We start from the raw sequence: 144,179 nt of genomic DNA on the forward strand, positions 1-144,179 counted from the left end.
TTGTGTTTTAAACGCATTCTTACTGCTAACACTTATATGCGTCTCTAGGGCTGGAAATGACTGTTTCTACATTCTCCAAAGAAAGGGTTTCTGAACTGCTGCAAACACACATCAGTTTAACTCTGGAAGTTGAAAACACACGTTGACAATCATTCTGCTAGAGAGCTCCGTTTTGGTTTTAGAGCAAGATATTTCTCTTTACAACCTGTTCTCTTTTCCACTCTGGAATATCCAAACGCAGCTTTTAGATGAAACGTGTTTCTACCTTGGTGAATCTAAACATAGATGTAATTTCCTAAAGGGAACCAACACACAGAAGATCAGTTTGTAGGAAGCGGGTCTTCTGTGTTTTAAACGCATTCTTACTGCTAACTCTTATATGCGTCTCTAGATTGGGAAATGACTGTTTCTACATTCTCCAAAGAAAGGGTTTCTGAACTGCTGCAAACACACATCAGTTTAACTCTGGAAGTTGAAAACACACATTGACAATCAATCTGCTAGATAGCTCCGTTTTGGTTTTAGAGCAAGATATTTCCCTTTAGAGCCTGTTCTCCCATAAACTCTGGAATGTCCAAACGCAGCCTTAAGAAGAAACGTGTTTCTACATCGCTGAATGTAAATATAGATGCAACTTCCAAAAACGAAACAACACACAGAAGATCAGTTTGTAGGAAGCGGGTTTTTTGTGTTTTAAACGCATTCTTACTGCTAACACTTATATGCGTCTCTGGGGCTCGAAATGACTGCTTCTACATTCTCCAAAGAAAGGGTTTCTGAACTGCTGCCAACACACATCAGTTTACCTCTGGAAGTTGAAAACACACATTGACAACCATTCTGTTAGATAGCTCCATTTTGGTTTTAGAGCTAGATATTTCTTTTTACAGCCTGTTCTCCCATTCACTCTGGAATGTCCAAACGCAGCTTTTAGAAGAAACCTGTTTCTAACTCGCTGAATCTAAACATAGATGCAACTTCCTAAAAGGAACCAACACACAGAAGATCAGTGTGTAGGAAGCGGGTCTTCTGTGTTTTAAACGCATTCTTACTGCTAACTCTTATATGCGTCTCTAGATCTGGAAATGACTGTTTCTACATTCTCCAAAGAAATGGTTTCTGAACTGCTGCAAACACACATCAGTTTAACTCTGGAAGTTGAATAAACACATTGACAATCATTCTCCCAGATAGCTCCGTTTTGGTTTTAGAGCAAGGTATTTTTCTTTACAGCCTGTTTTCCCATCCACTCGGGAATGTCCAAACGCAGCTTTTAGAAGAAACGTGTTTCTACCTTGGTGAATCTAAACATAGATGCAACTTCCTAAAGGGAACCAACACACATAATATCAGTTTGTAGGAAGCGGGTCTTCTGTGTTTTGAACGCATTCTTACTGCTAACTCTTATATGCGTCTCTAGATCGGGAAATGACTGTTTCTACATTCTCCAAAGAAAGGGTTTCTGAACTGCTGCAAACACACATCAGTTTAACTCTGGAAGTTGAATACACACATTGACAACGATTCTGCTAGATAGCACCGTTTTGGTTTTAGAGCAACGTATTTCTCTTTACAGCCTGTTCTCCAATCCACTCTGGAATGTCCAAACGCAACTTTTAGAAGAAAAGTGTTTCTAAATCTCTGAATGTAAACACAGATGCAACATCCTAAAAGGAACCAATTCACAGAAGATCAGTTTGTAGGAAGCGGGTTTTTTGTGTTTTAAACGCATTCTTACTGCTAACACTTATATGCGTCTCTAGGGCTGGAAATGACTGTTTCTACATTCTCCAAAGAAAGGGTTTCTGAACTGCTGCAAACACACATCAGTTTAACTCTGGAAGTTGAAAACACACGTTGACAATCATTCTGCTAGAGAGCTCCGTTTTGGTTTTAGAGCAAGATATTTCTCTTTACAACCTGTTCTCTTTTCCACTCTGGAATATCCAAACGCAGCTTTTAGATGAAACGTGTTTCTACCTTGATGAATCTAAACATAGATGTAATTTCCTAAAGGGAACCAACACACAGAAGATCAGTTTGTAGGAAGCGGGTCTTCTGTGTTTTAAACGCATTCTTACTGCTAACTCTTATATGCGTCTCTAGATCTGGAAATGACTGTTTCTACATTCTCCAAAGAAAGGGTTTCTGAACTGCTGCAAACACACATCAGTTTAACTCTGGAAGTTGAATACGCACATTGACAACCATTCTGCTAGATAGCTCAGTTTTGGTTTTAGAGCAAGATATTTCCCTTTAGAGCCTGTTCTCCCATAATCTCTGGAATGCCCAAACGCAGCTTTAAGAAGAAACGTGTTTCTACCTCGCTGAATGTAAACATACATGCAACTTCCAAAAAGGAACCAACACACTGAAGATCAGTTTGTAGGAAGCGGGTTTTTTGTGTTTTAAACGCATTCTTACTGCTAACACTTATATGCGTCTCTAGGGCTCGAAATGACTGCTTCTACATTCTCCAAAGAAAGGGTTTCTGAACTGCTGCAAACACACATCAGTTTAACTCTGGAAGTTGAAAACACACATTGACAACCATTCTGCTAGATAGCTCCATTTTGGTTTTAGAGCTAGATATTTCTCTTTACAGCCTGTTTTCCCATACACTCTGGAATGTCCAAACGCAGCTTTTAGAAGAAACCTGTTTCTAACTTGCTGAATCTAAACATAGATGCAACTTCCTAAAAGGAACCAACACACAGAAGATCAGTGTGTAGGAAGCGGGTCTTCTGTGTTTTAAACGCATTCTTACTGCTAACTCTTATATGCGTCTCTAGATCTGGAAATGACTGTTTCTACATTCTCCAAAGAAAGGGTTTCTGAACCGCTGCAAACACACATCAGTTTAACTCTGGAAGTTGAATAAACACATTGACAATCATTCTCCCAGATAGCTCCGTTTTGGTTTTAGAGCAAGGTATTTTTCTTTACAACCTGTTTTACCATCCACTCTGGAATGTCCAAACGCAGCTTTTAGAAGAAACGTGTTTCTACCTCGCTGAAACTAAACATAGATGCAACTTCCTAAAGGGAACCAACACACAGAAGATCAGTTTGTAGGAAGCGTGTCTTCTGTGTTTTAAACGCATTCTTACTGCTAACTCTTATATGCGTCTCTAGATCTGGAAATGATTGCTTCTACATTCTCCAAAGAAAGGGTTTCTGAACTGCAGCAAACACACATTAGTTTATCTCTGGAAGTTGAACACACACATTCACAACCATTCTGTGAGAGAGCTCCGTTTTGGTTTTAGAGCAAGGTATTTCTGTTTACAGCCTGTTCTCCCATGCACTCTGGAATGTATAAACGCAGCTGTTAGAAGAAACGTGTTTCTACCTCGCTGAATGTAAACATAGATGCAACTTCCTAAAAGGAACCAATACACAGAAGATCAGTTTGTAGGAAGCGGGTTTTTTGTGTTTTAAACGCATTCTTAATGCTAACTCTTATATGCGTCTCTAGGGCTGGAAATTACTGTTTCTACATTCTCCAAAGAAAGGGTTTCTGAACTGCTGCAAACACACATCAGTTTAACTCTGGAAGTTGAAAACACACATTGACAATCATTCTGCTAGATAGCTCCGTTTTGGTTTTAGAGCAAGATATTTCTCTTTACACCCTGTTCTCCCTTCCACTCTGGAATGTCCAAACGCAGCTTTTAGAAGAAACGTGTTTCTACCTTGGTGAATCTAAACATAGATGCATCTACCTAAAGGAACCAACACACAGAAGATCAGTTTGTAGAAAGCGGGTTTTTTGTGTTTTAAACGCATTCTTACTGCTAACACTTATATGCGTCTCTAGGGCTGGAAATCACTCTTTCTACATTCTCCAAAGAAAGGGTTTCTGAACTGCTGCAAACACACATCAGTTTAACTCTGGAAGTTGAAAACACACATTGCCAACCATTCTGCTACATAGCTCCGTTTTGGTTTTAGAGCAAGATATTTCTCTTTACAGCTTGTTCTCTTTTCCACTCTGGAATGTCCAAACGCAGCTTTTAGAAGAAACGTGTTTCTACCTTGGTGAATCTAAACATAGATGCAACTTCCTAAACGGAACCAACACACAGAAGATCAGTTTGTAGGAAGCGGGTCTTCTGTGTTTTAAACGCATTCTTACTGCTAACTCTTATATGCGTCTCTAGATCTGGAAATGACTGTTTCTACATTCTCCAAAGAAAGGGTTTCTGAACTGCTGCAAACACACATCAGTTTAACTCTGGAAGTTGAATATGCACATTGACAACCATTCGGCTAGATAGCTCCGTTTTGATTTTAGAGCAAGGTATTTCTCTTTACAGAATGTTCTCCCATCCAGTCTGGAATGTCCAAACGCAGCTTTTAGAAGAAACGTGTTTCTAACTCGCTGAATCTAAACTTAGGTGCAACTTCCTAAAATGTACCATGCCACAGAAAATCAGTTTGTAGGAAGCGGGTTTTTTGTGTTTTAAACGCATTCTTACTATAACTCTTTTATGCGTCTCTAGCTCTGGAAATGACAGGTTCTACATTCTCCAAAGAAAGGGTTTCTGAGCTGCTGCAAACACACATCAGTTTAACTCTGGAAGTTGAATAAACACATTGACAAACATTCTCCCAGATAGCTCCGTTTTGGTTTTAGAGCAAGGTATTTTTCTTTACAGCCTGTTTTCCCATCCACTCTGGAATGTCCAAACGCAGCTTTTAGAAGAAACGTGTTTCTACCTCGCTGAAACTAAACATAGATGCAACTTCCTAAAGGGAAACAACACACAGAAAATCAGTTTGTAGGAAGCGGGTTTTTTGTGTTTTAAACGCATTCTTACTATAACTCTTTTATGCCTCTCTAGCTCTGGAAATGACAGGTTCTACATTCTCCAAAGAAAGGGTTTCTTAGCTGCTGCAAACACACATCAGTTTAACTCTGGAAGTTGAAAACACACATTGACAATCATTCTGCTAGATAGCTCCGTTTTGGTTTTAGAGCAAGATATTTCCCTTTAGAGCCTGTTCTCCCATAAACTCTGGAATGTCCAAACGCAGCTTTAAGAAGAAACGTGTTTCTACCTCGCTGAATGTAAACATAGATGCAACTTCCAAAAAGGAACCAACACACAGAAGATCAGTTTGTAGGAAGCGGGTTTTTTGTGTTTTAAAAGCATTCTTACTGCTAACACTTATATGCGTCTCTAGGGCTCGAAATGACTGCTTCTACATTCTCCAAAGAAAGGGTTTCTGAACTGCTGCAAACACACATCAGTTTAACTCTGGAAGTTGAAAACACACATTGACAACCATTCTGCTAGATAGCTCCATTTTGGTTTTAGAGCTAGATATTTCTCTTTACAGCCTGTTTTCCCATCCACTCTGGAATGTCCAAACGCAGCTTTTAGAAGAAACCTGCTTCTAACTCGCTGAATCTAAACATAGATGCAACTTCCTAAAAGGAACCAACACACAGAAGATCAGTGTGTAGGAAGCGGGTCTTCTGTGTTTTAAACGCATTCTTACTGCTAACTCTTATATACTTCTCTAGATCTGGAAATGACTGTTTCTACATTCTCCAAAGAAAGGGTTTCTGAACTGCTGCAAACACACATCAGTTTAACTCTGGAAGTTGAATAAACACATTGACAAACATTCTCCCAGATAGCTCCGTTTTGGTTTTAGAGCAAGGTATTTTTCTTTACAGCCTGTTTTCCCATCCACTCTGGAATGTCCAAACGCAGCTTTTAGAAGAAACGTGTTTCTAACTCGCTGAATCTAAACATAGTTGCAACTTCCTAAAAGGTACCAACACACAGAAAATTAGTTTGTAGGAAGCGGGTTTTCTGTGTTTTAAACGCATTCTTACCGCTAACTCTTATATGCGTCTCTAGATCTGGAAATGACTGTTTCTACATTCTCCAAAGAAAGGGTTTCTGAACTGCTGCAAACAAACATCAGTTTAATTCTAGAAGTTTAAAACACACATTGACAACAATTCTGCTAGATAGCTCCGTTTTGGTTTTAGAGCAAGATATTTCTCTTTACAACCTGTTCTCTTTTCCACTCTGGAATGTCCAAACGCAGCTTTTAGATGAAACGTGTTTCTACCTTGGTGAATCTAAACATAGATGCAACTTCCTACAGGGAACCAACACACAGAAGATCAGTGTGTAGGAAGCGGGTCTTCTGTGTTTTAAACGCATTCTTCCTGCTAACACTTATATGCGTCTCTAGGGCTGGAAATGACTGTTTCTACATTCTACAAAGAAAGAGTTTCTGAACTGCTGCAAACACATCAGTTTGACTCTGGAAGTTGAATACACACATTCACAACCATTCTGCTAGATAGCTCCCTTTTGGTTTTAGAGCAAGATATTTCTCTTTACAGCCTGTTCTCTTTTCCACTCTGGAATGTGCAAACGCAGCTTTTAGAAGAAATGTGTTTCTACCTTGGCGAATCTAAACATAGATGCAACTTCCTAAAGGGAACCAACACACAGAAGATCAGTTTGTAGGAAGCGTGTCTTCTGTGTTTTAAACGCATTCTTACTGCTAACTCTTATATGCCTCTCTAGATCTGGAAAGGATTGCTTCTACATTCTCCAAAGAAAGGGTTTCTGAACTGCTGCAAACACACATCAGTTTAACTCTGGAATTTGAATACACACATTCACAACCATTCTGTTAGAGAGCTCCGTTTTGGTTTTAGAGCAAGGTATTTCTCTTTACAGCCTGTTCTCCCATGCACTCTGGAATGTATAAACGCAGCTGTTAGAAGAAACGTGTTTCTACCTCGCTGAATGTAAACATAGATGCAACTTCCTAAAAGGAACCAATACACAGAAGATCAGTTTGTAGGAAGCGGGTTTTTTGTGTTTTAAACGCATTCTTACGGCTAACACTTATATGCGTCTCTAGGGCTCGAAATGACTGCTTCTACATTCTCCAAAGAAAGGGTTTCTGAACTGCTGCAAACACACATCAGTTTAACTCTGGAAGTTGAAAACACACATTGACAACCATTCTGCTAGATAGCTCCATTTTGGTTTTAGAGCTAGATATTTCTCTTTACAGCCTGTTTTCCCATACACTCTGGAATGTCCAAACGCAGCTTTTAGAAGAAACCTGTTTCTAACTCGCTGAATCTAAACATAGATGCAACTTCCTAAAAGGAACCAACACACAGAAGATCAGTGTGTAGGAAGCGGGTCTTCTGTGTTTTAAACGGATTCTTTCTGCTAACTCTTATATGCGTCTCTAGATCTGGAAATGACTGTTTCTACATTCTCCAAAGAAAGGGTTTCTGAACTGCTGCAAACACACATCAGTTTAACTCTGGAAGCTGAATAAACGCATTGACAAACATTCTCCCAGATAGCTCCGTTTTGGTTTTAGAGCAAGGTATTTTTATTTACAGCCTGTTTTCCCATCCACTCTGGAATGTCCAAACGCAGCTTTTAGAAGAAACGTGTTTCTACCTCGCTGAAACTAAACATAGATGCAACTTCCTAAAGGGAAACAACACACAGAAAATCAGTTTGTAGGAAGCGGGTCTTCTGTGTTTTGAACGCATTCTTACTGCTAACTCTTATATGCGTCTCTAGATCGGGAAATGACTGTTTCTACATTCTCCAAAGAAAGGGTTTCTGAACTGCTGCAAACACACATCAGTTTAGCTCTGGAAGTTGAATACACACATTGACAACGATTCTGCTAGATAGCACCGTTTTGGTTTTAGAGCAACGTATTTCTCTTTACAGCCTGTTCTCCAATCCACTCTGGAATGTCCAAACGCAACTTTTAGAAGAAAAGTGTTTCTAAATCTCTGAATGTAAACACAGATGCAACATCCTAAAAGGAACCAATTCACAGAAGATCAGTTTGTAGGAAGCGGGTTTTTTGTGTTTTAAACGCATTCTTACTGCTAACACTTATATGCGTCTCTAGGGCTGGAAATGACTGTTTCTACATTCTCCAAAGAAAGGGTTTCTGAACTGCTGCAAACACACATCAGTTTAACTCTGGAAGTTGAAAACACACGTTGACAATCATTCTGCTAGAGAGCGCCGTTTTGGTTTTAGAGCAAGATATTTCTCTTTACAACCTGTTCTCTTTTCCACTCTGGAATATCCAAACGCAGCTTTTAGATGAAACGTGTTTCTACCTTGGTGAATCTAAACATAGATGTAATTTCCTAAAGGGAACCAACACACAGAAGATCAGTTTTTAGGAAGCGGGTCTTCTGTGTTTTAAATGCATTCTTACTGCTAACTCTTATATGCGTCTCTAGATCTGGAAATGACTGTTTCTACATTCTCCAAAGAAAGGGTTTCTGAACTGCTGCAAACACACATCAGTTTAACTCTGGAAGTTGAAAACACACATTGACAATCATTCTGCTAGATAGCTCCGTTTTGGTTTTAGAGCAAGATATTTCCCTTTAGAGCCTGTTCTCCCATAAACTCTGGAATGTCCAAACGCAGCTTTAAGAAGAAACGTGTTTCTACCTGGCTGAATGTAAACATAGATGCAACTTCCAAAAAGGAACCAACACACAGAAGATCAGTTTGTAGGAAGCAGGTTTTTTGTGTTTTAAAAGCATTCTTACTGCTAACACTTATATGCGTCTCTAGGGCTCGAAATGACTGCTTCTACATTCTCCAAAGAAAGGGTTTCTGAACTGCTGCAAACACACATCAGTTTAACTCTGGAAGTTGAAAACACACATTGACAACCATTCTGCTAGATAGCTCCATTTTGGTTTTAGGGCTAGATATTTCTCTTTACAGCCTGTTTTCCCATCCACTCTGGAATGTCCAAACGCAGCTTTTAGAAGAAACCTGCTTCTAACTCGCTGAATCTAAACATAGATGCAACTTCCTAAAAGGAACCAACACACAGAAGATCAGTGTGTAGGAAGCGGGTCTTCTGTGTTTTCAACGCATTCTTACTGCTAACTCTTATATACGTCTCTAGATCTGGAAATGACTGTTTCTACATTCTCCAAAGAAAGGGTTTCTGAACTGCTGCAAACACACATCAGTTTAACTCTGGAAGTTGAATAAACGCATTGACAAACATTCTCCCAGATAGCTCCGTTTTGGTTTTAGAGCAAGGTGTTTTTCTTTACAGCCTGTTTTCCCATCCACTCTGGAATGTCCAAACGCAGCTTTTAGAAGAAACGTGTTTCTACCTCGCTGAAACTAAACATAGATGCAACTTCCTAAAGGGAAACAACACACAGAAAATCAGTTTGTAGGAAGCGGGTCTTCTGTGTTTTAAACGCATTCTTAATGCTAACTCTTATATGCGTCTCTAGATCGGGAAATGACTGTTTCTACATTCTCCAAAGAAAGGGTTTCTGAACTGCTGCAAACACACATCAGTTTAACTCTGGAAGTTGAAAACACACATTGACAACCATTCTGCTAGATAGCTCCGTTTTGGTTTTAGAGCAAGATATTTCTCTTTACAGCCTGTTCTCCCTTAAACTCTGGAATCTCCAAACGCAGCTTTTAGAAGAAACGTGTTTCTACCTCGCTGAATCTAAACATAGATGCAACTTCCTAAAAGGTACCAACACACAGGAAATCTGTCTGTAGGAAGCGGGTTTTCTGTGTTTTAAACGCATTCTTAATGCTAACTCTTATATGCCTCTCTAGATCTGGAAATGACTGTTTCTACATTCCCCAAAGAGAGGGTTTCTAAACTGCTGCAAACACACATCAGGTTAACTCTAGAAGTTGAAAACACACATTGACAACCATTCTGCTAGATAGCTCCGTTTTGGTTTTAGAGGAAGATATTTCTCTTTACAGCCTGTTCTGTTTTCCACTCTGGAATGTCCAAACGCAGCTTTTAGAAAAAACGTGTTTCTACCTTGGTGAATCTAAACATAGATGCAACTTCTTAAAGGGAATCAACACAACGAAGATCCGTTTGTAGGAAGCGGGTTTTCTGTGTTTTAAACGCATTCCTACTGCTAACTCTTATATGAGTCTCTAGATCTGGAAATGATTGTTTCTACATTCTCCAAAGAAAGGGTTTCTAAACTGCTGCAAACACACATCTATTGAACTCTGGAAGTTAAAAACACACACTCACAACCATTCTGCTAGATAGCTCCTTTTTGGTTTTAGAGCAAGATATTTCTCTATACAGCCTGTTCTCTTTTCCACTCTGGAATGTGCAAACTCAGCTTTTAGAAGAAACGTGTTTCTACCTTGGTGAATCTAAACATAGATGCAACTTCCTAAAGGGAACCAACAAACAGAAGATCAGTTTGTAGGAAGCGGGTCTTCTGTGTTAAACGCATTCTTACTGCTAACTCTTATATGCGTCTCTAGATCTGGAAATTACTGCTTCTACATTCTCCAAAGAAAGGGTTTCTGAACTGCTGCAAACACACATCAGATTAACTCTGGAAGTTGAATACACACATTGGCAACCATTCTGCTAGATAGCTCCGTTTTGGTTTTGAGCAAGGTATTTCTCTTTACAGCCTGTTCTCCCATGCACTCTGGAATGTATAAACGCAGCTTTTAGAAGAAACGTGTTTCTACCTCGCTGAATGTAAACATAGATGCAACTTCCTAAAAGGAACCAATACACAGAAGATCAGTTTGTAGAAAGCTTGTTTTTTGTGTTTTAAACGCATTCTTACTGCTAACACTTATATGCGTCTCTAGGGCTGGAAATGACTGTTTCTACATTCCCCAAAGAGAGGGTTTTTAAGCTGCTGCAAACACACATCAGTTTAACTCTAGAAGTTGAAAACACACATTGACAACCATTCTGCTAGATAGCTCCGTTTTGGTTTTAGAGCAAGATATTTCTCTTTACAGCCTGTTCTGTTTTCCACTCTGGAATGTCCAAACGCAGCTTTTAGAAGAAACGTGTTTCCACCTTGGTGAATCTAAACATAGATGCAACTTCCTAAAGGGAACCAACACACAGAAGATCATTTTGTAGGAAGCGGGTTTTCTGTGTTTTAAACGCATTCCTACTGCTAACTCTTATATGAGTCTCTAGGTCTGGAAATTGTTGTTTCTACATTCTCCAAAGAAAGGGTTTCTAAACTGCTGCAAACACACATCTGTTGAACTCTGGAAGTTGAAAACACACACTCACAACCATTCTGCTAGATAGCTCCGTTTTGGTTTTAGAGCAAGATATTTCTCTTTACAGCTTGTTCTCTTTTCCACTCTGGAATTTCCAAACGCAGCTTTTAGAAGAAACGTGTTTCTAACTTGGTGAATCTAAACATAGATGCAACTTCCTAAAGGGAACCAACACACATAATATCAGTTTGTAGGAAGCTTGTCTTCTGTGTTTTAAACGCATTCTTACTGCTAACTCTTATATGCGTCTCTAGATCTGGAAATGACTGTTTCTACTTTCTCCAAAGAAAGGGTTTCTGAACTGCTGCAAACACACATCAGTTTAACTCTTGAAGTTGAAAACACACATTGAAAACCATTCTGCTAGATAGCTCCGTTTTGGTTTTAGAGCAAGGTATTTCTCTTTACAGCCTGTTCTCCCATCCACTCTGGAATGTCCAAACGCAGCTTTTAGAAGAAACGTGTTTCTAACTCGCTGAATCTAAACATAGTTGCAACTTCCTAAAAGGTACCAACACACAGAAAATCAGTTTGTAGGAAGCGGGTTTTCTGTGTTTTAAACGCATTCTTACTGCTAACTCTTATATGCGTCTCTAGATCTGGAAATGACTGTTTCTACATTCTCCAAAGAAAGGGTTTCTGAACTGCTGCAAACACACATCAGTTTAATTCTAGAAGTTGAATAAACACATTGACAACCATTCTGCTAGATAGCTCCGTTTTGGTTTCAGAGCAAGATATTTCTCTTTACAACCTGTTCTCTTTTCCACTCTTGAATGTCCAAACGCAGCTTTTAGAAGAAACGTGTTTCTAACTCGCTGAATCTAAACTTAGGTGCAACTTCCTAAAAGGTACCATCACACAGAAAATCAGTTTGTAGGAAGCGGGTTTTTTGTGTTTTAAACGCATTCTTACTACTAACTCTTATATGCGTCTCTAGATCTGGAAATGACTGTTTCTACATTCTCAAAAGAAAGGGTTTCTGAACTGCTGCAAACACACATCAGTTTAACTCTAGAAGTTGAAAACACACATTGACAATCATTCTGCTAGATAGCTCCGTTTTGGTTTTAGAGCTAGATATTTCTCTTTACAGCCTGTTCTCCCTTAAACTCTGGAATCTCCAAACGCAGCTTTTAGAAGAAACGTGTTTCTACCTCGCTGAATCTAAACATAGATGCAACTTCCTAAAAGGTACCGACACACAGAAAATCTGTTTGTAGGAAGCGGGTTTTCTGTGTTTTAAATGCATTCTTAATGCTAACTCTTCTATGCGTCTCTAGATCTGGAAATGACTGTTTCTATATTCCCCAAAGAGAGGGTTTCTAAACTGCTGCAAACACACATCAGTTTAACTCTAGACGTTGAAAACACACATTGACAACCATTCTGCTAGATAGCTCCGTTTTGGTTTTAGAGCAAGATATTTCTCTTTACAGCCTGTTCTGTTTTCCACTCTGGAATGTCGAAACGCAGCTTTTAGAAGAAACGTGTTTCTACCTTGGTGAATCTAAACATAGATGCAACTTCCTAAAGGGAACCAACACACGGAAGATCAGTTTGTAGGAAGCGGGTTTTTTGTGTTTTAAACGCGTTCCTACTGCTAACTTTTATATGAGTCTCTAGGTCTGGAAATGATTGTTTCTACGTTCTCCAAAGAAAGGGTTTCTAAACTGCTGCAAACACACATCTGTTGAACTCTGGAAGTTGAAAACACACACTCACAACCATTCTGCTAGATAGCTCCTTTTTGGTTTTAGAGCAAGATATTTCTCTTTACAGCCTTTTCTCTTTTCCACTCTGGAATGTGCAAACGCAGCTTTTAGAAGAAACGTGTTTCTACCTTGGTGAATCTAAACATAGATGCAACTTCCTAAAGGGAACCAACACACAGAAGATCAGTTTGTAGGAAGCGGGTCTTCTGTGTTTTAAACGCATTCTTACTGCTAACTCTTACATGCGTCTCTAGATCTGGAAATTACTGCTTCTACATTCTCCAAAGAAAGGGTTTCTGAACTGCTGCAAACATACATCAGTTTAACTCTGGAAGTTGAATACACATTCACAACCATTCTGTTAGAGAGCTCCATTTTGGTTTTAGAGCAAGGTATTTCTCTTTACAGCCTGTTCTCCCATGCACTCTGGAATGTATAAACGCAGCTTTTAGAAGAAACGTGTTTCTACCTTGGTGAATCTAAACATAGATGCAACTTCCTAAAGGGAACCAACACACATAATATCAGTTTGTAGGAAGCGGGTCTTCTGTGTTTTAAACGCATTCTTACTGCTAACTCTTATATGCGTCTCTAGATCTGGAAATGACTGTTTCTACATTCTCCAAAGAAAGGGTTTCTGAACTGCTGCAAACACACATCAGTTTAACTCTGGAAGTTGAATACGCACATTGACAACCATTCTGCTAGATAGCTCCGTTTTGGTTTTAGAGCAAGGCTTTTCTCTTTACAGCCTGTTCTCCCATCCAGTCTGGAATGTCCAAACGCAGCTTTTAGAAGAAACGTGTATCTAACTCGCTGAAACTAAACTTAGGTGCAACTTCCTAAAAGGTACCATGACACAGAAAATCAGTTTGTAGGAAGCGGGTTTTTTGTGTTTTAAACGCATTCTTACTACTAACTCTTTTATGCGTCTCTAGATCTGGAAATGACAGGTTCTACATTCTCCAAAGAAAGGGTTTCTGAACTGCTGCAAACACACATCAGTTTAACTCTGGAAGTTGAAAACACACATTGACAATCATTCTGCTAGATAGCTCCGTTTTGGTTTTAGAGCAAGATATTTCCCTCTAGAGCCTGTTCTCCCATAAACTCTGGAATGTCCAAACGCAGCTTTAAGAAGAAACGTGTTTCTATCTCGCTGAATGTAAACATAGATGCAACTTCCAAAAAGGAACCAACACACAGAAGATCAGTTTGTAGGAAGCGGGTTTTTTGTGTTTTAAAAGCATTCTTACTGCTAACACTTATATGCGTCTCTAGGGCTCGAAATGACTGCTTCTACATTCTCCAAAGAAAGGGTTTCTGAACTGCTGCAAACACACATCAGTTTAACTCTGGAAGTTGAAAACACACATTGACAACCATTCTGCTAGATAGCTCCTTTTTCGTTTTAGAGCAAGATATTTCTCTTTACAGCCTGTTCTCTTTTCCACTCTGGAATGTGCAAACACCCCTTTTAGAAGAAACGTTTTCCTACCTTGGTGAATCTAAACATAGATGCAACTTCCTAAAGGGAACCAACACACAGAAGATCAGTTTGTAGGAAGCGGGTCTTCTGTGTTTTAAACGCATTCTTACTGCTAACTCTTATATGCGTCTCTAGATCTGGAAATGACTGCTTCTACATTCTCCAAAGAAAGGGTTTCTGAACTGCTGCAAACACACATCAGTTTAACTCTGGAAGTTGAATACACACATTCACAACCATTCTGTTAGAGAGCTCCGTTTTGGTTTTAGAGCAAGGTATTTCTCTTTACAGCCTGTTCTCCCATGCACTCTGGAATGTATAAACGCAGCTTTTAGAAGAAACGTGTTTCTACCTCGCTGAATGTAAACATAGATGCAACTTCCTAAAAGGAACCAATACACAGAAGATCAGTTTGTAGGAAGCGGGTTTTTTGTGTTTTAAACGCATTCTTACTGCTAACACTTATATGCGTCTCTAGGGCTGGAAATGACTGTTTCTACATTCTCCAAAGAAAGGGTTTCTGAACTGCTGCAAACACACATCAGTTTATCTCTGGAAGTTGAAAACACACATTGACAATCATTCTGCTAGATAGCACCGTTTTGGTTTTAGAGCAAGATATTTCTCTTTACACCCTGGTCTCCCTTCCACTCTGGAATGTCCAAACGCAGCTTTTAGAAGAAACGTGTTTCTACCTTGGTGAATCTAAACATAGATGCATCTACCTAAAGGAACCAACACACAGAAGATCAGTTTGTAGGAAGCGGGTTTTTTGTGTTTTAAACGCATTCTTACTGCTAACACTTATATGCGTCTCTAGGGTTGGAAATCACTGTTTCTACATTCTCCAAAGAAAGGGTTTCTGAACTGCTGCAAACAAACATCTGTTGAACTCTGGAAGTGAAAAACACACATTGCCAATCATCCTGCTAGATAGCTCCGTGTTGGTTTTAGAGCAAGATATTTCTCTTTACAGCTTGTTCTCTTTTCCACTCTGGAATGTCCAAACGCAGCTTTTAGAAGAAACGTGTTTCTACCTTGGTGAATCTAAACATAGAGCAACTTCCTAAAGGGAACCAACACACATAATATCAGTTTGTAGGAAGCGGGTCTTCTGTGTTTTAAACGCATTCTTACTGCTAACTCTTATATGCGTCTCTAGATCTGGAAATGACTGTTTCTACATTCTCCAAAGAAAGGGTTTCTGAACTGCTGCAAACACACGTCAGTTTACCTCTGGAAGTTGAATATGCACATTGACAACCATTCTGCTAGATAGCTCCGTTTTGGTTTTAGAGCAAGGTATTTCTCTTTACAGCCTGTTCTCCCATCCAGTCTGGAATGTCCAAACGCAGCTTTTAGAAGAAATGTGTTTCTACCTCGCTGAATCTAAACCTAGATGCAACTTCCTAAAAGGTACCAACACACAGAAAATCTGTTTGTAGGAAGCGGGTTTCTGTGTTTTAAACGCATTCTTAATGCTAACTCTTCTATGCGTCTCTAGATCTGGAAATGACTGTTTCTACATTCTCCAAAGAAAGGGTTTCTGAACTGCTGCAACACACGTCAGTTTACCTCTGGAAGTTGAATATGCACATTGACAACCATTCTGCTAGATAGCTCCGTTTTGGTTTTAGAGCAAGTAATTTCTCTTTACAGCCTGTTCTCCCATCCAGTCTGGAATGTCCAAACGGAGCTTTTAGAAGAAACGTGTTTCTACCTCGCTGAATGTAAACATAGATGCAACTTCCTAAAAGGTACCAACACACAGAAAATCTGTTTGTAGGAAGCGGGTTTTCTGTGTTTTAAACGCATTCTTAATGCTAACTCTTCTATGCGTCTCTAGATCTGGAAATGACTGTTTCTACATTCCCCAAAGAGAGGGTTTCTAAACTGCTGCAAACACACATCAGTTTAACTCTAGAAGTTGAAAACACACATTGACAACCATTCTGCTAGATAGCTCCGTTTTGGTTTTAGAGCAAGATATTTCTCTTTACAGCCTGTTCTGTTTTCCACTCTGGAATGTCCAAACGCAGCTTTTAGAAGAAACCTGTTTCTACCTTGGTGAATCTAAACATAGATGCAACTTCCTAAAGGGAACCAACACACAGAAGATCAGTTTGTAGGAAGCGGGTTTTCTGTGTTTTAAACTCATTCCTACTGCTAACTCTTATATGAGTCTCTAGGTCTGGAAATGATTGTTTCTACATTCTCCAAAGAAAGGGTTTCTAAACTGCTGCAAACACACATCTGTTGAACTCTGGAAGTTGAAAACACACACTCACAACCATTCTGGTAGATAGCTCCTTTTTGGTTTTAGAGCAAGATATTTGTCTTTACAGCCTGTTCTCTTTTCCACTCTGGAATGTGCAAACGCAGCTTTTAGAAGAAACGTGTTTCTACCTTGGTGAATCTAAACATAGATGCAACTTCCTAAAGGGAACCAACACACAGAAGATCAGTTTGTAGGAAGCGGGTCTTCTGTGTTTTAAACGCATTCTTACTGCTAACTCTTATATTCGTCTCTAGATCTGGAAATGACTGTTTCTACATTCTCCAAAGAAAGGGTTTCTGAACTGCTGCAAACACACATCAGTTTAACTCTGGAAGTTGAATACACACATTCACAACCATTCTGTTAGAGAGCTCCGTTTTGATTTTAGAGAAAGGTATTTCTCTTTACAGCCTGTTCTCCCATCCACTCTGGAATGTCCAAACGCAGCTTTTAGAAGAAACCTGCTTCTAACTCGCTGAATCTAAACCTAGATGCAACTTCCTAAAAGGAACCAACACACAGAAGATCAGTGTGTAGGAAGCGGGTCTTCTGTGTTTTAAACGCATTCTTACTGCTAACTCTTATATACGACTCTAGATCTGGAAATGACTGTTTCTACATTCTCCAAAGAAAGGGTTTCTGAACTGCTGCAAACACACATCAGTTTAACTCTGGAAGTTGAATAAACACATTGACAAACATTCTCCCAGATAGCTCCGTTTTGGTTTTAGAGCAAGGTATTTTTCTTTACAGCCTGTTTTCCCATCCACTCTGGAATGTCCAAACGCAGCTTTTAGAAGAAACGTGTTTCTACCTCGCTGAAACTAAACATAGATGCAACTTCCTAAAGGGAAACAACACACAGAAAATCAGCTTGTAGGAAGCGGGTCTTCTGTGTTTTAAACGCATTCTTACTGCTAACTCTTATATGCGTCTCTAGATTGGGAAATGACTGTTTCTAAATTCTCCAAAGAAAGGGTTTCTGAACTGCTGCAAACACACATCAGTTTAACTCTGTAAGTTAAAAACACACATTGACAATCAATCTGCTAGATAGCTCCGTTTTGGTTTTAGAGCAAGATATTTCCCTTTAGAGCCTGTTCTCCCATAAACTCTGGAATGTCCAAACGCAGCTTTAAGAAGAAACGTGTTTCTACCTCGCTGAATGTAAACATAGATGCAACTTCCAAAAAGGAAACAACACACAGAAGATCAGTTTGTAGGAAGCGGTTTTTTTGTGTTTTAAACGCATTCTTACTGCTAACACTTATATGCGTCTCTAGGGCTCGAAATGACTGCTTCTACATTCTCCAAAGAAAGGGTTTCTGAACTGCTGCCAACACACATCAGTTTACCTCTGGAAGTTGAAAACACACATTGACAACCATTCTGCTAGATAGCTCCATTTTGGTTTTAGAGCTAGATATTTCTCTTTACAGCCTGTTCTCCCATACACTCTGGAATGTCCAAACGCAGCTTTTAGAAGAAACCTGTTTCTAACTCGCTGAATCTAAACATAGATGTAACATCCTAAAAGGAACCAACACACAGAAGATCAGTGTGTAGGAAGCAGGTCTTCTGTGTTTTAAACGCATTCTTACTGCTAACTGTTATATGCGTCTCTAGATCTGGAAATGACTGTTTCTACATTCTCCAAAGAAAGGGTTTCTGAACTGCTGCAAACAAACATTAGTTTAACTCTGGAAGTTGAATAAACACATTGACAGTCATTCTCCCAGATAGCTCCGTTTTGGTTTTAGAGCAAGGTATTTTTCTTTACAGCCTGTTTTCCCATCCACTCTGGAATGTCCAAACGCAGCTTTTAGAAGAAACGTGTTTCTACCTTGGTGAATCTAAACATAAATGCAACTTCCTAAAGGGAACCAACACAGATAATATCAGTTTGTAGGAAGCGGGTCTTCTGTGTTTTAAACGCATTCTTACTGCTAACTCTTATATGCGTCTCTAGATCTGGAAATGACTGTTTCTACATTCTCCAAAGAAAGGGTTTCTGAACTGCTGCAAACACACATCAGTTTAACTCTGGAAGTTGAATACGCACATTTACAACCATTCTGCTAGATAGCTTCGTTTTGGTTTTAGAGCAAGGTATTTCTCTTTACAGCCTGTTCTCCCATCCAGTCTGGAATGTCCAAACGCAGCTTTTAGAAGAAACGTGTTTCTAACTCGCTGAATCTAAACATAGTTGAAACTTCCTAAAAGGTACCAACAAACAGAAAATCAGTTTGTAGGAAGTGGGTTTTTTGTGTTTTAAACGCATTCTTACTACTAACTCTTTTATGCGTCTCTAGATCTGGAAATGACTGTTTCCACATTCTCCAAAGAAAGGGTTTCTGAACTGCTGCAAACACACATCAGTTTGACTCTGGAAGTTGAATACACACATTCACAACCATTCTGCTAGATAGCTCCCTTTTGGTTTTAGAGCAAGATATTTCTCTTTACAGCCTGTTCTCTTTTCCACTCTGGAATGTGCAAACGCAGCTTTTAGAAGAAACGTGTTTCTACCTTGGTGAATCTAAACATAGATGCAACTTCCTAAAGGGAACCAACACACAGAAGATCAGTTTGAAGGAAGCGTGTCTTCTGTGTTTTAAACGCATTCTTACTGCTAACTCTTATATGCGTCTCTAGATCTGGAAATGATTGCTTCTACATTCTCCAAAGAAAGGGTTTCTGAACTGCTGCAAACACACATCAGTTTAACTCTGGAAGTTGAACACACACATTCACAACCATTCTGTTAGAGAGCTCCGTTTTGGTTTTAGAGCAAGGTATTTCTCTTTACAGCCTGTTCTCCCATGCACTCTGGAATGTATAAACGCAGCTGTTAGAAGAAACGTGTTTCTACCACGCTGAATGTAAACATAGATGCAACTTCCTAAAAGGAACCAATACACAGAAGATCAGTTTGTAGGAAGCGGGTTTTTTGTGTTTTAAACGCATTCTTACTGCTAACTCTTTTATGCGTCTCTAGATCTGAAAATGACAGGTTCTACATTCTCCAAAGAAAGGGTTTCTGAACTGCTGCAAACACACATCAGTTTAACTCTGGAAGTTGAATACACACATTGACCATCATTCTACAAGATAGCTCCGTTTTGGTTTTAGAGCAAGATATTTCCCTTTAGAGCCTTTTCTCCCATAAACTCTGGAATGTCCAAACGCAGCTTTAAGAAGAAACGTGTTTCTACCTCGCTGAATGTAAACATAGATGCAACTTCCAAAAAGGAACCAACACACAGAAGATCAGTTTGTAGGAAGCGGTTTTTTTGTGTTTTAAAAGCATTCTTACTGCTAACACTTATATGCGTCTCTAGGGCTCGAAATGACTGCTTCTACATTCTCCAGAGAAAGGGTTTCTGAACTGCTGCAAACACACATCAGTTTAACTCTGGAAGTTGAAAACACACATTGACAACCATTCTGCTAGATAGCTCCATTTTGGTTTTAGAGCTAGATATTTCTCTTTACAGCCTGTTTTCCCATCCACTCTGGAATGTCCAAACGCAGCTTTTAGAAGAAACCTGCTTCTACTCGCTGAATCTAAACATAGATGCAACTTCCTAAAAGGAACCAACACAGAGAAGTTCAGTGTGTAGGAAGCGGGTCTTCTGTGTTTTAAACGCATTCTTACTGCTAACTCTTATATGCGTCTCTAGATCGGGAAATGACTGTTTCTACATTCTCCAAAGAAAGGGTTTCTGAACTGCTGCAAACACACATCAGTTTAACTCTGGAAGTTGAAAACACACATTGACAACCATTCTGCTAGATAGCTCCGTTTTGGTTTTAGAGCTAGATATTTCTCTTTACAGCCTGTTCTCTTTTCCACTCGGGAATGTGCAAATGCAGCTTTTAGAAGAAACGTGTTTCTACCTCGCTGAATGTAAACATAGATGCAACTTCCTAAAAGGAACCAATACACAGAAGATCAGTTTGTAGGAAGCTTGTTTTTTGTGTTTTAAACGCATTCTCACTGCTAACACTTATATGCGTCTCTAGGGCTGGAAATGACTGTTTCTACATTCCCCAAAGAGAGGGTTTCTAAGCTGCTGCAAACACACATCAGTTTAACTCTAGAAGTTGAAAACACACATTGACAACCATTCTGCTAGATAGCTCCGTTTTGGTTTTAGAGCAAGATATTTCTCTTTACAGCCTGTTCTGTTTTCCACTCTGGAATTTCCAAACGCAGCTTTTAGAAGAAACGTGTTTCAACCTTGGTGAATCTAAACATAGATGCAACTTCCTAAAGGGAACCAACACACAGAAGATCAGTTTGTAGGAAGCGGGTTTTCTGTGTTTTAAACGCATTCCTACTGCTAACTCTTATATGAGTCTCTAGGTCTGGAAATTGTTGTTTCTACATTCTCCAAAGAAAGGGTTTCTAAACTGCTGCAAACACACATCTGTTGAACTCTGGAAGTTGAAAACACACACTCACAACCATTCTGCTAGATAGCTCCGTTTTGGTTTTAGAGCAAGATATTTCTCCTTACAGCTTGTTCTCTTTTCCACTCTGGAATGTCCAATCGCAGCTTTTAGAAGAAACGTGTTTCTACCTTGGTGAATCTAAACATAGATGCAACTTCCTAAAGGGAACCAACACACATAATATCAGTTGGTAGGAAGCGGGTCTTCTGTGTTTTAAACGCATTCTTACTGCTAACTCTTATATGCGTCTCTAGATCTGGAAATGAGTGTTTCTACATTCTCCAAAGAAAGGGTTTCTGAACTGCTGCAAACACACATCAGTTTAACTCTGGAAGTTGAATAAGCACATTGACAACCATTCTGTTAGAGAGCTCCGTTTTGGTTTTAGAGCAAGGTATTTCTCTTTACAGCCTGTTCTCCCATGCACTCTGGAATGTATAAACGCAGCTTTTAGAAGAAACGTGTTTCTACCTCGCAGAATGTAAACATAGATGCAACTTCCTAAAAGGAACCAATACACAGAAGATCAGTTTGTAGGAAGCGGGTTTTTTGTGTTTTAAACGCATTCTTACTGCTAACACTTATATACGTCTCTAGGGCTGGAAATGACTGTTTCTACATTCTCCAAAGAAAGGGTTTCTGAACTGCTGCAGACACACATCAGTTTAACTCTGGAAGTTGAAAACACACATTGACAATCATTCTGCTAGATAGCTCCGTTTTGGTTTTAGAGCAAGATATTTCTCTTTACAACCTGTTCTCTTTTCCACTCTGGAATGTCCAAACGCAGCTTTTAGATGAAACGTGTTTCTACCTCGCTGAATGTAAACATAGATGCAACTTCCTAAAAGGAACCAATACACAGAAGATCAGTTTGTAGGAAGCGGGTTTTTTGTGTTTTAAACGCATTCTTACTGCTAACACTTATATGCGTCTCTAGGGCTGGAAATGACTGTTTCTACATTCTCCAAAGAAAGGGTTTCTGAACTGCTGCAGACACACATCAGTTTAACTCTGGAAGTTGAAAACACACATTGACAATCATTCTGCTAGATAGCTCCGTTTTGGTTTTAGAGCAAGATATTTCTCTTTACACCCTGTTCTCCCTTCCACTCTGGAATGTCCAAACGCAACTTTTAGAAGAAACGTGTTTCTAACTCGCTGAATCTAAACATAGATGCAACTTCCTAAAGGGAACCAACACACATAATATCAGTTTGTAGGAAGCGGGTCTTCTGTGTTTTAAACGCATTCTTACTGCTAACTCTTATATGCGTCTCTAGTGCTGGAAATGACTGTTTCTACATTCTCCAAACAAAGGATTTCTGAACTGCTGCAAACACACATCAGTTTAACTCTGGAAGTTGAATATGCACATTGACAACCATTCTGCTAGATAGCTCCGTTTTGGTTTTAGAGCAAAGTATTTCTCTTTACATCCTGTTCTCCCATCCAGTCTGGAATGTCCAAACGCAGCTTTTAGAAGAAACGTGTTTCTAACTCGCTGAATCTAAACTTAGGTGCAACTTCCTAAAAGGTAACATGACACAGAAAATCAGTTTGTAGGAAGCGGGTTTTTTTGTGTTTTAAACGCATTCTTACTACTAACTCTTTTATGCGTCTCTAGATCTGGAAATGACAGGTTCTACATTCTCCAAAGAAAGGGTTTCTGTACTGCTGCAAACACACGTCAGTTTAACTCTGGAAGTTGAAAACACACATTGACAATCATTCTGCTAGATAGCTCCGTTTTGGTTTTAGAGCAAGATATTTCCCTTTAGACACTGTTCTCCCATAAACTCTGGAATGTCCAAACGCAGCTTTAAGAAGAAATGTGTTTCTACCTCGCTGAATGTAAACATAGATGCAACTTCCAAAAAGGAACCAACACACAGAAGATCAGTTTGTAGGAAGCGGGTTTTTTGTGTTTTAAAAGCATTCTTACTGCTAACACTTATATGCGTCTCTAGGGCTCGAAATGACTGCTTCTACATTCTCCAAAGAAAGGGTTTCTGAACTGCTGCAAACACACATCAGTTTAACTCTGGAAGTTGAAAACACACATTGACAACCATTCTTCTAGATAGCTCCATTTTGGTTTTAGAGCTAGATATTTCTCTTTACAGCCTGTTTTCCCATCCACTCTGGAATGTCCAAACGCAGCTTTTAGAAGAAACCTGCTTCTACTCGCTGAATCTAAACATAGATGCAACTTCCTAAAAGGAACCAACACACAGAAGATCAGTGTGTAGGAAGCGGGTCTTCTGTGTTTTAAACGCATTCTTACTGCTAACTCTTATATGCGTCTCTAGATCTGGAAATGACTGTTTCTACATTCTCCAAAGAAAGGGTTTCTGAACTGCTGCAAACACACGTCAGTTTACCTCTGGAAGTTGAATATGCACATTGACAACCATTCTGCTAGATAGCTCCGTTTTGGTTTTAGAGCAAGGTATTTCTCTTTACAGCCTGTTCTCCCATCCAGTCTGGAATGTCCAAACGCAGCTTTTAGAAGAAACGTGTTTCTACCTCGCTGAATCTAAACATAGATGCAACTTCCTAAAAGGTACCAACACACAGAAAATCTGTTTGTAGGAAGCGGGTTTTCTGTGTTTTAAACGCATTTTTAATGCTAACTCTTCTATGCGTCTCTAGATCTGGAAATGACTGTTTCTACATTCCCCAAAGAGAGAGTTTCTAAACTGCTGCAAACACACATCAGTTTAACTCTGGAAGTTGAAAACACACATTGACAACCATTCTGCTAGATAGCTCCGTTTTGGTTTTAGAGCAAGATCTTTCTCTTTACAGCCTGTTCTCTTTTCCACTCTGGAATGTCCAAACGCAGCTTTTAGAAGAAACCTGTTTCTACCTTGGTGAATCTAAACATAGATGCAACTTTCTAATGGGAACCAACACACAGAAGATCAGTTTGTAGGAAGCGGGTTTTCTGTGTTTTAAACTCATTCCTACTGCTAACTCTTATATGAGTCTCTAGGTCTGGAAATGATTGTTTCTACATTCTCCAAAGAAAGGGTTTCTAAACTGCTGCAAACACACATCTGTTGAACTCTGGAAGTTGAAAACACACACTCACAACCATTCTGCTAGATAGCTCCTTTTTGGTTTTAGAGCAAGATATTTCTCTTTACAGCCTGTTCTCTTTTCCACTCTGGAATGTGCAAATGCAGCTTTTAGAAGAAACGTGTTTCTACCTTGGTGAATCTAAACATAGATGCAACTTCCTAAAGGGAACCAACACACAGAAGATCAGTTTGTAGGAAGCGGGTCTTCTGTGTTTTAAACGCATTCTTACTGCTAACTCTTACATGCGTCTCTAGATCTGGAAATTACTGCTTCTACATTCTCCAAAGAAAGGGTTTCTGAACTGCTGCAAACACATATCAGTTTATCTCTGGAAGTTGAATACACACATTCACAACCATTCTGTTAGAGAGCTCCGTTTTGGTTTTAGAGCAAGGTATTTCTCTTTACAGCCTGTTCTCCCATGCACTCTGGAATGTATAAACGCAGCTTTTAGAAGAAACGTGTTTCTACCTCGCTGAATGTAAACATAGATGCAACTTCCTAAAAGGAACCAATACACAGAAGATCAGTTTGTAGGAAGCGGGTTTTTTGTGTTTTAAACGCAATCTTACTGCTAACACTTATATGTGTCTCTAGGGCTGGAAATGACTGTTTCTACATTCTCCAAATAAAGGGTTTCTGAACTGCTGCAGACACACTTCAGTTTAACTCTGGAAGTTGAAAACACACATTGACAATCATTCTGCTAGAGAGCTCCGTTTTGGTTTTAGAGCAAGATATTTCCCTTTACACCCTGTTCTTTCTTCCACTCTGGAATGTCCAAACGCAGCTTTTAGAAGAAACGTGTTTCTACCTTGGTGAATCTAAATATAGATGCAACTTCCTAAAGGGAACCAACACACATAATATCAGTTTGTAGGAAGCGGGTCTTCTGTGTTTTAAACGCATTCTTACTGCTAACTCTTATATGCCTCTCTAGATCTGGAAATGACTGCTTCTACATTCTCCAAAGAAAGGGTTTCTGAACTGCTGCAAACACATATCAGTTTATCTCTGGAAGTTGAAAACACACATTGACAACCATTCTGCTAGATAGCTCCGTTTTGGTTTTAGAGGTAAATATTTCTCTTTACATCCTGTTCTCCCATCCAGTCTGGAATGTCCAAACGCAGCTTTTAGAAGAAACGTGTTTCTAACTCGCTGAATCTAAACTTAGGTGCAACTTCCTAAAAGGTACCATGCCACAGAAAATCAGTTTGTAGGAAGCGGGTTTATTGTGTTTTAAACGCATTCTTACTATAACTCTTTTATGCGTCTCTAGCTCTGGAAATGACAGGTTCTACATTCTCCAAAGAAAGGGTTTCTGAACTGCTGCAAACACACATCAGTTTAACTCTGGAAGTTGAAAACACACATTCACAATCATTCTGCTAGATAGCTCCGTTTTGGTTTTAGAGCAAGATATTTCCCTTTAGAGCCTGTTCTCCCATAAACTCTGGAATGTCCAAACGCAGCTTTAAGAAGAAACGTGTTTCTACCTCGCTGAATCTAAAGATAGATGCAACTTCCAAAAAGGAACCAACACACAGAAGATCAGTTTGTAGGAAGCGGGTTTTTTGTGTTTTAAATGCATTCTTACTGCTAACACTTATATGCGTCTCTAGGGCTCGAAATGACTGCTTCTACATTCTCCAAAGAAAGGGTTTCTGAACTGCTGCAAACACACATCAGTTTAACTCTGGAAGTTGAAAACACACATTGACAACCATTCTGCTGGATAGCTCCATTTTGGTTTTAGAGCTAGATATTTCTCTTTACAGCCTGTTTTCCCATCCACTCTGGAATGTCCAAACGCAGCTTTTAGAAGAAACCTGCTTCTAACTCGCTGAATCTAAACATAGATGCAACTTCCTAAAAGGAACCAACACACAGAAGATCAGTGTGTAGGAAGTGGGTCTTCTGTGTTTTAAACGCATTCTTACTGCTAACTCTTATATACGTCTCTAGATCTGGAAATGACTGTTTCTACATTCTCCAAAGAAAGGGTTTCTGAACTGCTGCAAACACACATCAGTTTAACTCTGGAAGTTGAATAAACACATTGACAAACATTCTCCCAGATAGCTCCGTTTTGGTTTTAGAGCAAGGTATTTTTCTTTACAGCCTGTTTTCCCATCCACTCTGGAATGTCCAAACGCAGCTTTTAGAAGAAACGTGTTTCTACCTCGCTGAAACTAAACATAGATTCAACTTCCTAAAGGGAAACAACACACAGAAAATCAGTTTGTAGGAAGCGGGTCTTCTGTGTTTTAAACGCATTCTTACTGCTAACTCTTATATGCGTCTCTAGATTGGGAAATGACTGTTTCTACATTCTCCAAAGAAAGGGTTTCTGAACTGCTGCCAACACACATCAGTTTAACTCTGGAAGTTGAAAAAACACATTGACAATCAATCTGCTAGATAGCTCCGTTTTGGTTTTAGAGCAAGATATTTCCCTTTAGAGCCTGTTCTCCCATAAACTCTGGAATGTCCAAACGCAGCTTTAAGAAGAAACGTGTTTCTACCTCGCTGAATGTAAACATAGATGCAACTTCCAAAAAGGAAACAACACACAGAAGATCAGTTTGTGGGAAGCGGGTTTTTTGTGTTTTAAACGCATTCTTACTGCTAACACTTATATGCGTCTCTAGGGCTCGAAATGACTGCTTCTACATTCTCCAAAGAAAGGGTTTCTGAACTGCTGCCAACACACATCAGTTTACCTCTGGAAGTTGAAAACACACATTGACAACCATTCTGCTAGATAGCTCCATTTTGGTTTTAGAGCTAGATATTTCTCTTTACAGCCTGTTCTCCCATACACTCTGGAATGTCCAAACGCAGCTTTTAGAAGAAACCTGTTTCTAACTCGCTGAATCTAAACATAGATGCAACTTCCTAAAAGGAACCAACACACAGAAGATCAGTGTGTAGGAAGCGGGTCTTCTGTGTTTTAAACGCATTCTTACTGCTAACTCTTATATGCGTCTCTAGATCTGGAAATGACTGTTTCTACATTCTCCAAAGAAAGGGTTTCTGAACTGCTGCAAACACACATCAGTTTAACTCTGGAAGTTGAATAAACACATTGACAATCATTCTCCCAGATAGCTCCGTTTTGGTTTTAGAGCAAGGTATTTTTCTTTACAGCCTGTTTTCCCATCCACTCTGGAATGTCCAAACGCAGCTTTTAGAAGAAACGTGTTTCTACCTTGGTGAATCTAAACATAGATGCAACTTCCTAAAGGGAACCATCACACATAATATCAGTTTGTAGGAAGCGGGTCTTCTGTGTTTTAAACGCATTCTTACTGCTAACTCTTATATGCGTCTCTAGATCTGGAAATGACTGTTTCTACATTCTCCAAAGAAAGGGTTTCTGAACTGCTCCAAACACACATCAGTTTAACTCTGGAAGTTGAATATGCACATTGACAACCATTCTGCTAGATAGCTCCGTTTTGGTTTTAGAGCAAGGTATTTCTCTTTACAGCCTGTTCTCCCATCCAGTCTGGAATGTCCAAACGCAGCTTTTAGAAGAAACGTGTTTCTACCTCGCTGAATCTAAACATAGATGCAACTTCCTAAAAGGTACCAACACACAGAAAATCTGTTTGTAGGAAGCGGGTTTTCTGTGTTTTAAACGCATTCTTAATGCTAACTCTTCTATGCGTCTCTAGATCTGGAAATGACTGTTTCTACATTCTCCAAAGAAAGGGTTTCTGAACTGCTGCAAACACACGTCAGTTTACCTCTGGAAGTTGAATACGCACATTGACAACCATTCTGCTAGATAGCTCCGTTTTGGTTTTAGAGCAAGGTATTTCTCTTTACATCCTGTTCTCCCATCCAGTCTGGAATGTCCAAACGCAGCTTTTAAAAAAACGTGTTTCTACCTCGCTGAATCTAAACATAGATGCAACTTCCTAAAAGGTACCAACACACAGAAAATCTGTTTGAAGGAAGCGGTTTTTCTGTGTTTTAAACGCATTCTTAATGCTAACTCTTCTATGCGTCTCTAGATCTGGAAATGACTGTTTCTACATTCCCCAAAGAGAGGGTTTCTAAACTGCTGCAAACACACATCAGTTTAACTCTGGAAGTTGAAAACACACATTGACAACCATTCTGCTAGATAGCTCCGTTTTGGTTTTAGAGCAAGATATTTCTCTTTACAGCCTGTTCTGTTTTCCACTCTGGAATGTCCAAACGCAGCTTTTAGAAGAAACGTGTTTCTACCTTGGTGAATCTAAACATAGATGCAACTTCCTAAAGGGAACCAACACACAGAAGATCAGTTTGTAGGAAGCGGGTTTTCTGTGTTTTAAACTCATTCCTACTGCTAACTCTTATATGAGTCTCTAGGTCTGGAAATGATTGTTTCTACATTCTCCAAAGAAAGGGTTTCTAAACTGCTGCAAACACACATCTGTTGAACTCTGGAAGTTGAAAACACACACTCACAACCATTCTGCTAGATAGCTCCTTTTTGGTTTTAGAGCAAGATATTTCTCTTTACAGCCTGTTCTCTTTTCCACTCTGGAATGTCCAAACGCAGCTTTTAGAAGAAACGTGTTTCTACCTTGGTGAATCTAAACATAGATGCAACTTCCTAAAGGGAACCAACACACATAATATCAGTTTGTAGGAAGCGGGTCTTCTGTGTTTTAAACGCATTCTTACTGCTAACACTTACATGCCTCTCTAGATCTGGAAATGACTGTTTCTACATTCTCCAAAGAAAGGGTTTCTGAACTGCTGCAAACACACATCAGTTTAACTCTGGAAGTTGAATATGCACATTGACAACCATTCTGCTAGATAGCTCCGTTTTGGTTTTAGAGCAAGGTATTTCTCTTTACATCCTGTTCTCCCATCCAGTCTGGAATGTCCAAACGCAGCTTTTAGAAGAAACGTGTTTCTAACTCGCTGAATCTAAACTTAGGTGCAACTTCCTAAAAGGTACCATGCCACAGAAAATCAGTTTGTAGGAAGCGGGTTTTTTGTGTTTTAAACGCATTCTTACTATAACTCTTTTATGCGTCTCTAGCTCTGGAAATGACAGGTTCTACATTCTCCAAAGAAAGGGTTTCTGAGCTGCTGCAAACACACATCAGTTTAACTCTGGAAGTTGAAAACACACATTGACAACCATTCTGCTAGATAGCTCCATTTTGGTTTTAGAGCTAGATATTTCTCTTTACAGCCTGTTCTCCATCCACTCTGGAATGTCCAAACGCAGCTTTTAGAAGAAACCTGCTTCTAACTCGCTGAATCTAAACATAGATGCAACTTCCTAAAAGGAACCAACACACAGAAGATCAGTGTGTAGGAAGCGGGTCTTCTGTGTTTTAAACGCATTCTTACTGCTAACTCTTATATACGTCTCTAGATCTGGAAATGACTGTTTCTACATTCTCCAAAGAAAGGGTTTCTGAACTGCTGCAAACACACATCAGTTTAACTCTGGAAGTTGAATAAACACATTGACAAACATTCTCCCAGATAGCTCCGTTTTGGTTTTAGAGCAAGGTATTTTTCTTTACAGCCTGTTTTCCCATCCACTCTGGAATGTCCAAACGCAGCTTTTAGAAAAACGTGTTTCTACCTCGCTGAAACTAAACATAGACGCAACTTCCTAAAGGGAAACAACACACAGAAAATCAGTTTGTAGGAAGCGGGTCTTCTGTGTTTTAAACGCATTCTTACTGCTCACTCTTATATGCGTCTCTAGATTGGGAAATGACTGTTTCTACATTCTCCAAAGAAAGGGTTTCTGAACTGCTGCAAACACACATCAGTTTAACTCTGGAAGTTGAAAACACACATTGACAATCAATCTGCTAGATAGCTCCGTTTTGGTTTTAGAGCAAGATATTTCCCTTTAGAGCCTGTTCTCCCATAAACTCTGGAATGTCCAAACGAAGCTTTAAGAAGAAACGTGTTTCTACCTCGCTGAATGTAAACATAGATGCAACTTCCAAAAAGGAAACAACACACAGAAGATCAGTTTGTAGGAAGCGGGTTTTTTGTGTTTTAAACGCATTCTTACTGCTAACACTTATATGCGTCTCTAGGGCTCGAAATGACTGCTTCTACATTCTCCAAAGAAAGGGTTTCTGAACTGCTGCCAACACACATCAGTTTAACTCTGGAAGTTGAATAAACACATTGACAATCATTTTCCCAGATAGCTCCGTTTTGGTTTTAGAGCAAGGTATTTTTCTTTACAGCCTGTTTTCCCATCCACTCTGGAATGTCCAAACGCAGCTTTTAGAAGAAACGTGTTTCTACCTCGCTGAATCTAAACATAGATGCAACTTCCTAAAGGGAACCAACACACATAATATCAGTTTGTAGGAAGCGGGTCTTCTGTGTTTTAAACGCATTCTTACTGCTAACTCTTATATGCGTCTCTAGATCTGGAAATGACTGTTTCTACATTCTCCAAAGAAAGGGTTTCTGAACTGCTGCAAACACACATCAGTTTAATTCTAGAAGTTTAAAACACACATTGACAACCATTCTGCTAGATAGCTCCGTTTTGGTTTTAGAGCAAGATATTTCTCTTTACAACCTGTTCTCTTTTCCACTCTGGAATGTCCAAACGCAGCTTTTAGATGAAACGTGTTTCTACCTTGATGAATCTAAACATAGATGCAACTTCCTACAGGGAACCAACACACAGAAGATCAGTGTGTAGGAAGCGGGTCTTCTGTGTTTTAAACGCATTCTTCCTGCTAACACTTATATGCGTCTCTAGGGCTGGAAATGACTGTTTCTACATTCTACAAAGAAAGAGTTTCTGAAATGCTGCAAACACATCAGTTTGACTCTGGAAGTTGAATACACACATTCACAACCATTCTGCTAGATAGCTCCCTTTTGGTTTTAGAGCAAGATATTTGTCTTTACAGCCTGTTCTCTTTTCCACTCTGGAATGTGCAAACGCAGCTTTTAGAAGAAAAGTGTTTCTACCTTGGTGAATCTAAACATAGATGCAACTTCCTAAAGGGAACCAACATCCAGAAGATCAGTTTGTAGGAAGCGTGTCTTCTGTGTTTTAAACGCATTCTTACTGCTAACTCTTATATGCGTCTCTAGATCTGGAAATGACTGTTTCTACATTCTCCAAAGAAATGGTTTCTGAACTGCTGCAAACACACATCAGTTTAACTCTGGAAGTTGAATAAACACATTGACAATCATTCTCCCAGATAGCTCCGTTTTGGTTTTAGAGCAAGGTATTTTTCTTTACAGCCTGTTTTCCCATCCACTCTGGAATGTCCAAACGCAGCTTTTAGAAGAAACGTGTTTCTACCTTGGTGAATCTAAACATAGATGCAACTTCCTAAAGGGAACCAACACACAGAAAATCAGTTTGTAGGAAGCGGGTCTTCTGTGTTTTAAACGCATTCTTACTGCTAACTCTTATATGCGTCTCTAGATCGGGAAATGACTGTTTCTACATTCTCCAAAAAAAGGGTTTCTGAACTGCTGCAAAAACACATCAGTTTAAGTCTGGAAGTTGAATACACACATTGACAACGATTCTGCTAGATAGCACCGTTTTGGTTTTAGAGCAAGGTATTTCTCTTTACAGCCTGTTCTCCAATCCACTCTGAAATGTCCAAACGCAACTTTTAGAAGAAAAGTGTTTCTACCTCGCTGAATGTAAACACAGATGCAACATCCTAAAAGGAACCAATTCACAGAAGATCTGTTTGTGGGAAGCTTGTTTTTTGTGTTTTAAACGCATTCTTACTGCTAACACTTATATGCGTCTCTAGGGCTGGAAATGACTGTTTCTACATTCCCCAAAGAGAGGGTTTCTAAACTGCTGCAAACAAACATCAGTTTAACTCTAGAAGTTGAAAACACACATTGACAACCATTCTGCTAGATAGCACCGTTTTGGTTTTAGAGCAAGATATTTCTCTTTACAGCCTGTTCTGTTTTCCACTCTGGAATGTCCAAACGCAGCTTTTAGAAGAAACGTGTTTCTACCTTGGTGAATCTAAACATAGATGCAACTTCCTAAAGGGAACCAACACACATAATATCAGTTTGTAGGAAGCGGGTCTTCTGTGTTTTAAACGCATTCTTACTGCTAACTCTTATATGCGTCTCTAGATCTGGAAATGACTGTTTCTACATTCTCCAAAGAAAGGGTTTCTGAACTGCTGCAAACACACATCAGTTTAATTCTAGAAGTTGAAAACACACATTGACAACCATTCTGCTAGATAGCTCCGTTTTGGTTTTAGAGCAAGATATTTCTCTTTACAACCTGTTCTCTTTTCCACTCTGGAATATCCAAACGCAGCTTTTAGATGAAACGTGTTTCTACCTTGGTGAATCTAAACATAGATGTAATTTCCTAAAGGGAACCAACACACAGAATATCAGTTTGTAGGAAGCGGGTCTTCTGTGTTTTAAACGCATTCTTACTGCTAACACTTATATGCCTCTCTAGATCTGGAAATGATTGCTTCTACATTCTCCAAAGAAAGGGTTTCTGAACTGCTGCAAACACAAATCAGTTTAACTCTGGAAGTTGAACACACACATTCACAACCATTCTGTTAGAGAGCTCCGTTTTGGTTTTAGAGCAAGGTATTTCTCTTTACAGCCTTTTCTCCCATGCACTCTGGAATGTATAAACGCAGCTGTTAGAAGAAACGTGTTTCTACCTCGCTGAATGTAAACATAGATGCAACTTCCTAAAAGGAACCAATACACAGAAGATCAGTTTGTAGGAAGCGGGTTTTTTGTGTTTTAAACGCATTCTTACTGCTAACTCTTATATGCGTCTCTAGGGCTGGAAATTACTGTTTCTACATTCTCCAAAGAAAGGGTTTCTGAACTGCTGCAAACACACATCAGTTTAACTCTGGAAGTTGAAAACACACATTGACAATCATTCTGCTAGATAGCTCCGTTTTGGTTTTAGAGCAAGATATTTCTCTTTACACCCTGTTCTCCCTTCCACTCTGGAATGTCCAAACGCAGCTTTTAGAAGAAACGTGTTTCTACCTTGGTGAATCTAAACATAGATGCATCTACCTAAAGGAACCAACACACAGAAGATCAGTTTGTAGAAAGCGGGTTTTTTGTGTTTTAAACGCATTCTTACTGCTAACACTTATATGCGTCTCTAGGGCTGGAAATCACTGTTTCTACATTCTCCAAAGAAAGGGTTTCTGAACTGCTGCAAACACACATCAGTTTAACTCTGGAAGTTGAAAACACACATTGCCAACCATTCTGCTAGATAGCTCCGTTTTGGTTTTAGAGCAAGATATTTCTCTTTACAGCTTGTTCTCTTATCCACTCTGGAATGTCCAAACGCAGCTTTTAGAAGAAACGTGTTTCTGCCTTGGTGAATCTAAACATAAATGCAACTTCCTAAGGGGAACCAACACACATAATATCAGTTTGTAGGAAGCGGGTCTTCTGTGTTTTAAACGCATTCTTACTGCTAACTCTTATATGCGTCTCTAGATCTGGAAATGACTGTTTCTACATTCTCCAAAGAAATGGTTTCTGAACTGCTGCAAACACACATCAGTTTAACTCTGGAAGTTGAATAAACACATTGACAATCATTCTCCCAGATAGCTCCGTTTTGGTTTTAGAGCAAGGTATTTTTCTTTACAGCCTGTTTTCCCATCCACTCTGGAATGTCCAAACGCAGCTTTTAGAAGAAACGTGTTTCTACCTTGGTGAATCTAAACATAGATGCAACTTCCTAAAGGGAACCAACACACATAATATCAGTTTGTAGGAAGCGGGTCTTCTGTGTTTTAAACGCATTCTTACTGCTAACTCTTATATGCGTCTCTAGATCTGGAAATGACTGTTTCTACATTCTCCAAAGAAAGGGTTTCTGAACTGCTGCAAACACACATCAGTTTAACTCTGGAAGTTGAATATGCACATTGACAACCATTCTGCTAGATAGCTCCGTTTTGGTTTTAGAGCAAGGTATTTCTCTTTACAGCCTGTTGTCCCATCCAGTCTGGAATGTCCAAACGCAGCTTTTAGAAGAAACGTGTTTCTAACTCGCTGAATCTAAACATAGTTGCAACTTCCTAAAAGGTACCAACACACAGAAAATTAGTTTGTAGGAAGCGGGTTTTCTGTGTTTTAAACGCATTCTTACTGCTAACTCTTATATGTGTCTCTAGATCTGGAAATGACTGTGTCTACATTCTCCAAAGAAAGGGTTTCTGAACTGCTGCAAACACACATCAGTTTAATTCTAGAAGTTTAAAACACACATTGACAACCATTCTGCTAGATAGCTCCGTTTTGGTTTTAGAGCAAGATATTTCTCTTTACAACCTGTTCTCTTATCCACTCTGGAATGTCCAAACGCAGCTTTTAGATGAAACGTGTTTCTACCTTGGTGAATCTAAACATAGATGCAACTTCCTACAGGGAACCAACACACAGAAGATCAGTGTGTAGGAAGCGGGTCTTCTGTGTTTTAAACGCATTCTTCCTGCTAACACTTATATGCGTCTCTAGGGCTGGAAATGACTGTTTCTACATTCTACAAAGAGAGAGTTTCTGAACTGCTGCAAACACATCAGTTTGACTCTGGAAGTTGAATACACACATTCACAACCATTCTGCTAGATAGCTCCCTTTTGGTTTTAGAGCAAGATATTTCTCTTTACAGCCTGTTCTCTTTTCCACTCTGGAATGTGCAAACGCAGCTTTTAGAAGAAACGTGTTTCTGCCTTGGTGAATCTAAACATAGATGCAACTTCCTAAGGGGAACCAACACACATAATATCAGTTTGTAGGAAGCGGGTCTTCTGTGTTTTAAACACATTCTTACTGCTAACTCTTATATGCGTCTCTAGATCTGGAAATGACTGTTTCTACATTCTCCAAAGAAAGGGTTTCTGAACTGCTGCAAACACACATCAGTTTAATTCTAGAAGTTGAAAACACACATTGACAACCATTCTGCTAGATAGCTCCGTTTTGGTTTTAGAGCAAGATATTTCTCTTTACAACCTGTTCTCTTTTCCACTCTGGAATATCCAAACGCAGCTTTTAGATGAAACGTGTTTCTACCTTGGTGAATCTAAACATAGATGTAATTTCCTAAAGGGAACCAACACACAGAAGATCAGTTTGTAGGAAGCGGGTCTTCTGTGTTTTAAACGCATTCTTACTGCTAACACTTATATGCCTCTCTAGATCTGGAAATGATTGCTTCTACATTCTCCAAAGAAAGGGTTTCTGAACTGCTGCAAACACAAATCAGTTTAACTCTGGAAGTTGAACACACACATTCACAACCATTCTGTTAGAGAGCTCCGTTTTGGTTTTAGAGCAAGGTATTTCTCTTTACAGCCTTTTCTCCCATGCACTCTGGAATGTATAAACGCAGCTGTTAGAAGAAACGTGTTTCTACCTCGCTGAATGTAAACATAGATGCAACTTCCTAAAAGGAACCAATACACAGAAGATCAGTTTGTAGGAAGCGGGTTTTTTGTGTTTTAAACGCATTCTTACTGCTAACTCTTATATGCGTCTCTAGGGCTGGAAATGACTGTTTCTACATTCTCCAAAGAAAGGGTTTCTGAACTGCTGCAAACACACATCAGTTTAACTCTGGAAGTTGAAAACACACATTGACAATCATTCTGCTAGATAGCTCCGTTTTGGTTTTAGAGCAAGATATTTTTCTTTACACCTTGTTCTCCCTTCCACTCTGGAATGTCCAAACGCAGCTTTTAGAAGAAACGTGTTTCTACCTTGGTGAATCTAAACATAGATGCATCTACCTAAAGGAACCAACACACAGAAGATCAGTTTGTAGAAAGCGGTTTTTTTGTGTTTTAAACGCATTCTTACTGCTAACACTTATATGCGTCTCTAGGGCTGGAAATCACTGTTTCTACATTCTCCAAAGAAAGGGTTTCTGAACTGCTGCAAACACACATCAGTTTAACTCTGGAAGTTGAAAACACACATTGCCAACCATTCTGCTAGATAGCTCCGTTTTGGTTTTAGAGCAAGATATTTCTCTTTACAGCTTGTTCTCTTTTCCACTCTGGAATGTCCAAACGCAGCTTTTAGAAGAAACGTGTTTCTGCCTTGGTGAATCTAAACATAGATGCAACTTCCTAAGGGGAACCAACACACATAATATCAGTTTGTAGGAAGCGGGTCTTCTGTGTTTTAAACGCATTCTTACTGCTAACTCTTATATGCGTCCCTAGATCTGGAAATGACTGTTTCTACATTCTCCAAAGAAATGGTTTCTGAACTGCTGCAAACACACATCAGTTTAACTCTGGAAGTTGAATAAACACATTGACAATCATTCTCCCAGATAGCTCCGTTTTGGTTTTAGAGCAAGGTATTTTTCTTTACAGCCTGTTTTCCCATCCACTCTGGAATGTCCAAACGCAGCTTTTAGAAGAAACGTGTTTCTACCTTGGTGAATCTAAACATAGATGCAACTTCCTAAAGGGAACCAACACACATAATATCAGTTTGTAGGAAGCGGGTCTTCTGTGTTTTAAACGCATTCTTAATGCTAACTCTTATATGCGTCTCTAGATCTGGAAATGACTGTTTCTACATTCTCCAAAGAAAGGGTTTCTGAACTGCTGCAAACACACATCAGTTTACCTCTGGAAGTTGAATATGCACATTGACAACCATTCTGCTAGATAGCTCCGTTTTGGTTTTAGAGCAAGGTATTTCTCTTTACAGCCTGTTGTCCCATCCAGTCTGGAATGTCCAAACGCAGCTTTTAGAAGAAACGTGTTTCTAACTCGCTGAATCTAAACATAGTTGCAACTTCCTAAAAGGTACCAACACACAGAAAATTAGTTTGTAGGAAGCGGGTTTTCTGTGTTTTAAACGCATTCTTACTGCTAACTCTTATATGTGTCTCTAGATCTGGAAATGACTGTTTCTACATTCTCCAAAGAAAGGGTTTCTGAACTGCTGCAAACACACATCAGTTTAATTCTAGAAGTTTAAAACACACATTGACAACCATTCTGCTAGATAGCTCCGTTTTGGTTTTAGAGCAAGATATTTCTCTTTACAACCTGTTCTCTTTTCCACTCTGGAATGTCCAAACGCAGCTTTTAGATGAAACGTGTTTCTACCTTGGTGAATCTAAACATAGATGCAACTTCCTACAGGGAACCAACACACAGAAGATCAGTGTGTAGGAAGCGGGTCTTCTGTGTTTTAAACGCATTGTTCCTGCTAACACTTATATGCGTCTCTAGGGCTGGAAATGACTGTTTCTACATTCTACAAAGAAAGAGTTTCTGAACTGCTGCAAACACATCAGTTTGACTCTGGAAGTTGAATACACACATTCACAACCATTCTGCTAGATAGCTCCCTTTTGGTTTTAGAGCAAGATATTTCTCTTTACAGCCTGTTCTCTTTTCCACTCTGGAATGTGCAAACGCAGCTTTTAGAAGAAACGTGTTTCTGCCTTGGTGAATCTAAACATAGATGCAACTACCTAAGGGGAACCAACACACATAATATCAGTTTGTAGGAAGTGGGTCTTCTGTGTTTTAAACACATTCTTACTGCTAACTCTTATATGCGTCTCTAGATCTGGAAATGACTGTTTCTACATTCTCCAAAGAAATGGTTTCTGAACTGCTGCAAACACACATGAGTTTAACTCTGGAAGTTGAATAAACACATTGACAATCATTCTCCCAGATAGCTCCGTTTTGGTTTTAGAGCAAGGTATTTTTCTTTACAGCATGTTTTCCCATCCACTCTGGAATGTCCAAACGCAGCTTTTAGAAGAAACGTGTTTCTACCTTGGTGAATCTAAACATAGATGCAACTTCCTAAAGGGAACCAACACACATAATATCAGTTTGTAGGAAGCGGGTCTTCTGTGTTTTAAACGCATTCTTACTGCTAACTCTTATATGCGTCTCTAGATCTGGAAATGACTGTTTCTACATTCTCCAAAGAAAGGGTTTCTGAACTGCTGCAAACACACATCAGTTTAACTCTGGAAGTTGAATATGCACATTGACAACCATTCTGCTAGATAGCTCCGTTTTGGTTTTAGAGCAAGGTATTTCTCTTTACAGCCTGTTGTCCCATCCAGTCTGGAATGTCCAAACGCAGCTTTTAGAAGAAACGTGTTTCTAACTCGCTGAATCTAAACATAGTTGCAACTTCCTAAAAGGTACCAACACACAGAAAATTAGTTTGTAGGAAGCGGGTTTTCTGTGTTTTAAACGCATTCTTACTGCTAACTCTTATATGTGTCTCTAGATCTGGAAATGACTGTTTCTACATTCTCCAAAGAAAGGGTTTCTGAACTGCTGCAAACACACATCAGTTTAATTCTAGAAGTTTAAAACACACATTGACAACCATTCTGCTAGATAGCTCCGTTTTGGTTTTAGAGCAAGATATTTCTCTTTACAACCTGTTCTCTATTCCACTCTGGAATGTCCAAACGCAGCTTTTAGATGAAACGTGTTTCTACCTTGGTGAATCTAAACATAGATGCAACTTCCTACAGGGAACCAACACACAGAAGATCAGTGTGTAGGAAGCGGGTCTTCTGTGTTTTAAACGCATTCTTCCTGCTAACACTTATATGCGTCTCTAGGGCTGGAAATGACTGTTTCTACATTCTACAAAGAGAGAGTTTCTGAACTGCTGCAAACACATCAGTTTGACTCTGGAAGTTGAATACACACATTCACAACCATTCTGCTAGATAGCTCCCTTTTGGTTTTAGAGCAAGATATTTCTCTTTACAGCCTGTTCTCTTTTCCACTCTGGAATGTGCAAACGCAGCTTTTAGAAGAAAAGTGTTTCTACCTTGGTGAATCTAAACATAGATGCAACTTCCTAAAGGGAACCAACACACAGAAGATCAGTTTGTAGGAAGCGTGTCTTCTGTGTTTTAAACGCATTCTTACTGCTAACTCTTATATGCGTCTCTAGATCTGGAAATGATTGCTTCTACATTCTCCAAAGAAAGGGTTTCTGAACTGCTGCAAACACACATCAGTTTAACTCTGGAATTTGAATACACACATTCACAACCATTCTGTTAGAGAGCTCCGTTTTGGTTTTAGAGCAAGGTATTTCTCTTTACAGCCTGTTCTCCCATGCACTCTGGAATGTATAAACGCAGCTGTTAGAAGAAACGTGTTTCTACCTCGCTGAATGTAAACATAGATGCAACTTCCTAAAAGGAACCAATACACAGAAGATCAGTTTGTAGGAAGCGGGTTTTTTGTGTTTTAAACGCATTCTTACTGCTAACACTTATATGCGTCTCTAGGGCTCGAAATGACTGCTTCTACATTCTCCAAAGAAAGGGTTTCTGAACTGCTGCAAACACACATCAGTTTAACTCTGGAAGTTGAAAACACACATTGACAACCATTCTGCTAGATAGCTCCATTTTGGTTTTAGAGCTAGATATTTCTCTTTACAGCCTGTTTTCCCATACACTCTGGAATGTCCAAACGCAGATTTTAGAAGAAACCTGTTTCTAACTCGCTGAATCTAAACATAGATGCAACTTCTTAAAAGGAACCAACACAGAGAAGATCAGTGTGTAGGAAGCGGGTCTTCTGTGTTTTAAACGCATTCTTTCTGCTAACTCTTATATGCGTCTCTAGATCTGGAAATGACTGTTTCTACATTCTCCAAAGAAAGGGTTTCTGAACTGCTGCAAACACACATCAGTTTAACTCTGGAAGCTGAATAAACGCATTGACAAACATTCTCCCAGATAGCTCCGTTTTGGTTTTAGAGCAAGGTATTTTTATTTACAGCCTGTTTTCCCATCCACTCTGGAATGTCCAAACGCAGCTTTTAGAAGAAACGTGTTTCTACCTCGCTGAAACTAAACATAGATGCAACTTCCTAAAGGGAAACAACACACAGAAAATCAGTTTGTAGGAAGCGGGTCTTCTGTGTTTTAAACGCATTCTTAATGCTAACTCTTATATGCGTCTCTAGATCGGGAAATGACTGTTTCTACATTCTCCAAAAAAAGGGTTTCTGAACTGCTGCAAAAACACATCAGTTTAACTCTGGAAGTTGAATACACACATTGACAACGATTCTGCTAGATAGCACCGTTTTGGTTTTAGAGCAAGGTATTTCTCTTTACAGCCTGTTCTCCAATCCACTCTGGAATGTCCAAACGCAACTTTTAGAAGAAAAGTGTTTCTACCTCGCTGAATGTAAACACAGATGCAACATCCTAAAAGGAACCAATTCACAGAAGATCAGTTTGTAGGAAGCTTGTTTTTTGTGTTTTAAACGCATTCTTACTGCTAACACTTATGTGCGTCTCTAGGGCTGGAAATGACTGTTTCTACATTCCCCAAAGAGAGGGTTTCTAAACTGCTGCAAACACACATCAGTTTAACTCTAGAAGTTGAAAACACACATTGACAACCATTCTGCTAGATAGCACCATTTTGGTTTTAGAGCAAGATATTTCTCTTTACAGCCTGTTCTGTTTTCCACTCTGGAATGTCCAAACGCAGCTTTTAGAAGAAACGTGTTTCTACCTTGGTGAATCTAAACATAGATGCAACTTCCTAAAGGGAACCAACACACAGAAGATCAGTTTGTAGGAAGCGGGTTTTCTGTGTTTTAAACGCATTCCTACTGCTAACTCTTATATTAGTCTCTAGGTCTGGAAATGATTGTTTCTACATTCTCCAAAGAAAGGGTTTCTAAACTGCTGCAAACACACATCTGTTGAACTATGGAAGTTGAAAACACACACTCACAACCATTGTGCTAGATAGCTCCGTTTTGGTTTTAGAGCAAGATATTTCTCTTTACAGCTTGTTCTCTTTTCCACTCTGGAATGTCCAAACGCAGCTTTTAGAAGAAACGTGTTTCTACCTTGGTGAATCTAAACATAGATGCAACTTCCTAAGGGGAACCAACACACATAATATCAGTTTGTAGGAAGCGGGTCTTCTGTGTTTTAAACGCATTCTTACTGCTAACTCTTATATGCGTCTCTAGATCTGGAAATGACTGTTTCTACATTCTCCAAAGAAAGGGTTTCTGAACTGCTGCAAACACACATCAGTTTAACTCTGGAAGTTGAATACGCACATTGACAACCATTCTGCTAGATAGCTCCGTTTTGGTTTTAGAGCAAGGTATTTCTCTTTACAGCCTGTTCTCCCATCCAGTCTGGAATGTCCAAACGCAGCTTTTAGAAGAAACGTGTTTCTAACTCGCTGAATCTAAACATAGTTGAAACTTCCTAAAAGGTACCAACACACAGAAAATCAGTTTGTAGGAAGCGGGTTTTCTGTGTTTTAAACGCATTCTTACTGCTAACTCTTATATGCGTCTCTAGATCGGGAAATGACTGTTTCTACATTCTCCAAAGAAAGGGTTTCTGAACTGCTGCAAACACACATCAGTTTAGCTCTGGAAGTTGAATACACACATTGACAACGATTCTGCTAGATAGCACCGTTTTGGTTTTAGAGCAACGTATTTCTCTTTACAGCCTGTTCTCCAATCCACTCTGGAATGTCCAAACGCAACTTTTAGAAGAAAAGTGTTTCTAAATCTCTGAATGTAAACACAGATGCAACATCCTAAAAGGAACCAATTCACAGAAGATCAGTTTGTAGGAAGCGGGTTTTTTGTGTTTTAAACGCATTCTTACTGCTAACACTTATATGCGTCTCTAGGGCTGGAAATGACTGTTTCTACATTCTCCAAAGAAAGGGTTTCTGAACTGCTGCAAACACACATCAGTTTAACTCTGGACGTTGAAAACACACGTTGACAATCATTCTGCTAGAGAGCTCCGTTTTGGTTTTAGAGCAAGATATTTCTCTTTACAACCTGTTCTCTTTTCCACTCTGGAATATCCAAACGCAGCTTTTAGATGAAACGTGTTTCTACCTTGGTGAATCTAAACATAGATGTAATTTCCTAAAGGGAACCAACACACAGAAGATCAGTTTGTAGGAAGCGGGTCTTCTGTGTTTTAAACGCATTCTTACTGCTAACTCTTATATGCGTCTCTAGATTGGGAAATGACTGTTTCTACATTCTCCAAAGAAAGGGTTTCTGAACTGCTGCAAACACACATCAGTTTAACTCTGGAAGTTGAAAACACACATTGACAATCAATCTGCTAGATAGCTCCGTTTTGGTTTTAGAGCAAGATATTTCCCTTTAGAGCCTGTTCTCCCATAAACTCTGGAATGTCCAAACGCAGCCTTAAGAAGAAACGTGTTTCTACATCGCTGAATGTAAATATAGATGCAACTTCCAAAAACGAAACAACACACAGAAGATCAGTTTGTAGGAAGCGGGTTTTTTGTGTTTTAAACGCATTCTTACTGCTAACACTTATATGCGTCTCTGGGGCTCGAAATGACTGCTTCTACATTCTCCAAAGAAAGGGTTTCTGAACTGCTGCCAACACACATCAGTTTACCTCTGGAAGTTGAAAACACACATTGACAACCATTCTGTTAGATAGCTCCATTTTGGTTTTAGAGCTAGATATTTCTTTTTACAGCCTGTTCTCCCATTCACTCTGGAATGTCCAAACGCAGCTTTTAGAAGAAACCTGTTTCTAACTCGCTGAATCTAAACATAGATGCAACTTCCTAAAAGGAACCAACACACAGAAGATCAGTGTGTAGGAAGCGGGTCTTCTGTGTTTTAAACGCATTCTTACTGCTAACTCTTATATGCGTCTCTAGATCTGGAAATGACTGTTTCTACATTCTCCAAAGAAATGGTTTCTGAACTGCTGCAAACACACATCAGTTTAACTCTGGAAGTTGAATAAACACATTGACAATCATTCTCCCAGATAGCTCCGTTTTGGTTTTAGAGCAAGGTATTTTTCTTTACATCCTGTTTTCCCATCCACTCTGGAATGTCCAAACGCAGCTTTTAGAAGAAACGTGTTTCTACCTTGGTGAATCTAAACATAGATGCAACTTCCTAAAGGGAACCAACACACATAATATCAGTTTGTAGGAAGCGGGTCTTCTGTGTTTTGAACGCATTCTTACTGCTAACTCTTATATGCGTCTCTAGATCGGGAAATGACTGTTTCTACATTCTCCAAAGAAAGGGTTTCTGAACTGCTGCAAACACACATCAGTTTAACTCTGGAAGTTGAATACACACATTGACAACGATTCTGCTAGATAGCACCGTTTTGGTTTTAGAGCAACGTATTTCTCTTTACAGCCTGTTCTCCAATCCACTCTGGAATGTCCAAACGCAACTTTTAGAAGAAAAGTGTTTCTAAATCTCTGAATGTAAACACAGATGCAACATCCTAAAAGGAACCAATTCACAGAAGATCAGTTTGTAGGAAGTGGGTTTTTTGTGTTTTAAACGCATTCTTACTGCTAACACTTATATGCGTCTCTAGGGCTGGAAATGACTGTTTCTACATTCTCCAAAGAAAGGGTTTCTGAACTGCTGCAAACACACATCAGTTTAACTCTGGAAGTTGAAAACACACGTTGACAATCATTCTGCTAGAGAGCTCCGTTTTGGTTTTAGAGCAAGATATTTCTCTTTACAACCTGTTCTCTTTTCCACTCTGGAATATCCAAACGCAGCTTTTAGATGAAACGTGTTTCTACCTTGGTGAATCTAAACATAGATGTAATTTCCTAAAGGGAACCAACACACAGAAGATCAGTTTGTAGGAAGCGGGTCTTCTGTGTTTTAAACGCATTCTTACTGCTAACTCTTATATGCGTCTCTAGATCTGGAAATGACTGTTTCTACATTCTCCAAAGAAAGGGTTTCTGAACTGCTGCAAACACACATCAGTTTAACTCTGGAAGTTGAATACGCACATTGACAACCATTCTGCTAGATAGCTCAGTTTTGGTTTTAGAGCAAGATATTTCCCTTTAGAGCCTGTTCTCCCATAATCTCTGGAATGCCCAAACGCAGCTTTAAGAAGAAACGTGTTTCTACCTCGCTGAATGTAAACATACATGCAACTTCCAAAAAGGAACCAACACACTGAAGATCAGTTTGTAGGAAGCGGGTTTTTTGTGTTTTAAACGCATTCTTACTGCTAACACTTATATGCGTCTCTAGGGCTCGAAATGACTGCTTCTACATTCTCCAAAGAAAGGGTTTCTGAACTGCTGCAAACACACATCAGTTTAACTCTGGAAGTTGAAAACACACATTGACAACCATTCTGCTAGATAGCTCCATTTTGGTTTTAGAGCTAGATATTTCTCTTTACAGCCTGTTTTCCCATACACTCTGGAATGTCCAAACGCAGCTTTTAGAAGAAACGTGTTTCTACCTTGGTGAATCTAAACATAGATGCATCTACCTAAAGGAACCAACACACAGAAGATCAGTTTGTAGAAAGCGGGTTTTTTGTGTTTTAAACGCATTCTTACTGCTAACACTTATATGCGTCTCTAGGGCTGGAAATCACTCTTTCTACATTCTCCAAAGAAAGGGTTTCTGAACTGCTGCAAACACACATCAGTTTAACTCTGGAAGTTGAAAACACACATTGTCAACCATTCTGCTACATAGCTCCGTTTTGGTTTTAGAGCAAGATATTTCTCTTTACAGCTTGTTCTGTTTTCCACTCTGGAATGTCCAAACGCAGCTTTTAGAAGAAACGTGTTTCTACCTTGGTGAATCTAAACATAGATGCAACTTCCTAAACGGAACCAACACACAGAAGATCAGTTTGTAGGAAGCGGGTCTTCTGTGTTTTAAACGCATTCTTACTGCTAACTCTTATATGCGTCTCTAGATCTGGAAATGACTGTTTCTACATTCTCCAAAGAAAGGGTTTCTGAACTGCTGCAAGCACACATCAGTTTAACTCTGGAAGTTGAATATGCACATTGACAACCATTCGGCTAGATAGCTCCGTTTTGATTTTAGAGCAAGGTATTTCTCTTTACAGAATGTTCTCCCATCCAGTCTGGAATGTCCAAACGCAGCTTTTAGAAGAAACGTGTTTCTAACTCGCTGAATCTAAACTTAGGTGCAACTTCCTAAAAGGTACCATGCCACAGAAAATCAGTTTGTAGGAAGCGGGTTTTTTGTGTTTTAAACGCATTCTTACTATAACTCTTTTATGCGTCTCTAGCTCTGGAAATGACAGGTTCTACATTCTCCAAAGAAAGGGTTTCTGAGCTGCTGCAAACACACATCAGTTTAACTCTGGAAGTTGAAAACACACATTGACAACCATTCTGCTAGATAGCTCCATTTTGGTTTTAGAGCTAGATATTTCTCTTTACAGCCTGTTTTCCCATCCACTCTGGAATGTCCAAACGCAGCTTTTAGAAGAAACCTGCTTCTAACTCGCTGAATCTAAACATAGATGCAACTTCCTAAAAGGAACCAACACACAGAAGATCAGTGTGTAGGAAGCGGGTCTTCTGTGTTTTAAACGCATTCTTACTGCTAACTCTTATATACTTCTCTAGATCTGGAAATGACTGTTTCTACATTCTCCAAAGAAAGGGTTTCTGAACTGCTGCAAACACACATCAGTTTAACTCTGGAAGTTGAATAAACACATTGACAAACATTCTCCCAGATAGCTCCGTTTTGGTTTTAGAGCAAGGTATTTTTCTTTACAGCCTGTTTTCCCATCCACTCTGGAATGTCCAAACGCAGCTTTTAGAAGAAACGTGTTTCTAACTCGCTGAATCTAAACATAGTTGCAACTTCCTAAAAGGTACCAACACACAGAAAATTAGTTTGTAGGAAGCGGGTTTTCTGTGTTTTAAACGCATTCTTACCGCTAACTCTTATATGCGTCTCTAGATCTGGAAATGACTGTTTCTACATTCTCCAAAGAAAGGGTTTCTGAACTGCTGCAAACAAACATCAGTTTAATTCTAGAAGTTTAAAACACACATTGACAACAATTCTGCTAGATAGCTCCGTTTTGGTTTTAGAGCAAGATATTTCTCTTTACAACCTGTTCTCTTTTCCACTCTGGAATGTCCAAACGCAGCTTTTAGATGAAACGTGTTTCTACCTTGGTGAATCTAAACATAGATGCAACTTCCTACAGGGAACCAAAACACAGAAGATCAGTGTGTAGGAAGCGGGTCTTCTGTGTTTTAAACGCATTCTTCCTGCTAACACTTATATGCGTCTCTAGGGCTGGAAATGACTGTTTCTACATTCTACAAAGAAAGAGTTTCTGAACTGCTGCAAACACATCAGTTTGACTCTGGAAGTTGAATACACACATTCACAACCATTCTGCTAGATAGCTCCCTTTTGGTTTTAGAGCAAGATATTTCTCTTTACAGCCTGTTCTCTTTTCCACTCTGGAATGTGCAAACGCAGCTTTTAGAAGAAATGTGTTTCTACCTTGGTGAATCTAAACATAGATGCAACTTCCTAAAGGGAACCAACACACAGAAGATCAGTTTGTAGGAAGCGTGTCTTCTGTGTTTTATACGCATTCTTACTGCTAACTCTTATATGCCTCTCTAGATCTGGAAAGGATTGCTTCTACATTCTCCAAAGAAAGGGTTTCTGAACTGCTGCAAACACACATCAGTTTAACTCTGGAATTTGAATACACACATTCACAACCATTCTGTTAGAGAGCTCCGTTTTGGTTTTAGAGCAAGGTATTTCTCTTTACAGCCTGTTCTCCCATGCACTCTGGAATGTATAAACGCAGCTGTTAGAAGAAACGTGTTTCTACCTCGCTGAATGTAAACATAGATGCAACTTCCTAAAAGGAACCAATACACAGAAGATCAGTTTGTAGGAAGCGGGTTTTTTGTGTTTTAAACGCATTCTTACGGCTAACACTTATATGCGTCTCTAGGGCTCGAAATGACTGCTTCTACATTCTCCAAAGAAAGGGTTTCTGAACTGCTGCAAACACACATCAGTTTAACTCTGGAAGTTGAAAACACACATTGACAACCATTCTGCTAGATAGCTCCATTTTGGTTTTAGAGCTAGATATTTCTCTTTACAGCCTGTTTTCCCATACACTCTGGAATGTCCAAACGCAGCTTTTAGAAGAAACCTGTTTCTAACTCGCTGAATCTAAACATAGATGCAACTTCCTAAAAGGAACCAACACACAGAAGATCAGTGTGTAGGAAGCGGGTCTTCTGTGTTTTAAACGCATTCTTTCTGCTAACTCTTATATGCGTCTCTAGATCTGGAAATGACTGTTTCTACATTCTCCAAAGAAAGGGTTTCTGAACTGCTGCAAACACACATCAGTTTAACTCTGGAAGCTGAATAAACGCATTGACAAACATTCTCCCAGATAGCTCCGTTTTGGTTTTAGAGCAAGGTATTTTTATTTACAGCCTGTTTTCCCATCCACTCTGGAATGTCCAAACGCAGCTTTTAGAAGAAACGTGTTTCTACCTCGCTGAAACTAAACATAGATGCAACTTCCTAAAGGGAAACAACACACAGAAAATCAGTTTGTAGGAAGCGGGTCTTCTGTGTTTTGAACGCATTCTTACTGCTAACTCTTATATGCGTCTCTAGATCGGGAAATGACTGTTTCTACATTCTCCAAAGAAAGGGTTTCTGAACTGCTGCAAACACACATCAGTTTAGCTCTGGAAGTTGAATACACACATTGACAACGATTCTGCTAGATAGCACCGTTTTGGTTTTAGAGCAACGTATTTCTCTTTACAGCCTGTTCTCCAATCCACTCTGGAATGTCCAAACGCAACTTTTAGAAGAAAAGTGTTTCTAAATCTCTGAATGTAAACACAGATGCAACATCCTAAAAGGAACCAATTCACAGAAGATCAGTTTGTAGGAAGTGGGTTTTTTGTGTTTTAAACGCATTCTTACTGCTAACACTTATATGCGTCTCTAGGGCTGGAAATGACTGTTTCTACATTCTCCAAAGAAAGGGTTTCTGAACTGCTGCAAACACACATCAGTTTAACTCTGGAAGTTGAAAACACACGTTGACAATCATTCTGCTAGAGAGCTCCGTTTTGGTTTTAGAGCAAGATATTTCTCTTTACAACCTGTTCTCTTTTCCACTCTGGAATATCCAAACGCAGCTTTTAGATGAAACGTGTTTCTACCTTGGTGAATCTAAACATAGATGTAATTTCCTAAAGGGAACCAACACACAGAAGATCAGTTTTTAGGAAGCGGGTCTTCTGTGTTTTAAATGCATTCTTACTGCTAACTCTTATATGCGTCTCTAGATCTGGAAATGACTGTTTCTACATTCTCCAAAGAAAGGGTTTCTGAACTGCTGCAAACACACATCAGTTTAACTCTGGAAGTTGAATACGCACATTGACAACCATTCTGCTAGATAGCTCAGTTTTGGTTTTAGAGCAAGATATTTCCCTTTAGAGCCTGTTCTCCCATAATCTCTGGAATGCCCAAACGCAGCTTTAAGAAGAAACGTGTTTCTACCTCGCTGAATGTAAACATACATGCAACTTCCAAAAAGGAACCAACACACTGAAGATCAGTTTGTAGGAAGCGGGTTTTTTGTGTTTTAAACGCATTCTTACTGCTAACACTTATATGCGTCTCTAGGGCTCGAAATGACTGCTTCTACATTCTCCAAAGAAAGGGTTTCTGAACTGCTGCCAACACACATCAGTTTACCTCTGGAAGTTGAAAACACACATTGACAACCATTCTGCTAGATAGCTCCATTTTGGTTTTAGAGCTAGATATTTCTCTTTACAGCCTGTTTTCCCATACACTCTGGAATGTCCAAACGCAGCTTTTAGAAGAAACCTGTTTCTAACTCGCTGAATCTAAACATAGATGCAACTTCCTAAAAGGAACCAACACACAGAAGATCAGTGTGTAGGAAGCGGGTCTTCTGTGTTTTAAACACATTCTTACTGCTAACTCTTATATGCGTCTCTAGATCTGGAAATGACTGTTTCTACATTCTCCAAAGAAAGGGTTTCTGAACTGCTGCAAACACACATCAGTTTAACTCTGGAAGTTGAATAAACACATTGACAATCATTCTCCCAGATAGCTCCGTTTTGGTTTTAGAGCAAGGTATTTTTCTTTACAGCCCGTTTTCCCATCCACTCTGGAATGTCCAAACGCAGCTTTTAGAAGAAACATGTTTCTACCTCGCTGAAACTAAACATAGATGCAACTTCCTAAAGGGAAAAAACACACAGAAAATCAGTTTGTAGGAAGCGGGTCTTCTGTGTTTTAAACGCATTCTTACTGCTAACTCTTATATGCGTCTCTAGATCGGGAAATGACTGTTTCTACATTCTCCAAAGAAAGGGTTTCTGAACTGCTGCAAACACACATCAGTTTAACTCTGGAAGTTGAATATGCACATTGACAACCATTCTGCTAGATAGCTCCGTTTTGGTTTTAGAGCAAGGTATTTCTCTTTACAGCCTGTTCTCCCATCCAGTCTGGAATGTCCAAACGCAGCTTTTAGAAGAAACGTGTTTCTAACTCGCTGAATCTAAACATAGTTGCAAATTCCTAAAAGGTACCAACACACAGAAAATCAGTTTGTAGGAAGCGGGTTTTCTGTGTTTTAAACGCATTCTTACTGCTAACTCTTATATGTGTCTCTAGATCTGGAAATGACTATTTCTACATTCTCCAAAGAAAGGGTTTCTGAACTGCTGCAAACACACATCAGTTTAATTCTAGAAGTTGAAAACACACATTGACAACCATTCTGCTAGATAGCTCCGTTTTGGTTTTAGAGCAAGATATTTCTCTTTACAACCTGTTCTCTTTTCCACTCTGGAATGTCCAAACGCAGCTTTTAGATGAAACGTGTTTCTACCTTGGTGAATCTAAACATAGATGTAATTTCCTAAAGGGAACCAACACACAGAAGATCAGTTTGTAGGAAGCGGGTCTTCTGTGTTTTAAACACATTCTTACTGCTAACACTTATATGCCTCTCTAGGGCTGGAAATGACTGTTTCTACATTCTGCAAAGAAAGGGTTTCTGAACTGCTGAAAACACACATCAGTTTATCTCTGGAAGTTGAAAACACACATTGACAACCATTTTGCTAGATAGCTCCGTTTTGGTTTTAGAGCTAGATATTTCTCTTTACAGCCTGTTCTCCCATCCACTCTGGAATGTCCAAACGCAGCTTTTAGAAGAAACGTGTTTCTACCTTGGTGAATCTAAACATAGATGCAACTTCCTAAAGGGAACCAACACACAGAAATCAGTGTGTAGGAAGCGGGTCTTCTGTGTTTTAAACGCATTCTTCCTGCTAACACTTATATGCATCTCTAGGGCTGGAAATGACTGTTTCTACATTCTACAAAGAAAGAGTTTCTGAACTGCTGCAAACACACATCAGTTTAACTCTGGAAGTTGAACACACACATTCACAACCATTCTGTTAGAGAGCTCCGTTTTGGTTTTAGAGCAAGGTATTTCTCTTTACAGCCTCTTCTCCCATGCACTCTGGAATGTATAAACGCAGCTGTTAGAAGAAACGTGTTTCTACCTCGCTGAATGTAAACATAGATGCAACTTCCTAAAAGGAACCAATACACAGAAGATCAGTTTGTAGGAAGGGGGTTTTTTGTGTTTTAAACGCATTCTTACTGCTAACTCTTATATGCGTCTCTAGGGCTGGAAATGACTGTTTCTACATTCTCCAAAGAAAGGGTTTCTGAACTGCTGCAAACACACATCGGTTTAACTCTGGAAGTTGAAAACACACATTGACAATCATTCTGCTAGATAGCTCCGTTTTGGTTTTAGAGCAAGATATTTCTCTTTACACCCTGTTCTCCCTTCCACTCTGGAATGTCCAAACGCAGCTTTTAGAAGAAACGTGTTTCTACCTTGGTGAATCTAAACATAGATGCATCTACCTAAAGGAACCAACACACAGAAAATCAGTTTGTAGAAAGTGGGTTTTTTGTGTTTTAAACGCATTCTTACTGCTAACACTTATATGCGTCTCTAGATCTGGAAATGACTGTTTCTACATTCTCCAAAGAAAGGGTTTCTGAACTGCTGCAAACACACATCAGTTTAACTCTGGAAGTTGAATATGCACATTGACAACCATTCTGCTAGATAGCTTCGTTTTGGTTTTAGAGCAAGGTATTTCTCTTTACAGCCTGTTCTCCCATCCAGTCTGGAATGTCCAAACGCAGCTTTTAGAAGAAACGTATTTCTAACTCGCTGAATCTAAACGTAGGTGCAACTTCCTAAAAGGTACCATCACACAGAAAATCAGTTTGTAGGAAGCGGGTTTTTTGTGTTTTAAACGCATTCTTACTACTAACTCTTATATGCGTCTCTAGATCTGGAAATGACTGTTTCTACATTCTCCAAAGAAAGGGTTTCTGAACTGCTGCAAACACACATCAGTTTAACTCTGGAAGTTGAAAACACACATTGACAACCATTCTGCTAGATAGCTCCGTTTTGGTTTTAGAGCAAGATATTTCTCTTTACACCCTGTTCTCCCTTCCACTCTGGAATGTCCAAACGCAGCTTTTAGAAGAAACGTGTTTCTACCTTGGTGAATCTAAACATAGATGCAACTTCCTAAAGGGAACCAACACACATAATATCAGTTTGTAGGAAGCGGGTCTTCTGTGTTTTAAACGCATTCTTACTGCTAACTCTTATATGCGTCTCTAGATCTGGAAATGACTGTTTCTACATTCTCCAAAGAAAGGGTTTCTGAACTGCTGCAAACACACATCAGTTTAACTCTGGAAGTTGAATATGCACATTGACAACCATTCTGCTAGATAGCTCCGTTTTGGTTTTAGAGCAAGGTATTTCTCTTTACAGCCTGTTCTCCCATCCAGTGTGGAATGTCCAATCGCAGCTTTTAGAAGAAACGTGTTTCTAACTCGCTGAATCTAAACTTAGGTGCAACTTCCTAAAAGGTACCATCACACAGAAAATCAGTTTGTAGGAAACGGGTTTTTTGTGTTTTAAACGCATTCTGACTACTAACTCTTATATGCGTCTCTAGATCTGGAAATGACTGTTTCTACATTCTCCAAAGAAAGGGTTTCTGAACTGCTGCAAACACACATCAGTTTAACTCTGGAAGTTGAAAACACACATTGACAACCATTCTGCTAGATAGCTCCATTTTGGTTTTAGAGCTAGATATTTCTCTTTACAGCCTGTTTTCCCATACACTCTGGAATGTCCAAACGCAGCTTTTAGAAGAAACCTGTTTCTAACTTGCTGAATCTAAACATAGATGCAACTTCCTAAAAGGAACCAACACACAGAAGATCAGTGTGTAGGAAGCGGGTCTTCTGTGTTTTAAACGCATTCTTACTGGTAACTCTTTTATGCGTCTCTAGATCTGGAAATGACTGTTTCTACATTCTCCAAAGAAAGGGTTTCTGAACTGCTGCAAACACACATCAGTTTAACTCTGGAAGTTTAATAAACACATTGACAAACATTCTCCCAGATAGCTCCGTTTTGGTTTTAGAGCAAAGTATTTTTATTTACAGCCTGTTTTACCATCCACTCTGGAATGTCCAAACGCAGCTTTTAGAAGAAACGTGTTTCTACCTCGCTGAAACTAAACATAGATGCAACTTCCTAAAGGGAAACAACACGCAGAAAATCAGTTTGTAGGAAGCGGGTCTTCTGTGTTTTAAACGCATTCTTACTGCTAACTTTTATATGCGTCTCTAGATCGGGAAATGACTGTTTCTACATTCTCCAAAGAAAGGGTTTCTGAACTGCTGCAAACACACATCAGTTTAGCTCTGGAAGTTGAATACACACATTGACAACGATTCTGCTAGATAGCACCGTTTTGGTTTTAGAGCAAGGTATTTCTCTTTACAGCCTGTTCTCCAATCCACTCTGGAATGTCCAAACGCAACTTTTAGAAGAAAAGTGTTTCTAAATCTCTGAATGTAAACACAGATGCAACATCCTAAAAGGAACCAATTCACAGAAGATCAGTTTGTAGGAAGCGGGTTTTTTGTGTTTTAAACGCATTCTTACTGCTAACACTTATATGCGTCTCTAGGGCTGGAAATGACTGTTTCTACATTCCCCAAAGAGAGGGTTTCTAAACTGCTGCAAACACACATCAGTTTAACTCTAGAAGTTGAAAACACACATTGCCAACCATTCTTCTAGATAGCTCCGTTTTGGTTTTAGAGCAAGATATTTCTCTTTACAACCTTTTCTCTTTTCCACTCTGGAATGTCCAAACGCAGCTTTTAGATGAAACGTGTTTCTACCTTGGTGAATCTAAACATAGATGCAACTTCCTAAAGGGAACCAACACACAGAAGATCAGTTTGTAGGAAGCGGGTTTTCTGTGTTTTAAACGCATTCCTACTGCTAACTCTTATATGAGTCTCTAGGTCTGGTAATGATTGTTTCTACATTCTCCAAAGAAAGGGTTTCTAAACTGCTGCAAACACACATCAGTTTAACTCTGGAAGTTGAAAACACACACTCACAACCATTCTGCTAGATAGCTCCTTTTGGGTTTTAGAGCAAGATATTTCTCTTTACACCCTGTTCTCCCTTCCACTCTGGAATGTCCAAACGCAGCTTTTAGAAGAAACGTGTTTCTACCTTGGTGAATCTAAACATAGATGCAACTTCCTAAAGGGAACCAACACACATAATATCAGTTTGTAGGAAGCGGGTCTTCTGTGTTTTAAACGCATTCTTACTGCTAACTCTTATATGCGTCTCTAGATCTGGAAATGACTGTTTCTACATTCTCCAAAGAAAGGGTTTCTGAACTGCTGCAAACACACATCAGTTTAACTCTGGAATTTGAATATGCACATTGACAACCATTCTGCTAGATAGCTCCGTTTTGGTTTTAGAGCAAGGTATTTCTCTTTACAGCCTGTTCTCCCATCCAGTCTGGAATGTCCAAACGCAGCTTTTAGAAGAAACGTGTTTCTAACTCGCTGAATCTAAACTTAGGTGCAACTTCCTAAAAGGTAGCATCACACAGAAAATCAGTTTGTAGGAAGCGGGTTTTTTGTGTTTTAAACGCATTCTTACTGCTAACTCTTATATGCGTCTCTAGATCTGGAAATGACTGTTTCTACATTCTCCAAAGAAAGGGTTTCTGAACTGCTGCAAACACACATCAGTTTAACTCTGGAAGTTGAAAACACACATTGACAATCATTCTGCTAGATAGCTCCGTTTTGGTTTTAGAGCAAGATATTTCACTTTACACCCTGTTCTCCCTTCCATTCTGGAATGTCCAAACGCAGCTTTTAGAAGAAACGTGTTTCTACCTTGGTGAATCTAAACATAGATGCATCTACCTAAAGGAACCAACACACAGAAGATCAGTTTGTAGAAAGCGGGTTTTTTGTGTTTTAAATGCATTCTTACTGCTAACACTTATATGCGTCTATAGGGCTGGAAATCACTGTTTCTACATTCTCCAAAGAAAGGGTTTCTGAACTGCTGCAAACACACATCAGTTTAACTCTGGAAGTTGAAAACACACATTGCCAACCATTCTGCTAGATAGCTCCGTTTTGGTTTTAGAGCAAGATATTTCTCTTTACAGCTTGTTCTCTTTTCCACTCTGGAATGTCCAAACGCAGCTTTTAGAAGAAACGTGTTTCTACCTTGGTGAATCTAAACATAGATGCAACTTCCTAAAGGGAACCAACACACATAATATCAGTTTGTAGGAAGCAGGTCTTCTGTGTTTTAAACGCATTCTTACTGCTAACTCTTATATGCGTCTCTAGATCTGGAAATGACTGTTTCTACATTCTCCAAAGAAAGGGTTTCTGAACTGCTGCAAACACACATCAGTTTAACTCTGGAAGTTGAATATGCACATTGACAACCATTCTGCTAGATAGCTTCGTTTTGGATTTAGAGCAAGGTATTTCTCTTTACAGCCTGTTCTCCCATCCAGTCTGGAATGTCCAAACGCAGCTTTTAGAAGAAACGTGTTTCTAACTCGCTGAATCTAAACGTAGGTGCAACTTCCTAAAAGGTACCATCACACAGAAAATCAGTTTGTAGGAAGCGGGTTTTTTGTGTTTTAAACGCATTCTTACTACTAACTCTTATATGCGTCTCTAGATCTGGAAATGACTGTTTCTACATTCTCCAAAGAAAGGGTTTCTGAACTGCTGCAAACACACATCAGTTTAACTCTGGAAGTTGAAAACACACATTGACAATCATTCTGCTAGATAGTTCCGTTTTGGTTTTAGAGCAAGATATTTCCCTTTAGAGCCTGTTCTCCCATAATCTCTGGAATGTCCAAACGCAGCTTTAAGAAGAAACGTGTTTCTACCTCGCTGAATGTAAACATACATGCAACTTCCAAAAAGGAACCAACACACTGAAGATCAGTTTGTAGGAAGCGGGTTTTTTGTGTTTTCAACGCAATCTTACTGCTAACACTTATATGCGTCTCTAGGGCTCGAAATGACTGCTTCTACATTCTCCAAAGAAAGGGTTTCTGAACTGCTGCAAACACACATCAGTTTAACTCTGGAAGTTGAAAACACACATTGACAACCATTCTCCTAGATAGCTCCATTTTGGTTTTAGAGCTAGATATTTCTCTTTACAGCCTGTTTTCCCATACACTCTGGAATGTCCAAACGCAGCTTTTAGAAGAAACCTGTTTCTAACTCGCTGAATCTAAACATAGATGCAACTTCCTAAAAGGAACCAACACACAGAAGATCAGTGTGTAGGAAGCGGGTCTTCTGTGTTTTAAACGCATTCTTACTGCTAACTCTTATATGCGTCTCTAGATCTGGAAATGACTGTTTCTACATTCTCCAAAGAAAGGGTTTCTGAACTGCTGCAAACACACATCAGTTTAACTCTGGAAGTTGAATAAACACATTGACAAACATTCTCCCAGATAGCTCGGTTTTGGTTTTAGAGCAAGGTATTTTTCTTTACAGCCCGTTTTCCCATCCACTCTGGAATGTCCAAACGCAGCTTTTAGAAGAAACATGTTTCTACCTCGCTGAAACTAAACATAGATGCAACTTCCTAAAGGGAAAAAACACACAGAAAATCAGTTTGTAGGAAGCGGGTCTTCTGTGTTTTAAACGCATTCTTACTGCTAACTCTTATATGCGTCTCTAGATCGGGAAATGACTGTTTCTACATTCTCCAAAGAAAGGGTTTCTGAACTGCTGCAAACACACATCAGTTTAACTCTGGAAGTTGAAAACACACATTGACAATCATTCTGCTAGATAGTTCCGTTTTGGTTTTAGAGCAAGATATTTCTCTTTACACCCTGTTCTCCCTTCCACTCTGGAATGTCCAAACGCAGCTTTTAGAAGAAACGTGTTTCTACCTTGGTGAATCTAAACATAGATGCATCTACCTAAGGGAACCAACACACAGAAGATCAGTTTGTAGAAATCGGGTTTTTTGTTTTTTAAACGCATTCTTACTGCTAACACTTATATGCGTCTCTAGGGCTGGAAATCACTGTTTCTACATTCTCCAAAGAAAGGGTTTCTGAACTGCTGCAAACACACATCAGTTTAACTCTGGAAGTTGAAAACACACATTGCCAACCATTCTGCTAGATAGCTCCGTTTTGGTTTTAGAGCAAGATATTTCTCTTTACAGCTTGTTCTCTTTTCCACTCTGGAATGTCCAAACGCAGCTTTTAGAAGAAACGTGTTTCTACCTTGGTGAATCTAAACATAGATGCAACTTCCTAAAGGGAACCAACACACATAATATCAGTTTGTAGGAAGCGGGTCTTCTGTGTTTTAAACGCATTCTTACTGCTAACTCTTATATGCGTCTCTAGATCTGGAAATGACTGTTTCTACATTCTCCAAAGAAAGGGTTTCTGAACTGCTGCAAACACACATCAGTTTAACTCTGGAAGTTGAATATGCACATTGACAACCATTCTGCTAGATAGCTCCGTTTTGGTTTTAGAGCAAGATATTTCTCTTTACAGCCTGTTCTCCCATCCAGTCTGGAATGTCCAAACGCAGCTTTTAGAAGAAACGTGTTTCTAACTCGCTGAATCTAAACTTAGGTGCAACTTCCTAAAAGGTACCATCACACAGAAAATCAGTTTGTAGGAAGCGGGTTTTTTGTGTTTTAAACGCATTCTTACTGCTAACTCTTATATGCGTCTCTAGATCTGGAAATGACTGTTTCTACATTCTCCAAAGAAAGGGTTTCTGAACTGCTGCAAACACACATCAGTTTAACTCTGGAAGTTGAAAACACACATTGACAATCATTCTGCTAGATAGCTCCGTTTTGGTTTTAGAGCAAGATATTTCTCTTTACACCCTGTTCTCCCTTCCATTCTGGAATGTCCAAACGCAGCTTTTAGAAGAAACGTGTTTCTACCTTGGTTAATCTAAACATAGATGCATCTACCTAAAGGAACCAACACACAGAAGATCAGTTTGTAGAAAGCGGGTTTTTTGTGTTTTAAATGCATTCTTACTGCTAACACTTATATGCGTCTCTAGGGCTGGAAATCACTGTTTCTATATTCTCCAAAGAAAGGGTTTCTGAACTGCTGCAAACACACATCAGTTTAACTCTGGAAGTTGAAAACACACATTGCCAACCATTCTGCTAGATAGCTCCGTTTTGGTTTTAGAGCAAGATATTTCTCTTTACAGCTTGTTCTCTTTTCCACTCTGGAATGTCCAAACGCAGCTTTTAGAAGAAACGTGTTTCTACCTTGGTGAGTCTAAACATAGATGCAACTTCCTAAAGGGAACCAACAAACATAATATCAGTTTGTAGGAAGCGGGTCTTCTGTGTTTTAAACGCATTTTTACTGCTAACTCTTATATGCGTCTCTAGATCTGGAAATGACTGTTTCCAAATTCTCCAAAGAAAGGGTTTCTGAACTGCTGAATACACACATCAGTTTAACTCTGGAAGTTGAAAACACACATTGACAACCATTCTGCTAGATAGCTCCGTTTTGGTTTTAGAGCAAGTTATTTCTCTTTACACCCTGTTCTCCCTTCCACTCTGGAATGTGCAAACGCAGCTTTTAGAAGAAACGTGTTTCTACCTTGGTGAATCTAAACATAGATGCAACTTCCTAAAGGGAACCAACACACAGAAGATCAGTTTGTAGGAAGCGGGTCTTCTGTGTTTTAAACGCATTCTTACTGCTAACTCTTATATGCGTCTCTAGATCTGGAAATGATTGCTTCTACATTCTCCAAAGAAAGGGTTTCTGAACTGCTGCAACCACACATCAGTTTAACGCTGGAAGTTGAATACACACATTCACAACCATTCTGTGAGAGAGCTCCGTTTTGGTTTTAGAGCAAGGTATTTCTCTTTACAGCCTGTTCTCCCTTGCACTCTGGAATGTATAAACGCAGCTGTTAGAAGAAACGTGTTTCTACCTCGCTGAATGTAAACATAGATGCAACTTCCTAAAAGGAACCAATACACAGAAGATCAGTTTGTAGGAAGCAGGTTTTTTGTGTTTTAAACGCATTCTTACTGCTAACTCTTATATGCATCTCTAGGGCTGGAAATGACTGTTTCTACATTCTCCAAAGAAAGGGTTTCTGAACTGCTGCAAACACACATCAGTTTAACTCTGGAAGTTGAAAACACACATTGACAATCATTCTGCTAGATAGCTCCGTTTTGGTTTTAGAGCAAGATATTTCTCATTACACCTTGTTCTGTTTCCACTCTGGAATGTCCAAACGCAGCTTTTAGAAGAAACGTGTTTCTACCTTGGTGAATCTAAACATAGATGCATCTACCTAAAGGAACCAACACACAGAAGATCAGTTTGTAGAAAGCGGGTTTTTTGTGTTTTAAACGCATTCTTACTGCTAACACTTATATGCGTCTCTAGGGCTGGAAATGACTGTTTCTACATTCCCCAAAGAGAGGGTTTCTAAACTGCTGCAAACACACATCAGTTTAACTCTGGAAGTTGAAAAAACACATTGACAATCATTCTGATAGATAGCTCCGTTTTGATTTTAGAGCAAGATATTTCCCTTTAGAGCCTGTTCTCCCATAAACTGGAATGTCCAAACGCAGCTTTAAGAAGAAACGTGTTTCTACCTCGCTGAATGTAAACATAGATGCAACTTCCAAAAAGGAACCAACACACAGAAGATCAGTTTGTAGGAAGCGGGTTTTTTGTGTTTTAAAAGCCTTCTTACTGCTAACACTTATATGCGTCTCTAGGGCTCGAAATGACTGCTTCTACATTCTCCAAAGAAAGGGTTTCTGAACTGCTGCAAACACACATCAGTTTAAGTCTGGAAGTTGAAAACACACATTGACAACCATTCTGCTAGAATGCTCCATTTTGGTTTAAGAGCTAGATATTTCTCTTTACAGCCTGTTCTCCCATATACTCTGGAATGTCAAAACGCAGCTTTTAGAAGAAATCTGCTTCTAACTCGCTGAATATAAACATAGATGCAACTTCCTAAAAGGAACCAACACACAGAAGATCAGTGTGTAGGAAGCGGGTCTTCTGTGTTTTAAACGAATTCTTACTGCTAACTCTTATATGCGTCTCTAGATCTGGAAGTGACTGCATCTACATTATCCAAGGAAAGGGTTTCTAAACTGCTGCAAACACACATCAGTTTAACTCTATAAGTTGAAAACACACATTGACAACCATTCTGCTAGATAGCTCCGTTTTGGTTTTAGAGCAAGATATTTCTCTTTACAGCCTGTTCTGTTTTCCACTCTGGAATGTCCAAACGCAGCTTTTAGAAGAAACCTGTTTCTACCTTGGTGAATCTAAACATAGATGCAACTTCCTAAAGGGAAGCAACACACAGAAGATGAGTGTGTAGGAAGCGGGTCTTCTGTGTTTTAAACTCATTCCTACTGCTAACTCTTATATGAGTCTCTAGGTCTGGAAAGGATTGTTTCTACATTCTCCAAAGAAAGGGTTTCTAAACTGCTGCAAACACACATCTGTTGAACTCTGGAAGTTGAAAACACACACTCACAACCATTCTGCTAGATAGCTCCTTTTTGGTTTTAGAGCAAGGTATTTCTCTTTACAGCCTGTTCTCCCATCCAGTGTGGAATGTCCAATCGCAGCTTTTAGAAGAAACGTGTTTCTACCTTGGTGAATCTAAACATAGATGCAACTTCCTAAAGGGAACCAACACACAGAAGATCAGTTTGTAGGAAGCGGGTCTTCTGTGTTTTAAACGCATTCTTACTGCTAACTCTTACATGCGTCTCTAGATCTGGAAATTACTGCTTCTACATTCTCCAAAGAAAGGGTTTCTGAACTGCTGCAAACACATATCAGTTTAACTCTGGAAGTTGAAAACACACATTCACAACCATTCTGTTAGAGAGCTCCGTTTTGGTTTTAGAGCAAGGTATTTCTCTTTACAGCCTGTTCTCCCATGCACTCTGGAATGTATAAACGCAGCTTTTAGAAGAAACGTGTTTCTACCTCGCTGAATGTAAACATAGATGCAACTTCCTAAAAGGAACCAATACACAGAAGATCAGTTTGTAGGAAGCGGGTTTTTTGTGTTTTAAACGCAATCTTACTGCTAACACTTATATGCGTCTCTAGGGCTGGAAATGACTGTTTCTACATTCTCCAAATAAAGGGTTTCTGAACTGCTGCAGACACACATCAGTTTAACTCTGGAAGTTGAAAACACACATTGACAATCATTCTGCTAGATAGCTCCGTTTTGGTTTTAGAGCAAGATATTTCTCTTTACACCCTGTTCTCCCTTCCACTCTGGAATGTCCAAACGCAGCTTTTAGAAGAAACGTGTTTCTACCTTGGTGAATCTAAACATAGATGCAACTTCCTAAAGGGAACCAACACACATAATATCAGTTTGTAGGAAGCGGGTCTTCTGTGATTTAAACGCATTCTTACTGCTTACTCTTATATGCCTCTCTAGATCTGGAAATGACTGTTTTTACATTCTCTAAAGAAAGGGTTTCTGAACTGCTGAAAACACACATCAGTTTAACTCTGGAAGTTGAATATGCACATTGACAACCATTCTGCTAGATAGCTCCGTTTTGGTTTTAGAGCAAGGTATTTCTCTTTACAGCCTGTTCTCCCATCCAGTCTGGAATGTCCAAACGCAGCTTTTAGAAGAAACGTGTTTCTAACTCGCTGAATCTAAACTTAGGTGCAACTTCCTAAAAGGTACCATGCCACAGAAAATCAGTTTGTAGGAAGCGGGTTTTTTGTGTTTTAAAGGCATTCTTACTATAACTCTTTTATGCGTCTCTAGCTCTGGAAATGACAGGTTCTACATTCTCCAAAGAAAGGGTTTCTGAGCTGCTGCAAACACACATCAGTTTAACTCTGGAAGTTGAAAACACACATTGACAACCATTCTGCTAGATAGCTCCATTTTGGTTTTAGAGCTAGATATTTCTCTTTACAGCCTGTTTTCCCATACACTCTGGAATGTCCAAACGCAGCTTTTAGAAGAAACCTGCTTCTAACTCGCTGAATCTAAACATAGATGCAACTTCCTAAAAGGAACCAACACACAGAAGATCAGTGTGTAGGAAGCGGGTCTTCTGTGTTTTAAACGCATTCTTTCTGCTAACTCTTATATGCGTCTCTAGATCTGGAAATGACTGTTTCTACATTCTCCAAAGAAAGGGTTTCTGAACTGCTGCAAACACACATCAGTTTAACTCTGGAAGTTGAATAAACACATTGACAAACATTCTCCCAGATAGCTCCGTTTTGGTTTTAGAGCAAGGTATTTTTCTTTACAGCCTGTTTTCCCATCCACTCTGGAATGTCCAAACGCAGCTTTTAGAAGAAACGTGTTTCTACCTCGCTGAAACTAAACATAGATGCACCTTCCTAAAGGGAAACAACACACAGAAAATCAGTTTGTAGGAAGCGGGTCTTCTGTGTTTTAAACGCATTCTTACTGCTAACTCTTATATGCGTCTCTAGATTGGGAAATGACTGTTTCTACATTCTCCAAAGAAAGGGTTTCTGAACTGCTGCAAACACACATCAGTTTAACTCTGGAAGTTGAAAACACACATTGAGAATCAATCTGCTAGATAGCTCCGTTTTGGTTTTAGAGCAAGATATTTCCCTTTAGAGCCTGTTCTCCCATAAACTCTGGAATGTCCAAACGCAACTTTAAGAAGAAACGTGTTTCTACCTCGCTGAATGTAAACATAGATGCAACTTCCAAAAAGGAAACAACACACAGAAGATCAGTTTGTAGGAAGCGGGTTTTTTGTGTTTTAAACGCATTCTTACTGCTAACACTTATATGCCTCTCTAGGGCTCGAAATGACTGCTTCTACATTCTCCAAAGAAAGGGTTTCTGAACTGCTGCCAACACACATCAGTTTACCTATGGAAGTTGAAAACACACATTGACAACCATTCTGCTAGATAGCTCCATTTTGGTTTTAGAGCTAGATATTTTTCTTTACAGCCTGTTCTCCCATACACTCTGGAATGTCCAAACGCAGCTTTTAGAAGAAACCTGTTTCTAACTCGCTGAATCTAAACATAGATGCAACTTCCTAAAAGGAACCAACACACAGAAGATCAGTGTGTAGGAAGCGGGTCTTCTGTGTTTTAAACGCATTCTTACTGCTAACTCTTATATGCGTCTCTAGATCTGGAAATGACTGTTTCTACATTCTCCAAAGAAATGGTTTCTGAACTGCTGCAAACACACATCAGTTTAACTCTGGAAGTTGAATAAACACATTGACAATCATTCTCCCAGATAGCTCCGTTTTGGTTTTAGAGCAAGGTATTTTTCTTTAGAGCCTGTTTTCCCATCCACTCTGGAATGTCCAAACGCAGCTTTTAGAAGAAACGTGTTTCTACCTTGGTGAATCTAAACATAGATGCAACTTCCTAAAGGGAACCAACACACATAATATCAGTTTGTAGGTAGCGGGTCTTCTGTGTTTTAAACGCATTCTTACTGCTAACTCTTATATGCGTCTCTAGATCTGGAAATGACTGTTTCTACATTCTCCAAAGAAAGGGTTTCTGAACTGCTGCAAACACACATCAGTTTAACTCTGGAAGTTGAATATGCACATTGACAACCATTCTGCTAGATAGCTCCGTTTTGGTTTTAGAGCAAGGTATTTCTCTTTACAGCCTGTTCTCCCATCCAGTCTGGAATGTCCAAAAGCAGCTTTTAGAAGAAACGTGTTTCTAACTCGCTGAATCTAAACATAGTTGCAACTTCCTAAAAGGTACCAACACACAGAAAATCAGTTTGTAGGAAGCGGGTTTTCTGTGTTTTAAACGCATTCTTACTGTTAACACTTATATGCGTCTCTAGATCTGGAAATGACTGTTTCTACATTCTCCAAAGAAAGGGTTTCTGAACTGCTGCAAACACACATCAGTTTAATTCTAGAAGTTGAAAACACACATTGACAACCATTCTGCTAGATAGCTCCGTTTTGGTTTTAGAGCAAGATATTTCTCTTTACAGCCTGTTTTCCCATACACTCTGGAATGTCCAAACGCAGCTTTTAGAAGAAACCTGTTTCTAACTTGCTGAATCTAAACGTAGATGCAACTTCCTAAAAGGAACCAACACACAGAAGATCAGTGTGTAGGAAGCGGGTCTTCTGTGTTTTAAACGCATTCTTACTGCTAACTCTTATATGCGTCTCTAGATCTGCAAATGACTGTTTCTACATTCTCCAAAGAAAGGGTTTCTGAACTGCTGCAAACACACATCAGTTTAACTCTGGAAGTTGAAAAGACACATTGACAATCATTCTGATAGATAGCTCCGTTTTGATTTTAGAGCAAGATATTTCCCTTTAGAGCCTGTTCTCCCATAAACTGGAATGTCCAAACGCAGCTTTAAGAAGAAACGTGTTTCTACCTCGCTGAATGTAAACATAGATGCAACTTGCAAAAAGGAACCAACACACAGAAGATCAGTTTGTAGGAAGCGGGTTTTTTGTGTTTTAAAAGCCTTCTTACTGCTAACACTTATATGCGTCTCTAGGGCTCGAAATGACTGCTTCTACATTCTCCAAAGAAAGGGTTTCTGAACTGCTGCAAACACACATCAGTTTAAGTCTGGAAGTTGAAAACACACATTGACAACCATTCTGCTAGAATGCTCCATTTTGGTTTAAGAGCTAGATATTTCTCTTTACAGCCTGTTCTCCCATATACTCTGGAATGTCCAAACGCAGCTTTTAGAAGAAATCTGCTTCTAACTCGCTGAATATAAACATAGATGCAACTTCCTAAAAGGAACCAACACACAGAAGATCAGTGTGTAGGAAGCGGGTCTTCTGTGTTTTAAACGCATTCTTACTGGTAACACTTATATGCGTCTGTAGGGCTGGAAATGACTGTTTCTACATTCCCCAAAGAGAGGGTTTCTAAACTGCTGCAAACACACATCAGTTTAACTCTAGAAGTTGAAAACACACATTGACAACCATTCTGCTAGATAGCTCCGTTTTGGTTTTAGAGCAAGATATTTCTCTTTACAGCCTGTTCTGTTTTCCACTCTGGAATGTCCAAACGCAGCTTTTAGAAGAAACCTGTTTCTACCTTGGTGAATCTAAACATAGATGCAACTTCCTAAAGGGAAGCAACACACAGAAGATGAGTGTGTAGGAAGCGGGTCTTCTGTGTTTTAAACTCATTCCTACTGCTAACTCTTATATGAGTCTCTAGGTCTGGAAATGATTGTTTCTACATTCTCCAAAGAAAGGGTTTCTAAACTGCTGCAAACACACATCTGTTGAACTCTGGAAGTTGAAAACACACACTCACAACCATTCTGCTAGATAGCTCCTTTTTGGTTTTAGAGCAAGGTATTTCTCTTTACAGCCTGTTCTCCCATCCAGTGTGGAATGTCCAATCGCAGCTTTTAGAAGAAACGTGTTTCTACCTTGGTGAATCTAAACATAGATGCAACTTCCTAAAGGGAACCAACACACAGAAGATCAGTTTGTAGGAAGCGGGTCTTCTGTGTTTTAAACGCATTCTTACTGCTAACTCTTACATGCGTCTCTAGATCTGGAAATTACTGCTTCTACATTCTCCAAAGAAAGGGTTTCTGAACTGCTGCAAACACATATCAGTTTAACTCTGGAAGTTGAATACACACATTCACAACCATTCTGTTAGAGAGCTCCGTTTTGGTTTTAGAGCAAGGTATTTCTCTTTACAGCCTGTTCTCCCATGCACTCTGGAATGTATAAACGCAGCTTTTAGAAGAAACGTGTTTCTACCTCGCTGAATGTAAACATAGATGCAACTTCCTAAAAGGAACCAATACACAGAAGATCAGTTTGTAGGAAGCGGGTTTTTTGTGTTTTAAACGCAATCTTACTGCTAACACTTATATGCGTCTCTAGGGCTGGAAATGACTGTTTCTACATTCTCCAAATAAAGGGTTTCTGAACTGCTGCAGACACACATCAGTTTAACTCTGGAAGTTGAAAACACACATTGACAATCATTCTGCTAGATAGCTCCGTTTTGGTTTTAGAGCAAGATATTTCTCTTTACACCCTGTTCTCCCTTCCACTCTGGAATGTCCAAACGCAGCTTTTAGAAGAAACGTGTTTCTACCTTGGTGAATCTAAACATAGATGCAACTTCCTAAAGGGAACCAACACACATAATATCAGTTTGTAGGAAGCGGGTCTTCTGTGATTTAAACGCATTCTTACTGCTTACTCTTATATGCCTCTCTAGATCTGGAAATGACTGTTTCTACATTCTCCAAAGAAAGGGTTTCTGAACTGCTGAAAACACACATCAGTTTAACTCTGGAAGTTGAATATGCACATTGACAAGCATTCTGCTAGATAGCTCCGTTTTGGTTTTAGAGCAAGGTATTTCTCTTTACAGCCTGTTCTCCCATCCAGTCTGGAATGTCCAAACGCAGCTTTTAGAAGAAACGTGTTTCTAACTCGCTGAATCTAAACTTAGGTGCAACTTCCTAAAAGGTACCATGCCACGGAAAATCAGTATGTAGGAAGCGGGTTTTTTGTGTTTTAAACGCATTCTTACTATAACTCTTTTATGCGTCTCTAGCTCTGGAAATGACAGGTTCTACATTCTCCAAAGAAAGGGTTTCTGAGCTGCTGCAAACACACATCAGTTTAACTCTGGAAGTTGAAAACACACATTGACAATCATTCTGCTAGATAGCTCCGTTTTGGTTTTAGAGCAAGGTATTTCTCTTTACAGCCTGTTCTCCCATGCACTCTGGAATGTATAAACGCAGCTGTTAGAAGAAACGTGTTTCTACCTCGCTGAATGTAAACATAGATGCAACTTCCTAAAAGGAACCAATACACAGAAGATCAGTTTGTAGGAAGCGGGTTTTTTGTGTTTTAAACGCATTCTTACTGCTAACACTTATATGCGTCTCTAGGGCTCGAAATGACTGCTTCTACATTCTCCAAAGAAAGGGTTTCTGAACTGCTGCAAACACACATCAGTTTAACTCTGGAAGTTGAAAACACACATTGACAACCATTCTGCTAGATAGCTCCATTTTGGTTTTAGAGCTAGATATTTCTCTTTACAGCCTGTTTTCCCATACACTCTGGAATGTCCAAACGCAGCTTTTAGAAGAAACCTGTTTCTAACTTGCTGAATCTAAACATAGATGCAACTTCCTAAAAGGAACCAACACACAGAAGATCAGTGTGTAGGAAGCGGGTCTTCTGTGTTTTATACGCATTCTTTCTGCTAACTCTTATATGCGTCTCTAGATCTGGAAATGACTGTTTCTAAATTCTCCAAATAAAGGGTTTCTGAACTGCTGCAAACACACATCAGTTTAACTCTGGAAGCTGAATAAACGCATTGACAAACATTCTCCCAGATAGCTCCGTTTTGGTTTTAGAGCAAGGTATTTTTCTTTACAGCCTGTTTTCCCATCCACTCTGGAATGTCCAAACGCAGCTTTTAGAAGAAACGTGTTTCTACCTCGCTGAAACTAAACATAGATGCAACTTCCTAAAGGGAACCAACACACATAATATCAGTGTGTAGGAAGCGGGTCTTCTGTGTTTTAAACGCATTCTTTCTCCTAACTCTTATATGCGTCTCTAGATCGGGAAATGACTGTTTCTACATTCTCCAAAGAAAGGGTTTCTGAACTGCTGAAAACACACATCAGTTTAACTCTGGAAGTTGAATACACACATTGACAACGATTCTGCTAGATAGCACCGTTTTGGTTTTAGAGCAAGGTATTTCTCTTTACAGCCTGTTCTCCAATCCACTCTGGAATGTCCAAACGCAACTTTTAGAAGAAAAGTGTTTCTAAATCTCTGAATGTAAACACATATGCAACATCCTAAAAGGAACCAATTCACAGAAGATCAGTTTGTAGGAAGCGGGTTTTTTGTGTTTTAAACGCATTCTTACTGCTAACACTTATATGCATCTCTAGGGCTGGTAATGACTGTTTCTACATTCTCCAAAGAAAGGGTTTCTGAACTGCTGCAAACACACATCAGTTTAACTCTGGAAGTTGAAAACACACGTTGACAATCATTCTGCTAGAGAGCTCCGTTTTGGTTTTAGAGCAAGATATTTCTCTTTACACCCTGTTCTCCCTTCCACTCTGGAATGTCCAAACGCAGCTTTTAGAAGAAACGTGTTTCTACCTTGGTGAATCTAAACATAGCTGCAACTTCCTAAAGGGAAACAACACAGATAAAATCAGTTTGTAGGAAGCGGGTCCTCTGTGTTTTAAACGCATTGTTACTGCTAACTCTTATATACGTCTCTAGATCGGGAAATGACTGTTTCTACATTCTCCAAAGAAAGGGTTTCTGTACTGCTGCAAACACACATCAGTTTATCTCTGGAAGTTGAAAACACACATTGACAATCAATCTGCTAGATAGCTCCGTTTTGGTTTTAGAGCGAGATATTTCCCTTTAGAGCCTGTTTTCCCATAAACTCTGGAATGTCCAAACGCAGCTTTAAGAAGAAACGTGTTTCTACCTCGCTGAATGTAAACATAGATGCAACTTCCAAAAAGGAACCAACACACAGAAGATCAGTTTGTAGGAAGCGGGTTTTTTGTGTTTTAAACGCAATCTTACTGCTAACACTTATATGCGTCTCTAGGGCTCGAAATGACTGCTTCTACATTCTCCAAAGAAAGGGTTTCTGAACTGCTGCAAACACACATCAGTTTAACTCTGGAAGTTGAAAACACACTTTGACAACCATTCTGCTAGATAGCTCCATTTTGGTTTTAGAGCTAGATATTTCTCTTTACAGCCTGTTTTCCCATACACTCTGGAATGTCCAAACGCAGCTTTTAGAAGAAACCTGTTTCTAACTTGCTGAATCTAAACATAGATGCAACTTCCTAAAAGTAACCAACACACAGAAGATCAGTGTGTAGGAAGCGGGTCTTCTGTGTTTTAAACGCATTCTTACTGCTAACTCTTATATGCGTCTCTAGATCTGGAAATGACTGTTTCTACATTCTCCAAAGAAAGGGTTTCTGAACTGCTGCAAACACACATCAGTTTAACTCTGGAAGTTGAATAAACACATTGACAAACATTCTCCCAGATAGCTCCGTTTTGGTTTTAGAGCAAGGTATTTTTCTTTACAGCCTGTTTTCCCATCCACTCTGGAATGTCCAAACGCAGCTTTTAGAAGAAACGTGTTTCTACCTCGCTGAAACTAAACATAGATGCAACTTCCTAAAGGGAAACAACACACAGAAAATCAGTTTGTAGGAAGCGGGTCTTCTGTGTTTTAAACGCATTCTTACTGCTAACTTTTATATGCGTCTCTAGATCGGGAAATGACTGTTTCTACATTCTTCAATGAAAGGGTTTCTGAACTGCTGCAAACACACATCAGTTTAACTCTGGAAGTTGAATACACACATTGACAACGATTCTGCTAGATAGCACCGTTTTGGTTTTAGAGCAAGGTATTTCTCTTTACAGCCTGTTCTCCAATCCACTCTGGAATGTCCAAACGCAACTTTTAGAAGAAAAGTGTTTCTAAATCTCTGAATGTAAACACAGATGCAACATCCTAAAAGGAACCAATTCACAGAAGATCAGTTTGTAGGAAGCGGGTTTTTTGTGTTTTAAACGCATTCTTACTGCTAACACTTATATGCATCTCTAGGGCTGGAAATGACTGTTTCTACATTCCCCAAAGAGAGGGTTTCTAAACTGCTGCAAACACACATCAGTTTAACTCTGGAAGTTGAAAACACACATTGACAACCATTCTGCTAGATAGCTCCGTTTTGGTTTTAGAGCAAGATATTTCTCTTTACAGCCTGTTCTCTTTTCCACTCTGGAATGTCCAAACGCAGCTTTTAGATGAAACGTGTTTCTACCTTGGTGAATCTAAACATAGATGCAACTTCCTAAAGGGAACCAACACACAGAAGATCAGTGTGTAGGAAGCGGGTTTTCTGTGTTTTAAACGCATTCCTACTGCTAACTCTTATATGAGTCTCTAGGTCTGGAAATGATTGTTTCTACATTCTCCAAAGAAAGGGTTTCTAAACTGCTGCAAACACACATCTGTTGAACTCTGGAAGTTGAAAACACACACTCACAACCATTCTGCTAGATAGCTCCTTTTTGGTTTTAGAGCAAGATATTTCTCTTTACAGCCTGTTCTCTTTTCCACTCTGGAATGTGCAAACGCAGCTTTTAGAAGAAACGTGTTTCTACCTTGGTGAATCTAAACATAGATGCAACTTCCTAAAGGGAACCAACACACAGAAGATCAGTTTGTAGGAAGGGTGTCGTCTGTGTTTTAAACGCATACTTACTGCTAACTCTTATATGCGTCTCTAGATCTGGAAATGATTGCTTCTACATTCTCCAAAGAAAGGGTTTCTGAACTGCTGCAATCACAAATCAGTTTAACTCTGCAAGTTGAACACACACATTCACAACCATTCTGTTAGAGAGCTCCGTTTTGGTTTTAGAGCAAGGTATTTCTCTTTACAGCCTGTTCTCTCATGCACTCTGGAATGTATAAACGCAGCTGTTAGAAGAAACGTGTTTCTACCTCGCTGATTGTAAACATAGATGCAACTTCCTAAAAAAAACCAATACACAGAAGATCAGTTTGTAGGAAGCGGGTTTTTTGTGTTTTAAACGCATTCTTACTGCTAACTCTTATATGCGTCTCTAGGGCTGGAAATTACTGTTTCTACATTCTCCAAAGAAAGGGTTTCTGAACTGCTGCAAACACACATCAGTTTAACTCTGGAAGTTGAAAACACACATTGACAATCATTCTGCTAGATAGCTCCGTTTTGGTTTTAGAGCTAGATATTTCTCTTTACAGCCTGTTCTCACATCCAATCTGGAATGTCCAAACGCAGCTTTTAGAAGAAACGTGTTTCTAACTCACTGAATCTAAACTTAGATGCAACTTCCTAAAAGGTACCAACACACAGCAAATCAGTTTGTAGGAAGTGGGTTTTTTTGTTTTAAACGCATTCTTACTACTAACTCTTATATGCGTCTCCATATCTGGAAATGACTGTTTCCACATTCTCCAAAGAAAGGGTTACTGAACTGCTGCAAACACACATCAGTTTAACTCTGGAAGTTGAAAACACACATTGACAACCATTCTGCTAGATAGCTCCGTTTTGGTTTTAGAGCAAGTTATTTCTCTTTACACCCCGTTCTCCCTTCCACTCTGGAATGTCCAAACGCAGCTTTTAGAAGAAACGTGTTTCTACCTTGGTGAATCTAAACATAGATGCAACTTCCTAAAGGGAACCAACACACAGAAGATCAGTGTGTAGGAAGCGGGTCTTCTGTGTTTTAAACGCATTCTTCCTGCTAACACTTATATGCGTCTCTAGGGCTGGAAATGACTGTTTCTACATTCTACAAAGAAAGAGTTTCTGAACTGCTGCAAACACATCAGTTTGACTCTGGAAGTTGAATACACACATTCACAACCATTCTGCTAGATAGCTCCCTTTTGGTTTTAGAGCAAGATATTTCTCTTTACAGCCTGTTCTCTTTTCCACTCTGGAATGTGCAAACGCAGCTTTTAGAAGAAACGTGTTTCTACCTTGGTGAATCTAAACATAGATGCAACTTCCTAAAGGGAACCAACACACAGAAGATCAGTGTGTAGGAAGCGGGTCTTCTGTGTTTTAAACGCATTCTTCCTGCTAACACTTATATGCGTCTCTAGGGCTGGAAATGACTGTTTCTACATTCTACAAAGAAAGAGTTTCTGAACTACTGCAAACACATCAGTTTGACTCTGGAAGTTGAATACACACATTCACAACCATTCTGCTAGATAGCTCTCTTTTGGTTTTAGAGCAAGATATTTCTCTTTACAGCCTGTTCTCTTTTCCACTCTGGAATGTGCAAACGCAGCTTTTAGAAGAAACGTGTTTCTACCTTGGTGAATCTAAACATAGATGCAACTTCCTAAACGGAACCAACACACAGAAGATCAGTTTGTAGGAAGCGTGTCTTCTGTGTTTTAAACGCATTCTTACTGCTAACTCTTATATGCGTCTCTAGATCTGGAAATGATTGCTTCTACATTCTCTAAAGAAAGGGTTTCTGAACTGCTGCAAACACACATCAGTTTAACTCTGGAAGTTGAACACACACATTCACAACCATTCTGTTAGAGAGCTCCGTTTTGGTTTTAGAGCAAGGTATTTCTCTTTACAGCCTATTCTCCCATGCACTCTGGAATGTATAAACGCAGCTGTTAGAAGAAACGTGTTTCTACCTCGCTGAATGTAAACATAGATGCAACTTCCTAAAAGGAACCAATACACAGAAGATCAGTTTGTAGGAAGCGGGTTTTTTGTGTTTTAAACGCATTCTTACTGCTAACTCTTATATGCGACTCTAGGGCTGGAAACGACTGTTTCTACATTCTACAAAGAAAGGGTTTCTGAACTGCTGCAAACACACTTCAGTTTAACTCTGGAAGTTGAAAACACACATTGACAATCATTCTGCTAGATAGCTCCGTTTTGGTTTTAGAGCAAGATATTTCTCTTTACACCCTGTTCTCCCTTCCACTCTGGAATGTCCAAACGCAGCTTTTAGAAGAAACGTGTTTCTACCTTGGTGAATCTAAACATAGATACATCTACCTAAAGGAACCAACACACAGAAGATCAGTTTGTAGAAAGCGGGTTTTTTGTGTTTTAAACGCATTCTTACTGCTAACACTTATATGCGTCTCTAGGGCTGGAAATCACTGTTTCTACATTCTCCAAAGAAAGGGTTTCTGAACTGCTGCAAACACACATCAGTTTAACTCTGGAAGTTGAAAACACACATTGCCAACCATTCTGCTAGATAGCTCCGTTTTGGTTTTAGAGCAAGATATTTCTCTTTACAGCTTGTTCTCTTTTCCACTCTGGAATGTCCAAACGCAGCTTTTAGAAGAAACGTGTTTCTACCTTGGTGAATCTAAACATAGATGCAACTTCCTAAAGGGAACCAACACACATAATATCAGTTTGTAGGAAGCGGGTCTTCTGTGTTTTAAACGCATTCTTACTGCTAACTCTTATATGCGTCTCTAGATCTGGAAATGACTGTTTCTACATTCTCCAAAGAAAGGGTTTCTAAACTGCTGCAAACACACATCAGTTTAACTCTGGAAGTTGAATATGCACATTGGCAACCATTCTGCTAGATAGCTCCGTTTTGGTTTTAGAGCAAGGTATTTCTCTTTACAGCCTGTTCTCCCATCCAGTGTGGAATGTCCAATCGCAGCTTTTAGAAGAAACGTGTTTCTAACTCGCTGAATCTAAACTTAGGTGCAACTTCCTAAAAGGTACCATCACACAGAAAATCAGTTTGTAGGAAACGGGTTTTTTCTGTTTTAAACGTATTCTTACTACTAACTCTTATATGCGTCTCTAGATCTGGAAATGACTGTTTCTACATTCTCCAAAGAAAGGGTTTCTGAACTGCTGCAAACACACATCAGTTTAACTCTGGAAGTTGAAAACACACATTGACAATCATTCTGCTAGATAGCTCCGTTTTGGTTTTAGAGCAAGATATTTCCCTTTAGAGCCTGTTTTCCCATAAACTCTGGAATGTCCAAACGCAGCTTTAAGAAGAAACGTGTTTCTACCTCGCTGAATGTAAACATAGATGCAACTTCCAAAAAGGAACCAACACACAGAAGATCAGTTTGTAGGAAGCGGGTTTTTTGTGTTTTAAACGCAATCTTACTGCTAACACTTATATGCGTCTCTAGGGCTCGAAATGACTGCTTCTACATTCTCCAAAGAAAGGGTTTCTGAACTGCTGCAAACACACATCAGTTTAACTCTGGAAGTTGAAAACACACATTGACAACCATTCTGCTAGATAGCTCCATTTTGGTTTTAGAGCTAGATATTTCTCTTTACAGCCTGTTTTCCCATACACTCTGGAATGTCCAAACGCAGCTTTTAGAAGAAACCTGTTTCTAACTTGCTGAATCTAAACATAGATGCAACTTCCTAAAAGGAACCAACACACAGAAGATCAGTGTGTAGGAAGCGGGTCTTCTGTGTTTTAAACGCATTCTTACTGCTAACTCTTATATGCGTCTCTAGATCTGGAAATGACTGTTTCTACATTCTCCAAAGAAAGGGTTTCTGAACTGCTGCAAACACACATCAGTTTAACTCTGGAAGTTGAATAAACACATTGACAAACATTCTCCCAGATAGCTCGGTTTTGGTTTTAGAGCAAGGTATTTTTCTTTACAGCCCGATTTCCCATCCACTCTGGAATGTCCAAACGCAGATTTTAGAAGAAACCTGTTTCTACCTCGCTGAAACTAAACATAGATGCAACTTCCTAAAGGGAAAAAACACACAGAAAATCAGTTTGTAGGAAGCGGGTCTTCTGTGTTTTAAACGCATTCTTACTGCTAACTATTATATGCGTCTCTAGAACGGGAAATGACTGTTTCTACATTCTCCAAAGAAAGGGTTTCTGAACTGCTGCAAACACACATCAGTTTAACTCTGGAAGTTGAATATGCACATTGACAACCATTGTACTAGATAGCTCCGTTTTGGTTTTAGAGCAAGGTATTTCTCTTTACAGCCTGTTTTCCCATACACTCTGGAATGTCCAAACGCAGCTTTTAGAAGAAACGTGTTTCTAACTCGCTGAATCTAAACATAGTTGCAACTTCCTAAAAGGTACCAACACACAGAAAATCAGTTTGTAGGAAGCGGGTTTTCTGTGTTTTAAACGCATTCTTACTGCTAACTCTTATATGTGTCTCTAGATCTGGAAATGACTATTTCTACATTCTCCAAAGAAAGGGTTTCTGAACTGCTGCAAACACACATCAGTTTAATTCTAGAAGTTGAAAACACACATTGACAACCATTCTGCTAGATAGCTCCGTTTTGGTTTTAGAGCAAGATATTTCTCTTTACAACCTGTTCTCTTTTCCACTCTGGAATGTCCAAACGCAGCTTTTAGATGAAACGTGTTTCTACCTTGGTAAATCAAAACATAGATGTAATTTCCTAAAGGGAACCAACACACAGAAGATCAGTTTGTAGGAAGCGGGTCTTCTGTGTTTTAAACGCATTCTTACTGCTAACACTTATATGCCTCTCTAGGGCTAAAAATGACTGTTTCTACATTCTGCAAAGAAAGGGTTTCTGAACTGCTGCAAACACACATCAGTTTATTTCTGGAAGTTGAAAACACACATTGACAACCATTCTGCTAGATAGCTCCGTTTTGGTTTTAGAGCTAGATATTTCTCTTTACAGCCTGTTCTCCCATCCAATCTGGAATGTCCAAACGCAGCTTTTAGAAGAAACGTGTTTCTAACTCACTGAATCTAAACTTAAATGCAACTTCCTAAAAGGTACCAACACACAGAAAATCAGTTTGTAGGAAGTGGGTTTTTTGTGTTTTAAACGCATTCTTACTACTAACTCTTATATGCGTCTCTAGATCTGGAAATGACTGTTTCCACATTCTCCAAAGAAAGGGTTACTGAACTGCTGCAAACACACATCAGTTTAACTCTGGAAGTTGAAAACACACATTGACAACCATTCTGCTAGATAGCTCCATTTTGGTTTTAGAGCAAGTTATTTCTCTTTACACCCCGTTCTCCCTTCCACTCTGGAATGTCCAAACGCAGCTTTTAGAAGAAACGTGTTTCTACCTTGGTGAATCTAAACATAGATGCAACTTCCTAAAGGGAACCAACACACAGAAGATCAGTGTGTAGGAAGCGGGTCTTCTGTGTTTTAAACGCATTCTTCCTGCTAACACTTATATGCGTCTCTAGGGCTGGAAATGACTGTTTCTACATTCTACAAAGAAAGAGTTTCTGAACTGCTGCAAACACATCAGTTTGACTCTGGAAGTTCAATACACACATTCACAACCATTCTGCTAGATAGCTCCCTTTTGGTTTTAGAGCAAGATATTTCTCTTTACAGCCTGTTCTCTTTTCCACTCTGGAATGTGCAAACGCAGCTTTTAGAAGAAACGTGTTTCTACCTTGGTGAATCTAAACATAGATGCAACTTACTAAAGGGAACCAACACACAGAAGATCAGTTTGTAGGAAGCGTGTCTTCTGTGTTTTAAACGCATTCTTACTGCTAACTCTTATATGCGTCTCTAGATCTGGAAATGATTGCTTCTACATTCTCCAAAGAAAGGGTTTCTGAACTGCTGCAAACACACATCAGTTTAACTCTGGAAGTTGATCACACATATTCACAACCATTCTGTTAGAGAGCTCCGTTTTGGTTTTAGAGCAAGGTATTTCTCTTTACAGCCTGTTCTCCCATGCACTCTGGAATGTATAAACGCAGCTGTTAGAAGACACGTGTTTCTACCTCGCTGAATGTAAACATAGATGCAACTTCCTAAAAGGAACCAATACACAGAAGATCAGTTTGTAGGAAGCGGGTTTTTTGTGTTTTAAACGCATTCTTACTGCTAACTCTTATATGCGTCTCTAGGGCTGGAAATGACTGTTTTTACATTCTCCAAAGAAAGGGTTTCTGAACTGCTGCAAACACACATCAGTTTAACTCTGGAAGTTGAAAACACACATTGACAATCATTCTGCTAGATAGCTCTGTTTTGGTTTTAGAGCAAGATATTTCTCTTTACACCCTGTTCTCCCTTCCACTCTGGAATGTCCAAACGCAGCTTTTAGAAGAAACGTGTTTCTACCTTGGTGAATCTAAACATAGATACTTCTACCTAAGGGAACCAACACACAGAAGATCAGTTTGTAGAAAGCGGGTTTTTTGTGTTTTAAACGCATTCTTACTGCTAACACTTATATGCGTCTCTAGGGCTGGAAATCACTGTTTCTACATTCTCCAAAGAAAGGGTTCCTGAGCTGCTGCAAACACACATCAGTTTAACTCTGGAAGTTGAAAACACACATTGCCAACCATTCTGCTAGATAGCTCCGTTTTGGTTTTAGAGCAAGATATTTCTCTTTACAGCTTGTTCTCTTTTCCACTCTGGAATGTCCAAACGCAGCTTTTAGAAGAAACGTGTTTCTACCTTGGTGAATCTAAACATAGATGCAACTTCCTAAAGGGAACCAACACACATAATATCAGTTTGTAGGAAGCGGGTCTTCTGTGTTTTAAACGCATTCTTACTGCTAACTCTTATATGCGTCTCTAGATCTGGAAATGACTGTTTCTACATTCTCCAAAGAAAGGGTTTCTGAACTGCTGCAAACACACATCAGTTTAACTCTGGAAGTTGAATATGCACATTGACAACCATTCTGCTAGATAGCTCCGTTTTGGTTTTAGAGCAAGGTATTTCTCTTTACAGCCTGTTCTCCCATCCAGTGTGGAATGTCCAATCGCAGCTTTTAGAAGAAACGTGTTTCTAACTCGCTGAATCTAAACTTAGGTGCAACTTCCTAAAAGGTACCATCACACAGAAAATCAGTTTGTAGGAAACGGGTTTTTTGTGTTTTAAACGCATTCTTACTACTAACTCTTATATGCGTCCCTAGATCTGGAAATGACTGTTTCTACATTCTCCAAAGAAAGGGTTTCTGAACTGCTGCAAACACACATCAGTTTAACTCTGGAAGTTGAAAACACACATTGACAATCATTCTGTTAGATAGCTCCGTTTTGGTTTTAGAGCAAGATATTTCCCTTTAGAGACTGTTTTCCCATAAACTCTGGAATGTCCAAACGCAGCTTTAAGAAGAACCGTGTTTCTACCTCGCTGAATGTAAACATAGATGCAACTTCCAAAAAGGAACCAACACACAGAAGATCAGTTTGTAGGAAGCAGGTTTTTTGTGTTTTAAACGCAATCTTACTGCTAACACTTATATGCGTCTCTAGGGCTCGAAATGACTGCTTCTACATTCTCCAAAGAAAGGGTTTCTGAACTGCTGCAAACACACATCAGTTTAACTCTGGAAGTTGAAAACACACATTGACAACCATTCTGCTAGATAGCTCCATTTTGGTTTTAGAGCTAGATATTTCTCTTTACAGCCTGTTTTCCCATACACTCTGGAATGTCCAAACGCAGCTTTTAGAAGAAACCTGTTTCTAACTTGCTGAATCTAAACATAGATGCAACTTCCTAAAAGGTACCAACACACAGAAAATCAGTTTGTAGGAAGTGGGTTTTTTGTGTTTTAAACGCATTCTTACTACTAACTCTTATATGCGTCTCTAGATCTGGAAATGACTGTTTCCACATTCTCCAAAGAAAGGGTTACTGAACTGCTGCAAACACACATCAGTTTAACTCTGGAAGTTGAAAACACACATTGACAACCATTCTGCTAGATAGCTCCGTTTTGGTTTTAGAGCAAGTTATTTCTCTTTACACCCCGTTCTCCCTTCCACTCTGGAATGTCCAAACGCAGCTTTTAGAAGAAACGTGTTTCTACCTTGGTGAATCTAAACATAGATGCAACTTCCTAAAGGGAACCAACACACAGAAGATCAGTGTGTAGGAAGCGGGTCTTCTGTGTTTTAAACGCATTCTTCCTGCTAACACTTATATGCGTCTCTAGGGCTGGAAATGACTGTTTCTACATTCTACAAAGAAAGAGTTTCTGAACTGCTGCAAACACATCAGTTTGACTCTGGAAGTTCAATACACACATTCACAACCATTCTGCTAGATAGCTCCCTTTTGGTTTTAGAGCAAGATATTTCTCTTTACAGCCTGTTCTCTTTTCCACTCTGGAATGTGCAAACGCAGCTTTTAGAAGAAACGTGTTTCTACCTTGGTGAATCTAAACATAGATGCAACTTCCTAAAGGGAACCAACACACAGAAGATCAGTTTGTAGGAAGCGTGTCTTCTGTGTTTTAAACGCATTCTTACTGCTAACTCTTATATGCGTCTCTAGATCTGGAAATGATTGCTTCTACATTCTCCAAAGAAAGGGTTTCTGAACTGCTGCAAACACACATCAGTTTAACTCTGGAAGTTGAACACACACATTCACAACCATTCTGTTAGAGAGCTCCGTTTTGGTTTTAGAGCAAGGTATTTCTCTTTACAGCCTGTTCTCCCATGTACTCTGGAATGTATAAACGCAGCTGTTAGAAGAAACGTGTTTCTACCTCGCTGAATGTAAACATAGATGCAACTTCCTAAAAGGAACCAATACACAGAAGATCAGTTTGTAGGAAGCGGGTTTTTTGTGTTTTAAACGCATTCTTACTGCTAACTCTTATATGCGTCTCTAGTGCTGGAAATGACTGTTTCTACATTCTCCAAAGAAAGGGTTTCTGAACTGCTGCAAACACACATCAGTTTAACTCTGGAAGTTGAAAACACACATTGACAATCATTCTGCTAGATAGCTCCGTTTTGGTTTTAGAGCAAGATATTTCTCTTTACACCCTGTTCTCCCTTCCACTCTGGAATGTCCAAACGCAGCTTTTAGAAGAAACGTGTCTCTACCTTGGTGAATCTAAACATAGATGCATCTACCTAAAGGAACCAACACACAGAAGATCAGTTTGTAGAAAGCGGGTTTTTTGTGTTTTAAACGCATTCTTACTGCTAACACTTATATGCGTCTCTAGGGCTGGAAATCACTGTTTCTACATTCTCCAAAGAAAGGGTTTCTGAACTGCTGCAAACACACATCAGTTTAACTCTGGAAGTTGAAAACACACATTGCCAACCATTCTGCTAGATAGCTCCGTTTTGGTTTTAGAGCAAGATATTTCTCTTTACAGCTTGTTCTCTTTTCCACTCTGGAATGTCCAAACGCAGCTTTTAGAAGAAACGTGTTTCTACCTTGGTGAGTCTAAACATAGATGCAACTTCCTAAAGGGAACCAACACACATAATATCAGTTTGTAGGAAGCGGGTCTTCTGTGTTTTAAACGCATTCTTACTGCTAACTCTTATATGCGTCTCTAGATCTGGAAATGACTGTTTCTACATTCTCCAAAGAAAGGGTTTCTGAACTGCTGCAAACACACATCAGTTTAACTCTGGAAGTTGAATATGCACATTGACAACCATTCTGCTAGATAGCTCCGTTTTGGTTTTAGAGCAAGGTATTTCTCTTTACAGCCTGTTCTCCCATCCAGTGTGGAATGTCCAATCGCAGCTTTTAGAAGAAACGTGTTTCTAACTCGCTGAATCTAAACTTAGGTGCAACTTCCTAAAAGGTACCATCACACAGAAAATCAGTTTGTAGGAAACGGGTTTTTTGTGTTTTAAACGCATTCTTACTACTAACTCTTATATGCGTCTCTAGATCTGGAAATGACTGTTTCTACATTCTCCAAAGAAAGGGTTTCTGAACTGCTGCAAACACACATCAGTTTAACTCTGGAAGTTGAAAACACACATTGACAATCATTCTGCTAGATAGCTCCGTTTAAGTTTTAGAGCAAGATATTTCCCTTTAGAGCCTGTTTTCCCATAAACTCTGGAATGTCCAAACGCAGCTTTAAGAAGAAACGTGTTTCTACCTCGCTGAATGTAAACATAGATGCAACTTCCAAAAAGGAACCAACACACAGAAGATCAGTTTGTAGGAAGCGGGTTTTTTGTGTTTTAAACGCAATCTTACTGCTAACACTTATATGCGTCTCTAGGGCTCGAAATGACTGCTTCTACATTCTCCAAAGAAAGGGTTTCTGAACTGCTGTAAACACACATCAGTTTAACTCTGGAAGTTGAAAACACACATTGACAACCATTCTGCTAGATAGCTCCATTTTGGTTTTAGAGCTAGATATTTCTCTTTACAGCCTGTTTTCCCATACACTCTGGAATGTCCAAACGCAGCTTTTAGAAGAAACCTGTTTCTAACTTGCTGAATCTAAACATAGATGCAACTTCCTAAAAGGAACCAACACACAGAAGATCAGTGTGTAGGAAGCGGTTCTTCTGTGTTTTAAACGCATTCTTACTGCTAACTCTTATATGCGTCTCTAGATCTGGAAATGACTGTTTCTACATTCTCCAAAGAAAGGGTTTCTGAACTGCTGCAAACACACATCAGTTTAACTCTGGAAGTTGAATAAACACATTGACAAACATTCTCCCAGATAGCTCCGTTTTGGTTTTAGAGCAAGGTATTTTTCTTTACAGCCTGTTTTCCCATCCACTCTGGAATGTCCAAACGCAGCTTTTAGAAGAAACGTTTTTTTACCTCGCTGAAACAAAACATAGATGCAACTTCCTAAAGGGAAACAACACACAGAAAATCAGTTTGTAGGAAGCGGGTCTTCTGTGTTTTAAACGCATTCTTACTGCTAACTCTTATATGCGTCTCTAGATCGGGAAATGACTGTTTCTATATTCTCCAAAGAAAGGGTTTCTGAACTGCTGCAAACACACATCAGTTTAACTCTGGAAGTTGAATACACACATTGACAACGATTCTGCTAGATAGCACCGTTTTGGTTTTAGAGCAAGGTATTTCTCTTTACAGCCTGTTCTCCAATCCACTCTGGAATGTCCAAACGCAACTTTTAGAAGAAAAGTGTTTCTAAATCTCTGAATGTAAACACAGATGCAACATCCTAAAAGGAACCAACACACAGAAGATCAGTTTGTAGGAAGCGGGTTTTCTGTGTTTTAAACGCATTCCTACTGCTAACTCTTATATGAGTCTCTAGGTCTGGAAATGATTGTTTCTACATTCTCCAAAGAAAGGGTTTCTAAACTGCTGCAAACACACATCTGTTGAACTCTGGAAGTTGAAAACACACACTCACAACCATTCTGCTAGATAGCTCCTTTTTGGTTTTAGAGCAAGATATTTCTCTTTACAGCCTGTTCTCTTTTCCACTCTGGATTGTGCAAACGCAGCTTTTAGAAGAAACGTGTTTCTACCTTGGTGAATCTAAACATAGATGCAACTTCCTAAAGGGAACCAACACACAGAAGATCAGTTTGTAGGAAGCGTGTCTTCTGTGTTTTAAACGCATACTTACTGCTAACTCTTATATGCGTCTATAGATCTGGAAATGATTGCTTCTACATTCTCCAAAGAAAGGGTTTCTGAACTGCTGCAAACACAAATCAGTTTAACTCTGGAAGTTGAACACACACATTCACAACCATTCTGTTAGAGAGCTCCGTTTTGGTTTTAGAGCAAGGTATTTCTCTTTACAGCCTGTTCTCCCATGCACTCTGGAATGTATAAACGCAGCTGTTAGAAGAAACGTGTTTCTACCTCGCTGAATGTAAACATAGATGCAACTTCCTAAAAGTAACCAATACACAGAAGATCAGTTTGTAGGAAGCGGGTTTTTTGTGTTTTAAACGCATTCTTACTGCTAACTCTTATATGCGTCTCTAGGGCTGGAAATTACTGTTTCTATATTCTCCAAAGAAAGGGTTTCTGAACTGCTGCAAACACACATCAGTTTAACTCTGGAAGTTGAAAACACACATTGACAATCATTCTGCTAGATAGCTCCGTTTTGGTTTTAGAGCAAGATATTTCTCTTTACACCCTGTTCTCCCTTCCACTCTGGAATGTCCAAACGCAGCTTTTAGAAGAAACGTGTTTCTACCTTGGTGAATCTAAACATAGATGCATCTACCTAAAGGAACCAACACACAGAAGATCAGTTTGCAGAAAGCGGGTTTTTTGTGTTTTAAACGCATTCTTACTGCTAACACTTATATGCGTCTCTAGGGCTGGAAATCACTGTTTCTACATTCTCCAAAGAAAGGGTTTCTGAACTGCTGCAAACACACATCAGTTTAACTCTGGAAGTTGAAAACACACATTGCCAACCATTCTGCTAGATAGCTCCGTTTTGGTTTTAGAGCAAGATATTTCTCTTTACAGCTTGTTCTCTTTTCCATTCTGGAATGTCCAAACGCAGCTTTTAGAAGAAACGTGTTTCTACCTTGGTGAATCTAAACATAGATGCAACTTCCTAAAGGGAACCAACACACATAATATCAGTTTGTAGGAAGCGGGTCTTCTGTGTTTTAAACGCATTCTTACTGCTAACTCTTATATGCGTCTCTAGATCTGGAAATGACTGTTTCTACATACTCCAAAGAAAGGGTTTCTGAACTGCTGCAAACACACATCAGTTTAACTCTGGAAGTTGAATATGCACATTGACAACCATTCTGCTAGATAGCTCCGTTTTGGTTTTAGAGCAAGGTATTTCTCTTTACAGCCTGTTCTCCCATCCAGTCTGGAATGTTCAAACGCAGCTTTTAGAAGAAACGTGTTTCTAACTCGCTGAATCTAAACTTAGGTGCAACTTCCTAAAAGGTACCATCACACAGAAAATCAGTTTGTAGGAAGCGGGTTTTTTGTGTTTTAAACGCATTCTTACTACTAACTCTTATATGCGTCTCTGGATCTGGAAATGACTGTTAATACATTCTCCAAAGAAAGGGTTTCTGAACTGCTGCAAACACACATCAGTTTAACTCTGGAAGTTGAAAACACACATTGACAATCATTCTGCTAGATAGCTCCGTTTTGGTTTTAGAGGAAGATATTTCCCTTTAGAGCCTGTTCTCCCATAATCTCTGGAATGTCCAAACGCAGCTTTAAGAAGAAACGTGTTTCTACCTCGCTGAATGTAAACATAGATGCAACTTCCAAAAAGGAACCAACACACAGAAGATCAATTTGTAGGAAGCGGGTTTTTTGTGTTTTAAACGCAATCTTACTGCTAACACTTATATGCGTCTCTAGGGCTCGAAATGACTGCTTCTACATTCTCCAAAGAAAGGGTTTCTGAACTGCTGCAAACACACGTCAGTTTAACTCTGGAAGTTGAAAACACACATTGACAACCATTCTGCTAGATAGCTCCATTTTGGTTTTAGAGCTAGATATTTCTCTTTACAGCCTGTTTTCCCATACACTCTGGAATGTCCAAACGCAGCTTTTAGAAGAAACCTGTTTCTAACTTGCTGAATCTAAACATAGATGCAACTTCCTAAAAGGAACCAACACACAGAAGATCAGTGTGTAGGAAGCGGGTCTTCTGTGTTTTAAACGCATTCTTACTGGTAACTCTTATATGCGTCTCTAGATCTGGAAATGACTGTTTCTACATTCTCCAAAGAAAGGGTTTCTGAAGTGCTGCAAACACACATCAGTTTAACTCTGGATGTTGAATAAACACATTGACAAACATTCTCCCAGATAGCTCCGTTTTGGTTTTAGAGCAAGGTATTTTTCTTTACAGCCTGTTTTCCCATCCACTCTGGAATGTCCAAACGCAGCTTTTAGAAGAAACGTTTTTTTACCTCGCTGAAACTAAACATAGATGCAACTTCCTAAAGGGAAACAACACACAGAAAATCAGTTTGTAGGAAGCGGGTCTTCTGTGTTTTAAACGCATTCTTACTGCTAACTCTTATATGCGTCTCTAGATCGGGAAATGACTGTTTCTATATTCTCCAAAGAAAGGGTTTCTGAACTGCTGCAAACACACATCAGTTTAACTCTGGAAGTTGAATACACACATTGACAACGATTCTGCTAGATAGCACCGTTTTGGTTTTAGAGCAAGGTATTTCTCTTTACAGCCTGTTCTCCAATCCACTCTGGAATGTCCAAACGCAACTTTTAGAAGAAAAGTGTTTCTAAATCTCTGAATGTAAACACAGATGCAACATCCTAAAAGGAACCAACACACAGAAGATCAGTTTGTAGGAAGCGGGTTTTCTGTGTTTTAAACGCATTCCTACTGCTAACTCTTATATGAGTCTCTAGGTCTGGAAATGATTGTTTCTACATTCTCCAAAGAAAGGGTTTCTAAACTGCTGCAAACACACATCTGTTGAACTCTGGAAGTTGAAAACACACACTCACAACCATTCTGCTAGATAGCTCCTTTTTGGTTTTAGAGCAAGATATTTCTCTTTACAGCCTGTTCTCTGTTCCACTCTGGATTGTGCAAACGCAGCTTTTAGAAGAAACGTGTTTCTACCTTGGTGAATCTAAACATAGATGCAACTTCCTAAAGGGAACCAACACACAGAAGATCAGTTTGTAGGAAGCGTGTCTTCTGTGTTTTAAACGCATACTTACTGCTAACTCTTATATGCGTCTATAGATCTGGAAATGATTGCTTCTACATTCTCCAAAGAAAGGGTTTCTGAACTGCTGCAAACACAAATCAGTTTAACTCTGGAAGTTGAACACACACATTCACAACCATTCTGTTAGAGAGCTCCGTTTTGGTTTTAGAGCAAGGTATTTCTCTTTACAGCCTGTTCTCCCATGCACTCTGGAATGTATAAACGCAGCTGTTAGAAGAAACGTGTTTCTACCTCGCTGAATGTAAACATAGATGCAACTTCCTAAAAGTAACCAATACACAGAAGATCAGTTTGTAGGAAGCGGGTTTTTTGTGTTTTAAACGCATTCTTACTGCTAACTCTTATATGCGTCTCTAGGGCTGGAAATTACTGTTTCTATATTCTCCAAAGAAAGGGTTTCTGAACTGCTGCAAACACACATCAGTTTAACTCTGGAAGTTGAAAACACACATTGACAATCATTCTGCTAGATAGCTCCGTTTTGGTTTTAGAGCAAGATATTTCTCTTTACACCCTGTTCTCCCTTCCACTCTGGAATGTCCAAACGCAGCTTTTAGAAGAAACGTGTTTCTACCTTGGTGAATCTAAACATAGATGCATCTACCTAAAGGAACCAACACACAGAAGATCAGTTTGCAGAAAGCGGGTTTTTTGTGTTTTAAACGCATTCTTACTGCTAACACTTATATGCGTCTCTAGGGCTGGAAATCACTGTTTCTACATTCTCCAAAGAAAGGGTTTCTGAACTGCTGCAAACACACATCAGTTTAACTCTGGAAGTTGAAAACACACATTGCCAACCATTCTGCTAGATAGCTCCGTTTTGGTTTTAGAGCAAGATATTTCTCTTTACAGCTTGTTCTCTTTTCCATTCTGGAATGTCCAAACGCAGCTTTTAGAAGAAACGTGTTTCTACCTTGGTGAATCTAAACATAGATGCAACTTCCTAAAGGGAACCAACACACATAATATCAGTTTGTAGGAAGCGGGTCTTCTGTGTTTTAAACGCATTCTTACTGCTAACTCTTATATGCGTCTCTAGATCTGGAAATGACTGTTTCTACATACTCCAAAGAAAGGGTTTCTGAACTGCTGCAAACACACATCAGTTTAACTCTGGAAGTTGAATATGCACATTGACAACCATTCTGCTAGATAGCTCCGTTTTGGTTTTAGAGCAAGGTATTTCTCTTTACAGCCTGTTCTCCCATCCAGTCTGGAATGTTCAAACGCAGCTTTTAGAAGAAACGTGTTTCTAACTCGCTGAATCTAAACTTAGGTGCAACTTCCTAAAAGGTACCATCACACAGAAAATCAGTTTGTAGGAAGCGGGTTTTTTGTGTTTTAAACGCATTCTTACTACTAACTCTTATATGCGTCTCTGGATCTGGAAATGACTGTTAATACATTCTCCAAAGAAAGGGTTTCTGAACTGCTGCAAACACACATCAGTTTAACTCTGGAAGTTGAAAACACACATTGACAATCATTCTGCTAGATAGCTCCGTTTTGGTTTTAGAGGAAGATATTTCCCTTTAGAGCCTGTTCTCCCATAATCTCTGGAATGTCCAAACGCAGCTTTAAGAAGAAACGTGTTTCTACCTCGCTGAATGTAAACATAGATGCAACTTCCAAAAAGGAACCAACACACAGAAGATCAATTTGTAGGAAGCGGGTTTTTTGTGTTTTAAACGCAATCTTACTGCTAACACTTATATGTGTCTCTAGGGCTCGAAATGACTGCTTCTACATTCTCCAAAGAAAGGGTTTCTGAACTGCTGCAAACACACGTCAGTTTAACTCTGGAAGTTGAAAACACACATTGACAACCATTCTGCTAGATAGCTCCATTTTGGTTTTAGAGCTAGATATTTCTCTTTACAGCCTGTTTTCCCATACACTCTGGAATGTCCAAACGCAGCTTTTAGAAGAAACCTGTTTCTAACTTGCTGAATCTAAACATAGATGCAACTTCCTAAAAGGAACCAACACACAGAAGATCAGTGTGTAGGAAGCAGGTCTTCTGTGTTTTAAACGCATTCTTACTGGTAACTCTTATATGCGTCTCTAGATCTGGAAATGACTGTTTCTACATTCTCCAAAGAAAGGGTTTCTGAAGTGCTGCAAACACACATCAGTTTAACTCTGGATGTTGAATAAACACATTGACAAACATTCTCCCAGATAGCTCCGTTTTGGTTTTAGAGCAAGGTATTTTTCTTTACAGCCTGTTTTCCCATCCACTCTGGAATGTCCAAACGCAGCTTTTAGAAGAAACGTTTTTTTACCTCGCTGAAACTAAACATAGATGCAACTTCCTAAAGGGAAACAACACACAGAAAATCAGTTTGTAGGAAGCGGGTCTTCTGTGTTTTAAACGCATTCTTACTGCTAACTCTTATATGCGTCTCTAGATCGGGAAATGACTGTTTCTATATTCTCCAAAGAAAGGGTTTCTGAACTGCTGCAAACACACATCAGTTTAACTCTGGAAGTTGAATACACACATTGACAACGATTCTGCTAGATAGCACCGTTTTGGTTTTAGAGCAAGGTATTTCTCTTTACAGCCTGTTCTCCAATCCACTCTGGAATGTCCAAACGCAACTTTTAGAAGAAAAGTGTTTCTAAATCTCTGAATGTAAACACAGATGCAACATCCTAAAAGGAACCAACACACAGAAGATCAGTTTGTAGGAAGCGGGTTTTCTGTGTTTTAAACGCATTCCTACTGCTAACTCTTATATGAGTCTCTAGGTCTGGAAATGATTGTTTCTACATTCTCTAAAGAAAGGGTTTCTAAACTGCTGCAAACACACATCTGTTGAACTCTGGAAGTTGAAAACACACACTCACAACCATTCTGCTAGATAGCTCCTTTTTGGTTTTAGAGCAAGATATTTCTCTTTACAGCCTGTTCTCTGTTCCACTCTGGATTGTGCAAACGCAGCTTTTAGAAGAAACGTGTTTCTACCTTGGTGAATCTAAACATAGATGCAACTTCCTAAAGGGAACCAACACACAGAAGATCAGTTTGTAGGAAGCGTGTCTTCTGTGTTTTAAACGCATACTTACTGCTAACTCTTATATGCGTCTATAGATCTGGAAATGATTGCTTCTACATTCTCCAAAGAAAGGGTTTCTGAACTGCTGCAAACACAAATCAGTTTAACTCTGCAAGTTGAACACACACATTCACAACCATTCTGTTAGAGAGCTCCGTTTTGGTTTTAGAGCAAGGTATTTCTCTTTACAGCCTGTTCTCCCATGCACTCTGGAATGTATAAACGCAGCTGTTAGAAGAAACGTGTTTCTACCTCGCTGAATGTAAACATAGATGCAACTTCCTAAAAGTAACCAATACACAGAAGATCAGTTTGTAGGAAGCGGGTTTTTTGTGTTTTAAACGCATTCTTACTGCTAACTCTTATATGCGTCTCTAGGGCTGGAAATTACTGTTTCTATATTCTCCAAAGAAAGGGTTTCTGAACTGCTGCAAACACACATCAGTTTAACTCTGGAAGTTGAAAACACACATTGACAATCATTCTGCTAGATAGCTCCGTTTTGGTTTTAGAGCAAGATATTTCTCTTTACACCCTGTTCTCCCTTCCACTCTGGAATGTCCAAACGCAGCTTTTAGAAGAAACGTGTTTCTACCTTGGTGAATCTAAACATAGATGCATCTACCTAAAGGAACCAACACACAGAAGATCAGTTTGCAGAAAGCGGGTTTTTTGTGTTTTAAACGCATTCTTACTGCTAACACTTATATGCGTCTTTGGGGTGGAAATCACTGTTTCTACATTCTCCAAAGAAAGGGTTTCTGAACTGCTGCAAACACACATCAGTTTAACTCTGGAAGTTGAAAACACACATTGCCAACCATTCTGCTAGATAGCTCCGTTTTGGTTTTAGAGCAAGATATTTCTCTTTACAGCTTGTTCTCTTTTCCATTCTGGAATGTCCAAACGCAGCTTTTAGAAGAAACGTGTTTCTACCTTGGTGAATCTAAACATAGATGCAACTTCCTAAAGGGAACCAACACACATAATATCAGTTTGTAGGAAGCGGGTCTTCTGTGTTTTAAACGCATTCTTACTGCTAACTCTTATATGCGTCTCTAGATCTGGAAATGACTGTTTCTACATTCTCCAAAGAAAGGGTTTCTGAACTGCTGCAAACACACATCAGTTTAACTCTGGAAGTTGAATATGCACATTGACAACCATTCTGCTAGATAGCTCCGTTTTGGTTTTAGAGCAAGGTATTTCTCTTTACAGCCTGTTCTCCCATCCAGTCTGGAATGTTCAAACGCAGCTTTTAGAAGAAACGTGTTTCTAACTCGCTGAATCTAAACTTAGGTGCAACTTCCTAAAAGGTACCATCACACAGAAAATCAGTTTGTAGGAAGCGGGTTTTTTGTGTTTTAAACGCATTCTTACTACTAACTCTTATATGCGTCTCTAGATCTGGAAATGACTGTTAATACATTCTCCAAAGAAAGGGTTTCTGAACTGCTGCAAACACACATCAGTTTAACTCTGGAAGTTGAAAACACACATTGACAATCATTCTGCTAGATAGCTCCGTTTTGGTTTTAGAGGAAGATATTTCCCTTTAGAGCCTGTTCTCCCATAATCTCTGGAATGTCCAAACGCAGCTTTAAGAAGAAACGTGTTTCTACCTCGCTGAATGTAAACATAGATGCAACTTCCAAAAAGGAACCAACACACAGAAGATCAATTTGTAGGAAGCGGGTTTTTTGTGTTTTAAACGCAATCTTACTGCTAACACTTATATGCGTCTCTAGGGCTCGAAATGACTGCTTCTACATTCTCCAAAGAAAGGGTTTCTGAACTGCTGCAAACACACGTCAGTTTAACTCTGGAAGTTGAAAACACACATTGACAACCATTCTGCTAGATAGCTCCATTTTTGTTTTAGAGCTAGATATTTCTCTTTACAGCCTGTTTTCCCATACACTCTGGAATGTCCAAACGCAGCTTTTAGAAGAAACCTGTTTCTAACTTGCTGAATCTAAACATAGATGCAACTTCCTAAAAGGAACCAACACACAGAAGATCAGTGTGTAGGAAGCGGGTCTTCTGTGTTTTAAACGCATTCTTACTGGTAACTCTTATATGCGTCTCTAGATCTGGAAATGACTGTTTCTACATTCTCCAAAGAAAGGGTTTCTGAAGTGCTGCAAACACACATCAGTTTAACTCTGGATGTTGAATAAACACATTGACAAACATTCTCCCAGATAGCTCCGTTTTGGTTTTAGAGCAAGGTATTTTTCTTTACAGCCTGTTTTCCCATCCACTCTGGAATGTCCAAACGCAGCTTTTAGAAGAAACGTTTTTTTACCTCGCTGAAACTAAACATAGATGCAACTTCCTAAAGGGAAACAACACACAGAAAATCAGTTTGTAGGAAGCGGGTCTTCTGTGTTTTAAACGCATTCTTACTGCTAACTCTTATATGCGTCTCTAGATCGGGAAATGACTGTTTCTATATTCTCCAAAGAAAGGGTTTCTGAACTGCTGCAAACACACATCAGTTTAACTCTGGAAGTTGAATACACACATTGACAACGATTCTGCTAGATAGCACCGTTTTGGTTTTAGAGCAAGGTATTTCTCTTTACAGCCTGTTCTCCAATCCACTCTGGAATGTCCAAACGCAACTTTTAGAAGAAAAGTGTTTCTAAATCTCTGAATGTAAACACAGATGCAACATCCTAAAAGGAACCAACACACAGAAGATCAGTTTGTAGGAAGCGGGTTTTCTGTGTTTTAAACGCATTCCTACTGCTAACTCTTATATGAGTCTCTAGGTCTGGAAATGATTGTTTCTACATTCTCCAAAGAAAGGGTTTCTAAACTGCTGCAAACACACATCTGTTGAACTCTGGAAGTTGAAAACACACACTCACAACCATTCTGCTAGATAGCTCCTTTTTGGTTTTAGAGCAAGATATTTCTCTTTACAGCCTGTTCTCTGTTCCACTCTGGATTGTGCAAACGCAGCTTTTAGAAGAAACGTGTTTCTACCTTGGTGAATCTAAACATAGATGCAACTTCCTAAAGGGAACCAACACACAGAAGATCAGTTTGTAGGAAGCGTGTCTTCTGTGTTTTAAACGCATACTTACTGCTAACTCTTATATGCGTCTATAGATCTGGAAATGATTGCTTCTACATTCTCCAAAGAAAGGGTTTCTGAACTGCTGCAAACACAAATCAGTTTAACTCTGGAAGTTGAACACACACATTCACAACCATTCTGTTAGAGAGCTCCGTTTTGGTTTTAGAGCAAGGTATTTCTCTTTACAGCCTGTTCTCCCATGCACTCTGGAATGTATAAACGCAGCTGTTAGAAGAAACGTGTTTCTACCTCGCTGAATGTAAACATAGATGCAACTTCCTAAAAGTAACCAATACACAGAAGATCAGTTTGTAGGAAGCGGGTTTTTTGTGTTTTAAACGCATTCTTACTGCTAACTCTTATATGCGTCTCTAGGGCTGGAAATTACTGTTTCTATATTCTCCAAAGAAAGGGTTTCTGAACTGCTGCAAACACACATCAGTTTAACTCTGGAAGTTGAAAACACACATTGACAATCATTCTGCTAGATAGCTCCGTTTTGGTTTTAGAGCAAGATATTTCTCTTTACACCCTGTTCTCCCTTCCACTCTGGAATGTCCAAACGCAGCTTTTAGAAGAAACGTGTTTCTACCTTGGTGAATCTAAACATAGATGCATCTACCTAAAGGAACCAACACACAGAAGATCAGTTTGCAGAAAGCGGGTTTTTTGTGTTTTAAACGCATTCTTACTGCTAACACTTATATGCGTCTTTGGGGTGGAAATCACTGTTTCTACATTCTCCAAAGAAAGGGTTTCTGAACTGCTGCAAACACACATCAGTTTAACTCTGGAAGTTGAAAACACACATTGCCAACCATTCTGCTAGATAGCTCCGTTTTGGTTTTAGAGCAAGATATTTCTCTTTACAGCTTGTTCTCTTTTCCATTCTGGAATGTCCAAACGCAGCTTTTAGAAGAAACGTGTTTCTACCTTGGTGAATCTAAACATAGATGCAACTTCCTAAAGGGAACCAACACACATAATATCAGTTTGTAGGAAGCGGGTCTTCTGTGTTTTAAACGCATTCTTACTGCTAACTCTTATATGCGTCTCTAGATCTGGAAATGACTGTTTCTACATTCTCCAAAGAAAGGGTTTCTGAACTGCTGCAAACACACATCAGTTTAACTCTGGAAGTTGAATATGCACATTGACAACCATTCTGCTAGATAGCTCCGTTTTGGTTTTAGAGCAAGGTATTTCTCTTTACAGCCTGTTCTCCCATCCAGTCTGGAATGTTCAAACGCAGCTTTTAGAAGAAACGTGTTTCTAACTCGCTGAATCTAAACTTAGGTGCAACTTCCTAAAAGGTACCATCACACAGAAAATCAGTTTGTAGGAAGCGGGTTTTTTGTGTTTTAAACGCATTCTTACTACTAACTCTTATATGCGTCTCTAGATCTGGAAATGACTGTTAATACATTCTCCAAAGAAAGGGTTTCTGAACTGCTGCAAACACACATCAGTTTAACTCTGGAAGTTGAAAACACACATTGACAATCATTCTGCTAGATAGCTCCGTTTTGGTTTTAGAGGAAGATATTTCCCTTTAGAGCCTGTTCTCCCATAATCTCTGGAATGTCCAAACGCAGCTTTAAGAAGAAACGTGTTTCTACCTCGCTGAATGTAAACATAGATGCAACTTCCAAAAAGGAACCAACACACAGAAGATCAATTTGTAGGAAGCGGGTTTTTTGTGTTTTAAACGCAATCTTACTGCTAACACTTATATGCGTCTCTAGGGCTCGAAATGACTGCTTCTACATTCTCCAAAGAAAGGGTTTCTGAACTGCTGCAAACACACGTCAGTTTAACTCTGGAAGTTGAAAACACACATTGACAACCATTCTGCTAGATAGCTCCATTTTGGTTTTAGAGCTAGATATTTCTCTTTACAGCCTGTTTTCCCATACACTCTGGAATGTCCAAACGCAGCTTTTAGAAGAAACCTGTTTCTAACTTGCTGAATCTAAACATAGATGCAACTTCCTAAAAGGAACCAACACACAGAAGATCAGTGTGTAGGAAGCGGGTCTTCTGTGTTTTAAACGCATTCTTACTGGTAACTCTTATATGCGTCTCTAGATCTGGAAATGACTGTTTCTACATTCTCCAAAGAAAGGGTTTCTGAAGTGCTGCAAACACACATCAGTTTAACTCTGGATGTTGAATAAACACATTGACAAACATTCTCCCAGATAGCTCCGTTTTGGTTTTAGAGCAAGGTATTTTTCTTTACAGCCTGTTTTCCCATCCACTCTGGAATGTCCAAACGCAGCTTTTAGAAGAAACGTTTTTTTACCTCGCTGAAACTAAACATAGATGCAACTTCCTAAAGGGAAACAACACACAGAAAATCAGTTTGTAGGAAGCGGGTCTTCTGTGTTTTAAACGCATTCTTACTGCTAACTCTTATATGCGTCTCTAGATCGGGAAATGACTGTTTCTATATTCTCCAAAGAAAGGGTTTCTGAACTGCTGCAAACACACATCAGTTTAACTCTGGAAGTTGAATACACACATTGACAACGATTCTGCTAGATAGCACCGTTTTGGTTTTAGAGCAAGGTATTTCTCTTTACAGCCTGTTCTCCAATCCACTCTGGAATGTCCAAACGCAACTTTTAGAAGAAAAGTGTTTCTAAATCTCTGAATGTAAACACAGATGCAACATCCTAAAAGGAACCAACACACAGAAGATCAGTTTGTAGGAAGCGGGTTTTCTGTGTTTTAAACGCATTCCTACTGCTAACTCTTATATGAGTCTCTAGGTCTGGAAATGATTGTTTCTACATTCTCTAAAGAAAGGGTTTCTAAACTGCTGCAAACACACATCTGTTGAACTCTGGAAGTTGAAAACACACACTCACAACCATTCTGCTAGATAGCTCCTTTTTGGTTTTAGAGCAAGATATTTCTCTTTACAGCCTGTTCTCTGTTCCACTCTGGATTGTGCAAACGCAGCTTTTAGAAGAAACGTGTTTCTACCTTGGTGAATCTAAACATAGATGCAACTTCCTAAAGGGAACCAACACACAGAAGATCAGTTTGTAGGAAGCGTGTCTTCTGTGTTTTAAACGCATACTTACTGCTAACTCTTATATGCGTCTATAGATCTGGAAATGATTGCTTCTACATTCTCCAAAGAAAGGGTTTCTGAACTGCTGCAAACACAAATCAGTTTAACTCTGGAAGTTGAACACACACATTCACAACCATTCTGTTAGAGAGCTCCGTTTTGGTTTTAGAGCAAGGTATTTCTCTTTACAGCCTGTTCTCCCATGCACTCTGGAATGTATAAACGCAGCTGTTAGAAGAAACGTGTTTCTACCTCGCTGAATGTAAACATAGATGCAACTTCCTAAAAGTAACCAATACACAGAAGATCAGTTTGTAGGAAGCGGGTTTTTTGTGTTTTAAACGCATTCTTACTGCTAACTCTTATATGCGTCTCTAGGGCTGGAAATTACTGTTTCTATATTCTCCAAAGAAAGGGTTTCTGAACTGCTGCAAACACACATCAGTTTAACTCTGGAAGTTGAAAACACACATTGACAATCATTCTGCTAGATAGCTCCGTTTTGGTTTTAGAGCAAGATATTTCTCTTTACACCCTGTTCTCCCTTCCACTCTGGAATGTCCAAACGCAGCTTTTAGAAGAAACGTGTTTCTACCTTGGTGAATCTAAACATAGATGCATCTACCTAAAGGAACCAACACACAGAAGATCAGTTTGCAGAAAGCGGGTTTTTTGTGTTTTAAACGCATTCTTACTGCTAACACTTATATGCGTCTTTGGGGTGGAAATCACTGTTTCTACATTCTCCAAAGAAAGGGTTTCTGAACTGCTGCAAACACACATCAGTTTAACTCTGGAAGTTGAAAACACACATTGCCAACCATTCTGCTAGATAGCTCCGTTTTGGTTTTAGAGCAAGATATTTCTCTTTACAGCTTGTTCTCTTTTCCATTCTGGAATGTCCAAACGCAGCTTTTAGAAGAAACGTGTTTCTACCTTGGTGAATCTAAACATAGATGCAACTTCCTAAAGGGAACCAACACACATAATATCAGTTTGTAGGAAGCGGGTCTTCTGTGTTTTAAACGCATTCTTACTGCTAACTCTTATATGCGTCTCTAGATCTGGAAATGACTGTTTCTACATTCTCCAAAGAAAGGGTTTCTGAACTGCTGCAAACACACATCAGTTTAACTCTGGAAGTTGAATATGCACATTGACAACCATTCTGCTAGATAGCTCCGTTTTGGTTTTAGAGCAAGGTATTTCTCTTTACAGCCTGTTCTCCCATCCAGTCTGGAATGTTCAAACGCAGCTTTTAGAAGAAACGTGTTTCTAACTCGCTGAATCTAAACTTAGGTGCAACTTCCTAAAAGGTACCATCACACAGAAAATCAGTTTGTAGGAAGCGGGTTTTTTGTGTTTTAAACGCATTCTTACTACTAACTCTTATATGCGTCTCTAGATCTGGAAATGACTGTTAATACATTCTCCAAAGAAAGGGTTTCTGAACTGCTGCAAACACACATCAGTTTAACTCTGGAAGTTGAAAACACACATTGACAATCATTCTGCTAGATAGCTCCGTTTTGGTTTTAGAGGAAGATATTTCCCTTTAGAGCCTGTTCTCCCATAATCTCTGGAATGTCCAAACGCAGCTTTAAGAAGAAACGTGTTTCTACCTCGCTGAATGTAAACATAGATGCAACTTCCAAAAAGGAACCAACACACAGAAGATCAATTTGTAGGAAGCGGGTTTTTTGTGTTTTAAACGCAATCTTACTGCTAACACTTATATGCGTCTCTAGGGCTCGAAATGACTGCTTCTACATTCTCCAAAGAAAGGGTTTCTGAACTGCTGCAAACACACGTCAGTTTAACTCTGGAAGTTGAAAACACACATTGACAACCATTCTGCTAGATAGCTCCATTTTTGTTTTAGAGCTAGATATTTCTCTTTACAGCCTGTTTTCCCATACACTCTGGAATGTCCAAACGCAGCTTTTAGAAGAAACCTGTTTCTAACTTGCTGAATCTAAACATAGATGCAACTTCCTAAAAGGAACCAACACACAGAAGATCAGTGTGTAGGAAGCGGGTCTTCTGTGTTTTAAACGCATTCTTACTGGTAACTCTTATATGCGTCTCTAGATCTGGAAATGACTGTTTCTACATTCTCCAAAGAAAGGGTTTCTGAAGTGCTGCAAACACACATCAGTTTAACTCTGGATGTTGAATAAACACATTGACAAACATTCTCCCAGATAGCTCCGTTTTGGTTTTAGAGCAAGGTATTTTTCTTTACAGCCTGTTTTCCCATCCACTCTGGAATGTCCAAACGCAGCTTTTAGAAGAAACGTTTTTTTACCTCGCTGAAACTAAACATAGATGCAACTTCCTAAAGGGAAACAACACACAGAAAATCAGTTTGTAGGAAGCGGGTCTTCTGTGTTTTAAACGCATTCTTACTGCTAACTCTTATATGCGTCTCTAGATCGGGAAATGACTGTTTCTATATTCTCCAAAGAAAGGGTTTCTGAACTGCTGCAAACACACATCAGTTTAACTCTGGAAGTTGAATACACACATTGACAACGATTCTGCTAGATAGCACCGTTTTGGTTTTAGAGCAAGGTATTTCTCTTTACAGCCTGTTCTCCAATCCACTCTGGAATGTCCAAACGCAACTTTTAGAAGAAAAGTGTTTCTAAATCTCTGAATGTAAACACAGATGCAACATCCTAAAAGGAACCAACACACAGAAGATCAGTTTGTAGGAAGCGGGTTTTCTGTGTTTTAAACGCATTCCTACTGCTAACTCTTATATGAGTCTCTAGGTCTGGAAATGATTGTTTCTACATTCTCCAAAGAAAGGGTTTCTAAACTGCTGCAAACACACATCTGTTGAACTCTGGAAGTTGAAAACACACACTCACAACCATTCTGCTAGATAGCTCCTTTTTGGTTTTAGAGCAAGATATTTCTCTTTACAGCCTGTTCTCTGTTCCACTCTGGATTGTGCAAACGCAGCTTTTAGAAGAAACGTGTTTCTACCTTGGTGAATCTAAACATAGATGCAACTTCCTAAAGGGAACCAACACACAGAAGATCAGTTTGTAGGAAGCGTGTCTTCTGTGTTTTAAACGCATACTTACTGCTAACTCTTATATGCGTCTATAGATCTGGAAATGATTGCTTCTACATTCTCCAAAGAAAGGGTTTCTGAACTGCTGCAAACACAAATCAGTTTAACTCTGGAAGTTGAACACACACATTCACAACCATTCTGTTAGAGAGCTCCGTTTTGGTTTTAGAGCAAGGTATTTCTCTTTACAGCCTGTTCTCCCATGCACTCTGGAATGTATAAACGCAGCTGTTAGAAGAAACGTGTTTCTACCTCGCTGAATGTAAACATAGATGCAACTTCCTAAAAGTAACCAATACACAGAAGATCAGTTTGTAGGAAGCGGGTTTTTTGTGTTTTAAACGCATTCTTACTGCTAACTCTTATATGCGTCTCTAGGGCTGGAAATTACTGTTTCTATATTCTCCAAAGAAAGGGTTTCTGAACTGCTGCAAACACACATCAGTTTAACTCTGGAAGTTGAAAACACACATTGACAATCATTCTGCTAGATAGCTCCGTTTTGGTTTTAGAGCAAGATATTTCTCTTTACACCCTGTTCTCCCTTCCACTCTGGAATGTCCAAACGCAGCTTTTAGAAGAAACGTGTTTCTACCTTGGTGAATCTAAACATAGATGCATCTACCTAAAGGAACCAACACACAGAAGATCAGTTTGCAGAAAGCGGGTTTTTTGTGTTTTAAACGCATTCTTACTGCTAACACTTATATGCGTCTCTAGGGCTGGAAATCACTGTTTCTACATTCTCCAAAGAAAGGGTTTCTGAACTGCTGCAAACACACATCAGTTTAACTCTGGAAGTTGAAAACACACATTGCCAACCATTCTGCTAGATAGCTCCGTTTTGGTTTTAGAGCAAGATATTTCTCTTTACAGCTTGTTCTCTTTTCCATTCTGGAATGTCCAAACGCAGCTTTTAGAAGAAACGTGTTTCTACCTTGGTGAATCTAAACATAGATGCAACTTCCTAAAGGGAACCAACACACATAATATCAGTTTGTAGGAAGCGGGTCTTCTGTGTTTTAAACGCATTCTTACTGCTAACTCTTATATGCGTCTCTAGATCTGGAAATGACTGTTTCTACATTCTCCAAAGAAAGGGTTTCTGAACTGCTGCAAACACACATCAGTTTAACTCTGGAAGTTGAATATGCACATTGACAACCATTCTGCTAGATAGCTCCGTTTTGGTTTTAGAGCAAGGTATTTCTCTTTACAGCCTGTTCTCCCATCCAGTCTGGAATGTTCAAACGCAGCTTTTAGAAGAAACGTGTTTCTAACTCGCTGAATCTAAACTTAGGTGCAACTTCCTAAAAGGTACCATCACACAGAAAATCAGTTTGTAGGAAGCGGGTTTTTTGTGTTTTAAACGCATTCTTACTACTAACTCTTATATGCGTCTCTAGATCTGGAAATGACTGTTAATACATTCTCCAAAGAAAGGGTTTCTGAACTGCTGCAAACACACATCAGTTTAACTCTGGAAGTTGAAAACACACATTGACAATCATTCTGCTAGATAGCTCCGTTTTGGTTTTAGAGGAAGATATTTCCCTTTAGAGCCTGTTCTCCCATAATCTCTGGAATGTCCAAACGCAGCTTTAAGAAGAAACGTGTTTCTACCTCGCTGAATGTAAACATAGATGCAACTTCCAAAAAGGAACCAACACACAGAAGATCAATTTGTAGGAAGCGGGTTTTTTGTGTTTTAAACGCAATCTTACTGCTAACACTTATATGCGTCTCTAGGGCTCGAAATGACTGCTTCTACATTCTCCAAAGAAAGGGTTTCTGAACTGCTGCAAACACACGTCAGTTTAACTCTGGAAGTTGAAAACACACATTGACAACCATTCTGCTAGATAGCTCCATTTTGGTTTTAGAGCTAGATATTTCTCTTTACAGCCTGTTTTCCCATACACTCTGGAATGTCCAAACGCAGCTTTTAGAAGAAACCTGTTTCTAACTTGCTGAATCTAAACATAGATGCAACTTCCTAAAAGGAACCAACACACAGAAGATCAGTGTGTAGGAAGCGGGTCTTCTGTGTTTTAAACGCATTCTTACTGGTAACTCTTATATGCGTCTCTAGATCTGGAAATGACTGTTTCTACATTCTCCAAAGAAAGGGTTTCTGAAGTGCTGCAAACACACATCAGTTTAACTCTGGATGTTGAATAAACACATTGACAAACATTCTCCCAGATAGCTCCGTTTTGGTTTTAGAGCAAGGTATTTTTCTTTACAGCCTGTTTTCCCATCCACTCTGGAATGTCCAAACGCAGCTTTTAGAAGAAACGTTTTTTTACCTCGCTGAAACTAAACATAGATGCAACTTCCTAAAGGGAAACAACACACAGAAAATCAGTTTGTAGGAAGCGGGTCTTCTGTGTTTTAAACGCATTCTTACTGCTAACTCTTATATGCGTCTCTAGATCGGGAAATGACTGTTTCTATATTCTCCAAAGAAAGGGTTTCTGAACTGCTGCAAACACACATCAGTTTAACTCTGGAAGTTGAATACACACATTGACAACGATTCTGCTAGATAGCACCGTTTTGGTTTTAGAGCAAGGTATTTCTCTTTACAGCCTGTTCTCCAATCCACTCTGGAATGTCCAAACGCAACTTTTAGAAGAAAAGTGTTTCTAAATCTCTGAATGTAAACACAGATGCAACATCCTAAAAGGAACCAACACACAGAAGATCAGTTTGTAGGAAGCGGGTTTTCTGTGTTTTAAACGCATTCCTACTGCTAACTCTTATATGAGTCTCTAGGTCTGGAAATGATTGTTTCTACATTCTCCAAAGAAAGGGTTTCTAAACTGCTGCAAACACACATCTGTTGAACTCTGGAAGTTGAAAACACACACTCACAACCATTCTGCTAGATAGCTCCTTTTTGGTTTTAGAGCAAGATATTTCTCTTTACAGCCTGTTCTCTGTTCCACTCTGGATTGTGCAAACGCAGCTTTTAGAAGAAACGTGTTTCTACCTTGGTGAATCTAAACATAGATGCAACTTCCTAAAGGGAACCAACACACAGAAGATCAGTTTGTAGGAAGCGTGTCTTCTGTGTTTTAAACGCATACTTACTGCTAACTCTTATATGCGTCTATAGATCTGGAAATGATTGCTTCTACATTCTCCAAAGAAAGGGTTTCTGAACTGCTGCAAACACAAATCAGTTTAACTCTGGAAGTTGAACACACACATTCACAACCATTCTGTTAGAGAGCTCCGTTTTGGTTTTAGAGCAAGGTATTTCTCTTTACAGCCTGTTCTCCCATGCACTCTGGAATGTATAAACGCAGCTGTTAGAAGAAACGTGTTTCTACCTCGCTGAATGTAAACATAGATGCAACTTCCTAAAAGTAACCAATACACAGAAGATCAGTTTGTAGGAAGCGGGTTTTTTGTGTTTTAAACGCATTCTTACTGCTAACTCTTATATGCGTCTCTAGGGCTGGAAATTACTGTTTCTATATTCTCCAAAGAAAGGGTTTCTGAACTGCTGCAAACACACATCAGTTTAACTCTGGAAGTTGAAAACACACATTGACAATCATTCTGCTAGATAGCTCCGTTTTGGTTTTAGAGCAAGATATTTCTCTTTACACCCTGTTCTCCCTTCCACTCTGGAATGTCCAAACGCAGCTTTTAGAAGAAACGTGTTTCTACCTTGGTGAATCTAAACATAGATGCATCTACCTAAAGGAACCAACACACAGAAGATCAGTTTGCAGAAAGCGGGTTTTTTGTGTTTTAAACGCATTCTTACTGCTAACACTTATATGCGTCTTTGGGGTGGAAATCACTGTTTCTACATTCTCCAAAGAAAGGGTTTCTGAACTGCTGCAAACACACATCAGTTTAACTCTGGAAGTTGAAAACACACATTGCCAACCATTCTGCTAGATAGCTCCGTTTTGGTTTTAGAGCAAGATATTTCTCTTTACAGCTTGTTCTCTTTTCCATTCTGGAATGTCCAAACGCAGCTTTTAGAAGAAACGTGTTTCTACCTTGGTGAATCTAAACATAGATGCAACTTCCTAAAGGGAACCAACACACATAATATCAGTTTGTAGGAAGCGGGTCTTCTGTGTTTTAAACGCATTCTTACTGCTAACTCTTATATGCGTCTCTAGATCTGGAAATGACTGTTTCTACATTCTCCAAAGAAAGGGTTTCTGAACTGCTGCAAACACACATCAGTTTAACTCTGGAAGTTGAATATGCACATTGACAACCATTCTGCTAGATAGCTCCGTTTTGGTTTTAGAGCAAGGTATTTCTCTTTACAGCCTGTTCTCCCATCCAGTCTGGAATGTTCAAACGCAGCTTTTAGAAGAAACGTGTTTCTAACTCGCTGAATCTAAACTTAGGTGCAACTTCCTAAAAGGTACCATCACACAGAAAATCAGTTTGTAGGAAGCGGGTTTTTTGTGTTTTAAACGCATTCTTACTACTAACTCTTATATGCGTCTCTAGATCTGGAAATGACTGTTAATACATTCTCCAAAGAAAGGGTTTCTGAACTGCTGCAAACACACATCAGTTTAACTCTGGAAGTTGAAAACACACATTGACAATCATTCTGCTAGATAGCTCCGTTTTGGTTTTAGAGGAAGATATTTCCCTTTAGAGCCTGTTCTCCCATAATCTCTGGAATGTCCAAACGCAGCTTTAAGAAGAAACGTGTTTCTACCTCGCTGAATGTAAACATAGATGCAACTTCCAAAAAGGAACCAACACACAGAAGATCAATTTGTAGGAAGCGGGTTTTTTGTGTTTTAAACGCAATCTTACTGCTAACACTTATATGCGTCTCTAGGGCTCGAAATGACTGCTTCTACATTCTCCAAAGAAAGGGTTTCTGAACTGCTGCAAACACACGTCAGTTTAACTCTGGAAGTTGAAAACACACATTGACAACCATTCTGCTAGATAGCTCCATTTTTGTTTTAGAGCTAGATATTTCTCTTTACAGCCTGTTTTCCCATACACTCTGGAATGTCCAAACGCAGCTTTTAGAAGAAACCTGTTTCTAACTTGCTGAATCTAAACATAGATGCAACTTCCTAAAAGGAACCAACACACAGAAGATCAGTGTGTAGGAAGCGGGTCTTCTGTGTTTTAAACGCATTCTTACTGGTAACTCTTATATGCGTCTCTAGATCTGGAAATGACTGTTTCTACATTCTCCAAAGAAAGGGTTTCTGAAGTGCTGCAAACACACATCAGTTTAACTCTGGATGTTGAATAAACACATTGACAAACATTCTCCCAGATAGCTCCGTTTTGGTTTTAGAGCAAGGTATTTTTCTTTACAGCCTGTTTTCCCATCCACTCTGGAATGTCCAAACGCAGCTTTTAGAAGAAACGTGTTTCTACCTCGCTGAAACTAAACATAGATTCAACTTCCTAAAGGGAAACAACACACAGAAAATCAGTTTGTAGGAAGCGGGTCTTCTGTGTTTTAAACGCATTCTTACTGCTAAGTCTTATATGCGTCTCTAGATCGGGAAATGACTGTTTCTACATTCTCCAAAGAAAGGGTTTCTGAACTGCTGCAAACACACATCAGTTTAACTCTGGAAGTTGAATACACACATTGACAACGATTCTGCTAGATAGCACCGTTTTGGTTTTAGAGCAAGGTATTTCTCTTTACAGCCTGTTCTCCAATCCACTCTGGAATGTCCAAACGCAACTTTTAGAAGAAAAGTGTTTCTAAATCTCTGAATGTAAACACAGATGCAACATCCTAAAAGGAACCAACACACAGAAGATCAGTTTGTAGGAAGCGGGTTTTCTGTGTTTTAAACGCATTCCTACTGCTAACTCTTATATGAGTCTCTAGGTCTGGAAATGATTGTTTCTACATTCTCCAAAGAAAGGGTTTCTAAACTGCTGCAAACACACATCTGTTGAACTCTGGAAGTTGAAAACACACACTCACAACCATTCTGCTAGATAGCTCCTTTTTGGTTTTAGAGCAAGATATTTCTCTTTACAGCCTGTTCTCTGTTCCACTCTGGATTGTGCAAACGCAGCTTTTAGAAGAAACGTGTTTCTACCTTGGTGAATCTAAACATAGATGCAACTTCCTAAAGGGAACCAACACACAGAAGATCAGTTTGTAGGAAGCGTGTCTTCTGTGTTTTAAACGCATACTTACTGCTAACTCTTATATGCGTCTATAGATCTGGAAATGATTGCTTCTACATTCTCCAAAGAAAGGGTTTCTGAACTGCTGCAAACACAAATCAGTTTAACTCTGGAAGTTGAACACACACATTCACAACCATTCTGTTAGAGAGCTCCGTTTTGGTTTTAGAGCAAGGTATTTCTCTTTACAGCCTGTTCTCCCATGCACTCTGGAATGTATAAACGCAGCTGTTAGAAGAAACGTGTTTCTACCTCGCTGAATGTAAACATAGATGCAACTTCCTAAAAGTAACCAATACACAGAAGATCAGTTTGTAGGAAGCGGGTTTTTTGTGTTTTAAACGCATTCTTACTGCTAACTCTTATATGCGTCTCTAGGGCTGGAAATTACTGTTTCTATATTCTCCAAAGAAATGGTTTCTGAACTGCTGCAAACACACATCAGTTTAACTCTGGAAGTTGAAAACACACATTGACAATCATTCTGCTAGATAGCTCCGTTTTGGTTTTAGAGCAAGATATTTCTCTTTACACCCTGTTCTCCCTTCCACTCTGGAATGTCCAAACGCAGCTTTTAGAAGAAACGTGTTTCTACCTTGGTGAATCTAAACATAGATGCATCTACCTAAAGGAACCAACACACAGAAGATCAGTTTGCAGAAAGCGGGATTTTGTGTTTTAAATGCATTCTTACTGCTAACACTTATATGCGTCTCTAGGGCTGGAAATCACTGTTTCTACATTCTCCAAAGAAAGGGTTTCTGAACTGCTGCAAACACACATCAGTTTAACTCTGGAAGTTGAAAACACACATTGCCAACCATTCTGCTAGATAGCTCCGTTTTGGTTTTAGAGCAAGATATTTCTCTTTACAGCTTGTTCTCTTTTCCATTCTGGAATGTCCAAACGCAGCTTTTAGAAGAAACGTGTTTCTACCTTGGTGAATCTAAACATAGATGCAACTTCCTAAAGGGAACTAACACACATAATATCAGTTTGTAGGAAGCGGGTCTTCTGTGTTTTAAACGCATTCTTACTGCTAACTCTTATATGCGTCTCTAGATCTGGAAATGACTGTTTCTACATTCTCCAAAGAAAGGGTTTCTGAACTGCTGCAAACACACATCAGTTTATCGCTGGAAGTTGAATATGCACATTGACAACCATTCTGCTAGATAGCTCCGTTTTGGTTTTAGAGCAAGGTATTTCTCTTTACAGCCTGTTCTCCCATCCAGTCTGGAATGTCCAAACGCAGCTTTTAGAAGAAACGTGTTTCTAACTCGCTGAATCTAAACTTAGGTGCAACTTCCTAAAAGGTACCATCACACAGAAAATCATTTTGTAGGAAGCGGGTTTTTTGTGTTTTAAACGCATTCTTACTACTAACTCTTATATGCGTCTCGAGATCTGGAAATGACTGTTTCTACATTCTCCAAAGAAAGGGTTTCTGAACTGCTGCAAACACACATCAGTTTAACTCTGGAAGTTGAAAACACACATTGACAATCATTCTGCTAGATAGCTCCGTTTTGGTTTTAGAGCAAGATATATCCCTTTAGAGCCTGTTCTCCCATAAACTCTGGAATGTCCAAACGCAGCTTTAAGAAGAAACGTGTTTCTACCTCGCTGAATGTAAACATAGATGCAACTTCCAAAAAGGAAGCAACACACAGAAGATCAGTTTGTAGGAAGCGGGTTTTTTGTGTTTTAAACGCAATCTTACTGCTAACACTTATATGCGTCTCTAGGGCTCGAAATGACTGCTTCTACATTCTCCAAAGAAAGGGTTTCTGAACTGCTGCAAACACACATCAGTTTAACTCTGGAAGTTGAAAACACACATTGACAACCATTCTGCTAGATAGCTCCATTTTGGTTTTAGAGCTAGATATTTCTCTTTACAGCCTGTTTTCCCATACACTCTGGAATGTCCAAACGCAGCTTTTAGAAGAAACCTGTTTCTAACTCGCTGAATCTAAACATAGATGCAACTTCCCAAAAGGAACCAACACACAGAAGATCAGTTTGTAGGAAGCGGGTTTTTTGTGTTGTAAACTCATTCTTACTGCTAACACTTATATGCGTCTCTAGGGCTGGAAATGACTGTTTCTACATTCCCCAAAGAGAGGGTTTCTAAACTGCTGCAAACACACATCAGTTTAACTCTAGAAGTTGAAAACACACATTGACAACCATTCTGCTAGATAGCTCCGTTTTGGTTTTAGAGCAAGATATTTCTCTTTACAGCCTGTTCTCTTTTCCACTCTGGAATGTCCAAACGCAGCTTTTAGATGAAACGTGTTTCTACCTTGGTGAATCTAAACATAGATGCAACTTCCTAAAGGGAACCAACACACAGAAGATCAGTTTGTAGGAAGCGGGTTTTCTGTGTTTTAAACGCATTTCTTCTGCTAACTCTTATATGAGTCTCTAGGTCTGGAAATGATTGTTTCTACATTCTCCAAAGAAAGGGTTTCTAAACTGCTGCAAACACACATCTGTTGAGCTCTGGAAGTTGAAAACACACATTCACAACCATTCTGGTAGATAACTCCTTTTTGGTTTTAGAGCAAGATATTTCTCTTTACAGCCTGTTCTCTTTTCCACTCTGGAATGTTCAAACGCAGCTTTTAGAAGATACGTGTTTCTACCTTGGTGAATCTAAACATAGATGCAACTTCCTAAAGGGAACCAACACACAGAAGATCAGTTTGTAGGAAGCGGGTCTTCTGTGTTTTCAACGCATTCTTACTGCTAACTCTTATATGCGTCTCTAGATCAGGAAATTACTGCTTCTACATTCTCCAAAGAAAGGGTTTCTGAACTGCTACAAACACACATCAGTTTAACTCTGGAAGTTGAATACACACATTCACAACCATTCTGTTAGAGAGCTCCGTTTTGGTTTTAGAGCAAGGTATTTCTCTTTACAGCCTGTTCTCCCATACACTCTGGAATGTATAAACGCAGCTTTTAGAAGAAAAGTGTTTCTACCTCGCTGAATGTAAAGATAGATGCAACTTCCTAAAAGGAACCAATACACAGAAGATCAGTTTGTAGGAAGCGGGTTTTTTGTGTTTTAAACGCATTCTTACTGCTAACACTTATATGCGTCTCTAGGGCTGGAAATGACTGTTTCTACATTCTCCAAAGAAAGGGTTTCTGAACTGCTGCAGACACACATCAGTTTATCTCTGGAAGTTGAAAACACACATTGACAATCATTCTGCTAGATAGCTCCGTTTTGGTTTTAGAGCAAGATATTTCTCTTTACACCCTGTTCTCCCTTCCACTCTGGAATGTCCAAACGCAGCTTTTAGAAGAAACGTGTTTCTACCTTGGTGAATCTAAACATAGATGCATCTACCTAAAGGAACCAACACACAGAAGATCAGTTTGTAGAAAGCGGGTTTTTTGTGTTTTAAACGCATTCTTACTGCTAACACTTATATGCGTCTCTAGGGCTGGAAATCACTGTTTCTACATTCTCCAAAGAAAGGGTTTCTGAACTGCTGCAAACACACATCAGTTTAACTCTGGAAGTTGAAAACACACATTGCCAACCATTCTGCTAGATAGCTCCGTTTTCGTTTTAGAGCAAGATATTTCTCTTTACAGCTTGTTCTCTTTTCCACTCTGGAATGTCCAAACGCAGCTTTTAGAAGAAACGTGTTTCTACCTTGGTGAATCTAAACATAGATGCAACTTCCTAAAGGGAACCAAAACACATAATATCAGTTTGTAGGAAGCGGGTCTTCTGTGTTTTAAACGCATTCTTACTGAGAACTCTTATATGCGTCTCTAGATCTGGAAATGACTGTTTCTACATTCTCCAAAGAAAGGGTTTCTGAACTGCTGCAAACACACATCAGTTTAACTCTGGAAGTTGAATATGCACATTGACAACCATTCTGCTAGATAGCTCCGTTTTGGTTTTAGAGCAAGGTATTTCTCTTTACAGCCTGTTCTCCCATGCACTCTGGAATGTATAAACGCAGCTGTTAGAAGAAACGTGTTTCTACCTCGCTGAATGTAAACATAGATGCAACTTCCTAAAAGTAACCAATACACAGAAGATCAGTTTGTAGGAAGCAGGTTTTTTGTGTTTTAAACGCATTCTTACTGCTAACTCTTATATGCGTCTCTAGGGCTGGAAATTACTGTTTCTATATTCTCCAAAGAAAGGGTTTCTGAACTGCTGCAAACACACATCAGTTTAACTCTGGAAGTTGAAAACACACATTGACAATCATTTGCTAGATAGCTCCGTTTTGGTTTTAGAGCAAGATATTTCCCTTTAGAGCCTGTTCTCCCATAATCTCTGGAATGTCCAAACGCAGCTTTAAGAAGAAACGTGTTTCTACCTCGCTGAATGTAAACATACATGCAACTTCCAAAAAGGAACCAACACACAGAAGATCAGTTTGTAGGAAGCTGGTTTTTTGTCATTTAAAGGCATTCTTACTGCTAACACTTATATGCGTCTCTAGGGCTCGAAATTACTGCTTCTACATTCTCCAAAGAAAGGGTTTCTGAACTGCTGCAAACACACATCAGTTTAACTCTGGAAGTTGAAAACACACATTGACAACCATTCTGCTAGATAGCTCCATTTTGGTTTTAGAGCTAGATATTTCTCTTTACAGCCTGTTTTCCCATACACTCTAGAATGTCCAAACGCAGCTTTTAGAAGAAACCTGTTTCTAACTCGCTGAATCTAAACATAGTTGCAACTTCCTAAAAGGAACCAACACACAGAAGATCAGTGTGTAGGAAGCGGGTCTTCTGTGTTTCAAACTCATTCTTACTGCTAACACTTATATGCGTCTCTAGATCTGGAAATGACTGTTTCTACATTCTCCAAAGAAAGGGTTTCTGAACTGTTGCAAACACACATCAGTTTATCTCTGGAAGTTGAATAAACACATTGACAAACATTCTCCCAGATAGCTCCGTTTTGGTTTTAGAGCAAGGTATTTTTCTTTACAGCCCGTTTTCCCATCCACTCTGGAATGTCCAAACGCAGCTTTTAGAAGAAACGTGTTTCTACCTCGCTGAAACTAAACATAGATGCAACTTCTTAAAGGGAAAAAACACACAGAAAATCAGTTTGTAGGAAGCGGGTCTTCTGTGTTTTAAACGCATTCTTACTGCTAACTCTTATATGCGTCTCTAGATCGGGAAATGACTGTTTCTACATTCTCCAAAGAAAGGGTTTCTGAACTGCTGCAAACACACATCAGTTTAACTCTGGAAGTTGAATACACACATTGACAACGATTCTGCTAGATAGCACCGTTTTGGTTTTAGAGCAAGGCATTTCTCTTTACAGCCTGTTCTCCAATCCACTCTGGAATGTCCAAACGCAACTTTTAGAAGAAACGTGTTTCTACCTCTCTGAATGTAAACACAGATGCAACATCCTAAAAGGAACCAATTCACAGAAGATCAGTTTGTAGGAAGCGGGTTTTTTGTGTTTTAAATGCATTCTTACTGCTAACACTTATATGCGTCTCTAGGGCTGGAAATGACTGTTTCTACATTCCCCAAAGAGAGGGTTTCTAAACTGCTGCAAACACACATCAGTTTAACTCTAGAAGTTGAAAACACACATTGACAACCATTCTGCTAGATAGCTCCGTTTTGGTTTTAGAGCAAGATATTTCTCATTACACCTTGTTCTCTTTTCCACTCTGGAATGTCCAAACGCAGCTTTTAGAAGAAACGTGTTTCTACCTTGGTGAATCTAAACATAGATGCAACTTCCTAAAGGGAAGCAACACACATAATATCAGTTTGTAGGAAGCGGGTCTTCTGTGTTTTAAACGCATTCTTACTGCTAACTCTTATATGCGTCTCTAGATCTGGAAATGACTGTTTCTACATTCTCCAAAGAAAGGGTTGCTGAACTGCTGCAAACACACATCAGTTTAACTCTGGAAGTTGAATAAGCACATTGACAACCATTCTGCTAGATAGCTCCGTTTTGGTTTTAGAGCAAGGTATTTCTCTTTACAGCCTGTTCTCCCATCCAGTCTGGAATGTCCAAACGCAGCTTTTAGAAGAAACGTGTTTCTAACTCGCTGAATCTAAACTTAGGTGCAACTTCCTAAAAGGTACCATCACACAGAAAATCAGTATGTACGAAACGGGTTTTTTGTGTTTTAAACGCATTTTTACTACTAACTCTTATATGCGTCTCTAGATCTGGAAATGACTGTTTCTACATTCTCCAAAGAAAGGGTTTCTGAACTGCTGCAAACACACATCAGTTTAACTCTGGAAGTTGAAAACACACATTGACAATCATTCTGCTAGATAGCTCCGTTTTGGTTTTAGAGCAAGATATTTCCCTTTAGAGCCTGTTTTCCCATAAACTCTGGAATGTCCAAACGCAGCTTAAAGAAGAAACGTGTTTCTACCTCGCTGAATGTAAACATAGATGCAACTTCCAAAAAGGAACCAACACACAGAAGATCAGTTTGTAGGAAGCGTGTTTTTTGTGTTTTAACGCAATCTTACTGCTAACACTTATATGCGTCTCTAGGGCTCGAAATGACTGCTTCTACATTCTCCAAAGAAAGGGTTTCTGAACTGCTGCAAACACACATCAGTTTAACTCTGGAATTTGAAAACACACATTGACAACCATTCTGCTAGATAGCTCCATTTTGGTTTTAGAGCTAGATATTTCTCTTTACAGCCTGTTTTCCCATACACTCTGGAATGTCCAAACGCAGCTTTTAGAAGAAACCTGTTTCCAACTCGCTGAATCTAAACATAGATGCAACTTCCTAAAAGGAACCAACACACAGAAGATCAGTGTGTAGGAAGCGGGTCTTCTGTGTTTTATACGCATTCTTACTGGTAACTCTTATATGCGTCTCTAGATCTGGAAATGACTGTTTCTACATTCTCCAAAGAAAGGGTTTGTGAACTGCTGCAAACACACATCAGTTTAACTCTGGAAGTTGAATAAACACATTGACAAACATTCTCCCAGATAGCTCCGTTTTGGTTTTAGAGCAAGGTATTTTTTTTACAGCCTGTTTTCCCATCCACTCTGGAATGTCCAAACGCAGCTTTTAGAAGAAACGTGTTTCTACCTCGCTGAAACTAAACATAGATGCAAATTCCTAAAAGGAAACAACACACAGAAAATCAGTTTGTAGGAAGCGGGTGTTCTGTGTTTTAAACGCATTCTTACTGCTAACTCTTATATGCGTCTCTAGATCGGGAAATGACTGTTTCTACATTCTCCAAAGAAAGGGTTTCTGAACTGCTGCAAACACACATCAGTTTATCTCTGGAAGTTGAAAACACACATTGACAATCATTCTGCTAGATAGCTCAGTTTTGGTTTTAGAGCAAGATATTTCCCTTCTAGAGCCTGTTCTCCCATAATCTCTGGAATGTCCAAACGCAGCTTTAAGAAGAAACGTGTTTCTACCTCGCTGAATTTAAACATACATGCAACTTCCAAAAATGAACCAACACACAGAAGATCAGTTTGTAGGAAGCGGGTTTTTTGTGTTTTAAACGCATTCTTACTGCTAACACTTATATGCGTCTCTAGGGCTCGAAATGACTGCTTCTACATTCTCCAAAGAAAGGGTTTCTGAACTGCTGCAAACACACATCAGTTTAACTCTGGAAGTTGAAAACACACATTGACAACCATTCTGCTAGATAGCTCCATTTTGGTTTTAGAGCTAGATATTTCTCTTTACAGCCTGGTTTCCCATACACTCTGGAATGTCCAAACGCAGCTTTTAGAAGAAACCTGTTTCTAACTCGCTGAATCTAAACATAAATGCAACTTCCTAAAAGGAACCAACACACAGAAGATCAGTGTGTAGGAAGCGGGTCTTCTGTGTTTTAAACGCATTCTTACTGCTAACTCTTATATGCGTCTCTAGATCTGGAAATGACTGTTTCTACATTCTCCAAAGAAAGGGTTTCTGAACTGCTGCAAACACACATCAGTTTAACTCTGGAAGTTGAATAAACACATTGACAAACATTCTCCCAGATAGCTCCGTTTTGGTTTTAGAGCAAGGTATTTTTCTTTACAGCCGGTTTTCCCATCCACTCTGGAATGTCCAAACGCAGCTTTTAGAAGAAACGTGTTTCTACCTCGCTGAAACTAAACATAGATGCAACTTCCTAAAGGGAAAAAACACACAGAAAATCAGTTTGTAGGAAGCGGGTCTTCTGTGTTTTAAACGCATTCTTACTGCTAACTCTTATATGCGTCTCTAGATCGGAAATGACTGTTTCTACATTCTCCAAAGAAAGGGTTTCTGAACTGCTGCAAACACACATCAGTTTAACTCTGGAAGTTGAATACACACATTGACAACGATTCTGCTAGATAGCACCGTTTTGGTTTTAGAGCAAGGCATTTCTCTTTACAGCCTGTTCTCCAATCCACTCTGGAATGTCCAAACGCAACTTTTAGAAGAAACGTGTTTCTACCTTGGTGAATCTAAACATAGATGCATCTACCTAAAGGAACCAACACACAGAAGATCAGTTTGTAGAAATCGGGTTTTTTGTGTTTTAAACGCATTGTTACTGCTAACATTTATATGCGTCTCTAGGGCTGGAAATCACTGTTTCTACATTCTCCAAAGAAAGGGTTTCTGAACTGCTGCAAACACACATCAGTTTAACTCTGGAAGTTGAATACACACATTGACAACGATTCTGCTAGATAGCACCGTTTTGGTTTTAGAGCAAGGTATTTCTCTTTTCAGCCTGTTCTCCAATCCACTCTGGAATGTCCAAACGCAACTTTTAGAAGAAACGTGTTTCTACCTCTCTGAATGTCAACACAGATGCAACATCCTAAAAGGAACCAATTCACAGAAGATCAGTTTGTAGGAAGCGGGTTTTTTGTGTTTTAAACGCATTCTTACTGCTAACACTTATATGCGTCTCTAGGGCTGGAAATGACTGTTTCTACATTCCCCAAAGAGAGGGTTTCTAAACTGCTGCAAACACACATCAGTTTAACTCTAGAAGTTGAAAACACACATTGACAACCATTCTGCTAGATAGCTCCGTTTTGGTTTTAGAGCAAGATATTTCTCATTACACCTTGTTCTCTTTTCCACTCTGGAATGTCCAAACGCAGCTTTTAGAAGAAACGTGTTTCTACCTTGGTGAATCTAAACATAGATGCAACTTCCTAAAGGGAAGCAACACACATAATATCAGTTTGTAGGAAGCGGGTCTTCTGTGTTTTAAACGCATTCTTGCTGCTAACTCTTATATGCGTCTCTAGATCTGGAAATGACTGTTTCTACATTCTCCAAAGAAAGGGTTTCTGAACTGCTGCAAACACACATCAGTTTAACTCTGGAAGTTGAATATGCACATTGACAACCACTCTGCTAGATAGCTCCGTTTTGGTTTTAGAGCAAGGTATTTCTCTTTACAGCCTGTTCTCACATCCAGTCTGGAAAGTCCAAACGCAGCTTTTAGAAGAAACGTGTTTCTACCTCGCTGAATGTAAACATAGATGCAACTTCCAAAAAGGAACCAACACACAGAAGATCAGTTTGTAGGAAGCGGGTTTTTTGTGTTTTAAACGCAATCTTACTGCTAACACTTATATGCGTCTCTAGGGCTCGAAATGACTGCTTCTACATTCTCCAAAGAAAGGGTTTCTGAACTGCTGCAAACACACATCAGTTTAACTCTGGAAGTTGAAAACACACATTGACAACCATTCTGCTAGATAGCTCCATTTTGGTTTTAGAGCTAGATATTTCTCTTTACAGCCTGTTTTCCCATACACTCTGGAATGTCCAAACGCAGCTTTTAGAAGAAACCTGTTTCTAACTCGCTGAATCTAAACAAAGATGCAACTTCCTAAAAGGAACCCAGACTCAGAAGATCAGTTTGTAGGAAGCGGGTTTTTTGTGTTTTAAACGCATTCTTACTGCTAACACTTATATGCGTCTCTAGGGCTGGAAATGACTGTTTCTACATTCCCCAAAGAGAGGGTTTCTAAACTGCTGCAAACACACATCAGTTTAACTCTAGAAGTTGAAAACACACATTGACAACCATTCTGCTAGATAGCTCCGTTTTGGTTTTAGAGCAAGATATTTCTCTTTACATCCTGTTCTCTTTTCCACTCTGGAATGTCCAAACGCAGCTTTTAGATGAAACGTGTTTCTACCTTGGTGAATCTAAACATAGATGCAACTTCCTAAAGGGAACCAACACACAGAAGATCAGTTTGTAGGAAGCGGGTTTTCTGTGTTTTAAACGCATTCCTACTGCTAACTCTTATATGAGTCTCTAGGTCTGGAAATGATTGTTTCTACATTCTCCAAAGAAAGGGTTTCTAAACTGCTGCAAACACACATCTGTTGAACTATGGAAGTTGAAAACACACATTCACAACCATTCTGCTAGATAGCTCCTTTTTGGTTTTAGAGCAAGATATTTCTCTTTACAGCCTGTTCTCTTTTCCACTCTGGAATTTGCAAACGCAGCTTTTAGAAGAAACGTGTTTCTACCTTGGTGAATCTAAACATAGATGCAACTTCCTAAAGGGAACCAACACACAGAAGATCAGTTTGTAGGAAGCGGGTCTTCTGTGTTTTAAACGCATTCTTACTGCTAACTCTTATATGCGTCTCTAGATCTGGAAATTACTCCTTCTACATTCTCCAAAGAAAGGGTTTCTGAACTGCTGCAAACACACATCAGTTTAACTCTGGAAGTTGAAAACACACATTGACAATCATTCTGCTAGATAGCTCCGTTTTGGTTTTAGAGCAAGATATTTCTCTTTACACCCTGTTCTCCCTTCCACTCTGGAATGTCCAAACGCAGCTTTTAGAAGAAACGTGTTTCTACCTTGGTGAATCTAAACATAGATGCATCTACCTAAAGGAACCAACACACAGAAGATCAGTTTGTAGAAATCGGGTTTTTTGTGTTTTAAACGCATTGTTACTGCTAACATTTATATGCGTCTCTAGGGCTGGAAATCACTGTTTCTACATTCTCCAAAGAAAGGGTTTCTGAACTGCTGCAAACACACATCAGTTTAACTCTGGAAGTTGAATACACACATTGACAACGATTCTGCTAGATAGCACCGTTTTGGTTTTAGAGCAAGGTATTTCTCTTTTCAGCCTGTTCTCCAATCCACTCTGGAATGTCCAAACGCAACTTTTAGAAGAAACGTGTTTCTACCTCTCTGAATGTCAACACAGATGCAACATCCTAAAAGGAACCAATTCACAGAAGATCAGTTTGTAGGAAGCGGGTTTTTTGTGTTTTAAACGCATTCTTACTGCTAACACTTATATGCGTCTCTAGGGCTGGAAATGACTGTTTCTACATTCCCCAAAGAGAGGGTTTCTAAACTGCTGCAAACACACATCAGTTTAACTCTAGAAGTTGAAAACACACATTGACAACCATTCTGCTAGATAGCTCCGTTTTGGTTTTAGAGCAAGATATTTCTCATTACACCTTGTTCTCTTTTCCACTCTGGAATGTCCAAACGCAGCTTTTAGAAGAAACGTGTTTCTACCTTGGTGAATCTAAACATAGATGCAACTTCCTAAAGGGAACCAACACACATAATATCAGTTTGTAGGAAGCGGGTCTTCTGTGTTTTAAACGCATTCTTACTGCTAACTCTTATATGCGTCTCTAGATCTGGAAATGACTGTTTCTACATTCTCCAAAGAAAGGGTTTCTGAACTGCTGCAAACACACATCAGTTTAACTCTGGAAGTTGAATATGCACATTGACAAGCATTCTGCTAGATAGCTCCGTTTTGGTTTTAGAGCAAGGTATTTCTCTTTACAGCCTGTTCTCCCATCCAGTCTGGAATGTCCAAACGCAGCTTTTAGAAGAAACGTGTTTCTAACTCGCTGAATCTAAACTTAGGTGCAACTTCCTAAAAGGTACCATCACACAGAAAATCAGTTTGTAGGAAACGGGTTTTTTGTGTTTTAAACGCATTCTTACTACTAACTCTTACATGCGTCTCTAGATCTGGAAATGACTGTTTCTACATTCTCCAAAGAAAGGGTTTCTGAACTGCTGCAAACACACATCAGTTTAACTCTGGAAGTTGAAAACACACATTGACAATCATTCTGCTAGATAGCTCCGTTTTGGTTTTAGAGCAAGATATTTCCCTTTAGAGCCTGTTTTCCCATAAACTCTGGAATGTCCAAACGCAGCTTTAAGAAGAAACGTGTTTCTACCTCGCTGAATGTAAACATAGATGCAACTTCCAAAAAGGAACCAACACACAGAAGATCAGTTTGTAGGAAGCGGGTTTTTTGTGTTTTAAACGCAATCTTACTGCTAACACTTAAATGCGTCTCTAGGGCTCGAAATGACTGCTTCTACATTCTCCAAAGAAAGGGTTTCTGAACTGCTGCAAACACAAATCAGTTTAACTCTGGAAGTTGAAAACACACATTGACAACCATTCTGCTAGATAGCTCCATTTTGGTTTTAGAGCTAGATATTTCTCTTTACAGCCTGTTTTCCCATACAATCTGGAATGTCCAAACGCAGCTTTTAGAAGAAACCTGTTTCTAACTCGCTGAATCTAAACATAGATGCAACTTCCTAAAAGGAACCAACACACAGAAGATCAGTGTGTAGGAAGCGGGTCTTCTGTGTTTTAAACGCATTCTTACTGGTAACTCTTATATGCGTCTCTAGATCTGGAAATGACTGTTTCTACATTCTCCAAAGAATGGGTTTCTGAACTGCTGCAAACACACATCAGTTTAACTCTGGAAGTTGAATAAACACATTGACAAACATTCTCCCAGATAGCTCCGTTTTGGTTTTAGAGCAAGGTATTTTTCTTTACAGCCTGTTTTCCCATCCACTCTGGAATGTCCAAACGCAGCTTTTAGAAGAAACGTGTTTCTACCTCGCTGTAACTAAACATAGATGCAACTTCCTAAAGGGAAACAACACACAAAAAATCAGTTTGTAGGAAGCGGGTCTTCTGTGTTTTAAACGCATTCTTACTGCTAACTCTTATATGCGTCTCTAGATCGGGAAATGACTGTTTCTACATTCTCCAAAGAAAGGGTTTCTGAACTGCTGCAAACACACATCAGTTTAACTCTGGAAGTTGAATACACACATTGACAACGATTCTGCTAGATAGCACCGTTTTGGTTTTAGAGCAAGGTATTTCTCTTTACAGCCTGTTCTCCAATTAACTCTGGAATGTCCAAACGCAACTTTTAGAAGAAAAGTGTTTCTAAATCTCTGAATGTAAACACAGATGCAACATCCTAAAAGGAACCAATTCACAGAAGATCAGTTTGTAGGAAGCGGGTTTTTTGTGTTTTAAACGCATTCTTACTGCTAACACTTATATGCGTCTCTAGGGCTGGAAATGACTGTTTCTTCATTCCCCAAAGAGAGGGTTTCTAAACTGCTGCAAACACACATCAGTTTAACCCTAGAAGTTGAAAACACACATTGACAACCATTCTGCTAGATAGCTCCGTTTTGGTTTTAGAGCAAGATAGTTCTCTTTACAGACTGTTCTCTTTTCCACTCTGGAATGTCCAAACGCAGCTTTTAGATGAAACGTGTTTCTACCTTGGTGAATCTAAACATAGATGCAACTTCCTAAAGGGAACCAACACACATAATATCAGTTTGTAGGAAGCGGGTCTTCTGTGTTTTAAACGCATTCTTACTGCTAACTCTTATATGCGTCTCTAGATCTGGAAATGACTGTTTCTACATTCTCCAAAGAAAGGGTTTCTGAACTGCTGCAAACACACATCAGTTTAACTCTGGAAGTTGAAAACACACATTGACAACCATTCTGCTAGATAGCTCCGTTTTGGTTTTAGAGCAAGATATTTCTCTTTACAGCCTGTTCTCTTTTCCACTCTGGAATGTCCAAACGCAGCTTTTAGATGAAACGTGTTTCTACCTTGGTGAATCTAAACATAGATGCAACTTCCTAAAGGGAACCAACACACAGAAGATCAGTTTGTAGGAAGCGGGTCTTCTGTGTTTTAAACGCATTCCTACTGCTAACTCTTATATGAGTCTCTAGGTCTGGAAATGATTGTTTCTACATTCTCCAAAGAAAGGGTTTCTAAACTGCTGCAAACCCACATCTGTTGAACTCTGGAAGTTGAAAACACACACTCACAACCATTCTGCTAGATAGCTCCTTTTTGGTTTTAGAGCAAGATATTTCTCTTTACAGCCTGTTCTCTTTTCCACTCTGGAATGTGCAAACGCAGCTTTTAGAAGAAACGTGTTTCTACCTTGGTGAATCTAAACATAGATGCAACTTCCTAAAGGGAACCAACACACAGAAGATCAGTTTGTAGGAAGCGGGTCTTCTGTGGTTTAAAGGCATTCTTACTGCTAACTCTTACATGCGTCTCTAGATGTGGAAATTACTGCTTCTACATTCTCCAAAGAAAGGGTTTCTGAACTGCTGCAAACACACATCAGTTTAACTCTGGAAGTTGAAAACAAACATTCACAACCATTCTGTTAGAGAGCTCCGTTTTGGTTTTAGAGCAAGGCATTTCTCTTTACAGCATGTTCTCCCATGCACTCTGGAATGTATAAACGCAGCTTTTAGAAGAAACGTGTTTCTACCTCGCTGAATGTAAACATAGATGCAACTACCTGAAAGGAACCAATACACAGAAGATCAGTTTGTAGGAAGCGGGTTTTTTGTGTTTTAAACGCATTCTTACTGCTAACACTTATATGCGTCTCTAGGGCTGGAAATGACTGTTTCTACATTCCCCAAAGAGAGGGTTTCTAAACTGCTGCAAACACACATCAGTTTAACTCTAGAAGTTGAAAACACACATTGACAACCATTCTGCTAGATAGCTCCGTTTTGGTTTTAGAGCAAGATATTTCTCTTTACAGCCTGTTCTCTTTTCCACTCTGGAATGTCCAAACGCAGCTTTTAGATGAAACGTGTTTCTACCTTGGTGAATCTAAACATAGATGCAATTTCCTAAAGGGAACCAACACACAGAAGATCAGTTTGTAGGAAGCGGGTCTTCTGTGTTTTAAACGCATTCTTACTGCTAACACTTATATGCCTCTCTAGGGCTGGAAATGACTGTTTCTACATTCTGCAAAGAAAGGGTTTCTGAACTGCTGCAAACACACATCAGTTTATCTCTGGAAGTTGAAAACACACATTGACAACCATTCTGCTAGATAGCTCCGTTTTGGTTTTAGAGCTAGATATTTCTCTTTACAGCCTGTTCTCCCATCCAATCTGGAATGTCCAAACGCAGCTTTTAGAAGAAACGTGTTTCTAACTCACTGAATCTAAACATAGATGCAACTTCCTAAAAGGTACCAACACACAGAAAATCAGTTTGTAGGAAGTGGGTTTTTTGTGTTTTAAACGCATTCTTACTTCTAACTCTTATATGCGTCTCTAGATCTGGAAATGACTGTTTCCACATTCTCCAAAGAAAGGGTTTCTGAACTGCTGCAAACACACATCAGTTTAACTCTGGAAGTTGAAAACACACATTGACAACCATTCTGCTAGATAGCTCCGTTTTGGTTTTAGAGCAAGTTATTTCTCTTTACACCCTGTTCTCCCTTCCACTCTGGAATGTCCAAACGCAGCTTTTAGAAGAAACGTGTTTCTACCTTGGGGAAGCTTAACATAGATGCAGCTTCCTAAAGGGAACCAACACACAGAAGATCAGTGTGTAGGAAGCGGGTCTTCTGTGTTTTAAACGCATTCTTCCTGCTAACACTTATATGCGTCTCTAGGGCTGGAAATGACTGTTTCTACATTCTACAAAGAAAGAGTTTCTGAACTGCTGCAAACACATCAGTTTGACTCTGGAAGTTGAATACACACATTCACAACCATTCTGCTAGATAGCTCCCTTTTGGTTTTAGAGCAAGGTATTTCTCTTTACAGCCTGTTCTCTTTTCCACTCTGGAATGTGCAAACGCAGCTTTTAGAAGAAACGTGTTTCTACCTTGGTGAATCTAAACATAGATGCAACTTCCTAAAGGGAACCAACACACAGAAGATCAGTTTGTAGGAAGCGTGTCTTCTGTGTTTTAAACGCATTCTTACTGCTAACTCTTATATGCGTCTCTAGATCTGGAAATGATTGCTTCTACATTCTCCAAAGAAAGGGTTTCTGAACTGCTGAAAACACACATCAGTTTAACTCTGGAAGTTGAAAACACACATTGACAATCATTCTGCTAGATAGCTCCGTTTTGGTTTTAGAGCAAGATATTTCTCTTTACACACTGTTCTCCCTTCCACTCTGGAATGTCCAAACGCAGCTTTTAGAAGAAACGTGTTTCTACCTTGGTGAATCTAAACATAGATGCATCTACCTAAAGGAACCAACACACAGAAGATCAGTTTGTAGAAAGCGGGTTTTTTGTGTTTTAAACGCATTCTTACTGCTAACACTTATATGCGTCTCTAGGGCTGGAAATCACTGTTTCTACATTCTCCAAAGAAAGGGTTTCTGAACTGCTGCAAACACACATCAGTTTAACTCTGGAAGTTGAAAACACACATTGCCAACCATTCTGCTAGATAGCTCCGTTTTGGTTTTAGAGCAAGATATTTCTCTTTACAGCTTGTTCTATTTTCCACTCTGGAATGTCAAAACGCAGCTTTTAGAAGAAACGTGTTTCTACCTTGGTGAATCTAAACATAGATGCAACTTCCTAAAGGGAACCAAAACACATAATATCAGTTTGTAGGAAGCGGGTCTTCTGTGTTTTAAACGCATTCTTACTGCTAACTCTAATATGCGTCTCTAGATCTGGAAATGACTGTTTCTACATTCTCCAAAGAAAGGGTTTCTGAACTGCTGCAAACACACATCAGTTTAACTCTGGAAGTTGAATATGCACATTGACAACCATTCTGCTAGATAGCTCCGTTTTGGTTTTAGAGCAAGGTATTTCTCTTTACAGCCTGTTCTCCCATCCAGTCTGGAATGTCCAAACGCAGCTTTTAGAAGAAACGTGTTTCTAACTCGCTGAATCTAAACTTAGGTGCAACTTCCTAAAAGGTACCATCTCACAGAAAATCAGTTTGTAGGAAGCGGGTTTTTTGTGTTTTAAACGCATTCTTACTACTAACTCTTATATGCGTCTCTAGATCTGGAAATGACTGTTTCTACATTCTCCAAAGAAAGGGTTGCTGAACTGTTGCAAACACACATCAGTTTAACTCTGGAAGTTGAAAACACACATTGACAACCATTCTGCTAGATAGCTCCGTTTTGGTTTTAGAGCAAGATATTTCCCTTTAGAGCCTGTTCTCCCATAAACTCTGGAATGTCCAAACGCAGCTTTAAGAAGAAACGTGTTTCTACCTCGCTGAATGTAAACATAGATGCAACTTCCAAAAAGGAACGAACACACAGAAGATCAGTTTGTAGGAAGCGGGTTTTTTGTGTTTTAAACGCAATCTTACTGCTAACACTTATATGCGTCTCTAGGGCTCGAAATGACTGCTTCTACATTCTCCAAAGAAAGGGTTTCTGAACTGCTGCAAACACATATCAGTTTAACTCTGGAAGTTGAAAACACACATTGACAACCATTCTGCTAGATAGCTCCATTTTGGTTTTAGAGCTAGATATTTCTCTTTACAGCCTGTTTTCCAATACACTCTGGAATGTGCAAACGCAGCTTTTAGAAGAAACCTGTTTCTAACTCGCTGAATCTAAACATAGATGCAACTTCCTAAAAGGAACCAACACACAGAAGATCAGTGTGTAGGAAGCGGGTCTTCTGTGTTTTAAACGCATTCTTACTGCTAACTCTTATATGCGTCTCTAGATCTGGAAATGACTGTTTCTACATTCTCCAAAGAAAGGGTTTCTGAACTGCTGCAAACACACATCAGTTTAACTCTGGAAGTTGAATAGACACATTGAGAACGATTCTGCTAGATAGTACCGTTTTGGTTTTAGAGCAAGGTATTTCTCTTTACAGCCTGTTCTCCAATCCACTCTGGAATGTCCAAACGCAACTTTTAGAAGAAACGTGTTTCTACCTCTCTGAATGTCAACACAGATGCAACATCCTAAATGGAACCAATTCACAGAAGATCAGTTTGTAGGAAGCGGGTTTTTTGTGTTTTAAACGCATTCTTACTGCTAACACTTATATGCGTCTCTAGGGCTGGAAATGACTGTTTCTACATTCCCCAAAGAGAGGGTTTCTAAACTGCTGCAAACACACATCAGTTTAACTCTAAAAGTTGAAAACACACATTGACAACCATTCTGCTAGATAGCTCCATTTTGGTTTTAGAGCAAGATATTTCTCATTACACCTTGTTCTCTTTTCCACTCTGGAATGTCCAAACGCAGCTTTTAGAAGAAACGTGTTTCTACCTTGGTGAATCTAAACATAGATGCAACTTCCTAAAGGGAACCAACACACATAATATCAGTTTGTAGGAAGCGGGTCTTCCGTGTTTTAAACGCATTCTTACTGCTAACTCTTATATGCGTCTCTAGATCTGGAAATGACTGTTTCTACATTCTCCAAAGAAAGGGTTTCTGAACTGCTGCAAACACACATCAGTTTAACTCTGGAAGTTGAATATGCACATTGACAACCATTCTGCTAGATAGCTCCGTTTTGGTTTTAGAGCAAGGTATTTCTCTTTACAGCCTGTTCTCCCATCCAGTCTGGAATGTCCAAACGCAGCTTTTAGAAGAAACGTGTTTCTAACTCGCTGAATCTAAACTTAGGTGCAACTTCCTAAAAGGTACCATCACACAGAAAATCAGTTTGTAGGAAGCGGGTTTTTTGTGTTTTAAACGCATTCTTACTACTAACTCTTATATGCGTCTCTAGATCTGGAAATGACTGTTTCTACATTCTCCAAAGAAAGGGTTTCTGAACTGCTGCAAACACAATCAGTTTAACTCTGGAAGTTGAAAACACACATTGACAATCATTCTGCTAGATAGCTCCGTTTTGGTTTTAGAGCAAGATATTTCCCTTGAGAGCCTGTTCTCACATAATCTCTGGAATGTCCAAACGCAGCTTTAAGAAGAAACGTGTTTCTACCTCGCTGAATGTAAACATACATGCATCTTCCAAAAAGGAACCAACACACAGAAGATCAGTTTGTAGGAAGCGGGTTTTTTGTGTTTTAAACGCATTCTTACTGCTAACACTTATATGCGTCTCTAGGGCTCGAAATGACTGCTTCTACATTCTCCAAAGAAAGGGTTTCTGAACTGCTGCAAACACACATCAGTTTAACTCTGGAAGTTGAAAACACACATTGACAACCATTCTGCTAGATAGCTCCATTTTGGTTTTAGAGCAAGATATTTCTCATTACACCTTGTTCTCTTTTCCACTCTGGAATGTCCAAACGCAGCTTTTAGAAGAAACGTGTTTCTACCTTGGTGAATCTAAACATAGATGCAACTTCCTAAAGGGAACCAACACACATAATATCAGTTTGTAGGAAGCGGGTCTTCTGTGTTTTAAACGCATTCTTACTGCTAACTCTTATATGCGTCTCTAGATCTGGAAATGACTGTTTCTACATTCTCCAAAGAAAGGGTTTCTGAACTGCTGCAAACACACATCAGTTTAACTCTGGAAGTTGAATATGCACATTGACAAGCATTCTGCTAGATAGCTCCGTTTTGGTTTTAGAGCAAGGTATTTCTCTTTACAGCCTGTTCTCCCATCCAGTCTGGAATGTCCAAACGCAGCTTTTAGAAGAAACGTGTTTCTAACTCGCTGAATCTAAACTTAGGTGCAACTTCCTAAAAGGTACCATCACACAGAAAATCAGTTTGTAGGAAGCGGGTTTTTTGTGTTTTAAACGCATTCTTACTACTAACTCTTATATGCGTCCCTAGATCTGGAAATGACTGTTTCTACATTCTCCAAAGAAAGGGTTTCTGAACTGCTGCAAACACACATCATTTTAACTCTGGAAGTTGAAAACACACATTGACAACCATTCTGCTAGATAGCTCCGTTTTGGTTTTAGAGCAAGATATTTCCCTTTAGAGCCTGTTCTCCCATAAACTCTGGAATGTCCAAACGCAGCTTTAAGAAGAAACGTGTTTCTACCTCGCTGAATGTAAACATAGATGCAACTTCCAAAAAGGAACCAACACACAGAAGATCAGTTTGTAGGAAGCGGGTTTTTTGTGTTTTAAACGCAAACTTACTGCTAACACTTATATGCGTCTCTAGGGCTCGAAATGACTGCTTCTACATTCTCCAAAGAAAGGGTTTCTGAACTGCTGCAAACACATATCAGTTTAACTCTGTAAGTTGAATACACACATTGACAACCATTCTGCTAGATAGCTCCATTTTGGTTTTAGAGCTAGATATTTCTCTTTACAGCCTGTTTTCCCATACACTCTGGAATGTGCAAACGCAGCGTTTAGAAGAAACCTGTTTCTAACTCGCTGAATCTAAACATAGATGCAACTTCCTAAAAGGAACCAACACACAGAAGATCAGTTTGTAGGAAGCGGGTTTTTTGTGTTTTAAACGCATTCTTACTGCTAACACTTATATGCGTCTCTAGGGCTGGAAATGAGTGTTTCTACATTCCCCAAAGAGAGGGTTTCTAAACTGCTGCAAACACACATCAGTTTAACTCTAGAAGTTGAAAACACACATTGACAACCATTCTGCTAGATAGCTCCGTTTTGGTTTTAGAGCAAGATATTTCTCTTTACAGCCTGTTCTCTTTTCTACTCTGGAATGTCCAAACGCAGCTTTTAGATGAAACGTGTTTCTGCCTTGGTGAATCTAAACATAGATGCAACTTCCTAAAGGGAACCAACACACAGAAGATCAGTTTGTAGGAAGCGGGTTTTCTGTGTTTTAAACGCATTCCTACTGCTAACTCTTATATGAGTCTCTAGGTCTGGAAATGATTGTTTCTACATTCTCCAAAGAAAGGGATTCTAAACTGCTGCAAACACACATCTGTTGAACTCTGGAAGTTGAAAACACACACTCACAACCATTCTGCTAGATAGCTCCTTTTTGGTTTTAGAGCAAGATATTTCTCTTTACAGCCTGTTCTCTTTTCCACTCTGGAATGTGCAAACGCAGCTTTTAGAAGAAACGTGTTTCTACCTCGCTGAATGTAAACATAGATGCAACTTCCTAAAAGGAACCAATACACAGAAGATCAGTTTGTAGGAAGCTTGTTTTTTGTGTTTTAAACGCATTCTTACTGCTAACACTTATATGCGTCTCTAGGGCTGGAAATCACTGTTTCTACATTCTCCAAAGAAATGGTTTCTGAACTGCTGCAAACACATATCAGTTTATCTCTGGAAGTTGAAAACACACATTGACAATCAATCTGCTAGATAGCTCCGTTTTGGTTTTAGAGCAAGATATTTCTCTTTACAGCTTGTTCTCTTTTCCACTCTGGAATGTCCAAACGCAGCTTTTAGAAGAAACGTGTTTCTCCCTTGGTGAATCTAAACATAGATGCAACTTCCTAAAGGGAACCAACACACATAATATCAGTTTGTAGGAAGCGGGTCTTCTGTGTTTTAAACGCATTCTTACTGCTAACTCTTATATGCGTCTCTAGATCTGGAAATGACTGTTTCTACAAACTCCAAAGAAAGGGTTTCTGAACTGCTGCAAACACACATCAGTTTAACTCTGGAAGTTGAAAACACACATTGACAATCATTCTGCTAGATAGCTCCGTTTTGGTTTTAGAGCAAGATATTTCCCTTTAGAGCCTGTTCTCCCATAAACTCTGGAATGTCCAAACGCAGCTTTAAGAAGAAACGTGTTTCTAACTCGCTGAATGTAAACGTAGATGCAACTTCCAAAAAGGAACCAACACACAGAAGATCAGTTTGTAGGAAGCGGGTTTTTTGTGTTTTAAACGCATTCTTACTGCTAACACTTATATGCGTCTCTAGGGCTCGAAATGACTGCTTCTACATTCTCCAAAGAAAGGGTTTCTGAACTGCTGCAAACACACATCAGTTTAACTCTGGAAGTTGAAAACACACATTGACAACTATTCTGCTAGATAGCTCTATTTTGGTTTTAGAGCTAGATATTTCTCTTTACAGCCTGTTTTCCCATACACTCTGGAATGTCCAAACGCAGCTTTTAGAAGAAACCTGTTTCTAACTCGCTGAATCTAAACATAGATGCAACTTCCTAAAAGGAACCAACACACAGAAGATCAGTGTGTAGGAAGCGGCTCTTCTGTGTTTTAAACGCATTCTTCTTGCTAACTCTTATATGCGTCTCTAGATCTGGAAATGACTGTTTCTACATTCTCCAAAGAAAGGGTTTCTGAACTGCTGCAAACACACATCAGTTTAACTCTGGAAGTTGAATAAACACATTGACAAACATTCTCCCAGATAGCTCCGTTTTGGTTTTAGAGCAAGGTATTTTTCTTTACAGCCTGTTTTCCCATCCACTCTGGAATGTCCAAACGAAGCTTTTAGAAGAAACGTGTTTCTACCTCGCTGAAACTAAACATAGATGTAACTTCCTAAAGGGAAACAACACACAGAAAATCAGTTTGAAGGAAGCGGGTCTTCTGTGTTTTAAACGCATTCTTACTGCTAACTCTTATATGCGTCTCTAGATCGGGAAATGACTGTTTCTACATTCTCCAAAGAAAGGGTTTCTGAACTGCTGCAAACACACATCAGTTTAACTCTGGAAGTTGAATAAAAACATTGACAACGATTGTGCTAGATAGCACCGTTTTGGTTTTAGAGCAAGGTATTTCTCTTTACAGCCTGTTCTCCAATCCACTCTGGAATGTCCAAACGCAACTTTTAGAAGAAAAGTGTTTCTAAATCTCTGAATGTACACACAGATGCAACATCCTAAAAGGAACCAATTCACAGAAGATCAGTTTGTAGGAAGCGGGTTTTTTGTGTTTTAAACGCATTCTTACTGCTAACACATATATGCGTCTCTAGGGCTGGAAATGACTGTTTCTACATTCCCCAAAGAGAGGGTTTCTAAACTGCTGCAAACACACATCAGTTTAACTCTAGAAGTTGAAAACACACATTGACAACCATTCTGCTAGATAGCTCCGTTTTGGTTTTAGAGCAAGATATTTCTCTTTACAGCCTGTTCTCTTTTCCACTCTGGAATGTCCAAACGCAGCTTTTAGATGAAACGTGTTTCTGCCTTGGTGAATCTAAACATAGATGCAACTTCCAAAAAGGAACCAACACACAGAAGATCAGTTTGTAGGAAGCGGGTTTTCTGTGTTTTAAACGCATTCCTACTGCTAACTCTTATATGAGTCTCTAGGTCTGGAAATGATTGTTTCTACATTCTCCAAAGAAAGGGTTTCTAAACTGCTGCAAACACACATCTGTTGAACTCTTGAAGTTGAAAACACACACTCACAAAAATTCTGCTAGATAGCTCCTTTTTGGTTTTAGAGCAAGATATTTCTCTTTACAGCCTGTTCTCTTTTCCACTCTGGAATGTGCAAACGCAGCTTTTAGAAGAAACGTGTTTCTACCTTGGTGAATCTAAACATAGATGCAACTTCCTAAAGGGAACCAACACACAGAAGATCAGTTTGTAGGAAGCGGGTCTTCTGTGTTTTAAACGCATTCTTACTGCTAACTCTTATATGCGTCTCTAGATCTGGAAATTACTGCTTCTACATTCTCCAAAGAAAGGGTTTCAGAACTGCTGCAAACACATCAGTTTAACTCTGGAAGTTGAATACACACATTCACAACCATTCTGTTAGAGAGCTCCGTTTTGGTTTTAGAGCAAGGTATTTCTCTTTACAGCCTGTTCTCCCATGCACTCTGGAATGTATAAACGCAGCTTTTAGAAGAAACGTGCTTCTACCTCGCTGAATGTAAACGTAGATGCAACTTCCTAAAAGAAACCAATACACAGAAGATCAGTTTGTAGGAAGCGGGTTTTTTGTGTTTTAAACGCATTCTTACTGCTAACACTTATATGCGTCTCTAGGGCTGGAAATCACTGTTTCTACATTCTCCAAAGAAAGGGTTTCTGAACTGCTGCAAACACACATCAGTTTAACTCTGGAAGTTGAAAACACACATTGCCAACCATTCTGCTAGATAGCTCCGTTTTGGTTTTAGAGCAAGATATTTCTCTTTACAGCTTGTTCTCTTTTCCACTCTGGAATGTCCAAACGCAGCTTTTAGAAGAAACGTGTTTCTACCTTGGGGAATCTAAACATAGATGCAACTTCCTAAAGGGAACCAACACACATAATATCAGTTTGTAGGAAGCGGGTCTTCTGTGTTTTAAACGCATTCTTACTGCTAACTCTTATATGCGTCTCTAGATCTGGAAATGACTGTTTCTACATTCTCCAAAGAAAGGGTTTCTGAACTGCTGCAAACACACATCAGTTTAACTCTGGAAGTTGAATATGCACATTGACAACCATTCTGCTAGATAGCTCCGTTTTGGTTTTAGAGCAAGGTATTTCTCTTTACAGCCTGTTCTCCCATCCAGTCTGGAATGTCCAAACGCAGCTTTTAGAAGAAACGTGTTTCTGACTCGCTGAATCTAAACTTAGGTGCAACTTCCTAAAAGGTACCATCACACAGAAAATCAGTTTGTAGGAAGCGGGTTTTTTGTGTTTTAAACGCATTCTTACTACTAACTCTTATATGCGTCTCTAGATCTGGAAATGACTGTTTCTACATTCTCCAAAGAAAGGGTTTCTGAACTGCTGCAAACACACATCAGTTTAACTCTGGAAGTTGAAAACACACATTGACAATCATTCTGCTAGATAGCTCCGTTTTGGTTTTAGAGCAAGATATTTCCCTTTAGAGCCTGTTCTCTCATAATCTCTGGAATGTCCAAACGCAGTTTTAAGAAGAAACGTGTTTCTACCTCGCTGAATGTAAACATACATGCAACTTCCAAAAAGGAACCAACACACAGAAGATCAGTTTGTAGGAAGCGGGTTTTTTGTGTTTTAAACGCATTCTTACTGCTAACACTTATATGCGTCTCTAGGGCTCGAAATGACTGCTTCTACATTCTCCAAAGAAAGGGTTTCTGAACTGCTGCAAACACACATCAGTTTAACTCTGGAAGTTGAAAACACACATTGACAACCATTCTGCTAGATAGCTCCATTTTGGTTTTAGAGCTAGATATTTCTCTTTACAGCCTGTTTTCCCATACACTCTGGAATGTCCAAACGCAGCTTTTAGAAGAAACCTGTTTCTAACTCGCTGAATCTAAACATAGATGCAACTTCCTAAAAGGAACCAACACACAGAAGATCAGTGTGTAGGAAGCGGGTCTTCTGTGTTTTAAACGCATTCTTACTGCTAACTCTTATATGCGTCTCTAGATCTGGAAATGACTGTTTCTACATTCTCCAAAGAAAGGGTTTCTGAACTGCTGCAAACACACATCAGTTTAACTCTGGAAGTTGAATACACACATTGACAACGATTCTGCTAGATAGCACCGTTTTGGTTTTAGAGCAAGGTATTTCTCTTTACAGCCTGTTCTCCAATCCACTCTGGAATGTCCAAACGCAACTTTTAGAAGAAACGTGTTTCTGCCTTGGTGAATCTAAACATAGATGCAACTTCCTAAAGGGAACCAACACACAGAAGATCAGTTTGTAGGAAGCGGGTTTTCTGTGTTTTAAACGCATTCCTACTGCTAACTCTTATATGAGTCTCTAGGTCTGGAAATGATTGTTTCTACATTCTCCAAAGAAAGGGTTTCTAAACTGCTGCAAACACACATCTGTTGAACTCTGGAAGTTGAAAACACACACTCACAACCATTCTGCTAGATAGCTCCTTTTTGGTTTTAGAGCAAGATATTTCTCTTTACAGCCTGTTCTCTTTTCCACTCTGGAATGTGCAAACGCAGCTTTTAGAAGAAACGTGTTTCTAACTCGCTGAATCTAAACATAGATGCAACTTCCTAAAGGGAACCAACACACAGAAGATCAGTTTGTAGGAAGCGGGTCTTCTGTGTTTTAAACGCATTCTTACTGCAAACTCTTATATGCGTCTCTAGATCTGGAAATTACTGCTTCTACATTCTCCAAAGAAAGGGTTTCTGAACTGCTGCAAACACACATCAGTTTAACTCTGGAAGTTGAATACACACATTCACAACAATTCTGTTAGAGAGCTCCGTTTTGGTTTTAGAGCAAGGTATTTCTCTTTACAGCCTGTTCTCCCATGCCCTCTGGAATGTATAAACGCAGCTTTTAGAAGAAACGTGTTTCTACCTCGCTGAATGTAAACATAGATGCAACTTCCTAAAAGGAACCAATACACAGAAGATCAGTTTGTAGGAAGCTTGTTTTTTGTGTTTTAAACGCATTCTTACTGCTAACACTTATATGCGTCTCTAGGGCTGGAAATGACTGTTTCTACATTCTCCAAAGAAAGGGTTTCTGAACTACTGAAAACACATATCAGTTTATCTCTGGAAGTTGAAAACACACATTGACAATCATTCTGCTAGATAGCTCCGTTTTGGTTTTAGAGCAAGATATTTCTCTATACACCCTGTTCTCCCTTCCACTCTGGAATGTCCAAACGCAGCTTTTAGAAGAAACGTGTTTCTACCTTGGTGAATCTAAACATAGATGCATCTACCTAAAGGAACCAACACACAGAAGATCAGTTTGTAGAAAGCGGGTTTTTTGTGTTTTAAACGCATTCTTACTGCTAACACTTATATGCGTCTCTAGGGCTGGAAATCACTGTTTCTACATTCTCCAAAGAAAGGGTTTCTGAACTGCTGCAAACACACATCAGTTTAACTCTGGAAGTTGAAAACACACATTGCCAACCATTCTGCTAGATAGCTCCGTTTTGGTTTTAGAGCAAGATATTTCTCTTTACAGCTTGTTCTCTTTTCCACTCTGGAATGTCCAAACGCAGCTTTTAGAAGAAACGTGTTTCTCCCTTGGTGAATCTAAACATAGATGCAACTTCCAAAAGGGAACCAACACACATAATATCAGTTTGTAGGAAGCGGGTCTTCTGTGTTTTAAACGCATTCTTACTGCTAACTCTTATATGCGTCTCTAGATCTGGAAATGACTGTTTCTACATACTCCAAAGAAAGGGTTTCTGAACTGCTGCAAACACACATCAGTTTAACTCTGGAAGTTGAAAACACACATTGACAATCATTCTGCTAGATAGCTCCATTTTGGTTTTAGAGCAATATATTTCCCTTTAGAGCCTGTTCTCCCATAAACTCTGGAATGTCCAAACGCAGCTTTAAGAAGAAACGTGTTTCTACCTCGCTGAATGTAAACGTAGATGCAACTTCCAAAAAGGAACCAACACACAGAAGATCAGTTTGTAGGAAGCGGGTTTTTTTGTGTTTTAAACGCATTCTTACTGCTAACACTTATATGCGTCTCTAGGGCTCGAAATGACTGCTTCTACATTCTCCAAAGAAAGGGTTTCTAAACTGCTGCAAACACACATCAGTTTATCTCTGGAAGTTGAAAACACACATTGACAACTATTCTGCTAGATAGCTCTACTTTGGTTTTAGAGCTAGATATTTCTCTTTACAGCCTGTTTTACCATACACTCTGGAATGTCCAAACGCAGCTTTTAGAAGAAACCTGTTTCTAACTCGCTGAATCTAAACATAGATGTAACTTCCTAAAAGGAACCAACACACAGAAGATCAGTGTGTAGGAAGCGGGTCTTCTGTGTTTTAAACGCATTCATCTTGCTAACTCTTATATGCGTCTCTAGATCTGGAAATGACTGTTTCTACATTCTCCAAAGAAAGGGTTTCTGAATTGCTGCAAACACACATCAGTTTAACTCTGGAAGTTGAATAAACACATTGACAAACATTCTCCCAGATAGCTCCGTTTTGGTTTTAGAGCAAGGTATTTTTCTTTACAGCCGGTTTTCCCATCCACTCTGGAATGTCCAAACGAAGCTTTTAGAAGAAACGTGTTTCTACCTCGCTGAAACTAAACATAGATGCAACTTCCTAAAGGGAAACAACACACAGAAAATCAGTTTGAAGGAAGCGGGTCTTCTGTGTTTTAAACGCATTCTTACTGCTAACTCTTATATGCGTCTCTAGATCGGGAAATGACTGTTTCTACATTCTCCAAAGAAAGGGTTTCTGAACTGCTGCAAACACACATCAGTTTAACTCTGGAAGTTGAATACAAACATTGACAACGATTCTGCTAGATAGCACCGTTTTGGTTTTAGAGCAAGGTATTTCTCTTTACAGCCTGTTCTCCAATCCACTCTGGAATGTCCAAACGCAACTTTTAGAAGAAAAGTGTTTCTAAATCTCTGAATGTACACACAGATGCAACATCCTAAAAGGAACCAATTCACAGAAGATCAGTTTGTAGGAAGCGGGTTTTTTGTGTTTTAAACGCATTCTTACTGCTAACACTTATATGCGTCTCTAGGGCTGGAAATGACTCTTTCTACATTCCCCAAAGAGAGGGTTTCTAAACTGCTGCAAACACACATCAGTTTAACTCTAGAAGTTGAAAACACACATTGACATCCATTCTGCTAGATAGCTCTGTTTTGGTTTTAGAGCAAGATATTTCTCTTTACAGCCTGTTCTCTTTTCCACTCTGGAATGTCCAAACGCAGCTTTTAGATGAAACGTGTTTCTACCTTGGTGAATCTAAACATAGATGCAACTTCCTAAAGGGAACCAACACACAGAAGATCAGTTTGTAGGAAGCGGGTTTTCTGTGTTTTAAACGCATTCCTACTGCTAACTCTTATATGAGTCTCTAGGTCTGGAAATGATTGTTTCTACATTCTCCAAAGAAAGGGTTTCTAAACTGCTGCAAACACACATCTGTTGACCTCTTGAAGTTGAAAACACACACTCACAACCATTCTGCTAGATAGCTCCTTTTTGGTTTTAGAGCAAGATATTTCTCTTTACAGCCTGTTCTCTTTTCCACTCTGGAATGTGCAAACGCAGCTTTTAGAAGAAACGTGATTCTACCTTGGTGAATCTAAACATAGATGCAACTTCCTAAAGGGAACCAACACACAGAAGATCAGTTTGTAGGAAGCGGATCTTCTGTATTTTAAACGCATTCTTAATGCTAACTCTTATATGCGTCTCTAGATCTGGAAATTACTGCTTCTACATTCTCCAAGGAAAGGGTTTCTGAACTGCTGCAAACACATATCAGTTTAACTCTGGAAGTTGAATACACACATTCACAACCATTCTGTTAGAGAGCTCCGTTTTGGTTTTAGAGCAAGGTATTTCTCTTTACAGCCTGTTCTCCCATGCACTCTGGAACGTATAAATGCAGCTTTTAGAAGAAACGTGCTTCTACCTCGCTGAATGTAAACATAGATGCAACTTCCTAAAAGTAACCAATACACAGAAGATCAGTTTGTAGGAAGCGGGTTTTTTGTGTTTTAAACGCATTCTTACTGCTAACATTTATATGCGTCTCTAGGGCTGGAAATCACTGTTTCTACATTCTCCAAAGAAAGGGTTTCTGAACTGCTGCAGACACACATTAGTTTAACTCTGGAAGTTGAAAACACACATTGACAATCATTCTGCTAGATAGCTCCGTTTTGGTTTTAGAGCAAGATATTTCTCTTTACACCCTGTTCTCCCTTCCACTCTGGAATGTCCAAACGCAGCTTTTAGAAGAAACGTGTTTCTACCTTGGTGAATCTAAACATAGATGCAACTTCCTAAAGGGAACCAACACACATAATATCAGTTTGTAGGAAGCGGGTCTTCTGTGTTTTAAACTCATTCTTACTGCTAACTCTTATATGCGTCTCTAGATCTGGAAATGACTGTTTCTACATTCTCCAAAGAAAGGGTTTCTGAACTGCTGCAAACACACATCAGTTTAACTCTGGAAGTTGAATATGCACATTGACAACCATTCTGCTAGATAGCTCCGTTTTGGTTTAAGAGCAAGGTATTTCTCTTTACATCCTGTTCTCCCATCCAGTCTGGAATGTCCAAACACAGCTTTTAGAAGAAACGTGTTTCTAACTCGCTGAATCTAAAGTTAGGTGCAACTTCCTAAAAGGTACCATGACACAGAAAATCAGTTTGTAGTAAGCGGGTTTTTTGTGTTTTAAACGCATTCTTACTACTAACTCTTTTATGCGTCTCTAGATCTGGAAATGACAGGTTCTACATTCTCCAAAGAAAGGGTTTCTGAACTGCTGCAAACACACATCAGTTTAACTCTGGAAGTTGAAAACACACATTGACAATCATTCTGCTAGATAGCTCCGTTTTGGTTTTAGAGCAAGATATTTCCCTTTAGAGCCTGTTCTCCCATAAACTCTGGAATGTCCAAACGCAGCTTTAAGAAGAAACGTGTTTCTACCTCGCTGAATGTAAACATAGATGTAACTTCCAAAAAGGAACCAACATACAGAAGATCAGTTTGTAGGAAGCGGGTTTTTTGTGTTTTAAAAGCATTCTTACTGCTAACACTTATATGCGTCTCTAGGGCTCGAAATGACTGTTTCTACATTCTCCAAAGAAAGGGTTTCTGAACTGCTGCAAACACATCAGTTTATCTTTGGAAGTTGAAAACACACATTGACAACCATTCTGCTAGATAGCTCCGTTTTGGTTTTAGAGCTAGATATTTCTCTTTACAGCCTGTTCTCCCTTAAACTCTGGAATCTCCAAACGCAGCTTTTAGAAGAAACGTGTTTCTACCTCGCTGAATCTAAACATAGATGCAACTTCCTAAAAGGTACCAACACACAGAAAATCTGTTTGTAGGAAGCGGGTTTTCTGTGTTTTAAACGCATTCTTAATGCTAACTCTTATATGCGTCTCTAGATCTGGAAATGACTGTTTCTACATTCCCCAAAGAGAGGGTTTTTAAACTGCTGCAAACACACATCAGTTTAACTCTAGAAGTTGAAAACACACAATGACAACCATTCTGCTAGATAGCTCCGTTTTGGTTTTAGAGCAAGATATTTCTCTTTACAGCCTGTTCTGTTTTCCACTCTGGAATTTCCAAACGCAGCTTTTAGAAGAAACGTGTTTCTACCTTGGTGAATCTAAACATAGATGCAACTTCCTAAAGGGAACCAACACACAGAAGATCAGTTTGTAGGAAGCGGGTTTTCTGCGTTTTAAACGCATTCCTCCTGTAACACTTATATGCGTCTCTAGGGCTGGAAATCACTGTTTCTACATTCTCCAAAGAAAGGGTTTCTGAACTGCTGCAAACACACATCAGTTTAACTCTGGAATTTGAATACACACATTGACAACGATTCTGCTAGATAGCTCCGTTTTGGTTTTAGAGCAAGATATTTCTCTTTACAGCTTGTTCTCTTTTCCAATCTGGAATGTCCAAATGCAGCTTTTAGAAGAAACGTGTTGCTACCTTGGTGAATCTAAACATAGATGCAACTTCCTAAAGGGAACCAACACACATAATATCAGTTTGTAGGAAGCGGGTCTTCTGTGTTTTAAACGCATTCTTACTGCTAACTCTTACATGCGTCTCTAGATCTGGAAATGACTGTTTCTACATTCTCCAAAGAAAGGGTTTCTGAACTGCTGCAAACACACATCAGTTTATCTCTGGAAGTTGAAAACACACATTGACAACCATTCTGCTAGATAGCTCCGTTTTGGTTTTAGAGCAAGATATTTCCCTTTAGAGCCTGTTCTCCCATAAACTCTGGAATGTCCAAACGCAGCTTTAAGAAGAAACGTGTTTCTACCTCGCTGAATGTAAACATAGATGCAACTTCCAAAAAGGAACCAACACACAGAGGATCAGTTTGTAGGAAGCGGGATTTTTGTGTTTTAAACGCATTCTTACTGCTAACACTTATATGCGTCTCTAGGGCTCGAAATGACTGCTTCTACATTCTCCAAAGAAAGGGTATCTGAACTGCTGCAAACACACATCAGTTTAACTCTGGAAGTTGAAAACACACATTGACAACCATTCTGCTAGATAGCTCCATTTTGGTTTTAGAGCTAGATATTTCTCTTTACAGCCTGTTTTCCCATACACTCTGGAATGTCCAAACGCAGCTTTTAGAAGAAACCTGTTTCTAACTCGCTGAATCTAAACATAGATGCAACTTCATAAAAGGAACCAACACACAGAAGATCAGTGTGTAGGAAGCGGGTCTTCTGTGTTTTAAACGCATTCTTACTGCTAACTCTTATATGCGTCTCTAGATCTGGAAATGACTGTTTCTACATTCTCCAAAGAAAGGGTTTCTGAACTGCTGCAAACACACCTCAGTTTAACTCTGGAAGTTGAATAAACACATTGACAAACATTCTCCCAGATAGCTCCGTTTTGGTTTTAGAGCAAGGGATTTTTCTTTACAGCCTGTTTTCCCGTCCACTCTGGAATGTCCAAACGCAGCTTTTAGAAGAAACGTGTTTCTACCTCGCTGAAACTAAACATAGATGCAACTTCCTAAAGGGAAACAACACACAGAAAATCAGTTTGTAGGAAGCGGGTCTTCTGTGTTTTAAACGCATTCTTACTGCTAACTCTTATATGCGTCTCTAGATCGGGAAATGACTGTTTCTACATTCTCCAAAGAAAGGGTTTCTGAACTGCTGCAAACACTCATCAGTTTAACTCTGGAAGTTGAATACACACATTGACAACGATTCTGCTAGATAGCACCGTTTTGGTTTTAGAGCAAGGTATTTCTCTTTACAGCCTGTTCTCCAATCCACTCTGGAATTTCCAAACCCAACTTTTAGAATAAACGTGTTTCTACCTCTCTGAATGTAAACACAGATGCAACATCCTAAAAGGAACCAATTCACAGAAGATCAGTTTGTAGGAAGCGGGTTTTTTGTGTTTTAAAAGCATTCTTACTGCTAACACTTATATGCGTCTCTAGGGCTGGAAATAACTGTTTCTACATTCCCCAAAGAGAGGGTTTCTAAACTGCTGCAAACACACATCAGTTTAAGTCTAGAAGTTGAAAACACACATTGACAACCATTCTGCTAGATAGCTCCGTTTTTGTTTTAGAGAAAGATACTTCTCTTTACAGCCTGTTCTCTTTTCCACTCTGGAATGTCCAAACGCAGCTTTTAGATGAAACGTGTTTCTACCTTGGTGAATCTAAACATAGATGCAACTTCCTAAAGGGAACCAACACACAGAAGATCAGTTTGTAGGAAGCGGGTTTTCTGTGTTTTAAACGCATTCCTACTGCTAACTCTTATATGAGTCTCTAGGTCTAAAAATGATTGTTTCTACATTCTCCAAAGAAAGGGTTTCTGAACTGCTGCAAACACACATCAGTTTAACTCTGGAAGTTGAATACACACATTCACAACCATTCTGTAAGAGAGCTCCATTTTGGTTTTAGAGCAAGGTATTTCTCTTTACAGCCTTTTCTCCCATGCACTCTGGAATGTATAAACGCAGATTTTAGAAGAAACGTGTTTCTACCTCGCTGAATGTAAACATAGATGCAACTTCCTAAAAGGAACCAATACACAGAAGATCAGTTTGTAGGAAGCGGGTTTTTTGTGTTTTAAACGCATTCTTACTGCTAACACTTATATGCGTCTCTAGGGCTCGAAATGACTGCTTCTATATTCTCCAAAGAAAGGGTTTCTGAACTGCTGCAAACACACATCAGTTTAACTCTGGAAGTTGAAAACACACATTGACAACCATTCTGCTAGATAGCTCCATTTTGGTTTTAGAGCTAGATATTTCTCTTTACAGCCTGTTTTCCCATACACTCTGGAATGTCCAAACGCAGCTTTTAGAAGAAACCTGTTTCTAACTCGCTGAATCTAAACATAGATGCAACTTCCTAAAAGGAACCAACACACAGAAGATCAGTGTGTAGGAAGCAGGTCTTCTGTGTTTTAAACGCATTCTTACTGCTAACTCTTATATACGTCTCTAGATCTGGAAATGACTGTTTCTACATTCTCCAAAGAAAGGGTTTCTGAACTGCTGCAAACACACATGAGTTTAACTCTGGAAGTTGAAAACACCCATTGACAATCATTCTGCTAGATAGCTCCGTTTTGGTTTTAGAGCAAGATATTTCCCTTTAGAGCCTGTTCTCCCATAAACTCTGGAATGTCCAAAGGCAGCTTTAAGAAGAAACGTGTTTCTACCTCTCTGAATGTAAACATAGATGCAACTTCCAAAAAGGAACCAACACACAGAAGATCAGTTTGTAGGAAGCGGGTTTTTTGTGTTTTAAAAGCATTCTTACTGCTAACACGTATATGCGTCTCTAGGGCTCGAAATGACTGCTTCTACATTCTCCAAAGAGAGGGTTTCTGAACTGCTGCAAACACACATCAGTTTAACTCTGGAAGTTGAAAACACACATTGACAACCATTCTGCTAGATAGCTCCATTTTGGTTTTAGAGCTAGATATTTCTCTTTACAGCCTGTTTTTTCATACACTCTGGAATGTCCAAACGCAGCTTTTAGAAGAAACCTGTTTCTAACTCGCTGAATCTAAACATAGATGCAACTTCCTAAAAGGAACCAACACAGAGAAGATCAGTGTGTAGGAAATGGGTCTTCTGTGTTTTAAACGCATTCTTACTGCTAACTCTTATATGCGTCTCTAGATCTGGAAATGACTGTTTCTACATTTTCCAAAGAAAGGGTTTCTGAACTGCTGCAAACACACATCAGTTTAACTCTGGAAGTTGAATAAACACACTGACCAACATTCTCCCAAATAGCTCCGTTTTGGTTTTAGAGCAAGGTATTTTTCTTTACAGCCTGTTTTCCCATCCACTCTGGAATGTCCAAGCGCAGCTTTTAGAAGAAAGGTGTTTCTACCTCGCGGAAACTAAACATAGATGCAACTTCCTAAAGGAAAACAACACACAGAAAATCAGTTTGTAGGAAGCGGGTCTTCTGTGTTTTAAACGCATTCTTACTGCTAACTCTTATATGCGTCTCTAGATCTGGAAATGACTGTTTCTACATTCTCCAAAGAAAGGGTTTCTGAACTGCTGCAAACACACATCAGTTTAACTCTGGAAGTTGAATAAACACATTGACAAACATTCTCCCAGATAGCTCCGTTTTGGTTTTAGAGCAAGGTATTTTTCTTTACAGCCTGTTTTCCCATCCACTCTGGAATGTCCAAACGCAGCTTTTAAAAGAAACGTGTTTCTACCTCGCTGAAACTAAACATAGATGCAACTTCCTAAAGGGAAACAACACACAGAAAATCAGTTTGTAGGAAGCGGGTCTTCTGTGTTTTAAACGCATTCTTACTGCTAACTCTTATATGCGTCTCTAGATCGGGAAATGACTGTTTCTACATTCTCCAAAAAAAGGGTTTCTGAACTGCTGCAAACACACATCAGTTTAACTCTGGAAGTTGAAAACACACATTGACAATCAATCTGTTAGATAGCTCCGTTTTGGTTTTAGAGCAAGATATTTCCCTTTAGAGCCTGTTCTCCCATAAACTCTGGAATGTCCAAACGCAGCTTTAAGAAGAAACGTGTTTCTACCTCGCTGAATGTAAACATAGATGCAACTTCCAAAAAGGAACCAACACACAGAAGATCAGTTTGTAGGAAGCGGGTTTTTTGTGTTTTAAACGCATTCTTACTGCTAACACTTATATGCGTCTCTAGGGCTCGAAATGACTGCTTCTACATTCTCCAAAGAAAGGGTTTCTGAACTGCTGCAAACACACATCAGTTTAACTCTGGACGTTGAAAACACACATTGACAACCATTCTGCTAGATAGCTCCATTTTGGTTTTAGAGCTAGATATTTCTCTTTACAGCCTGTTTTCCCATGCACTCTGGAATGTCCAAACGCAGCTTTTAGAAGAAACCTGTTTCTAACTCGCTGAATCTAAACATAGATGCAACTTCCTAAAAGGAACCAACACACAGAAGATCAGTGTGTAGGAAGCGGGTCTTCTGTGTTTTAAACGCATTCTTACTGCTAACTCTTATATGCGTCTCTAGATCTGGAAATGACTGTTTCTACATTCTCCAAAGAAAGGGTTTCTGAACTGCTGCAAACACACATCAGTTTAACTCTGGAAGTTGAATAAACACATTGACAAACATTCTCCCAGATAGCTCCGTTTTGGTTTTAGAGCAAGGTATTTTTCTTTACAGCCTGTTTTCCCATCCACTCTGGAATGTCCAAACGCAGCTTTTAGAAGAAACGTGTTTCTACCTCGCTGAAACTAAACATAGATGCAACTTCCTAAAGGGAAACAACACACAGAAAATCAGTTTGTAGGAAGCGGGTCTTCTGTGCTTTAAACGCATTCTTAATGCTAACTCTTATAAGCGTCTCTAGATCGGGAAATGACTGTTTCTACATTCTCCAAACAAAGGGTTTCTGAACTGCTGCAAACACACATCAGTTTAACTCTGCAAGTTGAAAACACACATTGACAACCATTCTGCTAGATAGCTCCGTTTTGGTTTTAGAGCTAGATATTTCTCTTTACAGACTGTTCTCCCTTAAACTCTGGAATCTCCAAACGCAGCTTTTAGAAGAAACGTGTTTCTACCTCGCTGAATCTAAACATAGATGCAACTTCCTAAAAGGTACCAACACACAGAAAATCTGTTTGTAGGAAGCGGGTTTTCTGTGTTTTAAACGCATTCTTAATGCTAACTCTTATATGCGTCTCTAGATCTGGAAATGACTGTTTCTACATTCCCCAAAGAGAGGGTTTCTAAACTGCTGCAAACACACATCAGTTTAACTCTAGAAGTTGAAAACACTCATTGACAAGCATTCTGCTAGATAGCTCCGTTTTGGTTTTAGAGCAAGATATTTCTCTTTACAGCCTGTTCTCTTTTCCACTCTGGAATGTCCAAACGCAGCTTTTAGAAGAAACGTGTTTCTACCTTGATGAATCTAAACATAGATGCAACTTCCAAAAGGGAACCAACACACAGAAGATCAGTTTGTAGGAAGCGGGTTTTCTGTGTTTTAAACGCATTCCTACTGCTAACTCTTATATGAGTCTCTAGATCTGTAAATGATTTTTTCTACATTCTCCAAAGAAAGGGTTTCTAAACTGCTGCAAACACACATCTGTTGAACTCTGGAAGTTGAAAACACACACTCAAAACCATTCTGCAAGATAGCTCCTTTTTGGTTTTAGAGCAAGATATTTCTCTTTACAGCCTGTTCTCTTTTCTACTCTGGAATGTGCAAACGCAGCTTTTAGAAGAAACGTGTTTCTACCTTGGTGAATCTAAACATAGATGCAACTTCCTAAAGGGAACCAACACACAGAAGATCAGTTTGTAGGAAGCGGGTCTTCTGTGTTAAACGCATTCTTACTGCTAACTCTTATATGCGTCTCTAGATCTGGAAATTACTGCTTCTACATTCTCCAAAGAAAGGGTTTCTGAACTGCTGCAAACACACATCAGTTTAACTCTGGAAGTTGAATACACACATTGGCAATCATTCTGCTAGATAGCTCCGTTTTGGTTTTGAGCAAGGTATTTCTCTTTACAGCCTGTTCTCCCATGCACTCTGGAATGTATAAACGCAGCTTTTAGAAGAAACGTGTTTCTACCTCGCTGAATGTAAACATAGATGCAACTTCCTAAAAGGAACCAAAACACAGAAGATCAGTTTGTAGGAAGCTTGTTTTTTGTGTTTTAAACGCATTCTTACTGCTAACACTTATATGCGTCTCTAGGGCTGGAAATGACTGTTTCTACATTCTCCAAAGAAAGGGTTGCTGAACTGCTGCAAACACACATCAGTTTAACTCTGGAAGTTGAAAACACACATTGAAAATCATTCTGCTAGATAGCTCCGTTTTGGTTTTAGAGCAAGATATTTCCCTTTAGAGCCTGTTCTCCCATAAACTCTGGAATGTCCAAACGCAGCTTTTAGAAGAAACGTGTTTCTACCTCGCTGAATGTAAACATAAATGCAACTTCCAAAAAGGAACCAACACACAGAAGATCAGTTTGTAGGAAGCGGGATTTTTGTGTTTTAAATGCATTCTTACTGCTAACACTTATATGCGTCTCTAGGGCTCGAAATGACTGCTTCTACATTCTCCAAAAAAAGGGTTTCTGAACTGCTGCAAACACACATCAGTTTATCTCTGGAAGTTGAAAACACACATTGACAACCATTCTGCTAGATAGCTCCATTTTGGTTTTAGAGCTAGATATTTCTCTTTACAGCCTGTTTTCCCATACACTCTGGAATGTCCAAACGCAGTTTTTAGAAGAAACCTGTTTCTAACTCGCTGAATCTAAATATAGATGCAACTTCCTAAAAGGAACCAACACACAGAAGATCAGTGTGTAGGAAGCGGGTCTTCTGTGTTTTAAACGCATTCTTACTGCTAACTCTTATATGCGTCTCTAGATCTGGAAATGACTGTTTCTACATTCTCCAAAGAAAGGGTTTCTGAACTGCTGCAAACACACCTCAGTTTAACTCTGGAAGTTGAATAAACACATTGACAAACATTCTCCCAGATAGCTCCGTTTTGGTTTTAGAGCAAGGGATTTTTCTTTACAGCCTGTTTTCCCATCCACTCTGGAATGTCCAATGGCAGCTTTTAGAAGAAACGTGTTTCTAACTTGGTGAATCTAAACATAGATGCAACTTCCTAAAGGGAACCAACACACATAATATCAGTTTGTAGGAAGCGGGTCTTCTGTGTTTTAAACGCATTCTTACTGCTAACTCTTATATGCGTCTCTAGATCGGGAAATGACTGTTTCTACATTCTCCAAAGAAAGGGTTTCTGAACTGCTGCAAACACTCATCAGTTTAACTCTGGAAGTTGAATACACACATTGACAACGATTCTGCTAGATAGCACCGTTTTGGTTTTAGAGCAAGGTATTTCTCTTTACAGCCTGTTCTCCAATCCACTCTGGAATGTCTAAACGCAACTTTTAGAAGAAACGTGTTTCTACCTCTCTGAATGTAAACACAGATGCAACATCCAAAAAGGAACCAATTCACAGAAGATCAGTTTGTAGGAAGCGGGTTTTTTGTGTTTTAAATGCATTCTTACTGCTAACACTTATATGCGTCTCTAGGGCTTGAAATAACTGTTTCTACATTCCCCAAAGAGAGGGTTTCTAAACTGCTGCAAACACACATCAGTTTAACTCTAGAAGTTGAAAACACACATTGACAACCATTCTGCTAGATAGCTCCGTTTTGGTTTTAGAGCAAGATATTTCTCTTTACAGCCTGTTCTGTTTTCCACTCTGGAATGTCCAAACGCAGCTTTTAGATGAAACGTGTTTCTACCTTGGTGAATCTAAACATAGATGCAACTTCCTAAAGGGAATCAACACACAGAAGATCAGTTTGTAGGAAGCGGGTTTTCTGTGTTTTAAACGCATTCCTACTGCTAAGTCTTATATGAGTCTCTAGGTCTGGAAATGATTGTTTCTACATTCTCCAAGGAAAGGGTTTCTGAACTGCTGCAAACACACATCAGTTTAACTCTGGAAGTTGAATACACACATTCACAACCATTCTGTAAGAGAGCTCCGTTTTGGTTTTAGAGCAAGGTATTTCTCTTTACAGCCTTTTCTCCCATGCACTCTGGAATGTATAAACGCAGCTTTTAGAAGAAACGTGTTTCTACTTCGCTGAATGTAAACATAGATGCAACTTCCTAAAAGGAACCAATACACAGAAGATCAGTTTGTAGGAAGCGGGTTTTTTGTGTTTTAAACGCATTCTTACTGCTAACACTTATATGCGTCTCTAGGGCTCGAAATGACTGCTTCTACATTCTCCAAAGAAAGGGTTTCTGAACTGCTGCAAACACACATCAGTTTAACTCTTGGATTTGAATAAACACATTGACAAACATTGTCCCAGATAGCTCCGTTTTGGTTTTAGAGCAAGGTATTTTTCTTTACAGCCTGTTTTCCCATCCACTATGGAATGTCCAAACGCAGCTTTTAGAAGAAACGTGTTTCTACCTCGCTGAAACTAAACATAGATGCAACTTCCTAAAGGGAAACAACACACAGAAAATCAGTTTGTAGGAAGCGGGTCTTCTGTGTTTTAAACGCATTCTTACTGCTAACTCTTATATGCGTCTCTAGATCGGGAAATGACTGTTTCTACATTCTCCAAAGAAAGGGTTTCTGAACTGCTGCAAACACACATCAGTTTAACTCTGGAATTTGAATACACACATTGACAACGATTCTGCTAGATAGCACAGTTTTGGTTTTAGAGCAAGGTATTTCCCTTTACAGCCTGTTCTCCAATCCACTCTGGAATGTCCAAACGCAACTTTTAGAAGAAACGTGTTTCTACCTTGGTGAATCTAAACATAGATTCATCTACCTAAAGGAACCAACACACAGAAGATCAGTTTGTAGAAAGCGGGTTTTTTGTGTTTTAAACGCATTCTTACTGCTAACACATATATGCGTCTCCAGGGCTGGAAATGACTGTTTCTACATTCTCCAAAGAAAGGGTTTCTGAACTGCTGCAGACACACATCAGTTTAACTCTGGAAGTTGAAAACACACATTGACAATCATTCTGCTAGATAGCTCCGTTTTGGTTTTAGAGCAAGATATTTCTCTTTACACCCTGTTCTCCCTTCCACTCTGGAATGTCCAAACGCAGCTTTTAGAAGAAACCTGCTTCTACCTTGGTGAATCTAAACATACATGCAACTTCCTAAAGGGAACCAACACACATAATATCAGTTTGTAGGAAGCGGGTCTTCTGTGTTTTAAACGCATTCTTACTGCTAACTCTTATATGCGTCTCTAGATCTGGAAATGACTGTTTCTACATTCTCCAAAGAAAGGGTTTCTGAACTGCTGCAAACACACATCAGTTTAACTCTGGAAGTTGCATATGGACATTGACAACCATTCTGCTAGATAGCTCCGTTTTCGTTTTAGAGCAAGGTATTTCTCTTTACAGCCTGTT

This window comes from Saimiri boliviensis, chromosome 7 (assembly GCF_048565385.1).
Source record: "Saimiri boliviensis isolate mSaiBol1 chromosome 7, mSaiBol1.pri, whole genome shotgun sequence".
In the NCBI taxonomy this organism is placed as follows: Eukaryota; Metazoa; Chordata; class Mammalia; order Primates; family Cebidae; genus Saimiri; species Saimiri boliviensis.